Raw genomic sequence first — 142,500 nt, forward strand, 5'->3', positions numbered from 1 at the left:
ATGTATATCTTTAAATCAACCAAACATATGAAATCTTCATGATGTAACCTGGGTCAGTTCAACCGGTTTGTAGCACGAGAAATTAATTTTTAAAAGAAATAACTGAGCTGCTGTTGCTCAACTGACTTATAAGTGACTGTTTTATGTGCGTTAATAAGTGAACCAATGACCCGCTGTCCCCTGCAGAGAGCTACAGGACAGTAGCGACCACATGCTGCACTCCAAAGTTTGTTTTTTCATCCGAAATATTATTCTTGTCCAAAGGTTGTTGACATTCAGCTGGGCCTTTTAACAAGCTTCCTAAGTGGCAATCAACTGCATTTTAAATGAGCGTGCACACTTAATATGTACACACAAAGTCTATCAGTACTGCTGGTAAAACTGACTGAAAACACAGAGCTCATTGTGCAGGAATATTGTCTGTAAACATAATGAGGGTAAAAGGCTAAAAAGCTAACAGCATAAAGGCTGTGTCAGCCTTGTCTTAGTGTATATTTTCTATATGACTTGTTGCTCTATGTATTTGTGTGTTTTAGCCCAAAACAACACAGTAGATAAATGAAGTAGTAGTAGTTTATAGTGTGTTCCATTTGTACTCGGAACTCGGATTTTCCGAGGTCAAAGTTGGAAACACGCCCCCTGACCTCGGATTTCCGAGCTTGGAACTCGGGCAACCACCGAGGGGGTAAGCTTCGCTTCAGAACTCGAACCTCCTATGGCGCCATTTTGATGCTACAACAATATCACCTCTCGTTAGCATTCCATTGACTGCCATTCATGTTGACGTCACTTTGACAGCAAATAACTTTACATCTGAAGCGTTTAAAGACTCTATTTGTCCGTTGTTTATTTCTAAAGAAACACGACAATGTATAAAAGGCTCCATTACCTTGTATCTCACGTTATGGCTCCGTAGCAGACGCTTTTGGAAAAATAGGATAACGATTGTGTCACATAGTAGAAGAATTACCGTATAGTACAGGAGAAGATCACAGGCAATTTCGACTTACGTTAGCCGTTTAGGTTTAATTACTGATGTTAACTAGCATGTTAGTTAGCAATAATTAGCCTGTGTCCATGTTATCTCCTTACATATACCTACGCTCTCAGTCTCTGCAAGTTTGGGAATGACTGAGATTTCTCTTGGCACAACTACCAGAAGACTTACAACTTTCAGACACGTTGCTCACGTCACATTTACGTTGTCTCTCTCAGTTGGAGACTGCTCAGTAACGCTTAGCGCTCACCGGAAAAGTGTTTTTAATATCCTTCACTGGTCTCCGTCCAGAGCAACGGGATCTGTTGTACCCCGAGCTAACAATGCAATGCGCACATCGGTTTGAATTATGTTTTTATATTTTTTATTTGCTCTCACAATCGCTTACCACTGCCGGGGTTGCAACTGAAATAATAGGCTAAAGCAACGACAGTTTATGGAAAGCACAAGTGTAATTATGATCAGATCTTGTGCCTGACTGATGGGGAAGTGATATTGCCTTGACCATCTGTCACTTTGCTCGTTTGAAAGCCATGATGTCTCTCTCTAATGGGTGGGCCAAATTCTCTGGGCGGGCAAAGCAGAGAAAGGGGAGGTAACCTTGCTCCTTATGACCTCATAAGGAGAAGATTCCAGATTGGCCCATCTGAGCTTTCATTTTCTCAAAGGCAGAGCAGGATACCCAGGGCTCGGTTTACACCTATCACCATTTCTAGCCACTGGGGGACCATAGGCAGGCTGGGGGAACGCATATTAATGTTAAATATATATATAACTCATGAAGTGAAATTTTCATGCCATGGGGCCTTTAAATGGACATGTATTACACATAAAACTGGTGATGTTTTCAGCAATATCCATTATTTTGTCTCACTTGCAAACACTTCGTGAAAATGTGAACCTCTGGCCCTCGAGGCTCTTCCAAAGTAGGCAGGACCCTGTTGAATGTTCATAGATTTTATGCAAATATTACCAGTTAACATGATCACCAGCTAAACTGGCACACCGGCTTTCCTTCCTGTTTTAGGAAGCATCCACTGTATTGTCTGTGTTATTCATATTTATGTAGAATCATAGTTTGCTTTTCTTATGTAAAATATGTGGCTCTGGTAGATGTTTGTGATTGGTCGTGCTGTGCAAAACGCCTCTTTTATGTGAACGCAGGCGTCACTGGATTGGGAAAATTGGATTGATTGAACTAGTTGTTAACCAGCGTCGTGACACAGCTTATGCGGGACCGCGGTTGTTAGGTATGCTGAAGCCGGGTAACTGAAAGAAATCCAGGACATGTTGATCTTGATTTGTAGTACAGGCCTCTGGTATGACAGAGATTCTTCTTTGCTGTTGTTTACATATTTAAATCACGTTTACAGCTAGAGGTCTGGTACAGGACAGGTAAAGAAAAGAAGGAAGTAAGAGAAAGAGAAGAAGATGAAACATCAATAATGAATGAATATTATTGAAAAAATGAGTCTTATTTCCATTACAACACATTAGGGAGGAGAGCCTTTTTCCTGTTTTTCCACTTTGTATTTTTTGGCAAACAGAAGTGCATACAGAGGGAGGTCCAAGTCGCACTCGAAGAGCCGTTAACATTTGTTTCCTTTTAGACCTGAACCGGTCCGTCGGCCTTCCAGCGGCTGAGCTGCGTCTCACAGCCCTGCCTACAGTAGGCTACATGTCATCCACAGCATTCAAATATGGGGTCTTACTGTATGTTTGAGGGTGCTACAAAAAATGTCTATATGGCACTTTGATAAGAACTTATTTAAATGATTTATGTTTTCTTAAAAGTCTTTGAGGTCAGTCGATACAAAAACAACACAAAACAAGACTCTATAAACCCAAATACCTCCAAATATACTTTCATAAAGTTATCATATTTGGTCCTGCTTTACAGAAAACCTTTTAAGAAAACTACCTAATGATAGCGCCTTTGATGGACATAAGATTAAGGCTGAAAAAGCAGCACATTCTCAACATTTAGGAAGCTGAAACCATTATTAACCAAATAAAGGCCTAAATGCGAGAGAATAAGGTGAGTTATTAAATTAAAAAAAGCAGCCAAGGATCAAGTGGGTTTACTCACTGCCAGGTAAGCCCTGAGGTCACCAACCAAACTCTGTGCAAATTTTTAGGTATTTTAAGAAATCACTAAAATCCACTAATTGTCATTTTACTTTTGTTATTTTAATATTTGTTGTATTTGCTTCATTGTGGCCTGGTGCCTGGTATTTAATTTTGTTGGAGAATACAGATTTATTTTCATATTTAAGTAATTTATTTAGTTTTTCCCCATAAATAGTTAAATGTAATCTAAAGAAATATTAGAATCATTCTTAAAAACCCAACATGTGTGTCTCATCACATAAACATAACCTCTAGGTCCTTTGTGCTAGCTATAATTTCCCTCTGTTCAGGTTATGCTCTAACATTGTTTACCGATATGGGGTCAATAGTAGTAAATTTAGTTTAAAAAATAGTGCCACCTACTTCTAATTTAATGGTTTGGATACTAATTGATTAAGGATTAATTAAAAAAATACTTTATTGATGTTGCATTTACAGCCATTAAAAATAACATTTCCATTAAAATTGAACCTGCACACCCTAATTTGTTTATGATCATGAATAACAAAGTATTAGTCTTCCTCTGTAGGGGCTCCTCATCACCCCCACCCATCACCTCCAGACTCACCTGTACAGGTGAGACCATGCTGGAAGATGTAGTTGCAACAAACATCACACCAGGTTTCATTGCCACTGGGCTCGAAGCTGTGTCCCTCCCCGGACTCCACTTTCACCCTGGGGTCCCTCTCTCCGGGGGAGAAGATGGTCCTCACATCGGGGGCTCTGAACCCCTTTTTCCTGCTGCGAGCTGGCCCTCCACCGTGACCCTCCATCCCGTTCCTGCCGGCTCCTGGCTCGCCGTTTCTCCCCTCACGGCTGGGTGAACTCTCCGATGGCTTCACCCCAGAGTGCCCTCTCTCACTCCAAGCCGCCTCCAGACCGGCCGGTTGAGGGGACTGGTTCCGCCGGACAGCTCTCACAACCACCGCGCCCTTGTTGGGCTTAGAGATCCGCATCTTAGCACCCGGCGGCGGCCAAGTAGCCTTCGGTGCCTCGCTCTGCGTACCGGGGTATTGATTGATATGAACAGTCCGCACGTTTAATGGAAAGTCATCCGTGACCGAAGAGCGCGTGGGCACGTATTTCCTACCCTGGTGAACGACGTTAAACATTACGCACACTCCTCATACTTCGCTGCGTTACAAGTCGGTGGAGGTGTATTAAACCACTGACTGAGCTACAGGTGAGACGTCATTGATGACACCGACCGATGAGCCGTGTCCTCTTGGCGCCCGCGTTTGTTGTCGGTGAGCCGGTTGAGCCAGGCCAAGGTGTGCAGGGGAACGGGTTGGGTGACATCTCATTTCACTGAAACATCAAACGGCACAGCATGCTGCGCAGCACGTTGCAGAAAAAAAAAGTACACGCCAGACTCCATTTAAAAAATGCCAATTTAAAGATTTGGCTATTTGTTTTCAGGAATCATAATCACTTTGCAACTCGATTTAATCAACTCGCTAAATGTATGGGGATTTCCTTAATTCGGCATGAATTGCACTTATTAGTTTAAACCCAGCCACATATGATTAAGATTGACATTTATTTTGGTGTGGCATGCTGCTTACCCAATAAATAACTTCCCTTGAACAGTAAACCTTAGGTATTTCATAGAAGCAAAGTGCTGTTACGGCCTCTATTTATATGCAGAATTAATATAAGAATGTGTCGCTTGGGGAAGTATTTAAAAATGGAAATAAGCTATTAAATGATCAAATATTTGACTGGGGTTTACTACTGCTGTCTGTACAATGTACAGTTCCTTAATTGACCACAAGGCGGTGCCGTTTTTACTAAAACATGTTTTATTCAGCAAAATCAAGTCTCTGGAAGAGGGATGTGCACAAAATAATAAAGTAACAACCTTTAGGTCATTTAATACATCCAGCCTACATAGGAAGCCATTTTAAAAAATTCAGTTACTTATATTAGCCCCCCTGTACATAGCCAAGATTTAACCTTACAGCCACATACTTAAATGTGTCATATTAACAGTTACAACATAACATTTCTTGTGACATAATGCATTCATATATTGTGATATAAAATGGCCTTATTTTTCTTGGAAACATAAGTAAGGACCACTTCATATAAACGGAGATGAAATTACAAATCGTTTTTTTTTAGTCATGTAATCATTTATGTGCAGCAACATTAACAAATCCAGACAGCACACACAAGATTTCTTTGGCACCTTTTAACAATTTTAAAAACCCTGAAATGCAGAAAACACCAGCGACAATTACAGATAAGCAACTTCTCGCACCACTCAGAATCTCCAAAAAAATGTAATTAATTTTCTTGAAAAAGTGCAAGTGCTGAAAAATATCTAATTAGTCTTATGAAAAATATTTTTTGTCCACCAAACCAAAAAAAAAGTGCTACATGTACCCTACATCTCCCTGAGAAAACAGAACTATTATTTTACACTTCTATCACATCAAACAGTAGTTATCAATGACATTAAAATAGTTTCATCTTTGGTTCCTTCTAAGACTTACAAGAAATTGACACAGAAGAAAGACCAGACCAATATACTTATTTATGAAAAGAAAACCCAGATTAACACGATAATGCACATGCAGCAGCTGCAGGTATATTAATGCTTGTCAGGTCGGGGTTTTATGTGCATGTAAACTGAAGTGAAGTACAAAATGTGTGTCCTGAGTCTTAGTTTGTTCCTTGTGCAAAAGTTAAAGCCTTCAAGAGAACATACTGTTCACTAGATGTCGTCCTCATCGTCACTGTAAAAGGCTTCCTCCTATAAAAGAGAAGAAGATATATTCATATTCATACGGTTGCCATGTTTTAAACTGTCCATATTTGGAGCGATTCATTTCTTATGTACAATGGACCAATGAGATAACTGATTGCAATATAATTTCCCATCCCTCTCAAATAGGGATGCAATGGATCACAAAACTCACGGCTCGGATCAACGTTTTGAATCACGGATCGGATCGATTTTCGGATCAGCGCAAAAAAAGGGTGGAATTTAAAATCATAAAAAATGTAATATCAATAACTTTTAACAATAATGACTTCTTTCACCAGTAAATTGCGGTTAAAGAAAAAAAACGACTGAGAAAAGGGTACTTTACAACAACTTTGAACGCACCACAAGGTTTACCAGTTTTAAAGTAAACGCAACAGTTTGTCCCGTTTGTGTTGTTTTTCCGACAACAGCAGTGACCGTAGTGCTAGTTTGTGTCTGAAGGCCATTTTATAGTCGTGCGTAAAATCGACCCCTCTGCGTCTACGCCGTAGCCTGACGGGCACCTCTCGAAAAATGTAACTACACGTCGCAGTGACGCACGTCACTCGGGCCGCGGCTTGGTGGCGTTGCATCCGCCCCCGACTCATTTCCTGGTTCTCCTTCTCAATAAACATGAAATCAAGGAGAGGGTCAACTTCTCCTGCTACAGATTCCCACCGCGGTCAGAACACACACACACACACACACACACACACACACACACACACACACACACACACACACACACACACACACACACACACACACACACACACACACACACACACACACACACACACACACACACACACACACACACACACACACACACACACACACACACACACACACACACACACACACACACACACACACACACACACACACACACCTCATAGCTTTAGCAGCAGACTGTTCGTCCTTTTGGAATCCTCTCCAGTGAAATAAAAAAAAAAAAGCATTTTAACCGTGTTGAATCCAGTTACTACTGTAGCTAGCGGTAGGCTAACGTGACCTGCTGCCAGGTGTAACGTGTTATTAGTGTGAACTAGCGTGACATGCAGCAATGCTTCTGTAGCCTCTAACGTCTGTTTGGGAGCATCAGACAGCAGCGCAGGTATTTAAGTGGCACCGAGATAAGGCACCGAAATCCGTGTCACTATTCCCTCTGGTAGTTACCGGGCACCGGTGCCCTATTAGCACCGGATTTTAACACGTGGCGTTAACGCGAACAGAACATTGCGTTGCCTGTATCTTTTCACAGTTAAACTTGCGTGTGTGGAACGCGGCCACTCAACAGCTGAAATGTTGTGTTGCGCACGAACGTAGTGTCTAAACTTTACGGAGACAACCAAATCAAATACTGACTTCTTTTGAAATAAGATTTTCCAGTTTTGTAAGTTTAGTTTACAAACACAAACACTGAACAGGTGGTTGCCAAGGGGGGCAACCAGAGGCGACGAAATGGTTGGCGATGGACTAAATCTGGTTGCCAAGGACAACCGGGCAACCGTTCCTGTCGAGCCATGCAAATGTTTTTAGTAACAAAGGCTTAAGGGTCAAATTAATTGTTCCAAGAAGATATTGTGTGTGTGTGTGTGTGTGTGTGTGTGTTGTGTGTGCGTGTTACGTACATATCCACCCTGCTGCTGTACCCAGGATGAATAATAATTTTGCAGATATCTGGCTCCGTGGTCAAGCAGTCGGTTGCTGGGCAGCGTGCTCAACGCCGATAGACGACTGGTGACCTGCCGGGAAAAAGACACATGTTCAACAATTAGTCAGTTCCTCATCCTCTTTACCTTTTTTTTACATTTTTTCAATAAAAACACCAGAAGGTTGTTCCTACCTCACAGGTCACAGAGATCTGAGTTTTGGGAGATGCTTTCGGGCCCGGAGAGTCGGGGTTGGGGGACTGGAGGCCCATCCTCGTGAGAAGGGTCGTCATTAGCATCTTAAAGAAACTGTAGTTCCAAAAAAGCTCTGTGGCTATACCAGCATCTTTCAGCTCCTGGTGGAGAAAAATAGACCGTTTCTGTTTAGTGTTTTTTTTTGGCAATAAGATTTGATCAATACTGAGGAATTAACTTGCACCATTTCACACACTCAAATATATGTTTAAATGTGCTCGATAGTGAAAATGCCTTGGGTAAATAGAGCAGAAATGTGGCTCTATTTTATGCTCAATCGTGATTTAAGCCCCCAACGTCTCCTTCCAGGCAGCGCTGCAACCATTGACTTCAAGGCACTAACTAACCATAACCATAACTATTTCCTAAACCTCCGAGACATTGGGGGCTTAAAACACAGATAAACCTATTTTACTGCAGTTTCTCAACATCCAGTAGCTGATAAATGTGTTTCAAAAGGTTTATCAGCTGCAAAAAGACATCCATTTGTGAACTCTACACCTGCCAGATATGGTGGAAGATTGGTGCCAGAAACAATATGATGCCATATAAACCGATAATAAACATATACAACTTCCAAACCTTTGCCAAGAAAGAGTTTCCTACAAGATCTGCAAGGCTGAAGGAAATTTTCGATATTTATGTAGGTTTTCACGTCAGAGGGAGACGTTGTTTCTTACCTTCTCGTTCAGTCTGTCTCCACTCTCCCTCAGCAGCAGGCCAATGGTTTTCTCCACATTCACATCAACTGTACACGACAGAACACAAGAAAAAAACAGGTATGAACAGGTGGCCTTTTAAACCCAAGTTCATGTATAGCCATTCCTTCTTTCCTTCTGTTTCAGTACTGCGCTGAAGCAGCTTTAACAGCTGAAGTAATAGTGACAACATCACCGACATTGCTAAATTTGCAGCGTAAAAAACTTGTATTCTCTTCACTCTCGGGTAACATTTTTGCCAATTAAACATGGCCACAAAGAGTAGAACAGGTAGCTGTACGTATATAGTAATTTGGAGGAATTAATCGAGTTGAAACCAGGTTCAGGAGAAGAATATTTATTTTTTTAAAGTTCTTGCATAAGGCCTGATATATGTTCGTTAGCCGTTTATTTTGTAGGAAGGAAACCAAAACTCACCTGTGGGCGAGTCAGTCTCTAAATCTGGAGGAATGAATGGGATTTCATCAGCGATATTTGTTAGCTTGCCTGCTAAGTCTTTCAGCTCATCCTCTTCTTCTACTTCAGCTAAAAGAAAAAATGCAAATAAATAGTTAAAAGAATACGAGCACACACGCACGGACGTGTGTTAACAGCAACAACTCCAAGCCTGTATCTTAGACGGGGATTCCTAAAGAATAAAAATATCATCCTGAAAAAAAATCCCCCAATTAATCTGTTACGTCACAGTGAAAACCCACGAGGCCTGACAGGCTGCTAGTAGTAAAACTACAAAAAACAAGATTTAGCTGTTTTGTGACTAACTGGGAGGTGATGGAAAATGTGTCATGCAAGAGATTCACAAACAAACCTCCAAATTAAAGAATAGTTGAATCTTGAATCCTGATGTGGATCACGCTTTTTGGTAAAACTTTTAACCTTTCTTATACTAGATTACAACAAATATCCCAAACATAATATATTAACTATTGTCCTTAGTCCTCTCCAACCTCCAGAGCTCACAACGTTATAGTGACTTCCAGAGTCATTATAAAAAGGACATTTTACACCATTGTGTAGACAGAACAATGGTTCAGATGAATTGATAATGAAAATAATTGTGTGTTTCAGCCCCTTACTATACAGGAGATCTAAATATGGAGGGGGAATCTGAGGCTGTGTCTACTCACAAATTAAAACCATATCACCACATCGGTCGTCAACATCATGCTGATTCACAGTCTCTTGGGGCGGTTCTTCAGCACCGGTCTGAGGTTTGATACAGCTAAAAAGGTTTGGCAGGAGTTTCCATCCCTTCTTCCTCTTCTTCTTCCTCTTTTTCCCCTCTTTTTCAGTCACGGCCGGCATCTGAGGCGAGGATCCGTTTTCATCTGTGCCACCTCTTAGTGAAGTCGGTACGTCCTGTGTGGATACCTTATTTTCCATCCGTCTCCTCGATGCGTAGGCCATAAGGAGCCTGTACTCCACCGTGTCCTCCATGCTGTCTGTGTCTGAGGTAGATTTTGGGCTGTTATGGTTGGAGAAGGGGTCGTGGATTTCCACGTGCCCGTTTGCCATGTTGGTTTACTGTTGATTAAAAAAAAATTAATAAATAAATCATACTGAGAATATTAAGACAGTAAACTTAAAATCATTCATTTGCAGCTGAATAGGTTTTAATCATAAATGTGTTCTTGCCATATTTTGTTGCTCCTATATTCATTTTTTTTTAAACTTTTTTTATTATTCTGTAAGAAAAGTCAGAGTAAACCATTACTTCTGGATGTTATTTGAATTATTATAAACAATTAGCCAATTTTTGTGGTATTTAAAGTATGTTTGGGTTATATTTAGCACTGAAATGAATGCTTATTTTCATTATTGATTAATCAATTGATTAGTTGGTCTATAAAATGTAAGAACATTGTGAAAATGCCTAATTGATCATGATGAACAATTACACAATCAAAAGCCCAGAAATACTCATTTTTACAATAATATAAAGAATTGAAAATCAGCAAATCCTCACATTTGAGAAGCAGGAACCAGTGAATTTTTGCCAGATAAATCAATTATCACAACAGTTGCCAATTCACTTTCTGTTGATTCATGTATTGCTTCTGATTTATTGTTGTTATGTTGTACTGCCTACACACCCCAATATGGGTAATGTAAATACGGTTTTTATTATTATTATTATTATTATTATTATTATTATTATTATTATTATTATTATAACTAATTATATTCTATTTTTCCATTCCCTATACTTCATGTATATTTCTTTCTCCTATGTCTACTTAATATGCATTTGTGTTATTCTGATGTGTATACATTTTCTTTTGAGCTGCTGTAGCACAGGAATTTCCCCACTGTGGGATTAATAAAGCCTATCTTATAATTGTAGAATACACACGTTTAAGATAAGAGACTATTAATTATTAATCCCACACTGGGGAAATTCCTTTGATACAGTATATATACATATAGTTTACGTAGTCTACACATTTTTAATTGATAGATAGATAGATAGATAGATAGATAGATAGATAGATAGATAGATAGATAGATAGATAGATAGATAGATAGATAGATAGATAGATAGATATCGTCAGTTTAAGTACATTTGTGTCTGTCACTGTTTAACAGCCTCTGGCGGTGGCTACACTGAATTACACTAAAGTAACTCGGATCATGTGGAGGCATGTTATCACTAACTTTAAGCTTTATAACAACCTGTTGTTTCCGCGAACACGCAATCAAATATAGCCAGTAATTTAACAATACGTTAATTAACGGTTAGACGACATGTTTTTGACGACGACATGATTTAGCTATACGAGTTTTAAAACTTGTTTAAAGCCACTAACTTACAAAGCTAAAAAAGTTGATGTTACGACTTAAAACTGTAACAGGTCAACATACGTGAAAGTACACTTTTCAAGTATCATAATTAGCTTGTTTAACAGCGCTAGCGTTAGCTATATAGCTAACTGTTAGGGAATAGTATCCTTAATGCTAAGTTACCTGTTATCTAGCTCCCTGTCAGTAACGTTAGAAAAAGCCTCGGTAACAAAACTAAACTGCAAAAAGTAGCTAGCTAGCCTACCAAAAACACTTCACCCTAGTTTTACTTCATGTGTGTACATGATTTGAAAAAATAAAAACATGAATACTCACGGTCCAAACGATTAAAAAGTACATTAAAATATTCACCCAAGTGTTACGACCAACGTTTACTGTACGAGTGAATTAACACGAAGAAGACCAGTTGGCTGAATTTAAAGTCCCCACACGTCACACGACGTCTTGGTAATCACATGACGCAAAGACGGAAGCTAGTGTCAAATCCTATGGTCAAATCATTGTAAGCTGTGCTTGTTTTTTTGAAAACTGAAAGTGAAACTGACACAGTGACACAGCAAATGGAAAAGGTGTTTCAACTTTATTTATTCTAAAATGATAAGATTACTCAAATTACATTACACCTGTACAATCTGGCATGCTTTGTCATTATGCCTTTCAAATGTATATACACATGTTCTTCTCTTAAACATTTTAAAAGTCCATCACAACGTTAAAAGGTAGGGGATTTTCTGCTGTGACAGAAACTTCCAGAACCTTTTTGTTTTGGTTAAAACACAAAAAACTACATCTCAACTTTTGTTTTGAGTGTCGTGTCAGTGATATAATAACCTTGTTTAACGTCAAAATACTTAATGTTTTGGCACTAACGTTTTGAAAAGAGAATCAACCAAAGAAGGAGGAAGTTTAGATTTTTACTGACATTTAACCAAGTAAGGTAATGACTATTAATGACTGTTGGGCTCCTGAAAATGAAATCTACAGCGTCTTCATTGCCTGAAATCTTTACAAACAATTAAAAACTGAACCTGCACTTGTTTTGAAGACAAATGGGAAGCCATTTTCTCATTTGTTTTCCAGAAAGTGATCCAAATCATCTATTTACTGACATTACACATTGGTGCAATGTTTGACTCAACAAACATGTCCACACAGCAGTAATGTTAACATGACTCACCGACCTGCTGACTCAACAGTCACGTTAAACCTTTGGCCGTTATAAAATAAAAGAAACAGATTTGAGTTTGATATTTTTGGTTGGTCTTCCAAATGTAGGATTTTCATCAACTTTTATTCATGTGAATAACTTACTCTCCTCAGACTTCTGAAAGTTATGAGCGTCACAAGTTTAAAAAAAAAAAAAAAGCTCGGGAACCACTGATATAGTAAACCCTATGGAAGCCCATTTCCCCATTAATTCTTTTTTTTTTAAAAGATGAAAAGTGAGTTATGATAAAACAAAATGCACTTGGTATACGTGAACATTTTGATTTCCTAAGTCAAACCTATAAACAAGTCAAAATTATAAAACAAAAAGAAATTATAGTATGACAAGTCTTAATTATACAACAAAGTCTTAATTGAGACAAACACTGAGACAATATGTCGAAATTATAAGATGTAAAGTCAAAGTTATGAGACACAAATTCTAAATTATAAGGCTAATAAAATCTAAATTATAAAACAAAGTTATTATATTATTATGTTATTATATTTATCATAACTAACTTTTAGATCTATTTCTCTTTTATTTTACTGGCAGAAATCAGCTTCCATACAACCTGTAAACTTGTATTTTAATCTAAATACTGAAATAAGTCATCTGATCTGTTCGGCTCCAGTTTTAGATGCATTTCATATGCGTAATTATTAATTTTCAAAGTTTCCACACCGATTTAGCCTGTTTCAACGGTTTATAAACTGGTCTGAAAGTTGAAGCTATGTTTGACAGATAGACTCACAGCAACAACAAAAAAAAGTATGTTGAGATTGAAAGTTCATCTTAGAAATTATCTCACCACCAGGTTTATTTATTAGCTGTTCTGGAGCTTTTAGGTCATATTATGAAATGTTGTTTCTGTGCTCAATAATTACCTTTGAATCTCAAGTTTTCTTTATTCAACATGGACAAGAACTCAGCGCTCAGAAAAATGGACATTTGAACATCTTACAGTTCAGTCTGCAGAGGAAGATTGAGTGGAGATGTGATGTGATTATTTTGGCCTACCACAGGTATGATTGCCCAGCAAGGAAATTACCAGCCGTGACTCAGCGAGCTTCTATTTGATTTTACAGCCACCCAAGAAAGCTCTCAGACTTGTGTAATGTTCAGGGTGTTTTTAACACAGTTATATGGGTTACAGTTCATTTCCGGTTTACTTATAAAGATAGAAAAACTAGCATGTTGATACATGTTTCAGTATGCTGGTAATGCAAGCTCATCCTTGTTTATATTCGGAAGGCTGAAGTTTATGACAAGGAATGCATTTCTGTAGCACACATAGGCATAATTTACAGGGGGGATGGGAGGGTGTTAACCCCCCCCAATAATCAAAACTGGTCAGTGCAACCCACTCCAAAAACCTATTATAATTTCCTTCACATAAATTGAAACATTTGCACCATCAATTCATGCAGAAAAGGTACAAATTGTTGCAGAAAAATTCTCAGAGATCTCAACCCCACCCCCTCAATGTTGAATCCAAAGTGATTAAACTGTTTCTAGTGGCAGTAGAGTCTCATATGTGACCTTTTAAAAAAATATTATAGTAACTTTTCGATTATAGGATTACTAACATTACTTAACACAGCCTGTAATATAGACTGGTAATGATTTACGGAAATTAGTTGTATACTAGAAGAACCCCAGTGGCTTCTAAGTACTTGAATAGTAATCTGTGCTGATGTGCATGTTCAAGGCTCCAAACCTATGAGCAATCCTAACAGGACCAGAAACATATTTAAAATCAACATAATGCAATAGCATGTTTTTTTTTAAGGTTTCAGTTTATACTCTACCGTACATTTGACCTTCTTTATTCTTTCTATGACACAGTGCTTTTTAAAAGAGAAAAGAGTCTCAATTATCAATTCTACATATTTGTGTAACTTTTGTATAACTAGCAGGTTGTACATAGTGCCAATGTCCACGTAAAACGTTAAATCAGTGTGATGGAATTAAAAATAGCTGTTCAGAAGTTTTTTTTTAATAAGCAAAGTGTTTCTATATCAACTTCCCCCTAAAGTTAAAACTGAAGTAAAACAAACACTGAGTTATTTGGAAATACAGATTCCTCTCTATTTCATTCAAAACTTAAGAACTGACTTCGGAGTTAAATCATTTCTTGTAAATGTGTGTATATAGTGTAGCTTCCTGGAATTAGCTGTCTAAATGATAACATACGTGTTAGTGTACTGTATGTTTTTAATGCTTTTTTGTCATGTTTAATATCATCCACCACTTTGGTCCAGACTAAATGATCTCAATAACTATTTGATGGATTGCCATAACATTTTGTACAAACATTCATGATCCCCAGATGATGAATCCTACCGACTTATCCTCCAGCGGATAAGGAGTGACATTTCTCAATAACTATTGGATGGATTGCAATAAAACTTGGTTTAGACATTCATGTCCTGTTTTTTTTTAAAGCGCAAGCATAAGGTCAAAATTATTCTTTGTAAAACTGTTATTTATGACAAAATTCCCAACATTCCTGTTTCAACGTTGGCATTTAGCACAAAGTAGAGCATCACAGAGCTGCAGGCATGGCTGTAGATTCTTGGTCTTGTTGATATATTTGAGATATTTGATGTATTATTGTCATTACTTGAATAGATATTTGTTTTGAGATCATCCTGGGTTGTGCTTTGGAGTTAGTGTGCACATATGATGCAAAAGATAAAAAAAACATTATAGCAGCGCACTATGGGGCATCTTTGCATCTGAATGTTTACATTTTCGTGGAAAAAAGTGACTTCAAAATGTTTCTTAATGGTTTCCAGATAAATGTTTTTGTCTTAAGAAAGAGGAAACACACAGTTTAGCAACTGTCCAGCAGTGTATGTCCACACAAATCATTCAAACAGAAAATAATGTCAGAGGCAAAACTACAGCATCACATCTTCTTTTAACAAATGAATCAAATAAAACAACAAACTTCAAGTAATCCCATCATCATCATCATCATCGGCAGCAGAAAAATATGAAATACAAAAGCAAAAGAGAAACACATGTCTAACCTAAGAGGAAACTCTGGTAGAAATAATTTAAAACTATAATAAATTGAATAGTTTAAACAACAATAATGCTATCTTTTATGCCATTACCAGAACATAATCCCAAGGAAGGAGGTAAGAAAATGCCATGCATAAACCAACGCTGATGTGAGACACAATTTAATACAAAGTTTCTACTCAATAGAAAGTGATAAGAAGCGTGTGTGCGCATGTCATTCAGAGCGGGCCGAGCGTCAATATTCACAGATTCAGATTCAGTTCAGATCTCATTCACACACTTTGTCTCCAGACACTCAGAGGAAGGTCTCAGCGTCTCAGTGTGGGACGTAGACAAAGGTAGTCATTGTAGAAGTCCTGCATCATGAACATTTTAGGAGACAAAAACATACTTTGACAAGAAAATCTAATCAGAGAGGCTTGAAATGTGGATTTAGTCGAGGAATTACTTAGAAGTGCAGCAGAACATCTCACATATCGTTAAAGAAAAAGCCGTAAGCAAAGATTGTCGTGTGAGTTTGGATTAAAATGGGAAAAGAAGTTTAGATATTCATCGCAAAGCCAAAAAAAACATTTATCTTAATTTATACCACAGCCATGGGGGAAAAAAACTGGCTTCTGATTGGCTGAAAAGTATCTATTAAAAATTTATTTTTGATCTGAAAGAAATGTGTTGGGTTAGGGTTAGATTTTTATTTTAGAGCGTATGACTGCGAATAAGCAAGAGAAGCGAATTGATTACAAGAAAAATTAGTAAATTAAATATCGAGAAAAAATTTACGTTTATTTATGATTACTAACTTTTTCAAAAAAGTTTGATAAGGATAAGTACCTCATACAACCCCATTTCAAAAAATGGGAACAATCCCGTACTTTTGCTGCGTTCCAGACACAATTTTTAGCCCGTAAGTTGCGACTTCAAGTCACAACTCACGACTTGGTAGTGTTCCAGGCAAAGTAACGACAAAGTTAGCGGCTACCTAACGTTGACGTTAAGCTAGCGCTAGCTGATACTAGCGATTTCTAGTCTGCAACATATTTTTGGCTTCATTTAATAAACATAACCTGTAGCAGTACACAATCGTATGTGTATTGTTTGGATTACAATGTGCGGAATTACTTTACATTGTCTATTTATTTCTATTTCTCACCGTTAATCACCGGCGTCTGTACAGCATCAACAGGGGTCGCCATTATTGTTTATGTGTGTGTGACGTCAAAAACTGTAACTGGGAGTACAACCATCTGGTACCAGTTCACAAGTAGTAATGGTGCGTTCTTTTTGTCTTGTAATCGCGACTAGTAGCTCGAGTGTGACGTCACTTCAGTGTCGAAAAATGAGAAATGAACTCGGGGTCCTCTGATTTCAGACGACTTGATGAGTCGTATATACGACCTTGGGGGCGTTCTTTTTGCAACTTCTGGTTCGTAACTCCGAAAAACAACTCGTAGATCGACTTCGGTGGACAAAAAAAACGCACCATAAGTTACGGGTTTGACTGCCGTATTGCAGCATTTTATTAGATATCTTCTAAAGCTTACAGCCACAAATTGTCGCTGGAAGCTTTGGAAGAAATCTAGTAAGTGGACCTTAAACTTATACTGCAAAAGATGCTGCCTCCTTGTTTAACACCTCTATTTTCAAATAAAACTTTTACCGGTCAGGTTTTAATTTGAGAGAAAAAGACAAAAAGAAAAATGACAAAAGCCCTATGAAATGTAAGAAATGACTCGTAAAAAAAGGCTGAGTAATACTGAGTATTAGTAGCTAAAAACAGGATTTCCAACCAAATTCCCTGCATGTTGTTCATAAAGTTAGTATTCACTGCAGTTTAAAAGGCTTCAGACTTCTACAATGGCTACAATGGAGTCTTTCAAATGCTTCGGTGTCCCCAGAAATACTTTGGGGCGAGCAGTTCCTATTTTACATGTCAATTTAGTTTACAACAGGTTATATCAAAAGAGACCTCACAGGGTTGTTTTAAAAGTTCAATCCATTGACATACATGCACACAAAATAAAAAAATAAAATAACAAGACAATCATATACCCAACCAGCACTGAAGTAAAACTGCACATTCAATACTCCTCGGTGCTAAATGGTCGACGATGTTAAAAACATTAATGTAATGTAAACGATTAATATAGAAATGCAAAGAGACGTTATCTATTCATATTGCATTGCATATGGCTCAGATTTTTCTTTTCTTGGATAAATGCTGCAAACACACACACACACACACGAGATACGCGTGAAAAGACTCACACACACACTATTATAACACACATTCTGTAGTTATGTACATGCTGCACAGAGAGCAGAGTGAAGACTGTTTCTGTTGCAGCTGTATGGACTTTTTTTTTTTCAAGGTTGATATGAAATGAGGAATATTTTCACACACACATACAGTACACACACACAGTACACACACACACACACACACACACACACACACACACACACACACACACACACACACACACACACACACACACACACACACACACACACACACACACGCGTACATGCTGCACAGAGAGCAGTGAAGACTGTTTCTGTTGCAGCTGTACCAACTTATTTTAATGGAATGAGGAATATTATCACACACACATATAGTATGTACACACACACACACACAGAAGCTGCATGTGAAAAGCCTTGTCAGGTCAGGAGTACCAGATACACACTGTGAAAAGTTAAAATATTTGTTTGCGTGACGGCAGCTGGAAAGTCAGACACTTGAACATCCACAGGTTTGTGATTATGCTCTAAAACGCCCTTTTAAAAAACAAAAACAAAAAAGCAAACAGAATCTGGTCCGTCCTTCATAATCAACTGGCTGCATTGTAGTTACAGATGAACAAATGCGTCGTTTCTTTCTCTCTATGCTGGTCCGATACTGGCTTAGTTGTACATTTCAGATTTTTTTCTTAAACCATATCTAGCAAGACGTTCTGTGATTAAAGTTGAAGGCAAATGGGGGAAATTGTTGTTTTAGCTCCAACACTTTGGAATGAACCAGTGATTGCCAACCTTCTTTCAGCTTCTGGCACCTTAAAACATATCAATATAAACTGGGAACAGTCGGAGCAAAGAGTTCTTTTTTTCCTTCTGAGCTTGTTTAGTTAGAAGTCTTTAGAGGCCTGAAAAAGTGAAAGTATCAAGTATTTTAGAAGGAAAAAAAAACATTTAAAAAATAAAATAATCATTGTGTGACAGAAATATATATTTTCTTTCTTATACTCGTCATCATTTTGTGACCCTTAAAATGTATTGTTTGGACCCCTCAGGTTGGGAATCAGTGGAGTAACAGCCTCAAAGGCTGCAGCCTGGACTCTTTAGAATTCCTTACATATTCATATTTTTGTTTTAACATCTAAAAACCTTTGACCACTTTCCACTTTGCAGCTCTGGTTTTAGAAGGTGCTATAAAAATACATTCCTTTTTTCCTTTCTTCCATAGTAATGTGAGACAGTTGAAATACGATTTTTTTTGTTATTTTATAATGTTATCAAAGCCCTCCGTGGCCCCAGTAATGGACGCTGACTGAAACTGCAGGATGGAAACATCAACGTTACATCATTTGGTATGAAAGCAGAGATGCGTGTGAAAACATACCACTGTGATAGATTGTGGGAACATTACTGAAACAGATACGACACTACGTCCGTGTAATGTCTTTGGCACACAGGTTTCCCGGGGTAAACATATACAAAACCAAAGTTATTTTGATTATTTTCAACAGAAATCTTTTTTTTGTTAACTGCTTTTAAATGTTTGAACAACACATTTTTTCCCCCCCAGTCTTACTGAGTGAACCCATTCCTAAAATACGAATTTTGACCAAAATAAACAGCTGCTCAAGTGCACTTGCATCCTGAACCGTAAATAGTCCTACGATCGGCCAGTCACTCAGTCAACCAATCAATCAGCACATCCAATAAATAGAATATGAATAAATAAATACAAATAAATAGTTGACCAATAAAATCTCCACTGCGGTGCTGCTGTGAGCGGAAGCAGTTCACTCCTCTGGTTGGTCTCATGGATCTCTCCGTCTGCAGAGACCTGCCGGACTCCACACTTTTCTCTCCCAGATTCGTCTCCACTACCGAGTGTGTGCACAGTCCAGAGAGACCGAGTGAGTGTGTGTGAGAGTGTGTGTGTGTGTGCGTGCGCGCCTCAGACAGCCGTCTCCAAGTCTTCGTGGGCGGCAGGAGAAGATGTGTGTTGTTTGGCGTTCAGGAAGGTGGCGAGCTCCGAGTCTCCCTCCGCCTGGTCCGCTGGCGTCTTCCCCTGGTGGACACACACACACACACACACACACACACACACACACACACACACACACACACACACACACACACACACACACACACACACACACACACTTACTAAAATCAAAAACTAGTGTAGTGCTGGAACTAACAATTATTTTACAAATGAATCAATTTTTTTTAATAACACAATTTCCAAAATATCAAGCTGACATATTTAAATTGCTTGTTTTGTTTAAACAACAGTCCAAAATGGTGGTAAATCTGCACTTTTTTGAAGCTGAATCTGTGATTTTTTTTGACTCAACAATCAATTGATTATCTGAAATACATATATACATATATATTTATATACAGTATATATATATATATATATACATACATACATACATACATACATACATACATACATACATATATATATATATATATATATATATATTTTTTTTTTTTTTTTTTTTTGTTGTTGTTGTTGGGCATTTTAGGCCTTTAATTCCACAGGACAGATGAAGACATGAAAGTGGATAGAGAGAGGGGGAATGACATGCAGCAAAGGGCCGCAGGTTCGACTCCGACCTGCCGCTGCATCGAGGAGTAAACCTCTATATATATATATATGTGTGCCTGCTCTACAAACTGAGCTAACCTGGCCACGATTATCATCATTTTTGCTAATTATTTTCCTGCCCATCAAGTGATCAATTAATTGAGCTGTAAATATTATGTAACACATTTCAATCTAATGCAGTCCACTACATAACCAACTAAACTACATCGTAAAAAATGACCAGAGTTGGGTCAGATCCTGATTATTATTACGAACCTCCCAAATACAGGGACACTTGTTGTTGTTGTTGTTGTTGTTGCATTAGATTTTACAGTCAGTGTATAAGATAGTCAAGACATTTATATGGCCCTTTTGGTCTCCAGCAACATTTGTGGTATCAAAAAGGATTTATTGTGAGACTTTTGGCCTTCATCAGAGTCATCATCTATGAAGCCGGAACAAATAAAGTTGTTCTTTCTACAACACACATTTCGACATTTTTCTTCTCCATTCACCTTAAAGTCGGGGAAGTTGTGCCATAAAAGCTCTACTCTACTCGCTAAAGCTGCACAGCACACAGTACTACTGAATAACAATAGAAAAGTGTGTTGACTAAAATACAATAACGATCCATCTATGAACTGATTGTTCTGTTATTGGAAGCAGAAACCATTATCTCCAAGGACCGAGCTTGTGTGCCCAATGTATCGTATGAAAGGCAGCAGCTAACAGCTAACAGGTGGTGTGACTTGGAAACAATGAAGGTACAGTCTCCAGTTCAGGAAGGCGTTTTGATAGACTGAATATAAACTGCCTGTATGACAAAGTTCTTGGTCAAAGGTTGACTTTTTGCAAGCGTGACAATAAAACAAAAAAAAAAGAGAACAGAAATTCCCACCACAAAAAGCAATTCACAGTATATTGTATATAATATGTGTCGAGAGAGGACATTGGTGTGGATATATGTTCTTCCTGTGCTGTTTTGACTCTATGTACAAACTCCAAGAATATGCTTTTTCTTTGAGTTTATTATTTTAATTTTTTTTGTGAGCCACTTTGCCCAATGATAACACGTATTTCTGTTGTGGCAGGAAGGTTTCGATTTGTAAAGCACCCTTCATCTGCAGCATGCAGTAAACATATTTCTCTGTGGATCATGTACAAGTCATGCTCGTCCTCTTGATATGACTCAGCTTGATTTACGGGAAATGTGTGTCAGTCTACAGTGTGAGTTCCTACAGTGTGTCTATGGTTGTAGTGTAATGTGTGAGTGTGTATTTACCTGGAAGTTGGTCTTTTCGAGTGACGCCCCAGCCTCCACCAGCAATCGACACACAGCATGCTGCTTCTCTGAGGCTGCTTTGTGCAAGGCAGTTTCCCCTCTAGACACACACACACACACACACACACACACACACACACACACACACACACACACACACACACACACACACACACACACACACACACACACACACACACACACAATCAGATAAGCTGAGAGAAGGTCACAGAAAATGTCACAACATTCATTTGCCTTGAAAAGTGTGGTTGCAATCTACAGGTAAAGATTACTGGCACACTGATCACACTGACGTAAAACAAGCAAATTGGATTAAAAAAAATAACACACAGCAGATAAAAAATATATATACCTACACAGAGAATCATTTAGTAAAGTCTCACATTGCCAGACTTTCTTCCACAGCGCTGCGGAGGAAGGTCTGGCTAGTCCACACAGCATTCCGGGATGGGAGAAAAACGTGCTCTGGTTTATCGGCATTTCTTTAAACCAATCACAATCGTCTCGCTCCGGACAGAGCCATTGTGCCTCTGCAAAATAGTCTCGGGAAGGAACTTGTTTTGGTGGAACATGTGTATGTTCAAAAGTTGTTTTAGTCGTGCAACAGAAAACTCAGATTGGACAGAGAGCTAGCTGTCTGGATTTACCCTGCAGAGATCTGAGGAGCAGTTAACCATAGTTCTCACAAATCCACCGGAATTTAAAATGCCAACACAAAGAAAGCGGAAGGTGACGGACATCCGGACGAAAAGAGGGACATCCGGCGGAATTTCCGGCGGCACCGGAGCAATCCCAGAACTGGACTCTCACGGACTACATTTAGTAAAAACTGAATTAAAAGAAGTCAACATACTTCTCTCTGTCGGTCAAATCCAGAAGCACCTTCGAGCCTGAAGAGGCGGAAACAAGAGAAACATGAGCAGCTTGGAAGAAGACACAATGAATTATTTTAGAAAATACACATTTACTCATTTCAAAGGAGTACTCCACCAATTTAGGATGCACTCCTATAATAATGTTAAACTTAAAACAACTTAAAAGGGGCACTGTGGCCCAGGAGGTAGATCATAGATCGTCTACCAATGGGAAGGAAAATGCTACGTACAGCACCTTTAAGATCATTTCACACACACATTTACCCATATGCACACATCATGCACAGTCTCACCCTGTTGCAGTATGAAGCTGACCAGGTCTGTGTGTCCATCCTGGGCAGCTATATGTAACGCTGAACAACCCGCAGAGTCTCTAACCAACAAGCTGACGCCTCGACGCATGCACTCCGACAGCTGGAGACATTGACACAAACCGAAAAAAAGATGCAAATTAGGGTTTTTAAAAAGTACTCTATGAAATGCTGAGTCCTCATTTGTAGCTTTGGGGTGTGTTAATGGAAACATGTTATAAAACATTTCTTTGTGTTGTTTACAACACTTTGTGATTTATGTGTTCTTTTTTATTATTATATATAGCATGATTTACAGACATTTAATACACCATGTAACTTTACAGTATATTCAGCTTTCTCTTCAGCACTACAGAACGCTCTGGCTCTTAAGAGTTGCTTTGGAAAACGCTTGTAATCATTTAAGTGCGTTTGTAGAAAACACTTAACTTGTAAGACTGATCGGTAACACTTTACTTGAAGGTATCTACATAAGAGTGACATGAACACATGACACTGTCATGACACAGTCATGACACATGAACCCTAACTTGTCATGACAAAAACCAAATGACACTTACTAAAAGAATGTCATATGTCATAAACGTTTATGACTTGTTTATAATGTTTATGACACGTTCATGACAGTGTCATGTCACTCTTATGTAGATACCTTCAAGTAACGTGTAATTGATTGATCTATATCAACCCTCAAATGTAAAAACCTTTATGGAGATTTAATGAAGTGTTTTTATGCTGAATCACTAATTGATTAAACTACCCAGGTCTGTGTAAATCCCGGAGGGTGCAGCAGATACAAACCGCTAAAACTGGTTTGAATAGCACATTCCCCGACAGTCTGTGTGTGATTGCACTTTACCATAGAAAGATCTCCTGTACTGGCGGCTTTCAGCAGGGCTGTAAACACACAAAGAAATCATCCCGTGAGATCGACACTGCAGAACAGAAAGTCTATGGTTGACTGATTACTGCGAACTTTCTAAGTTTCCATGGATACACCTGTTTGCTTGTAAAGACCTTCCTCATTTTCTAAATTTCTCTGCCTTCGTGTTGAAACAATGATGACTAACTATGAATAAAGTTCAGGGATTTTTTCTTACTCAACCAAATTGTTGCCTCGGATGTTAACTGTGTTTGTGTGTGTGCCAATAATACACATATTCAAAGTGAAGCATTGTTTAAGAAGAAGGAAGAGATGTTAATCACAACAACAACAAAACGAAAAAGGGACTCTTTGAACTTTCAGTTTCACTTTCCTACATATCCACTGTCAGGGGAAGGTCAAACTAATTTCCTTGTAGCAGAATATTTTCATGGTCTGGAGTCATCAAATGCCTCAATAGTACAGCTAAAAATACTTAATGTCAAACACGACCTCAAAGTAACTCAAATACCTGCCTCGGCTTTGCCTTAAGTGTACCTGTAGTGTATGTGTGTTAGAAACATTTACAGACAAAGATTATATTAGCTAGAGTTAGGAAGTTAGAGGAACAAAATAAACTAAATGTTTGATAGTGTAATCATGTGCAAAGCCATAATGACTGTGTGGTTTCCAAAGTTTCCAAAACTGAGTCACTTTTGTATTTTTATGCGATATTTCTGTATCTGTAACTTTTTTTTTACTGCTTTCTTGGAACTGAACTGTAGACAAATTGAACCAAAAAAAAAAAAAAAAAGAATGAAACAAACATGACAAAGCCATTTTTCTGACTGAATATGAAATGTGGGAAATATTTATACATAAGCCGAACAAGAAAATACAAAAGGATATTGTCAAGAGTCATCAGATCAATTTGTGAGTGTGGACTGAGCTGTATATTCTCAGTGTGGCGGTTTAAAGTGGAGCCAAACCTAAAAGTGGACAAACATAAACATGTTTGGTCATGTGAGGATGAGGAACAGCAGGTTTGTCGTATGTATAACTGTGGAGATTCCCAGGAATTACGATGACTTATTACTGACACGAGACCAGACAACCAGGCCACAGTAAATATCCTCCAACTTTCCCAGAACAGGTCTTGAGAAGCCTGAACAGTGTGATTAAATAGATCTGCAAAGCCCTCAAGGGATGTTAAGATTTGATTTATCTAGGGGAGTAACACACTTCTTCAAGCTGAAACAGTTGCCTTTGACAGATATCCTTTGACGTGCACATTTCTTATAGACAAACATACACAGAAATGGTTGATATGAAGCTTAAAAATAAAGCAATCCAGCATCTTTTGGTCTAAAAGTGCAACTTATTAACAGGGAAACAGTGAAATATCATCATTCCAAAAGAGCTTTTACACTCTAAACCACAGATACAAAAGGGATGTGTGTGTGTGTGTGTGTGTGTTTGTGAGTGTGTGTCCTACCTTGTTCCTCAGATGTCAAGGAAACACTGAAAATAGAAAGAAACAGAAGAAATTAAAATGTGATTGGCGCATGTAGCAAACTTCTTTTCGGTGCAGGAAGTAGTGATTATTTTTCTCTCTATATAAAATATGGATAATTTTAGTCATTTTATACCCAAAAATGAAGAACATTTGCTGGTTCCAGTTTCTCAAATGTGAGGATTTGAGTGTTTGCTTTGTCATATGTAATAGTAAACTAACTCATTTTGCCTTTTGGGCTGTTGGTCAAACAAAACGAGACGTTCAAAGACTTTCAGGATGTGGGGAATTATAACAGGCCCTTTACGCTATTTTCTGACATTTTATAGGCCAAACGATTAATTGAGACCTCAAATATTCTTTTTTATGTCTGTATTTACATGTTGCATTTCCTTAAAGACTATATCTGCCATAGCGTATATTTTATGTATTTATAATCTACTAGTTGTTATGTTTATAAAACGCCCGGATATGTCAATCACAACTTTCCAGAATCTAAAACAATAACTTCAAATGTCTTGTCTTCAAAAGATAGAAAATTTACAATTATATAAAAACTGAGAAAAGCTGCAAATCTTTACATCTGAGAAGCTGAAACCAGAAAATAAATGATAGATTGATTATCAAAACGGTTATCAAAAATTAATTTTCTCTTGGTTGACTCGTTGATCATTTTAGTATTATCCCAAGGTGTAAAAAAACAAAATGCATGTCGTAAATACAGATTATTTAGTAAAAATGTATGCGACAGCACATGTGTATCACTTGATTTACATAATCATAAATAACTGCACATGTGTAGTGAGTACAAGTATCCATACATATTTAATCTTCATGCTGCCATGCTGGTCAGGTCTCCCCTAAATGGGACTAACCACGTTAAATAAAGTAAAACATAAAAGTGTGTGTTCTATATCACTGCATCATGCTCACGTACCCAGCCGTAGGCTCCACCACCAGATCAGGCATCCCCGTGGACGATCCCTGGCTCCCCACCGGTCCCTCGTGATCCAAGATAAACACCTCGTCCTGACAGATCTCGGTCACAAAGTGAAGGTGCTCCTACAGACACACATGCATACAGAACAGAGGCATGTGATTCTATACGAGCCGGTAAAGCCAGTAAACATTTGGCAAAATCAAACAGAATCCACCAATTCATTGATTTTTGAACTGTTGACCAAAACAAATGAGCTAGTGTTTACCTGAGCCTTGTCGATGCGATAGAAGCGGTCAGCTGATGTGGCTGCAGAGCAGAGACATACAGTACATGTCATTGGGAAACACTTGGAAAATATGCTACGCAATGTATTTCACATCACTTTTACTGTTGCTTGTAGGGGAGTCACGATTCTCCAAATCCACGATTCAATTTGACTTTTGATTTTAAGGTCACGATTCGATTCAATTTAAAAAAAAAAAATTTCCCAGCAGTGACGGCAATGCCACAATGAAAGCCACTGGATGGCAGATGGGTACTTTACATAATCACTTTGAGTTTCTCAGAGTTTATGAGGTGCAATTGAATGCACCATGAGTTTAACAAGGGGCGCCCGATGCACCATGAAGTCCTGTCGATGCCCACACGTTTATCGTTTGTTGTTTGTTTCCATAAGTCACAGGGAAAGAAAAATGTTGCCACACGGTGACTTCAGGGAAGTGGGAGGATCTTCCAGTTCTTTTGTTTCTCCGTGTCTTTAGCTGCATGCTACCAGCTGGTAAGCTAACGTTATGCTGTGTCTTTACGGACGTACGCAAGTAGGCTGGGGTGAAGAGAGAAGAAAATACTGTGGGAATCGGCAATCCTGCTTTTGATTTCGATAATCAAAATTAATGAAACTACCAGAATGTCACAATCATAATAATAACTTTATTTGTAAAGCTCTTTTCTTAATATAGTAACAAAAGAATAATACAAAAAATACAGCAAAGTAGAAAGTTAATTTGTAGGAATTGAAAGCTGAAAGAAAATGAATGTGTTCACTGCACGAGAACTTCACTTGGTCCTCTTTGATTCATGGTTTTGATCATGAGTCATCAGTGACAGCAACATTAAAAATGACTGTCTTTTTAGAAGGAACACGCCGACTTATTGGGAATTTAGCTTATTTACCGTAACCTCCAGAGTTAGACAAATCATACCCTTCTCATCTCTGTGCGTGCTGTAAGGCTGTCTGACGGCTCCAGCAGCATCAGGCCAGCACAGAACATCAGGTGAATGGTTCCAGTAATCCTACTGCTCTGAATAAGTGACAAAATAACACCAACATGTTCCTATTTATATGTTGTGATTTATAGAGTCACAGCATGTACAAAAAACAACGTAACATGAGACACAGCCGTCTTCTAACTGTAAACAAACCGGGAACTATATTCTCAGGCGGAAGAATATAGTACTTGGGCAGACAGCAAGCCTGTCTGAGAATATAGTTCCCGGTTTGTTTACTGTTAGAAGATGGCTGTGTCTCATGTTACGTTGTTTTTTGTACACGCTGTGACTCTACAAATCACAACATGTAAATAGGAACATGTTGGCGTTATTTTGTCAGTTTTGTCACAATTGGGAGCAGTAGGCTAGTTGGAACCATTCACCTCCAGGATCTGTGCTGGGCTAAGCTAATGCTGGAACCGTCAGGCAGCGTTACAGCACGCACGGAGATGAGAAGGGTATGTATCGACTTGTCTTACTCTGGGGGTTACGGTGAATAAGCTAAATTCCCAATAAGTCGGTGTGTTTCTTTAAGGTTTTTAAGGTTTAAGGTCAAAATGTCAGTGTCTTATTTACTTACAATCCAAGAAGCTCCAGTTAGGAGAGAGTCTACTGGTTGAACTGGTCCGGGGGACGCCTCTGCTCTCATCCTGAGGACAGACATCAGACACTTATGATCTTCATCATCACTTTTATGAACAATAAACTCAGTGGAGAAGCGTTTACATGGGAAAAGAGAGCAATCCAGAGAGAGAAAAGAATTGTGCTTATTAAGTGCTTATTATTGAGCAGTTGAACAATCAATAACACAACAGAGACAATTGGGACAATGAGGCAGAGTATAGTGTAGTTTTAGTTTAGAAAATTATTATAATATTACTGTTATATGTCCAGAAATGTTTTTTTTTCTTCCAGTGTGGTAGAAGAGGACTCAACACGGGTGTCAGTCTGTAAACCTACATTTCATTTATTGTATTTAGCTTAATTTTGTAGGTTAATTCCTGATTTAAAAAAAGCGTGTAGTGTCCCCCAGAGAAGAATTTTCATTCTTTATGGAACACCGCTAAAAATCTAACTACCATATAATTGTCCAAAATCCTTGAAACTCATGACACAGATTTTAGGTATTCTAAAAATGTGTGGGATTTTAAATATGTAGCAAAAACCTTATAAAGCCGTCAAAAAACGGATAATAACCCAGCTTTCCCTGCAGAAAGACACCCAAAAGTGATATACCTGATAGTGCACTCTGTGGCCAGTGGATGGCGCCTGGTGTAAGTCCTAGCAAGCACAGCAGACAGGTTTCAAGGTTAACAAACAGCCAAAGCAATTACATCCAAAACTTCCACAGATGTTAGCTCGGTTAGTTTCCCACGAGAGACACACAGCTAAAGAGCAGCCCTGCATTCCCAGTGGTGTTGGTTTGCTTAACCATCTATAAATAACGCTGCAAGCGTCATGAAATAATGATGGCGAGGAAGAAACAGCAGAGTGGAGAGAGAGAGAGAGAGAGAGAAAAAAAGAAGAAAACAAAAGCGATGATGAGCATTAATGATGAAGACAAAGGGGAGAACTTGCCTCTTGTAATCTGTCAATGTAGAGTCTGCATGTCTCCAGGTCACAGTCCCCCCTCACCACCACAATGCCTACTGGGATGGCTGCAAAGCACAAACACACACTTTAGAACATAATGCACTGAAAAAGTAGGTTAAACTGCATTTTTTTGGGCTGCATTCATTGACATTTTATCATCTTGTAAGGTTGATATGGCAACAGTTTCTTCTTATTTACACGTCCTGCAGTTACAGAGCAGACGTACGATTCATTTGGAGTCGTGTTTGTGTCCACCTGATGAATGTAAGTCTAAAATTAAATCAATAGAATCATGTTAATAATTGATTATAGCCACATAAAAGCTTTTTTTTTTTTCAGAGAGAACACACACACACACACATGCATGACTGCACGCATGCACGCACGCGCGCGCGCACACACACACACACACACACACACACACTCCTTACAGATGTCTCGTAGTCGTTCTTTGTCGTACTGCAGCCTGTCGTACTCCTGGAGGCTGATCCGATTCACTCGAAGACGCAAACGATCTGGAACTGCGTGAGGACTAGAAAAAACACACAACACAAACACACACGCACAATTCAGACATGTCCAAACATACAATAATAAGGATACGCACATATGCATACGTATACGCACAGACACACACAGACACACGCATAACAAACCAAATGTTGCAGCTTTTGCAACATAATATTTAATTCCTCATCTGTCGTGTTTTGATGAAAGTTTTCTAACTAACACATTTCTAAGTCAATGTTTGCCTTCAGCGAGGATGGAGGTTGAATACTGACGTCAGAAACATGGTGGGTGATAAACAAAACTACAATGAGAAAACACTGTTGGTCACACAGCAGCTGTTGGCAAAATGACCCATCTACCCAGCCTCATAAAGCTCAAAATCTTACCTGCAAAGGAACCAAAAAGGGTGTCAAATTAAAGTACATTAACACCACTTTTGTCTTCTCTGTCACAAGAATATGAAAACAGCTTTTCTAGGGGAGAGCGTGGACATCAAGTGAGAGCCAAGGAGTGGTGCAGGTGTAATAAGCTCAGGGTGAGGTTAAAGGTAAAGGGACTACAGTGGGACAAACATCAAGAGGCACAAGCACATTCAGAGGAGAAGCTTCAGTATGTTGCCATACACTCTCATTCTCCCTCTCTCTCTCTCTCTCTCTCTCTCGCTCTTCTCTCCCCACATGTAACAAAAACTCACATTCAACACAATACGACTCAACAAGGGGGTTCGACCAATACAATTTTTTTTAAAGCCAACACTGACACAAGTTTGTCGAGATTGATATTTGATTTTGATGCTGCACGTAGTATTTACTGTGAGTCAGTATTTATCACCTTTGAAGTTAGTTAGGAGTGTTTATGTAATTGCAAAATGTACAGAATACAGATGTTAGTTTGGGCATTTTTTATGTTCTACATTCGACTAAAGGTTTGCATAAAAGGGGGAAATGAGAAATGACGAAAAAGAAAAGTTGTGAAATATAAAATATGTTCTCAGTTGTGAGGATTTGCTGCTTTTCTCTGTTTTATATCGTTGTTAATTAAATATCTTTTGGGTTTTGGACTGTTGGTGATGTGATGGGTAATCTTTAATTGATTAATTAAATAATTACTGCATCCCTCAAATATAAGGATTCAAGTAATTCATGCAGTTAAGGTTTTCCTAAAAGAAGGAAAAAAGAAAACAAAAAGGAAATGTAAATGATAGACAGTCGAAGATTATTTTTTTGTCGAAGATTATTTTTTTGTCGAAGATTATTTTTTTGGGGCATTTATTTGTATAGGACAGCTGAAGACATGAAAGGAGAGAGAGGGGGGGAATGACACGCAGCGAAGGGCCGCAGGTTGGAGTTGAACCCGCGGGCCGCTTCGTCGAGGAGTAAACCTCTACATACGTGCGCCTGCTCTACCAACTGAGCTAACCCGGCCACAATGATAGACAGTCAAGATAAAAAAAAAATTATATATGTGTATAAATATGTGTAAAATGGCCAAGGATAAACAAATGTCACAGCAGATACAGTCAATAAAATGATGCTAAATGTGAGTTCTCTCTTGAAAAACAATGTGAGTACAAAATAAGAAATTCAATAACTGTAAAAGACGGTTTAAAGTGTTCATGTAATCAACCAACCTGCATCGTATCAGTGGTTGAAAAAAAGGCTTTCAGTATCATTAATGAAGTACTGGTTGAGCCCAAACAGACAAATGATGACAACAACAACAACAACAGCAGCAGCAGCAGCAGCGACTCATTCATTCATTAATTCACTCACTCACAGATTCACAAATACACAGTTACACACAGTGACAAAGGGCTCAGGTACTTACACAGAGAAGGAGTCGGGGGGAGCAGAGAGGCGGCGCAGATCAGCTGCACACACCTTCTGAATACTATGGCCGCACACACACAGAAGAGAGGAGGAACGTATGGCAGAGAGGAGAGGAAGAAAGAAGGAGAGGAAGTGAGGAGAAGAAATGAGAGAGAGGAGAGAAAGAGGAGAAGCAAAGGAAAAGGAGGGGAAAGGATAATGGAAGAGATGAGAAGGAGGAGGGGAAGTTAGAGGAGGAGACAAAGGAAAGAGTGAAAAGGTAACAAGGAGAGAAAGAAATGAGAAGTGAAAGGGGGGAAAGGAAAAAAGGGAGGAGAGAGACAAGGAAACGAAAGGAGAAGATAGGAGAGGAGAGAAAATAAAAACGAGGAGGAGACAGGGCAGGAGAAGCAGACACAAGGAAAGAAGGGAATGAGGAGATAAGAGAGAAGTAGAGGAGAAAAAAATTAAATAAACAAGGGGAGAGAAGAGGAAGGAAACAAAGGGAGGAGAGAAGATAAACAAATGGAAATAATAAATAATCAAAAATTTCAGACGTGTGTTGGCAAAAAGAAGAGAAGGGACCGGAAGAGGGACAGACGGAGAAAAGCCCAGAGGTAAGTAGACAAACACTGATAGCACAGAGTACAGTAGCATAGCAGTACATCAAGCAAAGACACTAGTTACTGCAGCTACAGCTAGTTATTCATATTTACTGTGTACTGTCTTTCTCTCACATGCACACATTTACTGTAGCTGCTCGACTTTTACAAGAAAATAGACCCACAGATATAAACAAAGAGATATACAGTACATAGAGAAGTATTAGTGCTACAGGGAATGGAGTGTTAGTAGCCAGATATAAGCAATGGGCCTCATTCACCAAACGTTCTTAAAAGAACAAATTGGTTCTTAAACCCCACTTAACGCAGTTTTCACGAAGATTCTGGCATTCACTGATGTTTTCTCATTTGGGATTTGTTCTTAGGTAAGAACAGAATCTACGCGTACTCAAGAGCACTCTTACGCACAACTGAGAGCTGACATGTTTGAGCAAAACAAGTAGTCGTACCGTTTTCGTCCGTTCTAATTTAAGATTTCATATTTCTCTCCATTATCATTTTGTAACTAATTATTTTCATTATTATTATTATTTTAAGATTATTTTTTGGTCTTTTCTGCCTTTCATTTTTGACAGGACAGCTAGGTGACAAAGAGGAGAAAGACATGCAGGAAACCACTGAGCCAACCCGGCCACATTATTTTCCTTATTTTACACATCCTTTTGGAGTCGAGGCCGCCGATGTCTTTACCACGTCTTTTCGACATTTCTCTAAGTGTGCACACACTCATGCCCTTTTATGGGAATTAACGAGGTGTTTACCTACGCTAAATAGGACCAACGAGCACGAGCTTTCAATTTACAAAGACACTGGGATTCATCATTCAAAGAACACACCTGCAAACAATTCTGCTTTAAGAACAAATTTAAGAAAAAACGTAGGAAGATATTGGTGAATGAGGCCCATTGTTTTTATATAGCAAGCTACCAGCGGTGGAAAGTACATTTACTCAAGTACAATTCTGACATACTTTTTCTTGTACATACTTGTACTTGACATACTTTGTACTGTTTTCATGTTATGCTACTTTATACTTTGAGTCCACTATATCTCAGAGGGAAATACTGTACTTTTTACTGCACTACATTTATTTGAGAGGGCAAATTAGTAGTAGTACTGCATTATTCATATGTCTTTTTATATAAAAAGTAACCCTAAATATTATTCTATAATAATATAACACTTATAAACAAGCATAATGAATACTTTTGATACTTTAAGTTTTTAAAGTTTTTGTTTTGATTAAATTCAACATACATATCCCTCCTCTGATTGTGGTTTGGCGAGCTGAAAGGAGAGGAGTGAATGTCAGCTCCCACTAAACAAATTGTATGACTCACTGCGTGCAACTAGGGCTTTTACAACGCTGCATGACTTGCATGCACCTTTGATTCTAGCACGGAGGAAGTTTTTTGACCAAGGTCATTAAAAACCAACCGCTCCTAAATACCATCTCAGAGCTAGGCTAGAGGTGACGACTATTTGTTTGCATATTTGGCAGCTTAGGACACACACACACACACACACACACACACACACACACACACACACACACACACACACACACACACACACACACACACACACACACACACACACACACACACACACACACACACACACACACACACACACACAGGTCGTAAAAGGTCTTGGGATACTTGGGATGCCCAAAAGAAGGGCTAAACAGCAAAGTACTGTTACTTATGCTCAGGGATATGCCTAATATTATGAAGACCAGATGTATGCCAATGGCCCATGATTTTGTATATGTATTTAACTGCATCTATAATATGTATGTCCCTGTAAATTATTTCCTTTGAGTGGACTTAAATAAATTATTAAAATGTGTGATTGTCACACTTGTCTTCATCCACTGATTGTAAATAGATGACATCACCATGTATGTGTGTGTGTCTGTGTGTGTGTGTGTATGTGTGAGAGAGACTCACTCGTTCAGCAAGGGCACAGAGGTGCGTCTCTTGCTCTTCTGGACCATGTTGGCCTGATTTCGAAGGGAGATTCGGAGAGTGGAGGGAGCCAGTCGACACGGCTCACCGTCCACCTACATGCACACACAAAGACACACAAAATTCAACATTTGGTTAATTTCAGTATCAGTGATAATACAATACTTATATGATACAATACAGTATGTTCTCTGCACCTTAGTTTGGGGGTAATAAAACATGTTTTTCCAGAGAAGGAAAAAAGAGAGTAAAAACATGATCAGGAAATCCTTTTACTTCAGTGTGAAGCAGAATTTAACCAAAAGTCAAAGATCTTTGTGCACACAGTTAGTTACATTACAACTAGCTACAGTATACGGTAAAAAGGGAGGTTTAAGGGTCTCCCTAAAGAGAAATGTTTTTGTTATGTGATTTGGATCGAAGACAAAGTCCATTTTATGTTTTATTGATTGATTATATGATAATATCCCGGGAGAGTTTAGAGCGCTATACGGCTGTTTATCTGAGTGGATCCCTGTTTTGTTTATCTTGTGCAGGCCTGTGTACTTTCCATTTTTATTTCCCTGTCATGTGTTGTGTGAAATGTGATTTTGGAAGCAGTCAAAAGCCTCTAAATCAGGACTGCAGTGAAAATAAGTCCCAGGTTTTGCTCATGTTGTTGTATAACAATAATAATGTTATTAGTAGTAGTAGTTTTGTGAGGTTAACAGATAATTAATTCTGTATGCCCCAACATACATGATGAACACTTTTTAAAATCGTACTTTTAACCTTGTATGCCTGTATTCATCCGATTCTCCACTGGGCGCGTCTGTGCTACGTTCCGTTTTGGTTCCGTGGATACTCTCACGGTTTCATTTCCTGCCCGGCTGCCCGAACGGAAAATGCAAAATTACGAATCCCACTATGGCCACGCAAAGACCAACACAGCGCAGGCGCACCCGGTGGAAAAAAGAGGTTATTCTTCTGCTGCAAAAAAGTAGTTCCATCTCATCTTGTTTTACTCTCCATTGCTGTAATTTGTATATAACAACACAGTAAATTCAGTCACTCAACAGTCTAATCATTTGGCAAGTGTACTCACCTGAACAGGTACAGTCTTGAAGGTAGTAAGGACGACTTCTCTGCACTGGTGCAATCTCTCTCCATGACCGCCGACCTGTAGCGCCGCCTGGTGGACAAGATGGAGACTTACGCCAAAGTGTTACAATAACAGGATGGCCGACGTTTACGTACATAAAAACATACCACGCCGTCTCTTTTTCTACGTCACCTCTGCTTTATTCAGTATTTATTTTTCTTGTCTAAGCCCCTGTTTCTCTCACCAATGAGGCCATGGTGAAGCCAATAACCTCGATGCAGCCGTCGTCATGGCGCTGCGGTTCAAAGTCCCGGTGGTCGCCTGTGTTTCCCCACGGCATGGTGCCAGCACAGTACCTACACACACACACACACACACACACAAAAATGCAACCTCTTATTTCATTAAAACAACTTAAATGTCCTGGGACCTCAGGTGTCACCACCCCACGATGTGCTGCTACTGATCGACACTTTTAACTTTTAACTTAATTTTGCTGTACAAAAAAAGAAATAATTGCGATTAACAATATAATTGTCTCTTTCAGTTAAATTTAAAACTATGTATTCATGTATTACTTTTTCAAACAAATAAAGTCTTGAATGAATGCCAGGATAGGCTACTTCTTTTGGTTCTATCAGTGTCATGTGACCCAGTTAATATGATAACACAAGTACACACCTATGAAGTAAATCACGTCTCTTTATTATCATAAAACATTGTATATTTTTCTTAAATAAACTTGACAAGCCCATCAACAGACATACCCCTTATCTAATGTTAGCAATTAATTGCGGTTTAACAAAGAAACGGTGATTATTTAAAAAATATTGCTATTAGACAATTATGTGATAATTGTCACAGGCCTATTTTCATTACTTTGATGTTTAAATTGAGAAATATTCAAACTCCAGGGTGGTTTGGGTGGCTTTAACTCAGTGGTGTCAGAAGAGAACAGACCCTGATAGAGACCTCCTGCTCCTGCATTAAGGAGCTACTAACCCACAAGGTTAACAAATTATAATTAGGTTGAATATTTGGGCATGAAATGACCCCAATGAATTATGTTAGAAAGTTAGATGGCGCTGACAGTCTGATGTTCAGTTTAGCAGCCAGGATACTGTACGGTATATCAGTCCAACCCTAATGGAAATAAAGAAGTATGGAGGACACAATGTCACATTGTTATTTTGTATATCTAGTAAAATAAATCATTTTCCAAGCTGTGTGACGCTTGATGTATGAAATTGATTTTTGTCCTGTATGACTGTCCTTTTACCGATTATGATTATCAGATTATTTCTTAAGTTTCTTTTTTTTTTACTTCTGTAGAACTCTTTAGTAATAAAAAAAAAAAACCCACTTCAAGTAAAAGAGGCAACAGTGCAACCAAACTCTACACAGTATCATGGACTCTGTTTGACCTACCTGGGAATGTTTAGAAACACAATGCACTGAAATTTCAGCTCCTGGATCTTGGCAGTTAGATCGGTACCATCACACTGAGAAAGACAGAGACAGAAATTTAGACACAAAGACAAAGAAAGTGAATATTATAAGTTGTGGCTTTGACCAGTGATTGTTAAAATGGGGTACATGCACTCGTGTATTAAGTTCTTTTGACTGTACAAAACAACAGATTTTCACTCTCAGATCCTTCATTTGGTTGTTTTTTTTTTTACACGGGGCATCAACCTTCACTCTTAGTTCTCAGTTTTCCTTCTCAGTTTGAATGCTCTCGCTCTCGGTCTTAAACTTGTTGTGATGTGAAGGAGAAGAAAGTGATAGATGCAGGTCAAAGGTGGCGCGTCAGACCTGCCTACTCAAGGACGCCCTCGAGGAGCTGTTGCAGCAACAAGGAATGTGGAGAATTCTAGAAGGTTTTCAGCAAGGATGCCAGCAAAGCATATTATTTTATGTTTAGTGAAATAAAATCTTTGCTGAAATGATTTTCTGATGAATTTCTGATGATATTCTAGATTTTTCTTATTGTCAACAAACCCAATGAAGATAGATAGATAGATACTTTATTTATCCCGAGGGAAATTTTAGGCATCCAGTAGCTTAGACAACCATAACAAAACAAAACACACATACACATATATATCTCACATACATAAAAATCACTCACAGAAATTTAAAGAGTTAACAATTTGTGAAGTGATTACAAAGGTCTGGTATGGACTGACGCAATGTGATGCAATGACCATGATACGGTGCTATGGTAGAGTGTGTGCAATGGTGGCAGTGCAAAAGTGAACAGTGCAGGGATTGAACAGTGCAAAAGACTAAAACCAACAATGAACTGATTCTTCTATTGTGTGTGTGTGTGTGTGTGTGTGTGTGTGTGTGTGTGTGTGTCCAAAGCCTGATTTATCTTCTTCCTGTGTGCCACAGAGCTCCATTGTTACCCATAAACTATTAAAAACACATCAATGAGCCACACTGTTGCACTGGTTAACGTTACCATTGAATTACCATGAACACACACACACACACACACACACACACACACACACACACACACACACACACACACACACACACACACACACACACACACACACACACACACACACACACACACACACACACACACACACACACAGTAGTTTATTCTGACTCAATCCCACAGACACCGTCCTTCTGCCAAAAATACTCACTAGAGCACCAAATGTGGATTAGTCCGCCGCTGAAAATAGTCCAACAAATCCACAATTTCCTCCTGTTTGTTTGATTAAACTACAGTGACCAGGTGCTTTAGGAAAATACTGAGTATTAAAAAAAATAAAAGTATACAACAAACATATCTGTAGATAATTCTGGTGAATTATTATGTTTGCTTTCTGTATGGACGCTACGAGACACCGTACTTTAGGAAGTGCACATGTGCAATGGGATTATAGCTCTGTGTGTGCACGGCTCCCCGCTAGGTGATGCATGAATGCAAGATGACGCCTGTTACTTGACTGAATAAGTTCTACATGGTTTCTGGAAGTTTATAAATAAACTCAACCACTTGGATTCATAAATGAAAGACTCCTCGTATATTTCAACAATATCCTTCAACATTATGGTAAACTAAACATCTTTGGGTTTTGGACTATTAATTGAACAAAACAAAAACAAAAAAAATCAAAACAAGTATGTTAAACTTGGATTTGGGAATTTGTTGTTTGGGCATTTTTCACTATTTTCTGACATTTTGTAGACGATTAATCAAGAAAACAGTCAATAATGAAAATGATTGTAAGCTGCTGCTCTAATCCTAGTACAGAGGTCAGTGGCCCTGGTAAGGATTCAATGTCTTGCTGAAGGGCACTTTAGCACGGCGGATGTTAAAAGAGGAGCTGGGCGGCTTTTTTAATCACCCGGCCGACCTGCTGCCCAGACATGTCGACATGGAAAACGACACAGACCGAGAGCGAGCGTGTCAACACTCACCACCACTCTGACGTGCTTGGACAAATCCCTCGAGCTTCTCTGGAGGAAATCGGAGAATGCAGCCTGCAAACACACACACACACAGACACACACACAGACACACACAGACAGACACACAGACACACAGACACAAACACACACAGAAACACAGAAAAGGGCCCAATCAAACAGAATTACATTTCCCTCATTAAAAAGAGATAACTCCCCTGCATGCTTCCTCTCCAACTCCCACCCATCATTTCTTCTTCACATCTCTCATCCTATACAGAATATCTGCCGGTTTCAAATAGTTAAAATTAAGATTATCTGTTCAAAGCTTTAGATTAGAATCAGAAGAAGCCGGACAAATAATTAATTTCTTAATGAACATTGCTAATCAAAAAGTTTCTGAGTGTGAATGTGTATGTGCAATAAGGCAAGTGGGACACTCACTCCTGCATAGAACATCTTGTTGCGGAAGCGACTGTTGAACTTTTCAGGGTTGGCCTCTGGAAAGACACAATCAGAATACATTAAACATGCAAAACAACACAGAGACGTCGAGTACGACTGAGAAAATTGGATTCATTTGTGCATGTGTGCATGCCCTGAATGTGTCCTTTTAAATTATTTATTTCATTCTGCTCGTCTTTCACAATGCATGCGATGCATTAATGGGAAAGAGGAGGACTTGATGGAATATAAATAGAGTTAATACAGGATGAAATGTAAAAACAAAAGACATTACAATAGATTTCACCAACCTCTGGACTCATGGAACTCCAGGGTGACGTGAGCATCGAAGCCCAGGCTGAAGTAGTTGTTAAACACATTCAGAGGCAGCTGAGGACACAGGGAAATATATTCAAGTGAGTATGTTTGCATAAATAAATACTGCACAATTTATTTGCATAGACAGCTCATATTCCAACTCTAATTAAGGCATTTATGTATACAGTACAGTACATTAAAATGCAAATACAGAAATTTGCATGTTCTGTATACATTACTTTCAGAAAACACATTTTCCATATGGATTTTAACCTCTACCAGACATGTATTGACTCTCAGGTTTCACCAACCTGTTGATGGCGACAGACCTGTCAATCTTTACTTTAAAAAGTGATATGTGTCTGCATCTGTTGTGCTAGGTTACTGCAAAGTGACAGTTTCCTGCCGTAATCACTGGGTGAGCTAGAGGTCGCCCCGGCTAGTAGGTTTTTAAAGTTACCAGCCAACCAGATTTTCCACTAGTCCATTTTGATCTTTAGTCAAAGGGAAGTTTGGGGTCCCCTGCTGGAGCTGCTCCCCCCGCGACCCGACACCGGATAAGCGGACGAAGATGGATGGATGGATGGATTTTTTTTTTTCCTAACTAACTTTTTATTTCAGCTCCTCTGATTTGTTTTCGAGCCATTCTGTTTGTCTTCTCGGTTTCAGCTTAGCTCGTAACCGATAAAAGACACGCTAGGCACATATCCAACGGTTGTATGACACATCACGACATAGTGTTCATGGGAAATGTAGGATTAGTACTACAAGCAGGGTTGCCAGATAAAGATTGTGTTTTTCCAAGCCAAACACACACAAAACCGCCCAAATTTCTTGGCGGAAAACAGACCAATCTGGCAACACTGACTTGTCGCATCATTTCTGCACCCTGCAGATTCAAACCTACACCGTGTTCTTTGCTTCATTTATCACCAGCCAAATTGGCTAGTAACTAGTAACAATGTTACCCGCCAAAGTTAATGTTTACCCGCATTTGGCATGTATGCGGGTGTCAATTTAAAGCCCTGATTACAGGGATGAATTGTACAAAAAGAAACAATGTGCTGCTTAGATGAGCTGCAGAAATACACTGTGATAGACAGTAATGCATTGTGCAATGGCCCCCTGTCTCTTGAAAGATGCTATGGTAAAGTTCTGCACATAGTGGCTTCAACTTGAGCCTTGTTCAAACAAAGTCTTCACCCTCAAATGAAAGGTTAACCTTATAGGGTCCAGCGTTTTCTCTATCCCGGCAATGTGAATAATCCAACAACAATCCAACAACACATACTGTACACCCTAACCGCCAAGCGGACTTCTGACCTTCTGTGTGCCCTCCTCTGGCTGCGCAGCACCTTTCTCTACTAGAAGGTTCCACCTGTCCAGCTGTACCACCGAACCATCCTCCACATAACATAAAACCTTGGACACCGGCTCATCTGTGTAACCCTGCAGAGGAAGAAAACAAATGTACAGTCAGCACAAGAAGGAAGCAAAGGGAAGGAGATGGTAGGAGAGGGAAGCAAAGGGAAGGAGAGAAAAAACAGACGGGAAGGAGATTGTAGGAGAGGGAAGCAAAGGGAAGGAGAGAAAAAACAGACGGGAAGGAGATTGTAGGAGAGGGAAGCAAAGGGAAGGAGAGAAAAAACAGACGGGAAGGAGAGGAAAAGAAAGGAAAGGAGAGGAAACGAAAGGGTGTTCGAGGAAAGCAAAGGAAAGGAGAGAAAAGGAGAGGAAAAGAAAGGAAAGAATAGTAAAGGTAAAGAGAGGAAAGGAAAGGAATGGAGAGGAAAGCAAATTAATGGAAAGGAGAGGAAAGGGTAGGAGAGGGAAGCAAAGAAAAAGAAAGGAGAGGAATTTAAAGGAAAGGGATGATATGGGAAAGAAAGGGAAGGTGATGGAAGGAGGAGGAAGCAAAGGAAAGGAAAGGAAATGAAAGGGAAGGGAACAAAGCGGAAAGGAACAACAGAGACAGAGTGGATAAAAAAAAAAACCTGCAGTCAGAAACTCCCAGTGAAATATAGGACAAAAAGGACACACTAATTACACACATGGTAGATGTGAATTTTCAGCTCCGTCCTCGTTCAAAGCATCTATCTCTCTCTGTATCAGGACTTTTCTGCATTGTACTCCAGAAATGCTGTCAAAGTCATTCACACGTCCTTGGTCCATCATTCCCCATGCAGAGACTGCAAGTGATAGCAAAATACTAGCAATGCTTTCTCTGAAGTAAATATTTGGTTTAAACCCCTTAGCTCCGAACAAGTCTCCCCAAAACTTCAAGTTTAAGAGTAAATCCTATGATCCTATAATATAGAGGCCAGTTCATTTAACACATAATAAATCAATACGGATTATGCAGATAATGTATCTTTATATAGGTTTGGAAATACCTTTATTAAATAATAACAAATCATTTAATATTACCAGAAAATAATGTAAAATAACTGAAGAACCATTGCAGGTCTTGACTCAGACTTTTGACTCATGCAGATAGATACTTGTATTATCATCGCTACAAGCCCACATAATGGGTCGAAAGAAAAGCCTAATGTGGGTGCTTGTAAAGATCTCTTCTTCTGTGTTGCAGGACAGTTATGCAATTTGTGTGTGTGTGTGTGTGTGTGTGTGTGTGTGTGTGTGTGTGTCAAGGGGGGGGGCAGATTCTGGATGCTTAAGTGCTTCACCTCATTTTAGTAACAAAAACTCAGAGCTCAACGGGCCTCATACAGGAGGATGATATTATTGTATTTCACTTTAAGTTTCTGCCACTTAGTCTGGGCACCCAGGCCTTTAATAAAAGAGAAAAAAAGAGACCAGTTGGGGATTTTTGTCACTTGTGGTCATCTACTGAACGTACGGTAGAGTAGCACTGGTGCTGGTGTGGTGCAGACGTTTGATGATGGTATAATGTAATTCAAATGTAAATGAAAATACTTAAACCAGCAATACCAGAATTTGGGTCACTTTGGCGAACATGAATGCATATACACATACAGCAGGTACAGAACGATATTATGATTCCTTTGGAGTCATGTTTATGATCATCTGATATAGTAAGTCCAATATTCTCTCTTTTAGCTCTGTTTTTGGTCTCCACCATCTCCTGAAGGAAGTATGTGTCTCTTCCGCTGCTAAATGCTTCACTATGTTCACCAGCTAGCAGGGTCCAAAATTAGCACCATCTACTAGCCAAATGCTAGTAAAATATGCAAGGTTATATTCGACAAGCAATTAGTTGTATTGTAGCAGAATACTGAAAGCATCAGAAATTCAGAACTGAGTACACTTTAATATCTGTTTATTTATGGCAAGTAATATCATTACCGCAATATTCAACAACGTTATCGCATATTATCCTCATATTGTGCAGCCCTAATATCTATCTATCTATCCATCCATCCATCCATCCATCCATCCATCCATCTATCTATACACAATATAAATATTTATATCTGTACATAGTAGTTAAATGTTTTTTTTTACCTTTGTCCAGCTGTGTTGTCCTTGTTTTTAGCTGTATTTATGTTTCTGTGCAAGTACAACCGGAGTCATACACTTTGTATGTGTACAAACACTTGACCAATGATGTAATGTAATGCACTAATTTGGTTTCACTGCATAAAGGAAAAATAATTGTATTCGCAGGACTAACACAGAACGGAGACAGGGTAGAATTATTTGAAGGGAACGTCATCTTTAATTGTTGTGCTGTGCCTCAGTGAGGTCAGACAATGGCTAAATGTCAGGGTTAGGAGGAAGAGTTACGCAGGAAGAACAGTGTCGCAGACTTCCTGGAATGTGGGTGAGTTTTTTTTGTCGCTCCCAGAGGTGTCTGAGAGGTAAATATTGGGTTTATTTTAACATATCAATATTTGTCCATAATTTACACTTATCAGATATTTAGATTCTTTTATATTTGTCTAGGCCATACCTTTGCTTTTTTAGATACCTATACTGTGTCCATATACATACATACATACACATATATATATTTAATCATATGTACATTCTAACAGTGAAAGACAGAATCCCAAAGAAAATTCCAGAAAATCACATCATATGAATTTATTAAAATTGATAACCATCTGATGAGGAAAAACAAGTATTTGACCCCCTGGACAAACAGCATGTTAATATTTTGTAGAAAAGCCATTATTGGCCAGCACAGATGTCAAACGGTTTTTATAGTTGGTGACAAGGTTTGTGCACATTTCGGCAGGGATGTTGGCCCACTCCTCCCTGCAGACAGCCTCCAAATCATTCAGGTTCCGAGGTTGTCGGCTGGCAACTCAAATTTTAAGCTCCCTCCAAAGATTATCGATCGGATTCAGGTCTGGAGACTGGCTAGGCCACTCCAGAACCTTGATGTGCTTCTTCTTCAGCCACTCTTTTGTTGCTTTGGCGGTGTGCTTAGGGTCGTTGTCGTGCTGAAACACCCATCCTCGACCCATCTTCAGCTCTCTCACTGAGGGAAGGAGATGTCGGTCCAGAATTCCACGATACATGGCCCCGTCCATCCTACCCTCAATACGATGGAGTTGTCCCGTCCCCTTGGCTGAAAAGCACCCCCAAAGCATGATGTTGCCACCACCATGCTTGACGGTGGGGATGGTGTTCTTTGGGTTGTACTCGGTGTTCTTTGCCCTCCAAACACGATGAGTTGAGTTGAGGCCAAAAAGTTCTATTTTGGTCTCATCTGACCACATCACCTTCTTCCAGGCCTCTTCTGAGTCGTCCAGGTGGTGAATGGCGAACTTCATGCGGGCCTGTACATGTTTCTTCTTGAGCAGGGGGACCTTGCGTGCGCTGCAGGATTTCAATCCATGACGGCGTAGTGTGTTACCAACCGTTTTTTTGTAACTGTGGTCCCAGCTGCCTTCAGTTGATTCATCAGTTCCCCCTTGTGGTTTTGGGATGATTCCTCACCGTTCGCATGATCAGGGACACCCCACGAGGCAAGATCTTGTGTGGAGGCCCAGACCGAGGGAGGTTGGCGGTGGTGTGGCGCTTCTTCCATTTCCTGATAACTGCACCGACAGTTGATCTTTTCTCTCAAGTTGCTTTCCGATTCTCTTGTAGCCCATCCCAGCCTTGTGCAGATCAACAATCTTGTCCCTGATGTCCGTAGAAAAGCTCTTTGGTCTTGCCCATGGTGGTGATGTTGGATGCTGGTTGTTTGGGTGTTGACAGGTGTCTTTTATACAGGTAACGAGGTGAGGCAGATGTATTTGATGTAGATAATTGGTTCGGATTGGGGCTGTGTCTTAAAGAAAGACTAACTGGCTTGTAGGAGCCAGAATACTTGCTGTTTGTCCAGGGGGTCAAATACTTGTTTTTCCTCATCAGATGGTTATCAATTTTAATAAATTCATATGATGTGATTTTCTGGAATTTTCTTTGGGATTCTGTCTTTCACTGTTAGAATGTACATATGATTACAATTGTAGATTTTTGCATTCTTTGTAAGTGGGCAAACCTGCAAAATCTGCAAGGGGTCAAATACTTATTTCCCCCACTGTATATATATATATATATATATATAAATTACTTTTTAATTCACACATTTCTATTTAAGTTGTGTTGGAAGTGCTGGCATTGTTATTAGGGGACCAAGCAGCAAAGCTGCGTGGACCCTATTGTTATTGCAAGTATTATTATTATTCTTCCTAAGAAATCCATGTTCCAATGCATGAAAACTCACCAAACTTTGCACACAAATCCAGGCCTATGCCAAACTGAATCAGTGCAAATAGTCCTGATGGAGGCACTACAACAGTCATCTAAAATTCAAAACTTCTAAAAATCCATAACAAATCAATTGCAACTTACGTCAAACTGTAGCCCCAACAGAGCATACAACTATCCTCTGCTTTTACCCAGTAGCAATTTTGAAGTCTATCACTCTACTTTTTGCTAAAACTGCCAAACTTGTTAAATCTATCTCCTCCCACATTTTTGGCTCTATTGACAACAAACTTTGGAAACTTTATCTCTTTACTGTTATTCACAAAAATAGCATTCTGATTTTTTATTTTATTTTATTCTTGGCTGTATCTTTATCTTAATATCCATTTACTACACTTTCATCTAACTTATTTTAATTATGATGTGGAGTGGCCGGTTAGCTCAGTTGGTAGAGCAGGTGCACATATATAGAGGTTTATTCCTCGATGCAGAAGGTCCAGGGTTCGAGACGTTTTCCCTGCATGTCTTCCCCCCTCCCTCTCCCCTTTCATGTCTGAGCTGTCCTATCATTAAAAGGCAGAAATGCCCATAAAAAATCTTTAAAAAAAATCATGATGTGGATAAATGACCCAAACTCAAAGTCATTAAACAGACATAACAGACTTCTGTGAATGAGTTAACACAGGGAGGAGAAGCGGCTACGTCCTGCCGCTCAGAAGTCAAGGCTAGGAACTCACCCCGCCCCAGTTGAGCGTCCTGGCGAGGTCATTTCCTGTTCCCAGAGGAAGAACAGCGACCGGAGGCTGGGGGTTCATCTGCAGCTCATCTAGAGTGGACAGGATCCACCCCACCTACAGAGAGACATGCACAGAAAGTATAAGCAGAGATTCAGAGCAGGATACACGTGAAGAGAAACAGATTATAATAGAATAGAGTCTTACCGTGCCATCCCCTCCGCAGGCAAGGATCCTCAGATTTGGCACTTTCCGATACAACTCCAACCTGACAATTTCACACAAAGTGCACAAAGCAGAGGGAGATCTGGATTTAGAATGAAAAAAAGCTTCTTCAGCAGAAAGCAGTGCTGACTGGTGTTGAGTGGGTGTAATTGGTCCAAGTTTCAGGAAAATTGCTCGACCCATGAGCGGAGTAGTTGAATAAAAGAGGATAATGACTGAAAAGGAAGCAAGGAGATACTGTACAGCACTTTTCCCCAGTGTTGGATTGTGGTAATAATGTGAAAAAAGAAGTAGAACATTATCATTTAAATGGTCACAAAAAACACAGTTTCTCTGTAGTTGCATTCTTTACACACTCAGAGTACAAACGTCAGTCAGTCTATTTCAGACCGTCAAAGTCAGAACGTCACGCTGACTGTGACCCAATGTGAGGAGGCTGAATTGTAACAAATGCCCCACACAATCCCAACCAAAGGTTACTCACGCCTCTCGCAGCCCCCCCTGTGACAGGTCAAAGACTTGTCGAGGGTTCAGAATCCACATGAACATCTGTAACACCTTGGCACCCTACAGAGAGACACAACGAGAAATTCACAGTAAGGGTTTTCCTACAACAACTTGACAAGGACATTAACAATTGTACAATCTTAAACCCTATTGAAACGGCATTGTTTTTGCTGGAGCCGCTCCTATAATTGTGATTACGACCAAAACGTCTCTGTAATTTAAATCCAGCATGATGTTATCATGATGATAACGAAGTAAACTCAGGTTATTTGATCAAACTAATCCTGTTTGAACTGACATCTTCCTAATTAAATGTTCTATCGCTGGCAACTGGCAGATTGTAATAACTGACGAAGGCTTTTATACCGTAAATAAATTAAATAAATCAGCCCTGTTGAGACCCATACAGTGGAGGTGTAAATTAATAAAAGACAATCATTTATTAAAATCTGATAATGTCATGATGCAAGATCGTGTTGATATCTCTTGTAAGATAGCGTTCAGTAGAAAGGAAAGGAAGTTACACAATTTTTATTATTGCAATGAAAATGATGTATAGACAAAGAGAAAGTAGTGCTGTATATAACTGGTTGGAATAACCAGCATGCATATAAACTACAAGTATGAGTATACATGATGTTACAGGAAGGTCTGATACTGTTCCAGTTCAAAGCTTGAAGGGATCTCAAACAGATGAATAGAAAACATTTTCTGACCTGGTTTCCTCCACTCTTGGGGTTGACAAAAACCAAGATAGGCTTCATGAGAGGTGAAGGGAGAGGCTTCAACATGAACGGGCGCCACTTAGACTCCTAAAGAAAGAAAGAGACAGAAAAAGTTAGACAAAGAAAGATATGCAAAAAAGTGGAAAAATTGTTTAATTGTTATTGTGTTATACTGTTTTAATATGTTTATTTTAACTATGTATTGTTGAATTTTATGTAAAGGCCCACTAGGGACTGACATTGAGAATTAGCTTCGGCTAAAATGTTTTAGTATGTAACATGAGCTTATGTAACATACTTGTCCCTATTGAAAATAAACTTAAAATAAAAATAAAATAAAGCATGTAATCCCAAATGCTGAAATGATTAGTCAATAAGTAAGTGAACTGAAAATGAATCCTCAACTATTTTGATAATCTAAATCTACGACGTTCCACTTCCGGGATTGCTCCGGTGCTGCCAGAAATTCCGCCGAATCACGCCCTTTTCACCGGATGTCCGTTACCTTTCTTTGTGTTGGCGTTCTAAACTCCGGTGGATTTCTGAGGACTATGGTTAACTGCTCCTCAGATCTCTGCAGGGTAAATCCAGACAGCTAGCTAGACTATCTGTCCAATCAGAGTTTTCTGTTGCACGACTAAAACAACTTTTGAATGTACACACGTTCCACCAAAACAAGTTCCTTCCCGAGGCTATTTTGCAGCGGCAACGCTGCTCCGTGCGGATCTTAGCGCCGCCCAAGACGATTGTGATTGGTTTAAAGAAATGCCAATAAACCAGAGCGTGTTTTTCTCCCATCTCGGAATGCTGTGTGGACTAGCCAGACCCTCGTCCGCGGTGCTGTGGAGGAAGGTCTGGTAAAGCGAGACTACTATTTTGATAATCAAAGAATATTCTCGAGGAAACAATTCGCACATCCAACAATTCTTCTGTGCAGGTGCGGTGGAAAATATCACAAACTTGGGGAAAACCCAAGTCCCTCTGGACCTTCTTTAAAATGTTATTTTCAACAATAAACGCAACTGTGGTCTTAAATACTTTCTGCTCCTCCCATTCTGTGTCCCCAGGTGTGGGACAATTGAGAATCATTTCTCAAAGGGAGTTTCTCTCAATAAACACATGTGTCATTTGTGCAAAAATTCACATTCATACAAGTAATACCTATCTCAATTCTATTGCGATACTACATACAGTATATCCATTTCTCATCCATTTCAGGAATACATTGTGACTCCACAATTTCAACTTGTTGCTACTTGGCCTTTAAAATTTCTATATTCCTATTTCCTACATGAGTGCAAATTAATTTATCCATTCCGTATCCATTGCAATAATAGATGGTGATGCTATAAGCAAGAGCAGAGTGCGGGACAATCAATGAATCGACATTTATCAAATAAAATATGCCAAATATTCACCTTTCCAGTTTTCTAAAATTTTGGATTGTAATGAGTAAACAATAAACTGAATAATCATTTTAGTAAACCTGAATAATGATGATTAAATAAGTTGCACCACCTGGTAATACATTTACACAATAGGGGTGTAAGAAAAAATCAATACACTTGAGTATCGTGATATTTTATTTTGCAATACTGTATCGATTTTCAAAAAGGCAATATCGTTTTTTTTTAAACGTTAAATAATATTTATTTAAGACAGTGGTTCACATTTATGTTGTGTTTAAACCCCCTACCTCTAGATGGCTACGCTGTGACGCACCACTAGTGTCCTCGCCTAACAGTGCCTAGAAGCTCGTGACTTTTTACTAGAAGCTAACAACGTAGCTATGGCTGAACTTTGGCCTACTTTAGCATGTAAACATTAGCTCACTAAGAACCTGGGAACCACAACCCAAACTGGCAGTTTGATTTTCTGTGTACTGAATTGTTTACATAAAGTATACTTCTTTGACTTTTATGAACATCGTCTTTTTTTTAAATATTAAAATAAATAATAAATTAAATAATCGCCTTACGCACAGTATCGAAATATATTGCAATATATTTAATTGTGACCCATGTATCGTGATATGTATCGTATCGCCAGATTCTTGCCAATACAGAGCCCTATTACACAAACACTAATCCAGGTTCGTTGATGTTCAATGATCTATGTTGTCAAAGTATGTGGCTCAAAAACCTCCTGTGGTCCAAATACATGGTATTTTTATTTATTTAGTTAGTTGAATAAATCACTCATACATAAACAACATGTTAGGACAGTGAAGACATTGTGAGTAGAAACTAAAACATATTAGTCTGACCAGCTGAGAGGAAAATACATAAATCTGAAGCGTGTGCACCAATATTCAGTCTCTGTCATAGTGTTACTTACATCCAGCCCCTTCTTGCTTGTCCTTCGTTTGAAAGATGTCCGCTTTTTTCTCCTGGCAGAGTTTTTAAGTGAGCTCTAGGGTAAAAAACACACAGAAGACACACACACACACGCACAAACACACACACAGAGTTCAATGGTTAGTTTACTCTCCCTCCCCATGTCCGTTGTGATGGTTATTAAGAGTGCAATAAAACATGTGATGTGACCGAGGAACGTGTGTGCGTGTGTTTGTGTGTGTATGTGTGTGGTGACAGAGACACAAACCCAGAGTTCCCTAAGACAGTTCAGACATGTGTCAGCTCATATCACATCATCTCTCACACACACACACACACACACACACACACACACACACACACACACACACACACACACACACACACACACACACACACACACACACACACCTTTTAGAGTTTCAAATTTAGATCCAACAAAGTCATTTCTCATTACTGTCAAAAAATGACAGCTAGTGAACTTTATCAACCGGAGGACTGACTGGTGGGGGGTCTGTAATGGAAGTGTGTGTGTGGTGTGTGTGTGTGTGTGTGTGTGAGAGAGTGTGTGTGTGCATGTGTACTTATACTGTATATGTGTGTGTGCACCTGTGGTTTCCTGACTTTGATGATCCAGGACGGTGGTACTATGACTCCAGCGTGGGCCCCCAGTGAACATGGCTCCTCAATCTGGTGCAGCATGAAACACGTCACCTTATTGTGGAACTGCAACAAAAAAAACACACTCCTCGTTTTAAATGTATCCTATTAATCAATCCATTTTCATCAAAGAAAAAGTTTACATCTGAGCCACAGCTGTCTGAAACTCTGCCTCTTAAAGAGTCATTTTAACCAAATGACAAAAATATAAGATAACTCAAGTACACAAACACTGTATTACTTTATATTTAAGATTATTTTGATGTAACTAAACACTATTTCTTTAGTGAAGTCTAATGGGAGTGAAATTTTATTTTTTTTATACTTGAGGTTGAATTAATACAGAGGAAGAATAACTTACCGCCTGTTTACACCAGGAACAGCTGATGGCAATTATTTCTTTACTGTGGAAGAACTTCTGTTGAAAACTCTGCAGAAAAAGACAGAAATGTATATGTAACAATAACTGTAAACAACATTTGTTTGTGTGTGTGTGTGTGTGTGTGTGTGCACTTACCTTTCCACACTGTCTACATTTCCCATCCTGTCTTCGTCTGTGAACCCAATGATGCCTCAGTATGTTCTGCTGTCAGAGGGAGAAATGCTAAACATGGTCACGTTTTTTCTCTTCACACACAGTGTAAACAGCATCCGTAAAAATTCTTCTTCTCTCACATGAGATAAAGTCACGCGACCCACTTACATCTCGGAGGCACCGGGTTCCTCCCTCTCTGAAGGTTGGCTTACACCGGAAGTTAATCTAGAGGGGGGGCAGAAAAGCAAAGACAGAAAAACTAAAATGCTGTGGTTAAATTCAATTGGACTACTATGACATTTTAATAATGAACATAATGTGTACATTTAATGAAAGGAATCCAATCAACACTGACAACATCTCAATATATTATGTCACATTGTGTCAAACTAGACACCTTGTAGATGCCTTAGCAATAAACAAGCCATACTTTAATGTCGCTGACTGTCGTTTATTTTTATATATATATATATATATATATATATATATATATATATATATATATATTTTTTTTTTTTTTTTAACTAACTGTGGGTGATATGTTAAGAAGAATTTAAATATAAGGTGCGGGACGGAATCTAAACAATCAAATTTTGTTAAGGTTGTTTTACTGATTGTGTTTTTATTTTTATTCTACTCAGCGATCTGTAAAAATTAAATCAAAGGCGCACTTATAAAGATAGTTTTTAACTATTTTTTTCATTTAGGTCATTATTTCCCTAATAATGGTCTTTTCATTATATCCTGAATTGTGAAGAACTTTTTAAAAGTCTGTTTCAATGTTTACTTTAACTTATGTTTAAATTAATCACTGATCAACTTTCTGCCGTTTCATAGTGATGATGACGATGAGATAATAAGCGGGTTTACATGGGATGATTTAATGGTACATTCGCTTTAAATAGCCACGGTTGTGCATAACAGTTGCAACACCTCTTTGAAATTGCACTTCTTCTTTGCATATCTTTTCAGTGACAAGTCTACTGAGTGGTGAGGCAGGCAGAATTATCGATATGCTAAAAATCCATTTGTGGCAGGCGCATATGTGACTTCATAAATCTCTGCATATTTCTGTCTTTGTGCGTACAGTTTTTATACATTTAGCCCCAAATGTTAACTGGAACCGCATCGCTTCGAAGAACTACAAAAGCCTACAACAGGATTGTTCAAGTTACCCAACATGCATCTGTCCTACGTAAGCTAACAACATGTTTAAGCAATGAAATTCTCTTAAATGATAGTGTGTCAACCCATTGCATTAAAATGTATGATTAACTGTGTGTGTTTGTGTGTGTGTGTGTGTGTCATACCTTTTCTAGTTGCTCTATGCAGCCAGAGTGAACAACGATCTTACAGACAGCACATTTCCTCCTAGGGGCCGACTTCTTAAAGGAGAAAACAGAGACAGATAACGGGGGGGGTGAGATACTCAGCAACAAACACAAGCAGCACGCAGGGATGCATTGCACACTGACAATATGTGTACCCTGTTACACAGAGATGTGTTTAAGGTGCCTGAACATTTCGCTTCTCCTCCCATTCAGTTTGAACAGCATTCACAGTACGAGGACAGCTTGACTTGTGACAGTTTATTTCCATTCACTATTTAAGGTATATCTTGTTTGTTTAATGTACAAAAACCAAAGTGTAAAAAAAAAAAAAGATATAACGTATGAATTAGTGAGCTTTGGATATGCTGGTAAGCTGATTTTTTTACCTTTGGAGTGAGCCAGGCTAACTGTTTCCACCTGTTTCCAGTATTTATGCTAAACTAAGCTAACCAGCTGCTGGCTGTAGCTTGTACAGATACTATAATCGTGAGTGGTATCTGTCTTCTTGTCTAACTTGGCACAAAAGTAAATAAGCATAATTCACAAAATGTTAACGTTTTGCTTCAATTATTGGGAAAAACATACTATTTTTAAGTAACCATGGCTAATTAAAACAATAAATATGCAGGTGTAAGATGGCTCAGAGATAGCCCATGTAATTTGTGTCTGGCAACGACTCAATCAGCAAACATTCAAGAAGACAAAGTGCTGTTTGCCTTCAATAAATAATATTTCCCTGCTGCCCTTGCTCTTACAACATGCAAACTACTCATTATGGGTAAATAATAGGACAGCTGATAATGGAGTGCTCTCCAGTCAATGGGTTCACTCTGAACTGTCACAGCGAGCAGCACTTAATGGCACAGTCTCACAATACAAAAAACAGCCTTTAACTCTCCCATCTCATTGGTTAGCAGTTTGGAACGTTCTCATAGTGCAAAAGAGCCACCACAAAACCCTCTTAACACGAAATACATCCTGTAAGTGAGCAAGATGTTCTGTTTTCATGTGTGGGGATGATGGCTCTTGGACAAGTAAATTGCGTCAATGGAGGAAAGCTTTTTCTTTTGTAGCTATTTGCAAGCTGATAGAAATCTTAATCATCTTCTTTTGTATTGAGGTTTATGTAATCCTACAATCATGGTTTTAAATGAGTTTGTTGGCAGACAGCTGATAAAAAGAATTAACGTCAGCAATTCAAGTAATTCAGAAAGTCTTTAAAGGCCAGGAAAAAGGATAACATTAATGCGTTTTTTGGGGCTCAAGGGGGGGTAACACTTTTGCAAGGCACTATCCGTGTCACATTCTCATTAGGGGCTGAGCCCCCCTAAAGGTCTGATCTTAGAATCGCCCCTGCCTAAGGAGCAGTGGTTTAGTGGTTTGGTTGTTTGGCTCTAGTGTTACAGTTTGTACAGTCTCAGAGAGTGAGCCTGGGCAGCAAAGACCTTCAATACACTGGTGATAGTTCACTGCTTACACACACTCAATCCTGCTCAAACTGTGAGAGAACATTTGCTCAAAAACTATTTAAGAAAGGATTGTACTTTTTACTCCACTACATTTATTTGACAGCTCTAATTACTTTTAAGATTTTACTTAAAAAACATATAGATGAGTTTATATTACGGTATAAACACGATACATTGATAAAGATTAAAGCAGTGGTTCCCAACCTTTTTGGCCTGTGACTCTGTCTAGTTGGGGCTCTTTGTCATGTTTTCAGATGGCCATGAGTTATTTGCAGTTCTACCAAAGAGATACATCCCTCTAAACCTTTCAGATGGTTTCGTTTAAATGTGTTTGAGGTCCAAAGAGGACAAATTGATCATCATTGACATTATCAAAAGGCCTTATTTGTCAGACCAACAGGCTAAAAGCCAAATATATTCAGTTTACTACCACATAAGACAGAGAAAAGCAAATCTTTACATTTGAGAAGCTGGAACTAGGTAAAAATCTTTTCTTAAAAACAACAAACGATGAATAGATTATTAGAAATTGTTACAGATAAAGTCTTTAAATCGACTACTGAATTAATTGTATACGGTAATTGCTTGTGCCCTATACTGTCATTTTTTTTTAAAGATTATTTTTTGGGGGCATTTTAGGCCTTTATTGACAGGACAGCAGAAGACATGAAAGGGGAGAGCGAGAGAGGGGGAATGACATGCAGCAAAGGGCCGCAGGTCGGAGTCGAACCTGCGGCCGCTGCGTCAAGGAGTAAACCTCTATATATGGGTGCCCGCTCAAACAGGTGAGCTACCCAGGCACCCATGCTGTCATATTCTGGATGGAGTATGGCTTCCTTTACTTGACAATTTTTTGCATTTATTCAAATCAGAGAGTTAATGTTACTTTGTTAAAAATACAATAACACAACGGGTAATCAGCCATTATCTAGCTGAGCCAAGGTAGGAATGTGACTTGTCAAAGTCTGAGATTCCACCGAGGTCACGTTGTCTTTTTAAGTAGCTGAAAGCATGCAGCGCTGATGGACTATTTATCTAATTAAACATTTGAGAGATTGTAGTGAATTTATTTTTGCTGCAGCCACGTCTTACTGGCAGCAGTCTCACCATGTTATTGTCCACTCACTCTGTACTGTAATTACACACCATCAGTGAAAATGTCCATATACGTCATTATATTTTTGTCAGTATTAAAGGTTATTTCTCAGCTCTCCAATTCCAAGTGCTGCTCTTTGTAAGAGATGTGTGGATTCAGAGAGGGTCCATAATTTACACATCTTAACACACCGCTCTGCGTTTGAAGGTTCACTGTCTCGGTTTTCCAAGTAATTCATTTGGCTGCTCTGCAGCCATGGATCACCTGAATGAGAGTGTGGCATCCTGTTTAAAATAACACTAAATTGCTAGACTGCATTTAAGACTGGAAGCATACAATACTCCTCCCTGCAAAGGACATTGGGACCACCTGCTCTGTACACGAACTGAGTGTCCATGATTTGACTTTGTGAATCATAAAAGGGCAGAATTGTATGCGTATAATTTTTGAAAACATTAAGCAAGTGATATGTGAAAAACAAATGTAATCCAAAATATATCCATCTTTAAATTAGCTACTGGCATGTACAGTTGCACTGAAATCAGTTTTCTACTGAACAGTAAGATTTTAGAAATTCCAGTGCAGTGTGTTCTTATTTTTAGCCCATATTTTTTATGTAAAATCCAGAACCAGTACTTAATCTTCTTTATGTATTGACTGCCTTGTGGTCAGCGTCTGCCCTGTGTTTAGACCGGCCACACCTGGCAGGTGGCAGGAGGATTTTTGGATAAGGTTAGAGCGAAGGTTCTCAATCCTTGGACCACAGACCAGTACCAGGCCTTATAACATGTACTACTGGTCCACAAGGTAACCATATGATTCAGAAAAAAAGATCTAAATATTTAAATAACTGCAAAAACGAAGCTACAAAATCTTCATAATTTACCTCTTACTCCCCCATTCACACACTGACCCCACCATGCAAGGTGCTAGTCTAACCATCGGGAGCAATTTGGGCTTAAATGTCTTTCCCAACTACAGTTCAGCATGTGGACACGAGAAGCTGGTGATCAAACCGCCAGCTTTGTGATGAGTGGACGACCCACTCTTCCTCCTGAGCCACAGCCGCCCTTTTTAAGTATAACTTGTCTAATCTGCATATACAGCATTAGAAATTTAGATTAGACATACAATTCCTTTAGACCACACACTATAGCATCAGTATTAGTACTTTGGCTTTGGCACGCACGCACGCACGCATGCACACACGCACGCAGACACACAGACACACAGACAGACACGCAGATAGAGGTCAGTGTGTACAGTACTCACTGCGGCCTTTAATAGGCAGGTGTCCTCTCCGAGATAACAGAGCTCTCCTGAACAACTCGTCTCCATCCACAGGTGATCCCCATTCACTGCGTTCTCCTGCAGAGACCCCAACAGAGGAAGAAATAAGAGGGGGGAGGGGGGGGGGGGAATAATGATACAATAACTCACATTATCCTCCTGCATCTCTCACTTTTTCTCCGTCACATTAAACCGCAACCATATGCACATAAGCACTCACTGAAAGCTGTCAACAAGTGTGTCAAGCACATAATTGCCGCTGCTGAGTAAGTGGGTAATTTCACAGTGCAAGGTAATTTAAGGCTTTAATCAAAACACTATAGGAGCTACTGATCAGAGTGCAAACACACACCTTATACACATATAATGTACAGTAAGTGTATGACTGCATGTATGTGCCAGTAAAAGGATGTCACTACTGTAGGTTCATTGTGTGCCTTCTTGGCGGAGATCTGCGCTCTCCTAGTGCCCTTCTAGTTGCAGATGTAATTGTCATATAGCCATGGTTGAAATGTTGATGATTAGTGACCAACTGGCCAAACAGAGCTGGACCGCGACAAGAAAAGAAGAGCCAAAGCTGTCTGATCTTTTTCTAATCTCTCTCTGGATCTCACAGTAAAGCACAGGCATAGTACAGTGCAGTACAGAAAATCACTTTCAATGGCCATTTGTTTACATTTCAATTTCCTTCTTCTATAGTTTGCGATCCTACACACAGCAGGAACGCAACTAGTAGAAAACATCAGTGGAGCACCCCCACAGTGAGTATGGACAAACACTATCATTAGCACCTAAAAGCTGTTGCAAATAAACCCTTAAGTGTATATTAATGAATCATTAAGTACAATGATTATTTATGAGTGTGTGTGTGTGTGTCGTGTAGAGAGTTAAAGGGCAGCGATGACGTGGTGGAAGTGTCCCTGCAGACAGAGCCAGAGGGGAATCTTAGAGGTGTGTTTGTCGTCTTACACCTTCCAATTAAATAATACAGCACATTCTTGCCGACGTTTCTTAAACTTGCTTACACAGGATGCATTTTTTATTTTTTTTGTCCATTGTTTGTTTTTATTTCTGAGCCTGGTGTGCTCTAATTTAAAGATGCATTGATGTTTCTGAGTAAAAACCTCCCTCTGTCACAGTCATTCTTTTCTTGTTGAATCAGATAAAAATAGAAGCTTTGCCTTTCCTCTGTTGGGCCCACTGCAAACAAGGTAAAGTTGGCAGCAGTTATTTCTGCACAGACTATCATTAAAATCAGTTCAAACAGGAACTTAGATTGTTTTTGTGGAAAGTGCAGACCAAAAGGACTGAATGTGCATTGGAATTTCTGAAAAACTGTGGTACAATATACAAATGTTTAACTCATTTAAAGTTATAGTGCGTAGTTTCTGTCGCCCCCATGAGGAATTCTAAGTAATGACAACAAAACTGTTGACGCGTCCACAGGATATAAGCCTTCCGTGATCGCGCACAGCCCCCACCTCTCCTCCACGCAGTTGCTAGTAGCCAAGGAGGACACGGAGGATTAAAAAGACATGATGGACTCTTCAGAAGAGGTCATTATCTTCACTCGAGTTTCTGCGTGGGAAAGTCACCGGACGCCACAATCTTCTGAACATAGCCAAACTGAGAAATACAGAGAGTTGTGTGGAGCTGATAGTCTTCATTAGCTTCTTGTCTTTTAATGTTTTTAATTTGTTTATTATTGTTTTTTAATTGTTTTCTAACTGCTCTTTAATGTTTTATGTAAAGCACTTTGAATTGCCCTGTTGCTGAAATGTGCTATATAAATAAAGCTGCCTTGCCTTGCCTTGTAGCAACTCATTTGGCAACGGCTTGAATGTAACGGATGTTCATTAATATCAAAAAGTTACGCACTAAAGCTTTAAAAAAAATCATTTCCAGGTAGCTATTTTCAGTATGCTGTTTGTAGTTGAGATGGTTGAGTTTAGGTACTTATGGTTAAATCAGATTTGTAAGATTTGAACTGGTGGAATTTACCATAAACTGGAAGTATACTCTCACTTTGGTGTAAAGAATGTAAATTATTTATTACTGACAATTTCTAAGCTTCCCCTTGATTTGACATTTTTCTGCTAAACCTGGGCCTTTTACAAACCTAAACACTGTTGTGAATAACGCTAGGATTGGTTTTTGCGGTCATAAATTGCTTGAGATATCAGGTTTGGAGTGCAACAGCTGAAATGAACAAACACATTGTGGTCTTTGTGAAGTGAAATAGCTTTACAAAACGTCCTATTTGTATTCACATGGATTTTAATGGAAATTCAGATGCCTTGTTGTACTTTTTGAACATTGCTGTCTAATTTGCAGAGTGGTTTCATGACATTTTTCAAAGTACTTTCCATATCAACTTGGCATTTCCCTAAGCATTGGGCCTTTGCTACATTTCAAAGCATAAAGCGTTTTATAGATGTCTTTTTAGCTTTACCTTGTTTTTCTGCTAAATAAAACCAGAAAAAGTCACAGCCCACAAAGTCCTGACACATAAAACTTTTCCTTCCCACGCTACGTTATTAAGATGTTTTCTAGTAATGATCATTTCCACATACGAACATACAGCTGTTGAAACCAGACTGCTAACAAATCGGTTAGCATTAAAACCCAAATGTCATACAGTGACTCAGCCAGACTAAAGACAGTGGAGACTGGGACAACTATTTGAACACACATTCATGTATATATGCATGATGTACATTAGGCATTTAAGTCTGCATGTGTAAAATGTTAAAAAAAAATATATATATATATACGCAATAAATACACATAAACATGGAGCAGAGAAGAAAGAAAAAAACTGAAATCTGATGATTATTCATATTAAATTATATAGGTGTATGTGCATGTCTGACCGTCCAGTCCACGGAGGTACGTAGCTCCTTGTTGGGCCCGTTGGATACGGGAGGCGGGGAGGGTTGGGGTGGACCGAGGTGTTGGAGGCCTGAGCGGGAGATCGCTTTCCTAAAAAAAAACAAACAACACAAACACAAAATTCATTAACAATCAAAAACAAAAGCCTGTAAAGAGAGAGTTGCAAAAATCAACACTGTCATCCTCGTGTATGACACAGCTCTCTCACCACAGAGCAGCTAAATCACAGAGAGAACTAGATTTCAGTATCCTTTAGTATGTAAAGTTAATTATTCATGAGAGGAGACCACATTTCAGAGAGTTTAACTGGAGATATTTGGTTGAGGAGAAGTGGGAACAGCTTGGAGGAGAGGCTGCCAGCAGCACTTTGGGGTGACGGAGACAGATCTGTTCTGTCAGAGGATGAGTCAGCAGTACCCCCCCCCATCTTTCTCCATGTTTCAGTCTCTGACTCTCACCCTATTATACTTCCTCTTCTCGTTTACGGTCCTCTATATGTTTATCTGTTGCTTTGTTTCAATTTCTTCACCATCACCACCTCCTGGGCACCAAAACCTCACGCCATTAAAACAGTTTCTTCCCCTCTCAGCCTCACCCACAAGGCCCCAGTCCCCCACTGACATAGTGACACTCAAACCCCCCCACACCCCCGCAGAGAGACACACACACACACACACACACACACACACACACACACACACACACACACACACATTTTGCACTAACCTCCATCCTGGACTATACATCTGTCCATTGCACACCATGCTTAAACTATTTAAATAGCTATTTTGTATATATTTGTCTCTGTTTTGGTATTTATTGTTTATTCTTAATAATGTTTAATATGTTTGTTTGTATGTACAGTATGCACCCAATCACCAAGGCAAATTCCATGTAGTTCCATTACTGTGGCAATAAACTGCGTTCTGATTCTGATTCCTTCTTCCGTACATCATATCACCGTCTCTGTACATATTCATGCATCAACTGTCCATCCAGCATCTATCAGTAACAATGGAGTTTTCACTAAAGCAATAAAAGACTATTCTTTTAGTAGTAAAGTCACCTGTAAAAGGCCCAGAACGTATTTTCTCAATCACCTTTTACTATGAGCGTTGGGTTCCTACAAGAACACATTTTCTGCCAACGTTTGTCGGTTATTTCATGTGAGAGAACTCCGTATCGGTGTTCCTATGTGGGGTTTTCTTACTGGTATGAGTTAGGGAAAAAAGTGACATCATGTTTGCCACACCTACACAGTCCTGATGAAGCAGATTACCTAAGGGCTTGACTGTAAAACTGTTTGGAAAAGATTTTATTTTCCAAACTTCAGCTTTGACTGTTTATTTAGTCATGAATATTCATTGTTGTAGAGAATGCTTAAGATCAGGGCCGGTCAACATGCATATTAAGTTGCTGAAATATGACTTTATTGGAGAAACAAAATCACTAAAAGAAAATGCATTATTCAGTGCTCTCAAGAAGGTGGAAAAGTCCCTGTAATTGGTTTTACACTATGTGACACACAATCTCCATTTGAACCCAAAGGAAGCATAAGCACAGCAATATCACTGGAAAAAAATAAAACCATCAGATTAAAGAAGTTTCCAGACTTATTAATTGTATTAACTGATTAAACTTTATATATGCATATAAAAAGGTCAATATGACTTAAATATTTACAGACAAATATGTTGCAAACTGATTTTAGATGCTTTTAAACGTGACTTCAGAAACGGTTTCTGAACCAGCGCTGCTTGGCCTTTTTTCATTACGTTTATCTTTATCGTGGACTCAATTCAATAAATAGTTTTTGATAAAAGGGCAAGTCAATTTTTTTTTATTCCTCAGGTTTTGTATTTAATGTGAACTTTTTTTCTGTATGTAGCTACAATATAGCAAAGAACAAACCATCTGTGCTTTTTTCCCCCACCCTGTCATTCATACACACTTTCTAACTTTTGCAGATCTGGAAAATGCAGAATTCCTGAATTAGAATGTAAGACTTTTACAGTATATCGGTATGGGGAGGAATGGATGAGAGCGTGGCTACGCGTGTCTGTCTGTCAATGGAAAAGGTTGCACAGGAGGATCTGACCCCCCTGTTGAAAGTTTCAGTGGCCGCCGTCTTTCTAAAATTATCAACCAGGACAAAGAGGAGTCCACTTACACACAATGTAACCTGATGACACACTCTGACACACACCCTGACACACACACACACACACACACACACACACACACACACACACACACACATGTACTCGCCCTCATGACTCTTGGGATAAAAATAGCATTGTGTGGGTGACAACAGCACAAATGCAAGGACGTATGGTGACTGGACATATGCCACATATAACGGCGGCTCAAACACACACAAACACACACATATAAACCTCATGAGTCTAATGTAAAAATGTATTCTGATAAATGTATATTTTTGGTGGAAATGATAAAAGATGTTTGAAATTTTTATTCCATTAGGAAAAAATTCCATTAGGTTTGATAACCTGCAGTCGTTACTGCTGAGATCTGAGGACAGGACAACGTGGTGGCGCCTGGTCCATTAAGGGAAGCAACACGAGCGGTCAGACGATCAGACAGGTTGGCTTTACCAACCCACCGTTCTACTGAAACCACTCGTTTGGAAGTGAAACCGAAGGCAGAAAGTGGACGTGTGACATGTACACTAAGTATGAAATCAAACGATGGAATGTAAAACACAGACTAAGCTCATTTGTGGTTTGCTCCGTTTTGTGTGCATATTTAATCAGCTTTGCTGTCGTTTCTGTTTCGTTTCGCCCTGTTTCTGACTGCGATTTGTTTGAGGATAATGTGTATGGAGGAGAGGTGGAAGAAGTATTCAAACCGTTAAGTAAAAGTAGTGATACCACACTATTAGGAATACTCCATTACAAGTACAAAAGTATCCAAACAATTTATCTGTCAGAATGGGCCTTGTTATTATTATTATTATCATTAAACTAACTGGCGACCATTATTGAGACATATATTTTGGGCAGTGGTGGCCTAAAGGTTAAAGAAGCGAGCTTGGGACCGGGAGGTCGCCAGTTCAATAGACCGGCCGGATAAAATCTGGGTGGGGAAAGTGAAAGAGCAGCGCTTGTCCCTCCCTCATTACCACCACTGAGGTGCCCTTGAGCAAGGCCCTTAACCCCAACGGCAGTGGAGCTGCTCAGTGGCCAGCAGATCAGACTGGTTGTACTGGGCAGCTTCCAGGTATGAATGTGACAGGTCTTCGTTGCAAATGAGAAGTTGTTCTCAATCGACTTGCCTGGATAAATAAAGGTTAAACAAAATGAACATGTTAACAGGTGGAGCTGATTTGAAATGCTTTACATACTTTTGGATAGTTACAGTAATACAGTACAGTATTTGGGTAGACGCACTTAGTTACTTTCCATCACTGTGTGTATGTGATGTTTGTCGAAAATCTATATTAAAACAGGAAGTGAATATGAAGAAAAATGTTTTACTTTCTGATTCAGCTTTGACCTTTTGTACTTCCTGTTGTGAGCACAGTTTTTCCAACACAGTGTATTATTGCAATGGATATTTTAGGTGTGTTCACCATCGCAATAACTGTGTTGACGAGTACAACTGAGGGTTTGTCTACAACCGGACTGGCTGACGGAGCTGCTGCTCTGACGGACCGTATTCTTCCTGCATCCAGCCATTAAGTTGGTGAGTAAAATATTATCATAGTAGAAATGATGGCCTGAACCATGGAAATAAGATCTTGATTGATCATCCAACACACACTAACACTTTACCCTGTTGCTTTTTCAGGGTTTCTGCAGGTTTCACCAAAAGTCAAATTTAAGACTTTTAAAGACCATTCTGAATGAAATTTAACACCTTCATCACAACATCAACTGAGCCCTAAATTCAGTTTTTTTCAGTAACGCTAAACTTGCACTTCCCCATAGCGGAGAATAAAATCAATTTTATGTCTGTGGTACAGTAAAATGATATTTGGTCTGGCAAAAGAAAGAACTACAACACCACAGAATAAAAAAAAGAAAAAAAATAAGGTAGCTTTGCATAGATGTAGGAAAATGAAGACGCGTTTAAAATTATTTAAGACACAATACTTTTTAAGGCCTAAAATTAAAATTTTGAAATTTTAGACTTTAGACCCCCCGGATACCCTGTCATTACCATTTCACGGTGAGAATGATTATGAACTGATTATAGTTGATTAGATATCAACCAATCAATCAAACTTTATTTATAGCGCACTTTAAAACAACCAAAGTGCTGTACAGAATAATAAATAAAGGCACAAAGTACATAACTCACACAGGCATAAAATACAAAACAGAATACAAATAAAACAAGTTAAGTGACATAAAACAAGAGAAGACAGCCATACAGTAAAACAATAAAATCAAAATGAATGAATGAATGAATAGGTGTGTTTTGTTGCCAAAAGGCAGAGAGGGAAAGTCAAGCCTTCTAAAAAAAAGACCCAGAGGCATCAATGTACTTGACGTACTAATCACAAAACAAGGTAAATGGGAATACACTCTCATTCAGAGGTCATGGGGCAACACTAGATTTGAGTGAGTCCTAATCTACTAAAAGCAGACAGGATCACCGGTATTAAGGCTCACTGCTGAAAGCCTAAACACAAAAAAAACTATTTGCAGTGTGAAGCTTCTGCAACACAGCACACAAACATACACACACAGCGTCTCACTATCTTTATGGGGACCCGTCATTGACATAATGCATTCCCTAGCCCCTTACCCTAACCTTAACCATCACAACTAAATGCCTAACCTTAACCCTTACCTTAACCTTAACCATCACAACTAAATGCCTAACCTTAACCCTTACCCTAACCATCACAACTAAATGCCTAACCTTAACCCTTACCCTAACCATTACAACTAAATGCCTAACCTTAACCCTTACCCTAACCTTAACCATCACAACTAAATGCCTAACCTTAACCCTTACCCTAACCTTAACCATCACAACTAAATGCCTAACCTTAACCCTTACCCTTACCTTAACCATCACAACTAAATGCCTAACCTTAACCTTTACCCTAACTTAACCATCACAACTAAATGCCTAACCTTATCCCTTACCTTCACCCTAACCGTAACCTTATTCTATCCCTAATCCTAAAACCAAGTCTTAACCCTCAAACAGCCCTTTAAACTTGTGGGGTCCAGCATTTTGGCCCCACAAAGCTGTCCGGACCCCACAAGTATACTGGATTCCCAGTTTTTAGACCCCACGAATGTAGTTAAACAAGAAAACACACAACACACACACACACACACACACACACACACACACACACACACACACACACACACAATGTAGTGTAAAGTAGTATAAAGTACAGGCAAATCTAAAAATTGTACTTAAGTACAGTACTAGCAATAGAAAGGTGGATTTGGAAAACAAACGAGACATAATCTAAAAATCAAACGTTTAATAAATGAGAGTTCACCCACACCATGGTATGAAGTTAAAATAATGGACGAATACTCATCTGATTGACCAAAACTAACATATTTTGACAGATCTTGAAATGAATGGTGTCTCCTGGGCTAATGTCACATTTGAACAAGTCAGGTAGGGAGAAAGACACCGACTGTCAGTGTGTTAAAGCCTCCGGTGAAGAGATTAGATTGAATCCTGAATAGTGGAGTTGAATGCAGCTGCTCCCAGTTTGAACACCACCTACTCTCTCCTCTCGCTCTATTATCGTGTCGCTCTCTCCTTCCCTTCCATTACTCTCTAATCTGGCACTTTCTCCTTTACTGTCTCTGAAACTAATCGCGCTCCTCTTCCTCCTCCACTCTCTTCTATTCTCCTCCTCCTCTTCCTCCTCCACTCTCGTCTCCTTTGTGTCTTGTAAATCACCCTCCCCCTCCCATCACCCCCCCCTCTTCACCTCCTCTACCATTCCTCCTCTGCTCTTCTTTCTCATCCAACCCCTTCCCTTATTTTCCTTCGCCTCCTTCTCTTCCTCCTCCTCCTCCTCCTCCTCCTCTTCCTCCTCTTCCAGCAGAGGTGGGTTGTCAGAGTTGCCATGGTGACAGCACAGCGGGAGCATCGGCAGCTCATCCAGTAATTATATCGGTAGTGAATCTGCTCTCTCCGTGTGTGTGTGTGTGTGTGTCAGCAACTTTACCAGTAAACTGTAAATGCAGTTACTTAGACAGAAGCCTCATCACACACACACACACACACACACACACACACACACACACACACACACACACACACACACACACACACACACACACACACACACACACACACACACACACACACACACACACACACACACACACACACACACAGTTTATATTCACATGCTGTAAATCTGTGTGATGCCTCAACATTTTTCTAAATGCAGATCTTGGGTAACCATGGGAGGAGGGGTCAACAGTTACTACAGTCAGAACTGTTTGTCTAGTATTCAGGTGATTAAGGTGGAAAGAAAACCGTCTCCACACCTCTCATTTAACCAGTTTCTGTGTACTCAGCGGGCCTCGCCATAGCTAGGCATCGCCGCTTACGATTAATGATAAAGTAAGAACAAAAGTGTTAGCCACACAAATGAAAAGGCAGCTGCAAGTGGGAGGAATCAAATGTAACATCTTCTGACTCGTGGAGCAGAGGATGTGGTGGATATATGTGGGAAGAAGTTGGTTGACAAAAGAGACACAACTGCACCAGTGTGGGTTTACTGTAGTGTTTAACCAGTTTCTATGTGCAGGCAAATCTTTGTTCAAGGGAAAATGTTTGGTTTTTTTATGCTTTCATAACCGTTTTTAAAAAAGAAAGGCACTGAGTGGGAAATGTGTCTTTCTTTATCCATAATTGTGCCTATAAAGCTTAAAATGTTAAAGTGTCATATGCAGAACAATCTCAGAAGTGTTTTCTGCAGATTATGACTTTAAGTAATTTAATACTTTTAAAACATGCAGTGTAAAAAAAGAAATCTACTTTTTTCGACAAATGATCATTTATCAATTTAAACTTGTACTTTCTTTCAGGAGGGTTGTGAGTCTATACTGCTGGTCATGTTACTCAAAAACAAGTAGTCGACTGACAGAAAATAAATCTGCAACTATTTTGATAATCAAATACTTTTTTATCAAAACATATTTGATTCAAAATACTTGATTCATCCCTCAAGTCTGGGTTCAATTTGTGGCAAGTGAGTTTATAAACACAAATACCCATAAACACTTTATTCACACACACATCAAAAAAAGGACTTTATTGGTATCGGTATCACTTTAAGGGTACTGGTATTGGTACTGGCATCGTAATTTTTTAAACCATACCCAGCCCTACACACGTACAGTAAGTGTGGATTTTGTCCTTAGCAAATCCCTGCCAATCGGTCCCAAAACGTCCCAGTTAGATAGTAAATGCTGTAAACATATGGTTTGTAAATCCCAAATTCCCCCAAAAAGAACCGAGCAGGCCTGCCTGTATGCACAACCCAAATGTTCTTAAAAAATTTTTTTTTTTTTTTTTTTAAAATTAATTTTTTAGCTAATAGTTTATTGAAGTTTCCCAAAACGAACAGAGTTTTGCACCATGAGGGACATCCGGCAGAAGATCCGGTGGCGACGGATGTTCCGGTGATTATCCGGTAAATGAATTGTCGTCGATGCAGACTAATCCCACACAAATGCACATGTGGTAGCCCAAAAGTCGTCCTTGGTTTGTTTAACTTTAGCTGAACTAGAAGTCACCTTGAGATATGAGTAACTGCCAAAAAGGTTAATTTTTCAGGACTTTGCCATACTTTTGTGTGATGAGTTACACTGGAAATCCAGAGTTCTCGTGAACAATTTGAATTTGCTCAGCGAGTCACTCTGGCATTGAGTAATGATGCTCATTAACTATGCCCTTGTAGCCAAGCTGCACCAATCACATCGGTGTATCTGATATAGGCGGGCCAGAGGCGAGGTAAACAGATGACGACAGTTTAATCTACCAGTTAGCTCCGCTGGTATCTAAGCTTATGGGGTTTATTGTTGTAAGTGGTCGTAGTGTTATCCAATTGTGAGCAGTGAGATTTTCAAATGCATGCTTGGTGCCGCCCCTCGAGTTGGGCCATTTGCATTACTCAATGCCAGAGCCTTAATCTTTCGGATTTGGGTCTGGATTTCCAAGCTAGTGATGAGTAACAGCTACATTGAAAACGTGTATCAGCACCAAAAGAAGCTCACCAGCTGCACAAAATCCTTCCACCAAAAAATAAAGAAAGAAAGAGTCCGAATCAGCCTTGATAAGCCCACAGCAGTCATTTAGACTATGAAGTAGCATCTCAAGAACTGATTTGCGTCACTACTGGGTAACAGGAAAAGCTATAATATGACATGTTACACCGGTTTAATAGACACGGTTACAGGCAGAATTTCGAAAGGTTACCATGGCAGCCGCTCTCATCACTCACCTGTAGCCGAGAAGCCGGTGAAACCAACGCACCTTTTTAACCCTCCGTCTCCTCCCTCGCTGTCCACCTGCTCCAACATTTATCATGATTATTCTCAAAGCTTCTCTCACTTATTCAGCTGCTAACATCCTTGTCTCCCGGACTGAATCCGCCAACATTTCCCTGTACACTTGCAGCACGGGTCAGGTAATTAGGCCAATCGACGTGACAGGCAGCGGGGACCTGACACCAGACACCTGAGCTCTGTGCTGCTGTGTAACAATGTGTGTGTGTGTGGGTGTGTGTGTGTATGTGTGTGTGTGTGTGTGTGTGTGTGTTTTGATTCGGGTAAGGGTTGAATTAAAGTAGGTAGTACAGAGTTACGAATTAGCTCGAGATCGGGCTCGAGGTTATAGATCAGGAGGACGGCCAAAGCGGAGGTGAGATTCATGTATAATGGTTATAGGAATGAATGTAGTCAATGGAAGAAACAATAGCGGGTGGGAGAGCAGTGGTGTCCCAAGAACTATGACACTGGATCCATGACGCCTCAGCTCCGTCATCAACTCTCCTCTACCTTTTGACAAGGCAATAAGCAAATAGGCTTCATAATAAAGCAGGTACACAGGGATCAAGATATTAAAAATAACATTGGTACTGTGACATTAGAGATATTGTCTGGGATTCTAGTTTATAATTATTGTGTTTTTCTGGTCTGGAATGCTGTATTACAGTGAACAATATCAAAATCAGTCTATGATGTGTTCTGAAAATATTCGATTGAGAAAGTGTCTATACATAAAATAACAAACAGAGACGCACAGCACTGCTAGCCTGATGAAGCCAGTGACATTAAAGAGATAGCTAACTTGGTGTTTATCCTAAAATACGATCACTTTATCAATACCATGATATTGGTTAAAACATTTCCCTATAAATCCACAGTATATAGTTTAAATAAAAGAATAAAAGGATCTTTTTCCCCCTTCATCCATTCTTCTATTGCTTCCTTTTTTTGACTCCTCTACAGTATGTCACCTTCCCCCCTTCATTCCCTTACAGGTGAATCTGCTCTATTTTTGGGACATTACGTAAGAGGTAACCTGGCAAAGGCAACCTGAGAAACCCATGCACACACAAAAGCACATGAGCTCATGCTTACACATGCACGCACCCACCGCACACGCACACACACAGAATTTGATTATTGACTGTGCAGAGAAAAAAAACTACATTCCAGAGGATTTAAATTTCTCCTTGTGACTGAAAAAATAAAACAATATAGAAGAGCTGATTAATTAATAAAATGCTTTTTTTAACTCATGTTTCCACAAGAAGAGAGTGTGATTACTCAATTGTGCAGACGTGAACATTTTAGAAAACAATTAAGGAAGAGGACAGTAAATTAGTTGGCAAGTGGTTTGCGACTGCAAATACCTGGTGGTGTATTCACAAAACCTCCTGAAAAGTGGCTCCTGGTTGAGTTAGGAGAAACACCTAAAAATGAGGGGGGGGGTCAGGGGTCAGTCCTACACACTTATAATATTAATAAAAAAAATCATTCACAAAGCATTTTAGGTTTAAAAGTCTTAAGTCTGACAGAAGTCACTAAGACCTGCTCACAAGCAAATGCCTCAGGGAATGTGTCTCATCACATCAGTGTTTTTGTAAAAAATAGACTGAAAATGAACCGTTAATACATATTTTGATGGCGACCACTTATTAAGGATTCAATCGGCTCACCAACAAAAACTAATAACACAGTCAGGAGATGACCACTTGGACAGCAGTAAGATACAGCTGGCAGCACTGATGATGACCTCGGCAGTCTCATTCATTAAACCAAAAATGTGCTCTTCTTCAGACCTCATTGGTTTGACACTTCCCAAACTCTGGTGGTAAGACATGACGGCAGAGTCACCTCCAGCTCGGTCAAGTCAGCCACTAGAACGTGCGATGTCTGCAGACGAGAAGCCAGCGAGGGTTCGTGTTATTCATCCACGACTTGGACTTGTTGAGTAACACCTCCCCAGGTGACCACGCCAGTGACATCAGTCGTCGGTTGATTTTAACTGCAAACCGACGACAACGAGGTGAAACAACTTCACAAACCCGATACGAGCATGATCGGTCAGCTGCAGAGAGTTCCAGACGGCAGCCTTAATCTTAAAATGGACACACAGATGCTAAAGCGTCATGTGCATGGAGCTCAAACACTAGAGTTGACAGTTAAGGACACTTTCGGCTGCTGGTAGCCCATCCTTCATTTAGTACAACCTAACAAGCGCTCGCTCTATTTTTCTTCATCTTCTGTTTCTTTATCTCTCTCCTTTCAATCTTCCCCTTTCTTTCTATCTCAACCCAATTTCTCCACCTCCTTTCCTTTCATTTTCTCTCTCTCTCTCTCTCTCTCTCTCTCTCTCGCTCTATTTGGGTCATTGTGAAAGGCTTGTTCGTTGCCGCTGGTGACACAGCATGCCCAGTGTGTGTGTGTGTGTGTGTGTGTGTGTGTGTGTGTGTGTGTGTGTGTGTGTCTACAGGCCTCCTGTCAGTGCCTCAGGTAATGGGGTGTGATGGATAAAGGTTGATCACCACATGCAAACACACACATGCAAACACACCCACAAAACTCGCACAGGCTCTATTAGACAGGAGACGGGTGGATTTGAGCATCTCATGACGATGGTTGTCCAAACAGGAAACGCGCACACACACACACACACACACACACACACACACACACACACACACACACACACACACACACACACACACACACACACACACACACACACACACACACACACACACACACACACACACACACACACACACACACACACACACTTTGTTCAAAACTCTGAGAAAGAAACAAACTAGGAACAAATCGACATGTTGTCTTAAACGGAGGACCATCTCAAAATCCACTGGGGTTAAGAAGAAAGAGAGGAATTAATAACCGAAGTGTCACGAGTCTTCAAATCCACGATTCAATTTGATTTTCGAATTTTAAGATCACAATTCGATTTAGTTTTTTCGATTTAAACTTTTGTTTTCAACAGGGACTTTCCAATGCCACAATAAGAGCCACTAGCTAGGTAGCAGAAGGGTTCTTTGCAACGACCAAATTTGGAGATATATGGGATTAATTTAGCAACAAAAAAATGAGTTTACTGTAGAAATCAGACACAGACATTTTCCATCTCCCTGCTGTGGACTGGTCAATGTGTTTGTGTGTATGTGTACGTGTGTGCAGGAGGGCAGGGTGTGAAAGGTGTGGTTGTCATGGCAACCCCACTCAGACTTCCTTCCCAGTTTTATCTGAGCCTACAGCATTCCTCTCTGTGTCTGACTGTCTTCCTCCCTGTCTGCATGTCTGTCTACAGTGTGTACAGTAGGCTACCTCTTCTAAGGCTACATCTACACTAACACCTTTTTGTTTAAAAACACTAGTCCGGCATTTTCAAGCCCCTAAAATGGAGACATTTGGAAATTTTGAGTTTAAAAAAACTCTGGGATTGCGCTGTAGTCTAAACGGGCAGAAACAGAGACCTTTGAAAACAACGACGTAGACACCCACATCATTCAGTCTTATGGGTCAAGTAGGCTTTTTTGGGCGACAATACAGATTAGCGCCGCCTGCTGTTATGGAGATGTATTACGTCTCGCGCACGGCGCAGAATGTACGCTCAAGTCGGTGTCGCTTTGGTGCGTTCCGAGGACCTTTTTTTGACCAACTCGGGGAGGCAGTCAGTCCGACTGCCTTTTCTGTGTGTCAGAGCCTTTACATACCTTTCAGTAACAGTTCCACCTGGTCGTTGGTCCACGCAAATAAATCCCTGGTCTTAGTTTTCACAATTGTTGTTGTTAATCCAAAGTATTTTCTGTATTTTCAACTTGTACAGCCATGACTTTCATATGCAGAGTAACGTCAGACATTCTGCACGCGCATGCCCGGTATATGCAAATGGTCATGTGATATGCGTTTTCAGACGTGTTAATATGGACAGAGATCAATTCTGATACAGAGTCTAAACAAGTGTGGACAGATATCGTTTTTTGTTTCAAAACGCTGTTTAAAAATGAAAACCTAGTGTGGATGTAGCCTAATTGTGTGTGTATGCCTGTGTCAGTTAAGTGTCAGCCACTAAAAAGCTTGGGTCTGTAGGCGCCCCCGCAATAGTAGATGACAACCAGCCACAAGCTTGAATGACTTCACCCAGCCGTTTTCCCACGAAAGCCAAAAAAACGGCCCAATTACAACCCTTGTTCCAGGATGAGACTACACAACACTTGTGTCTTTCTTTCCAGATGGTCACTCTGTCAGATCTCTGTGACCTGGATACCAGACACGTGCAAGTTCATGTCGAGTCTTGACCACCACCTGCATGATGTGCAAAGGTGGTCTGGCCGAAGGGGCAGGAGACACATTTTTGGGAACGGCCTCATATCTGACCTGCAGTGCAGCGTCGGGTATTTGTCTCTACTTCTCCCGAATTGTAAAAAGGGTTTTTTGTGTGTTGTGTGAATGTGATCAATCACCTGCTGAGCTGGTTTAATTTAAATAGTTGCCTCACTCATTAAATATTTGGCCTTTGCTGTGTGATGTAGTGCCATAGTGATGTAGCCTAATATAATAATAATAATAATAATAATAATAATAAAATAATAATAATAATTATTATTATTATTATTAGCTCTTTAATTCAGTTGCAGGGAACCCTGCACACTAAATGGAATCAAAGCAACACTCATGTTTGTTTTCTTTGTTAGATCTAGGGCTGCTCCTTAGTTGATTAGTCGACTAATCGGTCGTTTTGGTCTTAGTCAACTTAGAGTTCTTTAATCGATTAGTCATGTTTTATGCTTTTTTCATGCTGAATGACTTATTTCCAAGAAACATACGAGCACAGCTCTGGTAAACACAAGAATAAAAGTGGTGCTTTTGCATGACTCTTTGCGCAGAAACTCATATTTACAGATCTGTCGATTAAATCAACTAATCGATTAGTCGATACAATTGAATGAGTTTTAATCGACTAAGAATTTCTTCAATCGATCACAGCCCTAGTTAGATCGGGCCAGTTTTGGGCTGGTGGAATAAACGAACGAAGAAGCGTTGGCTAACAAAAGGAATATACGGGACTATTTGTAGGTTTTATGGGTATCGATTTTGCTTTCAAAATATGCCAATATCTTTAGATAATACCAGGGTTTCCTGCAGCATTTTTGTAGTGGAGGCCCCCGGCCTCACCTGAATCAAAGAGCACCTCTGCTAACGTCAGAAGAAGTTACTTCACGGTTATGAAATATAATGTTTTACTTACACTTATAATGTTATCAAGCTTCAGGGAAAAACACTTGGTTTCACACTGTGGTGTACAGGTGGTTATGAATCTAAAGGAACAACAAAATATGTGGGATTTTTTACATGAAAATTTTCCAGATTATAACTTTAACGATTAAGTAACACGAGCCTGCTTGTCACATTGTTTAAGTAATCTGTTATTATGTGGGTTAAACACTTAGATAATGGAATTTATTAGTAAATGTTTTATTGATGCATTAACTAATTAGTACGACTTCATCCTACCGTCTGTCGTTACATTTCTATACATAAGCAGAGTTTGATTCTAGCTGAGCTGAGGTATTTTCTCTACTTTAATAAGTGTAATATATTTAATTACGGTCTACTTTTCTCTTCTCTGTGTGTCTCTGACAGGGAGTGGGTGTGTGAGCGCAGCTGCAGTCGGGTACACTATAGACTCTTATTAGATCACTCTCTTTACACGCACAAACACATACACACACACACACACACACACACACACACACACACACAAAAATATGTAGGCACGTCTGGACAACATACTGTTCTTGTTAAAGCAAGTGCAATGTGACCAATACAACACACCCACCCACCCACCCACACAGGAAAGAGAGGACGAGAGTGAGAGAACTGCCTATTGTCGGTGAACTGACTGCTAACAGTGGTGGAGTGTCAACTCAACATACTGCCGCGCACACACACACACACAAACGCACACAAACACACACACACACACACACACACACACACACACACACACACACACACACACACACAAAGCTGTACTGTACAACAGAAATACCAAAGACATAAATGCAAAGGGAACAGTTTCACAAGAGGAGCAAATGTTAAGATCTCCTAATTTTTGCTCTGGGAAATTGGGATTGGCCTTTTATTTATTATTATTCACATATTTATTTTAACAAAATATAATACTTTTTTTTTTTAGCTCTTAATAAAACTTTAACCATTTAAACTGTAAACCTGTAACACATTAAAACATTTACAATACATTTTTGTTGTGTGTATGTGCATGTGTGTGTGTATGTCTATGTATCCGGTTGTGAGGCTGGATACAGGAAGCCTGACTCTTTCCCTCTGACCTTCCTCCCTCTATTTATAAGCAGTCTCTCAAAAACAGGCATGTCAGTTTTACCCTCGCAACTTTATGTGTCCTTTATTCTCTGAATTTAATCTTTCTGACGACAGTACAGTACACAGTACTGATCATTTTTTACAGTGTACTGATTTTGCAAAGCTGGTATGCGCCAACACCAACTGCCTTTCACAGACAAGCTACAGAGTAACAGTTATTGTTTCACCACCTTTCACAGCTGGTTTTCCAGCTCTGTTCAGCATGCATGCCGTCGGTCATTAATGGTCCCCAGAGGATGAATCCTGATGACTCTGCTGATCTTCTGACTTTTCCTCTAGTGCCACCATGAAGATCGCACTTTAGGGTTTAGATGAAATGTCTCGACAACCATTGGATGAATTGCCATTAAATTTGGTTCAGACATTCGTGTCCCCTAAGGATAAACTGTAACTCTGATGACACCTTAACTTTTTATCTAGGTCAAAAATTCAATGTGTCCAATACGTTGGTTTATGACCAATTACCTGCCGAAAACAAATGACCGCCCAAAATTACGGGGGCCGACTGGGGCAAACGCACTGCGACTTAATGAAACACACGCAAATAGACAAAACACAAGCAAATTAAGAAAACGTCTTCATTAATTTGACAACACATGCGCAGCATTTAGCAAACGCGCTCCAAATACACACAGTGCAAACAAATACACAAACGCGCTGCAAATAAAGAAACGATGCAAAAAAAGGAAAGCACACAAACTCTGAAAATAGAAACGATGCAAAAAGAAAAGCATACAATCCCCGAAAACAAATGCAAAAAAAGAAAAAAAATACGCTACATCCAGAACGGAAGTTCTCTAGGGGGAGTGCTAAGTGGAACAACTTGATTTTCAACCCACTTTCCACACACACACACGCACACACAAAGTCAACTGAAAGACACGAATAGATGCAAATGGATGTTAACAAAGGAAGTCGAGGTAAAGACACAATCATTTGTGTTTATGACATGGAGTTGTGAGCATGTTGGCACGTTGATGCTAGATTTTATCGCACTGCTATGCATACAAAAATTATTTTGTAGTGTGAACACACTACAGACTCAAAAACATGCTCGGAATTAGTATATACTATGGATCTGGTACACAGACCACGTCTCTGCCTTTCTCTCAGTTGTGATCAATTCCAATCCCGCTTCCCTGGCATGACAAGACAAAAACGGTGCAACAGTCTATCTCTGAATATTTATAAGTCTCTTTAGGACTTCAGGACAGACCATATGTGCACATTTGATGCTGTCCTTCACTTGACAAGGTGAAGGTCTGGATGTGTGTGTTTGTTTGCCTGCCCTTTGCTTCACTTCCCCATTGGCCTACGTTACTTCTCCTCTGGGGGTGGATGAGGAGGAGAGAGTGAGGACTGAGAGGAGGGAAAGTCAGATTAGAGAGGAAGAAATGAGTGTGAAATAGAGAGGTAGAGAGAGAGAGAGAGAGAGAGAGAGAGAGAGAGAGAGAGAGAGAGAGAGAGGACAAGAGGACACTTGAAGAGAGAGGAAAGGGGATAACTGTGAGAAGACACAGAGAGAGAGAGAGAGAGAGAGAGAGAGAGAGAGAGAGAGAGAGAGAGAGAGAGAGAGAGAGAGTGTGAAGGAGAGAGAATCTGTAGGCGGTCTTAGCTTTGCCCAAAGGCCTTGGCTTCTCTCCTCATCCTCCTCCTCCTCAACATCCTCTCTCCTTCACACTTTCACTTTCTCCTGCTCTCTCTCCTTGCCCTTCTCAACCTCATCTACCTCTCTACTCACATCCTTATTCCTCCATCCACCCACTTTTTTTATCTTCCTTTTTTTCCACTCACACGTCCGGTTCAAAATTCGGATCCAATTTGGAATTTATTCAATTGAAATAAAGCCGCAGGTCTAGAAGACTTTAACAATCAATAAAACCCATCATGATGAAATGTGCCTTGCTAATGGATAATTTGGGTGTTTGCATTAAATATGCTTCTTGTAACATCATAATGCAGAAAATCATGCTGACAGTGGCCATCGACGGGTAACTAGAAAGAGAGATTGCGTCAAGGTTCAAACATAGACGCAGAGTCGGACATTTGAAATCAATATGAACTCATCTCTTCCTCAATTTAACGGAAATATGAAATGATGAACCGGAAAAGCAACCATGTCTTTGTTGGTGGCTTTAAACCGTGGTAGGGCTACTGTGGTAGGATTGGCAATTCCGGCGGGAAACAAAAGAAATACGTTGTCAGTGAACATTTTACTGATACATTCAGTATCAACATTTCCTCGTTGTGTTAATAGAGCACGAGGTTACCCCGAAGGTGTCACAAGATGAATATGAGGGGTTACAAGATGATTAACGGTATTGAAAAGGACAGCAGAAAAAAAGATCGTTATGCCAGTTTATTTTCTACTCTTTGGCAAACACTGCTGCTTCACTACTAGTCTTTCTCTCTCTCTCTCTCTCTCTCTCTCTCTCTCTCTCTCTCTCTCTCTCTTTTTGTCCAGCAGAGTCAGCAGAGTATCTTTTCCAAAACTCCCACTCAGAAAACCCACTCTGTTTCTATAAGTAGAGGAAAGAGAGGACGAGAGTGAGAGAACTGCCTATTGTCTGTGAACTGACTGCTAACAGTGGTGGAGTGTCAACTCAACATACTGCCACACACACACACACACACACACACACACACACACACACGCACGCACGCACGCACGCACGCACGAGATGGGTTGGAAAGAGGCCAGATTTTGTATAAAGCAGGTGAGGTAAAATGAAAGAACTATTTTAGAAAAAAGAAGGTGTTTTACAAAGATTTACAAACATTAAAGCCCCAAAGAAGACCCACGAATTTGTTGAAATGAAACGTCCTTTTCAAAAGCATGAGCTTGATTTCAAACACGGCTGATATGAACTAATATTAAACTGGATACCCGTTTATAAATGAGCCACGTTGTACTTGCTTCTAGAGATACCGATTCCGATACCTGAACTTGCGTATCAGCCGATACCGAGTACCGATCCGATACCCGAGTGTCATATATTTCATTATGTTTTAACAGCTGTATACTACTATCCCTGTATGGATGTGATATGATTTCTATCTTTGTTGTCGGTCTGGCTCAGGTTAAACTCTTTGTGAAACATGAACAAACACAAACAATGAATGCCCCAGAACTTTCTTTTATTCTCCAGTTTGACAGTCAGTTATAACGGAAAAAGAACATAAATAAACTACTTTAATGTAGATTTTCTTTAGGGCTTTATTACGTGCTATCGGATCAATGCATAAACTCCAGTACTTCCCGATACCAGCGTTTTAGGCAGAATCGGAGCCTAAATCGGAACATCTCTACTTGCTTCTAAAGTGACGACAACAACACAAGGGGTGTAATAGACAGGTAATGTTCTAGTTTGTCAATGCAAGCCCCACGGGAGACATTAGTGCCTGAATAAACATACTGCACTCTCTAAATGAATGGTCAATAACACACACACACACACACACACACACACACACACACACACACACACACACACACACACACACACACACACACACACACACACACACACACACACACACACACACACACACACACACACACACACACACACACACACACACACTCATGACTGCAAACTTGTGAGGAACGCGGTAAATGAACAATTTTATCACACACTACATCAGTCAGTGATCACACTTCTTCAAACGCCATGAAAGGACACTGACTGGATGTCTCATTTATGATTTATTTTGCGTTCTTTCATGCCAAGTGATTCTGAAGAAAGTTTACTGGGACTACAGATCGTTTGCTTTGATGACTTTAGGTGAGTTTTTAACGCACAGGGTGTGTTCAGATTGAACGTGACGCAAACTTTAGGCAGCACAAATACATACAAAGTCAACCGAAAGACACGAATAGATGCAAATGGATGTTACAGTTTTCGCCGATTGCTTACACAGTGAAATTAAAAGTATTTCACAATTATTAAAAGCTTACACTGAAGGACCAGATCATTGGCCCAGATTGTGCACCGCTATAAGCACAATGTCAGCCTCACACTTCTTGCAAAACAATACACACCGTGATTTTGCAAAACACTGAACACACTTGTATACATTAGACACAGAAGTAGATCATGATGTCACTTTCTTGCAATTCCAAATCACTGACTGTCATATTACCTCACCTGTGAGCCAATCTGTGAAACACAGCCATCAGGTGCGCAAACACATGATTGCTTAACTGTGGACCCACCAATCGGGTTTAAGCACTATAAAAATGTAGCAGTTAGGTCCAGTATTTTCTGTACTGTATATTCAGTTGTGTTTTTTTTACTGTAATTGTTACCTGTACTGGATACAGTATTTTATGTTTGTCTGTTGTTTGTCATGCACACTACTGTAGTAGCATGAAAACTGGGACATGTTGTTGTTGGCATTCTCCATGTTGACCTGTTGACTGATTTGGGTACATGGAGAGAAATACATTAGATTTTCCTCAGTCCGCAGCATCGGTCTTGTGTAGTGTTTGGTGAACTTATTGTATATTTGCATTTTCTCGGTGTACTTCATTTACAGTACTCCAATCACTGAGAAGTAGAATTGCTAGAATGTGTTTCATATGGTTACAAAATATGTTTTTTATAAATATGTGTATAGTTTTTGCAAGAGTGTTTGATTTTGCAAAGGGTCTAATGTGTTCTGCTAATTGGGTTTAGCGTTTTGAAAAACCGGTCCCTGTTTTCAAAATAATGCTTAATTAAGCAATAAAAAAAAAAGAAAAATGTAATAGAATTAAACTGAGGCAAAGACACAATCATTTGTGTTTATGACTTCACGGAGACAGGATCAGAAAGAACAGGTCCTGGAGGAAATAAGAAACCACTGGGAGTAGTCAAGTAAAAAGTACAATATTACCCTCGGACTGTAGTGGAGTATGACGTAGCACAAAATGGAAATACAAAAAGTTAAATACAAGTACCTCAAAATTGTACTTAGGTTAGTCACTTTCCAGTTTTCACCACTGGCCAGTTAGCATGGGGTTATTTGCGATTACTTAAACAAAATTTTCCCTTGACATTAAAAGGAGCATTGCATCTCTATACAAGTTGTCCACACGCACAAACAGATGTGTCCAGTAGTATGCCACAGCAATGAGAAAACTGTATGTATATATTATTATTATTATATCTACTCTACAATCAGCTAATGCATGTCATGAACCATAGCCAGAACATAGGAGTGATACTACCTCTCCTCAACCTCTCTCTCTCTCTCTCACACACACACAGTCACATCTTCCTCTGACACCTACATAATTACAGTCTGTCAGAGAGAGAGAAAGAGAGAGAGAGAGAGAGACAGAGAGAGAGAGAGAGAGAGAGAGTGTGTGTGTGTGTGTGTGTGTGTGTGTGTGTGGGAGGCATCAGATCGGCGCTGTGCATCTCTTTCTGACCTGTAGTGCTTAGAATAGACACACACAGAACAAACGAAAGAAGAAAAGCATAGAAAATAAGAAACAAAGAAACAGAGGCTGAGAAACAGAGAAAAAGATAAAAGGAGAAGAGACACAAGCTAGGGGAAAAGTGTAAAAAGAGAAGAGAAAGCAAAGCAGAGGTGAAAGGAGAAGTACAATTGAGGAGAAGAAAGACAGAGCAAATAATTACTAGTAATAAGTATCAAAAGAATCTAAATCTTTACAGTATAAACCAAGTAGAAACCAGGTAAGAGTACCGTCTCTCCAACCTCAGGCTACAGCTGCCTAATAAAATCAATTATTTACTAATGACCCTCATCGAACCTGAGCAATTAGTGCGCACACACACACACACACACAGAAAGTGAGAGCGAGCTAAAGATGCTGTCTCACTAATTATAGCGTGTCTCTGCAGCTGAGTTCTGCTAGGTTGTGTGTGTGTACTCCTCTTTGAGCTGAGAGATGATCAGTGCTCAGTAATCACACACACACACACACACACACACACACACACACACACACACACACACACACACACACACACACACACACACACACACACACACACACACACACACACACACACACACACACACACACACACACACACACACACACACACACACACACCAAAGCCCAGGGCTAATCCATGCAGCACGTACATGTTTACAATCATGGTATTGTATACAGTACGTGTGTGTATATTAATATAGGTCTATAAATAGAGAGGGGTGCAGATGTACAGTAAGTGGTAGAGAACCAGAGAAGTAAGAATAACCCAGAGTTTGGTATATGTCCACATTTACCATAGAAGAGAATAGAAAACTAAAACAAAAACAAACCACACAGAATAAAGCCCAAATGTCTCCATTATGGATGTGGAGCTGATGGAGCAGCTGGCTGTGAGCCCCACCAAATTAGGCAGCTCAACCAGTTGGCATCCGAGCCACAGATCTCTCGCTCTCTCATCCATCAAAAACCTTTGAAATACATTTAAGAGACGATTACACCCGACAATAAAGCGATGAGAATAAATCTAAAAATAAAATGCCCTTTTGTCAGTCCCTTAGCTGACAAATCCATCAGGCAGAACAGCTCAAAATAAGAAGTCAAATTAAAAGGATCAGAGGTCAAAAACGTGAGGCCAATCGTGGTGGGAAATTACAATTGTGGAGCAACGTGAAACGTGTCTTTCATACCTAGAATCTAGAATAAAAAGGAGTGCTGTCAAACGATTCAAATATTTAATCGTGATTAATCATTTTTATCTATTCTAAATGTCCCTTGATTTCTTTTTGTCCACATGTTCGAATACATGTTCGAAATCAAGGCTTCATTCATTTGTTCATTCATGCCATGCCATTAAACCGAGCTGAAACTGATATAAGAGCGAGACGGAGAGAAAGAGAGTTAGAGCTGCAGTGATGGAGTCAGTGTCACCTCAGCGGTCGACTCCACAGGTTCATTATCGGCTCGAAGGAGACAGATGGGCTTGTTGGAAGTGAGCGAGGAGGTGCTACTTTCAGAGTACAAATGCAAACCAAGAAACCATGGCTGCTGATTACTCTAGAGCAATGGTTCCCAAACCTTTTTATGTCAAGGACCCCTAAACTGACACACAACACAAATTATACCAAGGACCCCTATTTCAGGGATTTAGGTGCAGCACCCGAGCTGTTTTGGGCAGCACCTGAGCCGAATGAATGTGACTAAAAGACTTATCTCAGATCTAATGATTGTAGTCGGACTTCTTAAGCTTTATGTTTTGTCTTTAAGCTTTTGGAGTCTTATGTATTTATTTATGATCTGCTCTAGCTTTTCCAATGTTTCAGACACAGATATGGTGATAATAATGCTCCAAAGTGATGCACAAAAAAGAGACGCAAAACTACTCCAAAGGGACACAAACCGGTTACAAAGAGAAACTAAATGACCACAGAGACCCAAAACAACCCCAAAGACAACAAAAATGACCAACAAGAGACGCAACACGACTATTTAAACGTCACATTTTCTTGGGAAGATAAGTGGAGGGATTATATCTCCAACCACCACCTCTGAAGACTTCTCTTTTTATGCTGCATTTTTTAAATCAAGTAATTTCTTACACTGCACTTTTATTATTGTATTTATTACCTGTCTTAGTTGTTTTTGTATTCTCTTTAATGAATGTTTTTAATTGTTTGTAACTGCTTTTTAATGTTTTTTGTAAAGCACGTTGCTGAAATGTGCTATTTAAATAAGACTGCCTTGCCTTGTCTTTTTTTGGCTTCAGAAGGGACCTCCAGCTCGGAAACTATCTCACTAACAGGCAGTAATCCTGTTCACAGTCAGTCAATTAGCTATTCAATCAATCATTCAGCCAGCTGTCCATCAAAAACACATTTTCTTACACACAGTTGGTGTGTACATGTGTCCAGCTTCATCCTGTCTAGCTTTGGTTGTTGTAGGGCTGCTCGATGATGGGGAAAAAAATCATTATCACGATCATTTTGAAATCACGATTGTTTAACACGATTACTCATTGTCTTCTGGAAAGATGTTGCAATTATTGAACTTAAAAAATAGTGAAACAGTTAAACAAATCAACCAGGGAAAACATTGTCATTACTTAGAATTCCTCATGGGAGCGGCAGAAACTACTCACTATAGCTTTAAGAACACAGGACAACAAAACAGCAAAATAATCGTTTTTCTCAATTATTCTGTTTTTGTGATCATTAGGAGCCAAAATCGTAATCACGATTAAACTTTTGATAAACTGCAGCCCTAGGTTGTTTGAATGAATGTCAACACGCTGTTTTAGTGCAACTAAAGAGAGAAAATCAAACCAGTATAACCTTTCAAAACAACTTGACTGCTCAAAGCAAGACCTTGCTGTTTTATGCAGTAGCAAGTCATTATGTTAATCATAAACATAAAAACCCAGCAGGTACAGGAGCTCAGTGCTGTCACGGCCTTTTAGGTGCAGAGTTATTTTGTCGCTTTTTTTTATGAGCGAGAAATTAATTTGTACAAATATTTACTCTACAATGAGTGTGTGGAGTGTATATTTTAACACTGCGCTGCATAGTACCGTGACAAAATTTACAACTTACCCCTGTCTTGTACATCTGAGGAATGTAAACAGACACCTACAATCAACTATCAAGGGAGGTCCTGGGACATGTATGCATGTATTGGAAAAAAGCAACAAAAACATTTTAAAAATTGTTGAAAAAAATGAATCTCAAAAAAATGACAACGTCTTAAAGGCGACAAATGTCGGAAAAAGAGACAAAAACTTAAAGAAAACTTGTCAAAAAAAAAAAACTCAACATCGACAAATGGCAACAAAATAAGCAACAAAAACGTTGAAAAAATAAACGTCCAGAAAGACGACAAACATTTTGAAAATATAGTCCAAAAAAAAACCTTAAAACAGGCGACAAAAATGTTGAAATACATTTTTTGTTTTTTTGTTTTTTTCCAAAATAATCAACAAAAATGTCGCCTTTGCCTAAACCATAAAGTGGCAGGGGAAGAGAAAAAAAAAAAAAATCACAAGACTTTCATTCAGGACAATTAGATGACTGTAATGTTTGTAAAGAGCTCAACAGTCCCGCCCCTCCTCCGAGAGACCTTGGGTTCCAGAAGTAAATTTCTCATTCATTTTTCCATTGACGGCTAAAGAGTTTTAGACCATGCCTTAGGCTAACCAGCTACCATGTGACTCATAAGCAGACCACATATCATTTCGATTGAAAAAACGAACCGAAAATCCCAAAAAATCCAAACCCACTCTCCTCACCAGCATGAGTTCCACCAATCAGAGGCATCACTGTGGGATTGTGGGATTGTTCAGGATTGTGGGTAATGAAGTACTTATCCAAGACATCACGAATAAAAGACATTAATCTCAAAACAAGGTTGGTGCCCCATGAACTTTTGGCGTCTATATGAGCATACACAATCGCTTAGTTACGTCGTAGCTGGTTTTAAGTCTACCATCGACGGTTACGATTTTATGGCTTATACTCCAGTTGTCAAAGGAGAAATTGCATTGTATTTTTACTTCCAGAACCAGCTGTGGGTGGGACTGTTGAGCTCTATTGATGAGGTCAATTTAGTTACCATGCTGTTGCCTTTTTTTGGTATTATACTGAATGTTCAGGTCATTTTCTGTAGCTATAAAGAGGAGTTTGTTCTCTTGTAGTGTTTACTGTCAGACAGGTCAGAGAAAGACGTTGCTCAACAAAGCAAGACGTTTAACAATAGCGCTCTTCTGAAATCATTTGTGAAACATACAAGGCCATAACCGGGCATGTGTCTCGGTTAAAGTCTTGCAGAAACCTTAAAAAATTAGACAAGAAGTGTCTGACATAGGAGGAAGTAATTGACTAATCTTCACCACGTCAAGGTTTCTCTAAAACAAGGTTCCTCTTCTTCTCTATTACACCAGGAAGATCCACTTCTCTTTTCTTTTCTGTTTCGCCTTTCACCCTCTTGGTTTTTTTTTTTTTCCAGCTTCATTTTGAAGCAGAAAAAAGCCTCTTACAGCCAGCCAGACGACTAATAAGGAGCGGCTCCTGACAGCCAATCCCCCATAATGCCTTAGCACACTGCATTATGGGCAAAATAATCCCCAACACACACACACACACACACACACACTCTCTCAAAAACTCCTGAAAAGGCTAGGAAAGGAGAGAGAGAGAGAGAGAGAGCGCAGAAATCTCACTACTGTTCCTAAAACACACATCATCATTCCTCTTCTTTTTAGCAGAAAATGATTGATGTGTGTAAGCACACACAAACACACCGCCAGCCAACTGGAACAGCGTTATTCAGAGAAGGTGGGGAGGTATGTACTAACGCCTCGGTCTGTCTACAACGTGTGTATAGAAAGATAAGATAAGAGACAGCAGAGAAACACATCACATCACTGTGAGTAACACAGGCTTACGCTCACGCTAACATACACATTATTCGCCACAAAATAGATACAGTATCACGGCATCCGTCCTGCTCAAAATGCTTATATCCAGGTTGACCTCACCTTCAGCCTAAGTGGTCAGTCACACCATCAGGAGCATGTTTGGAAGGACCTCGAAGCAATTTGTTGGGCCAGAACATTACCCAAGTAATGTTTCAAATACCGTACACTAAAAATGGATCAAGATTTAAAATGTTCCGGGCGCCCGTATAGCTCAGTTGGCGCCCATATATAGAGGTTTACTCCTCGACGCAGCGGGCCCGGGTTCGACTCCGACCTGCGGCCCTTTGCTGCATGTCACTCCCCCTCTCTCTCCCCTTTCATGTCTTCAGCTTTCCTGTCAAAGTAAAGGCTGAAAATGCCCAAAAAAATATTAAAAAAATTAACAAGTAAAATTGCACCCTTAGGTGTCAGTACACTCCATTCACATACGGCGTAGAGTCAACGCAGAATTATAAATCAAGCTTAACGGGAAGAGTATCATCAATATGCATTGTATATCTGTTCATCCATCCTGAGGATGAGATGAGAGAGGGGAAACTGTGTCAGTGAGCCTTGTATTTCATCAACAATTGGTGCTCTGATCATCTGCTTAAACATTCATGAGTGTCTTTAAGCTGCCCAGACTCGGAGCCAAAGCGTTCCACTGAATTTAACACCGACTGAGCAACAAAACTGACTCATACACTGGTTGTATAAACCATAAGGGAGCCGCTCTTTGTACAGGTTACTGCTGAGTGTACAGGTGTATGCAGGTGAAAGCTCTCATTCCTTATTGATTTGATTGGTTAAATCCACTTTAGCCCTGACGGGAGAGAGCCAATAGTTAATTTAAGTTAAAAAAGTAATCGCCAGACAAACAAAGGGTGCAACGAGCCCTTTGTGCTAGTTACTAACAAATATTAATAATCTTATATATTATCTTTACAGAAGGATTTAATTAATTTAATCATTCACAAACTAAATAGGAGAAGCACAGCTGAATAAAAGACCAGGAGATCAACAAAGTTATTAGTACATATTATCTGAAAACCATGAACATAGGTTTGAATGTTTCACTGGATAAATAAAAACTTTAAACTGATGGCGCCGCTACGTTGAAAAGTCAGGCCATCACCAAAGTCACAAGGTTTATCTTCTGGGCAACATAACTGTCTTTGCAACAGTTCTTGACAATCCATCCAACACTTGTTGAGATATTTCACTTAAATAAACAAAAGTGTCAAGAAGATTAAAAGTTGGGGGGGGCACCAAAGTGAGTAGGATTCATCCAGATCAGATTTCAGTCCAGACCAAACATTGCCATCCCTTAAGCCACTAAAAAATGGAAAGTTAGCGAACCAAGTATTACTGCGGTGTCATTCAAACATGTGATATGACAGATCTGTAGGGTTGGGTACCGAGACCCGGTACTAATACGGCACCGGTGCCTTAACAACCGGTCTCTACCGGACCGAATAGCAACACGGATTTCGGTGCCTCATTTCCTCACCGGTATCGGAAAAAAATCCAAACGATACCCAACCCTACAGATGTGACTGTGAAATTTCTATTGACCGCTGATTATACTGCACCCTCGTCCTTTATACCCTATCAGCAATTTGTGATTTGATTTGTCAGTGAAATGTTTGTATTGTGTATTGTAGTATGTAGTGCATAATTGCTCTACATTTCTGATTCATACCAAATACACAAAAGCATAACCGGATAGCCTACATCTTTATTTTTTGTACACACAGGATTTAAAAAGGATCATATGCGAGTACTCCCTGTGATGAATTAAATGAGTTGAATGTTGTTTCCTGTTGTGTATAATGACTATTTCTTCTGTGTCGGCCTTTCAGACTTAACTTCCCTGGGGGGGATGGATTGCACGGTGGTTGCATTGCTCGCTTAGACAATTACTGTAAGCGGCATGGCATTACAGCGGTTTTCTAAAACTGAAATACAGTTTTCCTTCAGGCTGTTAACCCGTGTGCATTGTTTATATAAAAAGAAGTAAAGACTTGGGTCACAAGGTTTTAAATTCATGACTGCCTTTAAGAGCCCCGAGGTAAATATGCCTATGAAATCTGATAAAGGCTCAACTCAAACAAGCCGCTCCACTAAATACTTTTTAGTGCCAAGGTTTATTTAAAAAAAATGCAAATGTTCTAGAGCAACAAAATTAAAGCATTTGGCATACAGACAGAATACCTGATAAATCTTTGGTAGACTGGGGAGTAAAAGTAAAAAATATATCCGGGACCTTAAATGTTTTAATCAGATGCCTGAAGGCAGTCTTGGAAGTCATACGAGTTATCAGCCTTGTTTTATTTTTAGAGCAAGTTAACTTTATTTGCTCCACCTAATGTATTAGTTCTCCATTGGGTAATACAGTAATTGTCTCATAGTGCGTCCTATTCCTCCTTTTTTCTGCCTGTCTTGAGTCACCATTTGACTTTGTCTCAAACATTATTCTATCTATTCTACCCCCCACCCCCCATCTTTTTCATCCCTCGCTCTATTCTCCCTTTACTCTCTGTATTTTGTCCTAATTGAAGGCTGAAAAGAGTTTTATATTCTGGCAGCGTCAGATGATGAAAGGCCTTTGATCACTGTTTACCCCTGCAGGTGGTACACAGCGGGAGCAACATGAGACACATTTATATCTGGTTATGTTTTTTCTCTCTTCGTGTCTCTCTGGTCTTTCTTCCCCGTCCCTACTGTACATTGTCCCACAGCCTAAGAAGACATGAAACCCAAAGTAAATTGGACCGTGGTATGACATGCACTTATTGTGATCCGTTGTTTGTGAAGTGGGCCTGTAAATAGTGGAAGGATAATGTTTTGACATCCTGTCCTGTGGCAGTTTGTTTCTGCACCATTTCCCACGAAGGCGGTGGTGAAATCTCACCACATGATAAGCTGGGTGACGAAACAAAGCATTTGTTTCTTTGTATTTTCCCTTCTCGGGCAAACAGGTCATGGTGGCATGTTTACTCAGCAGAGTCACGGTCGGGGGCAGATGGCTAGTCTGCCAGGCGGAGGGTCGAGCAGAGGTTTGTGTAGTCATTAAAAGCCTCGCTCCATCCAGCTGGAGCATCACGTGTGGTTCAAATGTCAATCTTGACAGTGCTGACATATCAAAGAAGCAGCCATGGACAGTGTTTCACAGTGGGACAAATACATCTTTGTGCAGACAAACAAAAAAAGACAAAGATAGGAAACAACAGCTTGACACACCTTAAATTGGATGTTTTTTCCTATTAAACAATTTTAGTATTTTACATGTAATCTTGCATGCATTTGTCATATTTTGATATATTGATGTCAAGGTTATTTCACTTGTATGTCATTTTATCAGTTATATTATGACATATACATATAATCATAATGATGTAACACAATGGATAAAGTAACCAGACAAGACTGCCTGTTTTTTATTTCATACAATTCATATTTTGCAGATCAAAATATTTCAGCACACTGATGCAAACTTCATGGCCATAAATCTGTCCTGTTTATCATTGATTTGCAACTAGAGCTGACTTGATAAGTCAATTAATCAAGTAGCCAATCGAGTACAAATGAATTGGCAACTGTTTTGACATTCTATTAATCTTTTCAGTTTTGTCATATATAGTTAACTGAATACGATGGGGGTTTGGACTGTTGGTCGGACAAAACAATCAATCTGAAGGCTTTCCATTTGGCTTTTCTTTTTCTTTTACATTTTATAGTAATTAATTGATTAGACAAAACAAAGAAAATCCTATAGTTGAAGTCCTATTTGCAAAACCTTGCCCATAATTGCCCGATAGGCTACACCCATAAAAGTTACGTTAAATCCCGGTATATATCAACATATCTCCCACCACTAATTCCAGCCAAGTTGCATTGCAATATTTCATGTTTATCTTGGTACAGCCATCAATCAATTGGGACATTAGTAATAGGGTATTTCAGTAGGGATGGTTGATTGCTTGATTATGAGTCTAAAGGCTGTGAAGATGCAGGCTCGCCATTAGGGCTCATGTCGATTTGGATACTGTAGATCAGTGGTTCTCAAGCTTTTTTCAATAAATCTACAAATAAATCTTGAACAGTTTTTTTAAGCCATGTACTCCCTAACCAGCGCAAATAATTTTTGGTAGAAAAAGAAATGCTGATGGAAAAAGGCGACAAAAACGTAAAAATAAAAACGACAAAACCTTGGAAAAAGACGGTAGAAAGAAGGAAGTAAGGCAAGAATTGGTCAAAAATAGTAATAAAAAACGCAGTAGAAAGAAGGAAGGCAACACTAGGGCGACAAAAGTGACAACAAATTCAAATAAGCGACAAACTTCGAAAAAAAAGTGACAAAAACTTTGAAGAAAAAGACAGTAGAAGTAACTACAGTCTTGTAACTGAAAAACATTTTGCAACAAACGTCATGTACCCCCTGCAGTTCTCCAAAGTACCCCTATGGGTACATGTACCCCCATTTGAGAAATACTCCTGTAGATGACTACCTTTCTTGACAGCTAGATGCTCCAAATAATGTAGAAATTAACTGCTGACCAGCTGACTGACCCAGATAGAAGAAGTGCCAGGAAAAACAACTTCCTGACTCATTTAAAGATTGGGTGTCCAGCTGCTTGACTTACTAATTGAAGTAATATCTTACAGACTAACTGGCGTGCTGACTAACTGTTTGGCATGACACATGACACACACACACACACACACACACACACACACACACACACACACACACACACACACACACACACACACACACACACACACACACACACACACACACACACACACACACACACACACACACACACACACACACACACACACACACACACACACACACACACACACACACTCTGACTGTCATGAAGGCAGACGGGTGAGACGTCTAAAAATAGATAAAAGGAAGGACAGTATTCTGGGAACACACACAGACAAAGTGTGACGAATGCCTGGCAGATAAGTTACATGTGCCTTACGCTGCCATAAACACATTACCACAAAAGCACGCAAACACACTGCCTTTGATGTTCAACGACATCATTTCTCAGTTCTTTCATATTGCCACATATGGTAATTCACGTGTGAGCACTGGCCACTTCAAAGCTATGTAAACTACCTTCATACAAATCATCTCCCTTGACCGCCTAATGCCATTTCCTCCACGTGGCTCATCCCATGATGAGGAAAATTCACAGATTATCCATAGCTTTATCCAATAAGGCCAAAGGTCAAAACACCAACAACACCAACATCATAGCCTATATCCACGACGTTCCACTTCCGGGATTGCTCCGGTAGCGCAGGAAATTCCGCCAGATCTTTTCGCTGATGTCCGTTTCCTTCCGCTTTCTTTGTGTTGTAATTTTAAACTCCGGTGGATTTGTGAGAACTATGGTTAACTTCTCCTCAGATCTCTGCAGGGTAAAGTGAGACAGCTAGATAGGCTATCTGTTCAATCTGAGTTTTCTGTTGTACGACTAAAACTACTTTTGAACGTACACACGTTCCACCAAAACAAGTTCCTTCCCGAGGCTATTTTGCAGAGGCTCCGTGCGGAGCTTAGCACCGCCCATGACGATTGTGTGATTGGTTTAAAGAAATGCCAATGAACCTTGAGCACGTTTTTCTCCCATCCCAGAATGCTAACCAGGCCCTCCTCCGGAGCGCTGTGGAGGAAGGTCTTGCAAAGCGAGACTACCAACACCAAGACATGGTGGCATGTAACCGACACTCCTGTATGCCCCTGTGTGTTATGTATGGAAGAGAAGAGCAGGAAAAAGACACAGACAGACAGATTTATGACATAATTAAAAAAGGTACTAGACTACATACATCCAATTAATGTGGAGGAATAAAAATTAAGCCAAAATCTTAATTCCATTGTAGTCCAGAATAGTCTATTCTCTCGAACAGTGTAACAAAACTCCATAAAAAAATAAATGAAGGTGCACTTTTTCATTAATAGTAAAATGTTCTTCTTGTATTTAGACAAAATACATTTGTATAAACAATAGCAAACAATGGCTGCAGTTACATGAGCCAAATGTTCTCTTTCCAAATGTAATTAATCCTACTGGGGATTTCCAATGAAGCCATGCACAGTACATGAGCACTGAATAAAATGACTGGGAAATGCTACAGGAGCAGAGGGGGACATGGGTGGAAAATATTCTTTCAATATTTTTCTTCTTATCCAAAGTGCAAATTTCCTATTCCAGAGCTTCTCCCCCCTCCAGGTTCTTCGTAAAAGGAATAGTTCGAGATTTTTGGGAACGGTCCAATTGGCGTCACTGTGAGAAAAGAAATAGTCCAGTACATAACCTCCTGTAAAACCACAACCACTGATTAAACAAATACAGTGTGTGAATTAGTGAGCTTCAGAGGTGTTGGTGGGCTGATTTTTATTTATTTTTGGATAGAGCCAGGCTAGCAGTTACCCCCGTGTAGCGGTTTCCCATGTGTTTCCAATCTTTATGCTAAGCTAAGATAACTGGTTGCTGGCTTTGGCTTCACATCTATCGTACAGACATGAGAGTGACATCTATCTCTTCATCTAACTCTCTGCAAGAAAGTCAGTTATTTTGGTGGTGCAGTTTGCTGCTCGACTGCACACATTCAAACAGGTCCAACACCTCTAAACATCCCAAACGTCTCACTCATCTCTTGAATTTATGTTGAATAAATAATGAAACATCATGACTTCATGCTGAAACTCTGCAGCACATATTATGAGAGTCAGAAGATAATATAACATCTCTGTGGGTTGTATAAAATTCTTCATCTAATGTCAGCCTTTACTCCATGCAGTGTGCATAAATTAGAAAAGGGTTCCGAAATGATGCACAACGTACCAAATCCACCCCTTCACCAGTGTACTGCTGTTTGTTTGTTTTGACTGAGGCAACAGACGTATCAGAACAAACCACTCGTGCTGTTATAAATTGGACAGGGCCAACCAGCTGTGGCACTCCCCATGATGCACAATCTCCTGGAAACCTCACCTAACCCAAGATGGTTTCCCCCGGGGAAAACACAGAGAGGAAGAGAGCCTCTATAAATGATGGTACAATAAAAGGGAAAGAGTGGTGAGACTTCCCTTGGTAATGTACGTGCCTTACAGTACATGTAGCTCAAGTGGGCGTTTAAAAGAATATGGAAAAAAAAAAGAAAATGAATATAATGATGCGGACAAATTATCATCTGTCAAATGGATTGTAATAGGATTATACTGTCCCATCCCTTTTTCAAATGCGATGAATTTCCTTCCCAAATCGGTCAGTTTATTCTGTTTTAATGTGTTTACACAATGCATATTTAATCTCATTGCACTCATGAAATGCTATATGCAAAATTAATATGAGCCCTTCTTTTCACATTTTAGTGAGTACAGATTAGGGTTGGACGATTAATCGAAAATGTATAGACATCGAAATTCTGACGCTGTTATCGACGTATTTTTCCCATGACGATAATTCCGATAATTTTTATAAAACTGAAATGTGACTTTTTTCACAAGAAATTTTCATTTCAAGCAATGTGTGCTTTCCTTTCAATGTTATACATTTTCAATATAGCCATAATAGTTCCAGCTTTGTGCGTTTCCTTCAATTATTTTAAAAATCACAAAAATAAGCACTGAATTAGAAAAATATCTCACCTTAAATATTTGAGCCTATTTACAGTACAAACCTTGCCAATGAACTAGGTCAACAAAAAAACGAATCACAAAAAAGTTAAATTTTCGCTCATTTATCGTTATCGAAGTCAAAATGTGCAATTAATCGCGCAATTTATTTTGATTTTAGGTCATATCATGCAGCCCTAGTACAGATTTATTTTAGGTAAATGGATAAAGATGTAGAGTGAAAACTAAAGTCTGAAATACAACCAGGCAGGTATATGACCTTATCGCCATATTACTCTTAGGATGAGTCAAAAATCAACAAATATTCAATTGCTGACTTGGATTTTGGAGATTCTAGATGCACAAACTGTTGCTTTACTTTGCCAGTTCCCCAAACAAGTCATTCAGACACAAACAAGTTCAAATGATTGATTTGACCTCCAAATGCAGATCATTTTGATCGACACACATTCACAGTCAGAGCCACAGACAAGCAATGACAGATGCCACACATTCCTGACAGTGACATTTGTGTTTGTTTGTGTGTGTTTGTGTGTGTGTGTGTGTGTGTTTGGTTTCAGGCCAGTTTTCATCACTATCAACAGCAGCTGCCAGTCACACCAGGGTGTCAGGCTGCTGCTGGCATTTACACATACACACTCATATACACACACACGCACACACAATGCCCAAAAATCAATACAGTTTCTCCTCCCCTTACCCCACTTCCCCTCTGCACATGCTACAACACCACAGGGAAATGCAAACGCATTGTTGCATATGCAAAATTGTCTTGATCCAGTACTGACATGAGCTTTTATGGTGCTGTGTATGATATAAATACCATGTTGAGGCTGTTACCAGACAATAATGTGGCCAGCCTGGACAAGCTAGCATACCCCAGAACGTTGTGTATCTATATAAGAATTCAGCTTTGAAAATTAGCAAAACATAACCTCTAATATAATCCCTCTCTCTTTGTGCCCTGTCCTGTTTGTGTTTATACGCTTTAGCTAGCCTACATGACATTCTGACATTAGCCTTATTTAAAATAATCATGAGGGCTAGCAACATTCATAACAGACAAATACAAACACCAAAATATCTCATTTGACCAGAATCCTGTTGAAGCATCCTCCCAGCTCCCCACTCACCGATAGGAGGTCTGTTTTCTGAACGCCAGTCCTCTTAATTTCTCTTCCAGTGTCTCCTGCTCCATGTCGGGCAGACTGCTGAACGTATCGCTGCAGCAGCCAGTTTCTTCCGAGCCGGCTCCGGACTCCGAGTCACCCCCGTCGGCTCCAAGAGAGGCCAGGCGCCCGCTAAAGCCCCCTGCAGCCAGGCTAGTTCGATCCTTCACTTGGGGGTCCATGCTGGTCGGTCCTTGCTGTCTCGCCCCGCTCTGGACCCCCCCTCTCTCCCGGCTTGTGAGGGGGCACAGGTGCCGGTGGTGGAGAGGAAGATTGAACGGTTTTGGGGGAGGGGGGGAGTAAATACGACAGCGTTAACGTTTCTGAGCGGCTTGAGCGTCGTGATTTCTGACCGTTGACCGCTTTTATATATTGCAGCCAGGCACGGCAGCACGCGCAGCCGCCTGGACAACAGACCAAACTGCACTCAGGAGCCCCAAACCAACTGGAAGCGACCTACGTCAAGCTAACAACGTAAGGCAGGAGGGGCAGCGTCTTAACCTTCAAAATAAAGCTTTTCCCAAAATCACTGATATCATTTGTGCACAAGTTTTATTTAAACATTCTCTATTCGCTATTTGATAACTACATATCTTTTCTACACAGTCAAAAATACAGGTTTACAAAAGGCTGAGTTACAACTAAAGACTTTAGATTTATTTTGTGAGAATGAGAATTTCTTTTGCAAAATCTTTCAGACCAGAATTCGATTCTATAAATAAGTGATTTAATTATGTCTAAAATCAAACAAAAACAATTTTCCATAATGTCAAGCCAGTAAACTGTTCGCAATGCAATATGCTGTATAAATATAGTATATTTATTGGTAATCAGTGCTTTCTGATCACGATGGGTGCACTATAGTTATCTTAAAAAGGCTTTTATTTTTCAAATACATGACCGGAAGTTGGGTATTTGATCCTTTGTGTGACATGACAGGTTTTAAAAACTGCGAAAGCACGATCTGCTGTGAGGGCGGCGACAATTAACACGTCCAGTTTGTGCAGACTACAACTAACTGCAGCACCCATCCATCTATAAGCTTATCCGTCTGTGTCCGTCCATCCATCCATCTGGCCTATGGGATGAGCAGCATGGCATTGTGGGATATTCCCTCACCTCCTCCTTTCTGCAGCATCATCAGTCAGAAAGTAGGGCAGAGGGTGAACGTACACGCACAAACACATGCATCCTCTCAGTATCTCACTCTCACACACTAATCACACACACACACACACACACACACACAGGCTGCTTTGTGATGATAGTATTCTCACATTGCCTTTCATTAATATGAGCTCATTCTTTGCAGCAGCAGTAGGTCTTCCTGTCAAACATCAGGACACATCTGTCCCCCTGTTCCACTTCACTGCACTGAGCCATCTGTTTTATAAAGTCATCACTGACCTGAGATGAATTGTTTGACCTTCCTGTACCTTTTTCTGCGGGGGAGCATCTGTCTGTAATCTCTGCATTTATCAACCATAAGTAATTTAACAAAGCACACATTTGAAATGACAGACTTAGATGCAGTCATTCTAGTTGTCATAACTTCACTTTGGTTAAATGTATTTATCATTGTTACAACCCTTTTGGTCAATGTCATTTTGACTTAATATGTTAACATTTTGACTTTGTATCTCATATTTTTGACTAAATACTGTAAGTCAACATTTGGACTTTGTATCTCATAATTCTGACTCAATAAATCAACATTTTGATTTTGTATCGCATATTTGTGACTGAACAAGTCAACAGTTTGACTTTGTATCTCTTAATGTTGTCTTAGTAATTAAAATATTTAATTTAGCATCTCATAATTTTGACTTATAGCTCCTAATTGTGAGGCAGAAATGTGCTTCAATTGCCCTCTTCAGAAGAGGAAGGAGGGTCAAGAAAAAAAAAAACACCATTTAAGAAAAAGAAGAAAAAAAGTCTAGAAGCCATCTTTAAATTTGATGAGACCAGACTCTCATATATGGTCACAAAGGCAGAACACAATGCAACTTTTTCTATATGCCCCTAATAAAAGATTTTTTCATTTCTTAACTAACTAGGTGTTTAAATGAAAACTCCTGCAATCCTGTGAAATCAGATCACAGCTCCTTGATACTGACTCTCTGTTACAAATGTTTCATCACACAGTTTAGGAAGCCTGTTCTGTTATCGATTTTATTACAAACACGAAGCACCATAACTGGAGCGGTAATGGAATGTATTGTTGCTGCGTTACTATGAGACTGGACTGTTATGAAGTTGTGGGACTGTGTATTGTCTGTATCTGTCTTGGTACTGTCAGAGCAATTCGCACAACTAATTATGAGGCGCAGCTGCTGATCTATTTCAGGAACCTTGTCATGATGGAGGAGATATAAACTCCTCTGTAGGCCATTGTGTTAACCCTGAGACGCCTGTCTGTCCTAATGGAGTTTGGCCTTAACTTAATTTAAAGTTGCACAGAAACTGCTTTGAAGCTAACAACAACTATTTATCATCCGCTGAAGTAGACATTATATTTTAAGCAGTTGCTGCACTTATTTTGCACGTTTGTACTTAATGTAAAAAAGTAACTGTTTGCATTTAATATAACTATAAAGAAGCCAGCTCTTATGAAAACAATAAAAAAAGAGTCTGCAGCCATGCTAGTAGCTTTACAAGGCTGTACTTAAAACATGTCAGTGCTTCGAGCTAAATGCTAACATGCTCACAATGACAACGCTAACATGTTGATATTTTGGAGGTATGATGTTTACCATGTTCCCCGTCTTGGTTTAGCATGCTAGCATGCTAACATTGGCTAATTAGCACTGAATACAAAGTACAGCTGAGGCTGAATATCATTAGTTTTGCAGGTATTTGGTCATAAACCAAAACACTGGACAAGTTAGAAAGTTGACCTGATGATGACGCTAGAGATAAAGTTCACCAAAGTTATTATAATATATATACACAATATTTCACTGTAAGGCAAAACGTGACATCATGCACCGTTGTTATACCAATATGTTTGTGATATAATACTCATACCATGGCAAGTCTAATGGCATTATTATTTGTCCAATATGTAGGCCTAATATCAAAGTATCATGGTACTGTTTCCAGTATCCCCAGCTCAAAAAATACTATAACAGCTTTTTTCTTGGCTTTCTGTCTTTTCTAATCAGGGGCATCGGACTGGGGGGAAAGGGGAGACTGAGTACCCAGGGCCTTCATGTGAGGAGGGCCCAAAAAGATGCTATGAATGAATAGCTGTGGATGCGGGGAGGGGCCCATAGAAAATGCCTTTCTACAGGGCCCAGAATTTTGTGCTACGCCCCTGTCTCTAATATTAACAATTGACCATAAACACACCACACACAATCACAGAAAATACGCTTTTACTAAGGAAAATACTATATTCATTTGAAAGCAAAAAGACAGGAGTGGCTTTACAAAGAAGCAACATGGAAATTAAATCTGAATTGGGAGAAGAAAATCTCTCCACTGGCTGCTAGTTTAAACTAGAAGAGAATTTTCCATAAAAATGTCAGAATAAAAACAATATCTTTTATTTTCCATGATCTCTACTGTTTATAGACTCAGCAGTGAGTTTGCTGTGGCTTGGAGCAAAGACTATCATCAATGCGTCCTTACATACAGATTTAACAATAAATCTTTGACAATCTAGCCACTGATTTATCTACAAAGCTTAAAATATGAGACCAGGATATACAAATATTGTTTTATAGTCTCTAAACAGCACTGGGATCTATTTCTGTTGACTCATCCTCACAGTGTAAGTCACAATTTCTTATGACTCTGGGCTTAATTTACTTAATACTATTTCATTTTTAACAAATTTGTATTTACAACATGGATGGACAGACCTGGAACACAAGAGGTCTGTAACATACATGAAATAACATGTTTCAATAAAGCTCAGAAATGTAAGAATCCATCCGTTATACACTTGAAGTAGACAAGTAAGACTTTTAAAGCCATGACCTGTAATTAACAAAGTAAACCCAACAGAAAGTCAGGACAAACTTTGAAGCTACATTTATAATTTATCAACAACATTGCATCCAAAATAAACTCTGAATGAATTATGGATTGGTTTATAAACTACAGATCCCAGACATATTTAGACTTGCTTATTTATTAACAACTTATATTTACAAAAATAGATACTTTTTTTCATGTCGGGGAAAAGCTATTTGGCAAATGCTGAAAAATAGCAAATAAAGACTCTTGGAGCTGACAGTAAAAGTGATTAAGGCAAAAGCATCGCAGGATTAAAGGTCAAATACAGTTAGTGCAGAAAGTTCATTCTGTTGTTACATCACACTTTTTTTAAGACAAAGGTTGACATTTGGGGACATACGCCTTTTCACTTTTTTGCACAGAGTTAGATGAGAAGAATGATACCACTCATGCCTGTACAATAAATATGAAGCTACTGACAGCAGGCGCATAGCTTCGCTTAGCTTAGCATGGAAACAGCTAGCGTAGCTCTGTCTAAGGTAACAAGGTAACAAAACCTGTCTACCAGCACCTCTGAAGCTCACAAATGAATACCTCAAATCTCATTTGGAAATTTATGAATTTTAGAGGTGCTGGTATGTGTTTTTTTTATTTATTTTTTTAATCTTTGGACATATAAGAGCTGTTTCCCTATGTTTCCAGTCTTTATGCTAAGCTAAGCCAACTGGTTGGTGGCTGTAGCTTCATTTTTTACCATACAAATTTGAGAGTGGTATCGATCTTCTCATCTAACTCTCCACAAGAAGGCAAATAAAGGATATGTCCTAAAATGTCCGACTACTCTTAAAGGAGGTGTAGTTCTCAACTGCACACAAAAGCTATAAGAGCAACCTGACAAAAAAATAGTCCCCTCAAGAGGCTTCTGACTCTTGACTCGCACTCATCACACAGACCAAACAAAGTCAAAATGTCTGAAGCATAGCTAACAGGGTCCCCAAGGTGCTCTATTTTGCTTTTTATTTAACTGGATTTTAAAACCGCAGTCGGTATTAATTGTGAGAAAATAGCAGATTTGAGCTGCAGATTCATCAGCACACTATAAACATCCCAAATATGGTGTTTTTACATCAACAAATAAAGATTTTGAAACATTTTTTCAAATGAGTGCAGGAACCCCCACGTTAAGCCCTCGATGTTTGAAATGTCAAGTCAGCTGAAGAAAATATATAACAATATAACAATAACAATATATAAAAGAGTACAATAAAATAGCAAAAGAAAAAAAACAAAAAACAATACGAACACAAACAAGTATCAAAATGGGATGTATGCCTCACTGGAATGGAATAAAAACATTAGAAGAACTACAAAAAGCAATAACTTTAACAAAACAAACAAGGTTTCTATAAATACAAAAGGTTCTCTTTCAGTGTCCTGTAAAAAGCCTCACGTGTCATATTTTAATAAACTTTCCACTGGAATAAATGCCACGCTGCATCATTAAATACATCTATTTGAATTTATCTCAACGTGATTCAAGCCAGGTCAATTAAGACAACAGATACAACTGATAAGTTGACTCATGTAAGAATAATTCAGTGCAATGTTACTTAAGAAACTAAGGCAACCAGTGCCTCTTTGAATTATTATTATTATTATTATTATTATTATTATTATTATTATTATTATTATTACTATTATTACAGTGTATCTGATTAAGCAGAGATGGAACAATCGGCAGTGGGAACTACTGTATGAGGTTTGCTCCAGGACACTGAACCATGCTCTACAGGGGGGGGGAGGTCAAAGGTCATCATGGGGTGTAAGGGAGGTGGGGTCCCGGGATGGAGGGGCGTTTAGGGTGGGTGTTGACTTGAACCTCAGGAGGTCTCGTTGACCGTTCGCTCCAGCTCTATCACTTTACTGCTGCTCTCCTTCGTCCTCTGCTCCAGAGACCTGAGAGACAACGATCAGAGGTGTGTTAGGACAACATGAAACAATATGTCACTTCCCACACTAAGATGACACAGAGCTAGATTTAAATCAGCAAAGTATCTCTTTGTGTAGTGAGACCAGGGAAACAAATGTCATCCAGATTTTCATTATATCAAGGGCTTATTTAAACTACTTGTCAGAGTTTTATGGTTCGGAGTAATTTCACCCTAGGGTCCTTTGCACCACAACCTCGAGCCAAACAACCCCCCAGAAGCTTTTTTCACCTGGGTCGAACATTGAGAGCGTTATCAGCTGAATAGCTTAGTGCAGGCGCTAATGGATCCAAGAGTGTATCTTGTACATTACCCCACTGATAATGCCCGAAATGATACCAAACTTCTACAAGTAGTACAAATAGGTTATTTACTCATAAAACGATGGATTGGACAGTTTTTAAGTACACCAGGAGTTTATTTAAATAACCCTTGCCTGTTGGCTTCTGCTCTCTGCTGCTACTGCTACCGGCAGTAAGATGAGTGCTTAGGGACGTCTACAAATTACTACACCGAAAAGAGATACAACAAAAATATTTATTACTTTAATCATTAAATAAGGTAGTGTCTCCAAACTTACCTCAATTATAACTTGTCTCCTGCTAGTTGTACTACAGCACTTTTAAAAAATAAGTTAAATTAATAAATATGTTTGTTGTAACTCTTTTCGGTGTTGTAATTTGTAGACGTCCCTAAGCACTCGTCTTACTGCTGGTAGCAGTAGCAGCAGAGAGCAGAAGCCAGCAGGCAAGTGTTATTTAAATAAACTCCTGGTGTACTTACAAACTTTCCAATCCATTGTTTTATGAGTACATAACCTATTTGTACTACTTAGATTGTACGGTAGAAGTTTGGTATCATTTTGGGTATTATTAGTGGGGTAACTTATGAGATACACACTTGGATCCATTAGCGCCTGCACTAAGCTAACCAGCTGATAACGCTTACTCAACCAATGTTCGACCCAGGTGAAAAAAGCTTCTGGGGGGTTGTTTGGCTCGAGATCATGGTGCAAAGGACCCTAAGGTGAAATTACTCCGAACCATCACTTTAAGTTACATTCAGGGCTAAATACATATGTAAGTGCATCAATTCATTTTTTATTCTGAAATTTTTTTTCTGTAATTTTCAAGATTTTCATTGGTGGAAGAAAAAAAACTGTGTCTCATAATCGTTGGAAAAAGTCTGATTTGGCTCCTGTTCATCTGCAGTCTGACTGTTGAGTGTCTGTAGGTGGCGCTGTTTTCTTCGTGTGTTCAGCTATTGCTGCTATCACTGCTCATGCTAACTACCCACTTCTTATTCTGTTATATATTCTAAATAACTATAAAGCTTGTGTGTGTGTTTACCTTTGCAGGTCCAGCAGCAGGTTTTTCGATGTCTGCGTCTCATTGCTTTTATTTCTGAAGGGTGGGTGTGTTTCCACCATGTTGGGCTCCACCTCTGCCACTTTCTGTTGCTCTGAGCGACGCCACACTGCCATGACGACAGCCGACGTGTCCTCCCATTGGGCGGGATATTCCCCGCCTAGACCGAGGAGGTGTGGCTGCTCGTCTTCGAACGTTGATAACAGATTCCTCGACTTCACTAAAGAAAGAAAAAAATACATTTTAATTAACTTTATTTTAAAATATCACGGTTTGAGGAAAAATTTCGCTGTGTATGTTAAACAGGATAATAACGTTTTTCAACCTTTTCAGAGTGAACACACACCAGTGGCACCAGTCATGCATGGGAGCAACACACACAAATACACACTATCCTGTACACACACTATTTATGATATATTCTGCTTTTTGAAAAACTGCTTGTGTGTTTGTTTGTGTTGGCAGGATTGGACAGGAAACTGGATTTGATTGTTAAGAAAATGATATCTGGTCTCTATTAAAAATGTGTGTGTGTGTGTGTGTGTTTGTGTGTGAGGTAGTAAAGAGGATGTAGTGAAAGGTCATCCCTTCTAATCAGTAGCTCTGTAGCTCTCATAGCAGTGTTGTAGGTGGAATCTGATTATTGGCGAGGTTATAATGGGCCTGCACAGTTTTATAGTGGAGAACTAATGATGTAATGATTCATTACAATGGAAACAGCAGGAAAGGTCAGTTTAGCTGAAAACTGTCTAAAAGTCTACTTTCAATAACTATTTGATAGCCAGTCTCAGGGTGCATATCTTACTGTAGCTGCACACATAAATTAATATATTGATGTTTTTGTGGAAACAATAGCATTTCTATATCCTTCAAAATATGTGTATAAAATGTTTGTATAATTGTGATCACTTGTTAATGTTGAGGTTTCTTCAACTTAAAAAGGTCCCTTATTATGTTCATTTCCAGCATCATACTTGTATTTTGGGTTTCTACTAGAACAGGTTTACATGCTTTAATGTACTAAAAACAAATTATTGTCTGAATATACTATACCTGTATTCACCCTCTGTCTGAACACTGTGTTTAGCGCCTGTCCCTTTAAGCCCCCCTCCCGAAAAATCCCAGTCTTCTCCGATTGGTCAGTTTTCCGGGTCTTCCGGAAATGTGCTTTCAGAGTCTCGACACTGTCATTGCAGCCGGGGAATGACTGTAACGCCACTGTAGTGGCACTTTCTACCTATATATAGTATAGTTGTGTCATCACAGTCTTGACAGCTCATTTAAAAGGCAGTTTCTGAATACAGGCTGTGTGCATTTCTCTGTGGATTGAGCGTTCTGGTATTGTCACTGTATTTATATAGCACCTTGACCTGCTTCATAAACCCCAAAAGACATGGAAATCTCACTTTTTACAATATGGAACCTATAAGATGACATTTCACCTTTAATTTGTCTCTTCCTGCAATAAAGAAGAGGCTGTTCAGACACCATCAGGAGTGAATCGTAATGAATAGGATTATTTTTGACAACTTGGAGGCCGCCCAACAAGCTTTAAACACAAACGGTCAGTAACATCACCTTAGAAAGTTTATAGAGTGTATAGTTTAATTACCTGTGGTTGTGTAGGACTCTTTGACAGCCAGCTGTTGAGAAGCGAGGCCAGTTTCAGTGATGCTGGAGCACGGAGTCAAACTGCTGGGGTAGAAACTCCCCAAAAACAGAGCAAAACACAACACGACCACCTACAGAAGGACAGAGGGAGAGAGAGAGAAATTAATTATAAATGCTAAGCTGCTAATGAATGATGGAAGCAGATGTTTCAAATTTAATATTTTAATCAATGTTTCACCACCACAATCTCCTGTTAGCACACACACACACACACACACACACACACACACACACACACACACACACACACACACACACACACACACACACACACACACACACACACACACAGTGTACAAGTACCATTAGGCATGATGATGTCTGGGTGCCTGCCATCCTGCAGGACTTGGGGACTTTGCCGGCCACCACCGCCTGCAGAGACTGCAGCTGCTGTAGCAGAGACCTGGGGAGGAAGCACACTCAGGTTAGACACACACACATACACATACATGTAATATACACATTAGAGACACACACAAAACACAACAGTCCACAACAACTTGAAATGTGGAGTACTAGTTGGTGCTTCTGTGCAAGAATTGACATATTTTGATGTAAATATTTTTCGCAGTTTTGTAAAAGCACATGTATTTTTTTTATTTGTACAACTTTTCCTTTAGTAAAAGATCTACATTTTCCATTGCTATACACCACCATCTTTTATATACTGTACATATAATTAATATGCAGTGGTGTAAGGTAAGTTCATTTAGGTACTTTTACTTTGAGTGTTTCCATTTTCTACGACGTTATACTGATATTCCACTACAATTCAAAGGGAAATATTGTAGCTTTTACTTTTATTATTTTTTATTTATTATTTGATAACTTTAGTTACTTTGCAGATTCAGATTAATAATACAAAATATATCATCATATATTAATATATATGATTCCAAAATGGACCATTCTGCATTATGAGGACTAGTTCTGGTACTTTAAATATATTTTCATGCTAATGTTTTTTGTTCTTTTACTTACAGTAACTAACATTCTGAATGATTTTACTTGTAGCAGAGTATTACTTCACTGTAAGTAAAATATCATCTTTCACCCCTGTTTATATGTAAATAAAATAACGCGTATAAACAGGAACAAAACTGTTCAGAGTTAATGTCTTTTATTCAGCATTAGTCACAGGATTTGTTCTGTTGTTTGCTTCGTTAAAAGGGCAGCTTAACAAGACACTGTCCAGTTGCACCAGCATCCACAAACACACACACACACACACACACACACACACACACACACACACACACACACACACACAAACACCCGGTTCATTTAACTTTCAGACAGAAAGCCCACTTTAACCACTGAGTGGAAAACAAGACCCAAAACAGCTGTGTTCCAGTCAGATGTATACACTGCACTCACTGAGTGCACCACACAGACACAGACACACACAGACACACACGCACACACAGACACACACACACACGCACACACACACACACACACACACACACACACACACACACACACACACACACACACACAAAATTGCTTTTGAACAGATCTACAGGGAGCTTTTGATTCAATAATAAAATTCTATGTTTCCTGACACATCCTCCCTCCCTGATCCTCTCAGCTACACCGTGTGTGATAAAAACAAATCCTTTAAAAAGGATTGTAAAAAGTAAAAATTGTATATTGAATTTTGAAAGCGAAATCCCTGAGGATGTGACAGGGTTGGATTCAGAGTGACATTTTCATTTTCAGAACTGAATCCTCCCTTGTTTAACTTCCTGGTGTTTTGACTGTCACCACCACTGTCGAATCATTGTGACGGAGACCTTTCCTGCAGCTCGCATATCTGTGTCACCACTGACAGAATCTATGAAGAGTTCTTGTCTTTTTCTAAAAACTAAAAGTGGTTAGGTGAATCAGTCAGCAAAAGAGAGGTCACAAGCAACAACAACAAAAAATATTTACATTCATCTCAGAGTACAGAGACGTTGTGGCAGTGGTGGAAAAAGAAAAAAGTCCTGCATTTGAAATTCTACTTGAGTAAAAGCATTACCAGCAAAAATTAAAGGTGCTCTAAGCAATGTCACACGTTTTTTAGGCTACAACATTTTTTGTCACATACAGCAAACATCTCCTCACTATCTGCTAGCTGCCTGTCCTCTGAACACACTGTAAAAAAAATGCGGTCTCTGTAGACAGCCCAGGCTCCACAAATGGCAACAAAAACAAACTGGCCAACCTGCACCACCAAACATAACAAACAGCGTTCCAGCCGATACCAGACAAGGAGTTGGGGGCGGGGGTTGGGAGGTTAGTGCGTGGAAGGGAGGGGGAGGGGAGGGGACGGGATGAGGAGGAGGAGGAGGAGGAGGAGGAGGAGGAGGAGGAGGAGGAGGAGGAGGAGGAGGAGGGAGGGGCGAGCTAGCCTCGTTTTGTTTGAAAATACTTCGAACGTCAACAAGAAGTGCCGTCACCCAAAATCGCTTAGAGCACCTTTAAAAATGGCTCTTTTCAGAGTGTTTTGTCATTATGCAGCCTTCAAGTTCCCAAAAGATTACTTCTTTTTTTTTTTTTTTTTTTTTATCTTATGTGCACAAGATTATTAATTTGTACACACAGGTTTGTGTGCAACAAGATAATTAAATAGTAAAAACTTCAGCAGCTCTATGGTTATTTTAAATGTGGGGCAATATACAACGTTATCATTGTTAAGTACAATAAGTACATGATGATAAAGTACAACTCCAACCTGAGTCGGTCTTATCAGCAACGGAACTTAAAACAGCTGTGAGGTTATGTGGGACCTTTAATCGCTGCATCATAATTAATAAGTTGATCAGAGGTTTTGTATGTAAAGTCAAAAGTAACTGCACCAGTTCAATAAATGAAGTGAAAAACATTTCCATCTGAAATGTAGTGAAATATAAGTATAAATTGGATTCACTTAAGTAAAGTACAAGTACCTCAAAATTGTACTTAAACAGTACTTGAGTAAATGTACTTTCCACCAGTAGTGTTGTAGTGTTACCTGAAGCTGTTTGCATGCAAGAAAACAAGATAAATAAATGATTATTAATAACAATTATTATTACTACATGTATTTTATTGTTGATATGATAAAGATATGTAGGAATATATATATGATCTCTAGCTATTAAACAATCTTTTTGTTAGCTGAACCTGAACATGTGTTTTAGACCTAGAGTCTAAAACACATGTTCCAGGACCTTTATACGAAGTCAATCACATGTGCAGTGAGTGTATTAATATGTACAGTATGTGTGTATAATCTGTGTACATCCACTGTGTCGTTCTTACTTGTTGGTACACTCCAGAGTTTCCACTTTCCTGCGCAGCTCGTTGTTTTCGTTGGAGCAGGTCTCCACCCTGTGGTCAGACAGGAGTACTGCAGGATTAGTGACTGGACATTTTCTATGTATCCATCTACAGTAGCATGACTAGAAGCATATATTTCCGATTTTTTTTAAATATCTAATTTGTTTCTCATTACATTTCTAGTTGCCATTTTTGTAGCCAACAAAATTCCTCTTGATTTTATTCTGCGCACACGCACAAAGCCTCATTTCAACCTCACAATAATATATTTCAATCAATCAACATTTTTTTATATAGCCCTTTACAGCAACTAGGAGGTATCCAAAGAGTAAAACAACATAACATCCAATAAAAAGAATGAAACATAGAAAACAGTAAAATCAGAAAAGGTTACATAGAAACAAGAGGAGGATTTGTCACACCACTACTACATACTAAAAGCCATTCTAAATAAATAAGTTTGGATCTAAAAAGAGCTACATCTGTAAATATGTAATATCATTAAGTTCAAAAAAACATTAAAGAAATCAATACTTGACCAATACAGAAAAGAATAGACCGAAACATAGAAATGGAATTATAATGTAAAGGTATTGTTGTATATTGTTGTAAGTTATTGTAAGACCTGAAAGACTGTATGCTGTATTAGCATATCTATTTGTTTTGTAATATAATGATATTGTGAAGTAGGGGCAGGACCTAATAAGCTATTTGCTTCTGCCTGCTCCTTCTCAAACTTCTACTTTTTTATTATTATTTTGTTTTGTATTTGAATTTTGGGGGTTTAATTTTTAAAATACATATATTTGGTTCAAGGTTTGCTCATAATATATGAAATACTGTAAATAGTTGAAAATACAGAATACAGAACTATTTCATGTGTTCATTGAAAGAAAATCAGTAATGGAGTTGCAGTAAATCTATTAAAAGCCAATGTGTTTTTTTGCAGAGCGATAGTTATTTGAATGTCCCAGTCTCTGTGCTGTGATTATAGAATCAAGGAGAAGAAGAAGAGGAGGAGGACTTACTTCTTCTCCAGAGCATCCATGTACTCTTTCTTCTTCCTGCGACTCTCCTGAGCCGAAATCTAAAACAAAGAAAAATACATTTAGAGAAGAAGAAGCATCTGTGTTTACTTTAATGTCGTGTTACAGAGTTCAACCAGTATTGAGGTTTTATTCAGCTTTATTTTTTAAAACAGGACTTCCTAAAATCTGTTCATGTCAGGGTTGATAAAAACAGGTGTACACAGAAGAGGAACGTTTGTGAATACTAGATTCTTCCGTCACTACTTTCGGTAAAAAAGTCATGCTTCAATCTTTCATCGGCATATTTCTTTAATCTACGCTTTAACTCTACACACTTTCTTAAGGATGGATGCTTGAATGACAACATCTCTCCCAATGATTTGCTTTTTTTCATCCCTTCTGTTCTTATCAGAGCAGAAACTCCATTGACTCAAAATGTATCACCACATTTGATTCACATTAAGTGACTGTAATTGACAACTAGTTTGAGTTGTTTATTAATAATAATATGGCTATCGATATACTGGCCTGATACTGTATATCAGTCTGTACCTTATTTTTGATCTTCCTGCGGATCTTTTTCAGCGCCTTCTCCTCAGATTTGGTGAGCGGCAGTTTGGTGGGGACCGGGTAACCCTCAGCCACCAGCGTACGGCGCTCCTCCTCCGTCAGCATCAACGGGCCCGACCCCTGCAGCTTCTACACACACAAAAAGAGAAATTCAATCATTATGACCCAGAAAATTTTGAAGCCAGTTCTCAACGATGCAAGAAGATGGTTTACTGAAATACAGTTTATTATTAGCCGGTGAATAACTCTAAATAAGTCTCATGTTGGAACATAATATTAATAACACTTCTTTTTGGCTGTTTATATGCAATTAGTCTCGCATTGCCAGACCTTCCTCCACAGCGCTGTGGAGGAGGGTCTGCCTAGTCCACACGGCATTCCGGGATGGGAGAAGAAACGTGCTCTGGTTTATTGGCATTTCTTTAAACCGATCACAATCGTCTTGGGTGGAGCCAAGCGTCGGACGGAGCAACGGCGCCGCTGCAAAATAGCCTCGGGAAGGAACTTGTTTTGTATGTAGTCTGGTACCTTTTTAATTATGTCATAAATCTGTCTGTGTCTTTTTCCTGCACTTCTCTTCCATACCTAACACACAGGAGTGTCGGTTACATGCCACCATATCTTGGTGTTGGTAGTCTCGCTTTGCCAGACCTTCCTCCACAGCGCTGCGGAGGAGGGCCTGGTTAGCATTCTAGGATGGGAGAAAAACGTGCTCAAGGTTCATTGGCATTTCTTTAAACCAATCATCAGCCTCGGGAAGGAACTTGTTTTGATGGAACGTGTGTACGTTCAAAAATTGTTTTAGTTGTGCAGCAGAAAACTCTGATTGGACAGATAGTCTAGCTAGCTGTCTGGATTTACCCTGCAGAGATCTGAGGAGCAGTTAACCATAGTCCTCAGAAATCCACCGGAGGTTAGAACGCCAACACAAAGAAAGAGGAAGGGGACGGACATCAGGCGGAATTTCCGGCGGCACCTGAACCATCCTGGAAGTGAAACGTCGTTGATATATAGACTACTATGTAATCAAATGTGAGACGTTTTGACTGAAAAGAAGCAAACTAACATGCAAATGACATCAGATGTTACTTACATGAGCAGCGGTGAGCAGAGGGGAGTTGGACAGCGAGGAAGCCGCGCGAGGCGACACCTTCAGACCGGCCTGGGATGGAGGAGGGCTGGTGGGGGAGGTGGGGCAGGACAGGCCGGGCGGGGCGTGGACAGGGCTCTGACTGCCCTCAGAGTCGCTGCTGAGGGAACTGGGAGGAGTGGGGGGCATCTGCAGCGACTCCAGACCTGAAAGACGATTGTCATGAGGGACCTTTTTAAGTCTAAAACGTATTCAGATGTATTTCAGGGTGAAATATGAAGTGATTGTTGAGTGAGATTTTCTCAGAAGACATCAAAGTGCATTTTTTGATGACAGTCTTGATTAAAAAAAACTTTATGCAACTGGACACATACGCCTTTGCCCTTCAAAGTATTATTGCTGATAGTAGCATTAAAATAAACTAATGTAGTATCAACTTTTTTGAGGTAACAGCAAACGGCCAGCAGGGGTCCTTGTAGCATTAGATAAGTGACATGCAACAGCAAGAGGAAGAGGAAGAGAGGGAGGAAGCATTTAAATTCAGACCTTTGGGTGAAAGATTGAGAAACTGGTCCACTTCATGAGGCTCCAGTTTAATCTGGGGGATGATGTTCTCCTCTTTGATCTGTAGAAAGAAGACAGGGTTACAAACAGTGACAAAAAAAAAATCACCAAAAATATCCGTTTTCATCCTGATCATCACCCTGAGCGCTCACCTTGAGGCCTTTGCTTTGGTTGTGGCTGCTGACGGTGGTCTGAGGTGGGCTGGCGGCAGCGTCAGGGGCAACAGCGGGGCCCTCAGGAGCCTGGGGCCCTGCGCTGGAGGCTAGAGAGAGAGAGAGGTTGGGGAGGAGGGAAGGAGTCTCACACAGGATGCTGTCAATGGCGTCCTCCTGCTCCATGGGCCAATCAGCTGAGTCCCCATCAGACTCTGCCGCACAAGAAGCAACATGGACTCTGTTAGTGTTTCTGTGATTTTTAAATGGACTCCTTTTTGTACATTTTTATGCCTCGACCAACATCTGAAATACATCTCTCCATTTTAAAGGACTCGGATTTTCTATAGCCTATGTGTTTTTTATTTTTTTTATCTATTTCCACTTTATACTCTTAACTGAGAAGAAATCCTGCACACTGTCATTCACTTACATTTTATTAAAGTGCTCATATTATGCTTTTTGGCTTTTCCCCTTTCCTTTATTGTGTTAAATATCTTTTTGTGCACGTTATAGGTTTACAAAGTGAAAAAGTCCAAAGTCTACTCCAAAGGGACTTACCATCTCCAACAGTTCCTTCTCTGTTTACAGAATGTTTGGTCCTATACACCTGCTATTTAGACTTAAAGGTGTGCATATATATTATATATACACATATTTAAAAAGAAAGAATAATTAAATAATAAACGCACAGGTAAAAATGCATGTATTGTACAAAGCATAAGAGAAGTTTGTAAGGGAAATGTCTCTTTTAGAAAAGAAGTGACAAGCCAAAAAGTTTGAAACCACTGGTTTTAATCTTTAACAATATTTGGTATTTTATCAGGTTATATTCACCATATTTTGTAAAGTAAAAAGAAGCTATATCTCTTTGATACATGTAGAGGAGTGAACAAGTCTAAGTGTATGAAGTGAAATCAAATGGAAACACTCAAGTAAAGTACAGGTACCTAAACAAAAAAGTTTTATTTATATATATATATATATATATATATATATATATATATATATATATATATATATATATATATATATATATATATTATTTATTTATTTATTTATTAACTTGTATTATTAAGATACTACAATGATCTGTGTCTCACCGGCGTCGCTGCCTTGCTCTCCGGTCAGGTGCGACAGCGGCGACTGTGGGCGGCTGTCCCCGCAGAGCGAGTAGCTGTGCTCGGCCGTGATGTGCGGGGGGAGAGGGGAAGACGGGGACAGGTCGCTCCCGTCCTCCCCCTCCATGGCCTCCACTCCGCCTCTCACCCCGGACAGGAAGGGGTCGCTGAGCAGCTGGCCCAGCAAAGCATCCTGGGACAGATCGTCGAGGAGCTCGGAGAAGTGCTGCACAAAGGAGGAAGAAAACACTATAAATATCTTATTTAATGCGAGCATAAAATATCAATTTGAAGCCAGCGGAGTCGAGGAGACAGACAGGTAATTATACAAAGCCAGTCGGTTAGAGTCTGTGACAGCCGGCCCTGTAATTATAGACTGCTAGATCTTTTTATTGCCACCTTTCCTTGAAGTTTTCCTCTGCTCTACCTCAGGGAACACGGAAGCAGCCAATAATAAACTTGTCTTTCACTGTTTTCAATCACTGGTTCTCTTTCTCTGTGTGTGTGTGTGTGTGTGTGTGTGTGTGTGTGTGTGTGTGTGTGTGTGTGTGTGTGTGTGTGTGTGTGTGTGTGTGTGTGTGTGTGTGTGAATCTCAGTGTAGTGAAAAAGTTAACAGACAAGCCCTCCTCCTTAATCTCCACTTTCATCCCCCCTTCATCCTCCTCCACTACATTCCCGCTGCTGCATTCTTCTTTCCTGCTCCTTATCTTTTTGTTCCATCGCTCAACGAGCTGAGCGTTCAGATGTCATGACCTCGGTGTTCAGGTGTTGTGACGAACATAAACAAAAGGCCCTGCAGGTGATGTGTCGATAACATATGGACATACAGTTCCTGTGTGAACATTAGCGAGCTTGAAACTGGTAGAGAGATCCCTCTAATTACTGTTGAGCAGCCTGCAAATCATCACTAGCTTATATTTCACTTATATTTTCTTGATTTTCGTCAACAAAATGCTGGTAAAAAGTGACAAATGTTCGTCACAATTTCTTGACAAATGTCTTGTTCTGTCCGACTAACAGTCCTCTGTTCTAAGAAAAGTTCACTTTTATTAGAAATAAACTCTCACCACATTGGCATATTTTTTGGCCGTTAAATAACACAATATTTAAATAAGTCTAATACGAGTAAGAGTTAACAGCACAATCTGATGATGTAAATGTCTGACATTCACATAAAAACTACAGAATTAAAGTCTTGACCTCACTCGAACTCATCGCCCCCCAACGTTAAAAGATGTTCTGATGTAACTTCAGCTGCTCAAATTCTGTTGCCAGGCAGAATACGCTGAGTGTGTCCAATGAAATAAAAGCCATATGGAAGAAGTCTGGGCTCAGCCAATGAGGAGGGGATAAACAATTTAAATCAAATGCGCATGAAACAGTGACGTTGAAGAAATGGAAAAAAAGGACACAGAAGAAAGAAACGATGCAAAGGAAAGGAAATAAAAGGAAAGCAATAAAAGGACATGATAAAGAAAGGAAGGAAATAAACTAGGTAAGGAAATTAAATTTGAAAAAAAAATGAAAAGAGAAAAAATAAGGAAAGGAGAAGAGAGGAAAGGATAAGAAGGAAAGGAAAAGGAAGGAAAGGAAAGGAAAGAAAAGGAAATCTAGTTCACACAAAGTTAAGAGAGTTAGGTAACATCAGACAAAAGAGGAATGACAAAAGATGTAGGGACGTAGGCAAAGACGGAGTGAAATCAAGAAGGAGGAAACAGGAGAAGAGTGGACGGCCGAATGGCAAACATGTGGATTCAATTACAGGCCGAGAGGCTTCAAGCACTTTCTATCACACACACACACACACACACACACACACACACACAAAACATTCAGTGAAATGACCTCGTAACTCCATGAACACAGCAGCACACTCCTGCCACCTCATGCTGCCCTATAAGGCCGGTTTCAGGCCTGTGTGTGTGTGTGTGTGTGTGTGTGTGTGTGATACTGCAGACCATGAATCTACTCAAGGAGGGGAAGATCAACATTTTACACATTTATCCAGCGAAATTACACCATTTCCATTTTTTGGCCAATATGAATATGCACGTGCCAAAACCCATCACATCATCGGCAAACATTACAGTAGTTTACACTCCCCGTCCCCGATGTCTCCTGGTGACCACATCACTACAGTTACCAAGAGCCATCGTATACGTCAAACTGTGCTGCTGATATTATTAAACCTTTTCAGACGCTGACAGTTGTGGGTTTTGCCGCAATGATAGTAATTATAATGCAATTAACTCCGCTAAAAGTGAGCATTATTTTAAAGTTTGGAGATAGATGTTTTCAAAATGTCTTCTTACAGCTGAAAATAAGTTTAGTGTTGTACAATAAACAGAAGTATGGCCCTGAATATGTTATAACTCGCTCATCTAGAAGCTAAAAGATGTTTAGTATTTACTATGAAGGTACAATTCTGTTTCTTTTTATTCAGATTAAGTTTCAGAGAAGAAAAACATCATAATGGTAAAAGAGAAAGAGGGTGTAGTTGTAGGGAGGGGTAATTACATACAGAACCCATCTTAAAAAAAAAAATGAAACCATATTTTGTGGGTTTACATGACCTTTGACATCACCATGTAATTGCAGCAGAGGCTCATTGAGGCAATTAAGTTATTTAAAAACCGTTGGTGCGTGGCCGGGTTGGTTCAGTGGGTAGAGCGGGCGCACATGTGCTGAGAGGCTTATGCCTCGACGCAGAGGTCCAGGGTTCGGGTCCGACATGTGACGATTTCCTGCATGTCTTCCCCCTCTCCTTTCTTACCTAGCTGTCCTATCCATTAAAGGCGGAAAAAGCCCAAAAATAATCTTAAAAAAAACAAAAAAAAAACATTGGAGCCCAACTTTCACAATTTGCGTATAAAAATGTCATACTTTTCTGAGTCCATCGCAAATAAATATCCATAAATCTGCTTGGAAATCCTAGACAAAAGACACTGCAGAACTTGCCTGAGAAACAGCTTTTTTTTTTTTTTTTTTTTTTTTTTTAAATCAGGGTGATAGTTGTCTGTACATCCACATGCACACTGCAAACAGCAGCCGCAAATAGCTAATTCGGCATACTTTTAATTATGCTAATTTGCCAAAATGAAAATAAAAATACAGACAAAAACGGGGGCTCAAGTTGTAGCGTCAAGACTTTTACACAGAAAGGAATAAAGCCTGATGTTGTTTAAGAAAATGGGAATGGGAGAGGTCCAACTTTGTAGAACCACACCAACAGACGCATATAGTGAGGATCTGTATATGCTCCCTGTCATTTCTGCTGTGGGAGTGTGTGGTTGTGGTTGAAAGAAGAAAATGTGATGGAGACCGGGCTGCAAGATCGGTCACTGGTCGGGCGTAACTCATCTCTCACACACACACACACACACACACACACACACACACACACACACACACACACACACACACACACACACACACACACACACACACACACACACACACACACACACACACACACACACACACACACACACACACACACACACACACACACACACACACACACACACACACACACACACACACACACACACACACACACACAGAAACCTCTTTGTCTTTGCATCCCAACAGAGAGGTGTTATTTGGGGTTGAATGTAACTCGACACTCTCCAGCTGGGAAACAGAACCTGAAGCCTCAATGGGAAAACTGGGAGTTTAACCTGGAACTAGGGCAAGTATCAGTAACTACTCTAAAGGAGCCGTGACAATAACAAAGAGGCTATTCTCATATGTTTCTTCACGTTGAAAACATCGCTGAAATTGCAGATTGTAATCTTTTAATGAAGCCACGATGAAGTCTGCAGACGGAGGAGGAAATGCAGAGTGATTATCGCTCGATCATCATCGGTGCTGCACACAGAAATCCTGTGCCATCCAAAGAGAGACAGCCCTTTGAGAAGCTTTGCTATGCATTTAATAGGTCTTATTTAAATCAGAGAAATACTGATGAAGGAAAGTTGCCAAACTAGGTCAGAAAAGTCTGTTGAACAATCAGAGGCAGAGCTGTCTTTGACATTTGCTAATCAGCAACGAACACTAAGGGATCACCAGAGTTGTTACAATTCATCCTGAGGGGGACATGAACGTGTGCACCAAATTTCAATGCCAAATCATCCGCTTTTTCACTCAAAAACAACAAGTGTCAACCTCGTGGTGGTGCTACAGGTAAAGTCAGAGGATCACCAAAGTCAGTAGGATTCATCCTCTGGGGATCATTAATGTCTGTACAAAAATGTAATTGCAATCTATCCAATAATTGTTCAGATATTTCAGTCTGAAGGAAAGGGGTCGACCTGTTCCCCAAAAAACTAGTTACCAGGCGGAGTGGCAAGTGACAAGGCTTCACAATGAAAGCCTCGACAGCTGTGTTGGTAGTTAGGACTTAAATTAACGATCTGGGAGTTTGAAAGAGGAGGAAGGAATGTCCTCTCAGGTGTGTAATTATTCTGTAAAGTGAAGTAGGAGGTCTGTTTTAACCCTTAATGATCAGAGGTTTAAACTTCGGAGGTCAGAGGAGGAGGAGGAAGAGGAAAGTTTGAACACCTTCCTCCTCTGAAAAGCAAATACCAGATGTGAAGAGTCTCCTGAAAATACACACACACACACACACACACACACACACACACACACACACACACACACACACACACACACACACACACACACACACACAGACACAAGGGTCATCTGCCTCGAGTGTGTGTGTGTACCTTGCCCTGGACTCATCTGTGTGTACTTTTGCTGATGACCCAGCTTCAACACACACACCAATAAAAAAAAGACACAGTGTTGACTTTATGTCAAGATGAACTGAATGACTCAGTCGTTTGATTTGGATCCAGGTTGAAGACTATCATACATTACCAACACGTGCCTCATCATAACCAGATAACCAGAATTAACCCTCTGGTTGTCCTTGGGTCAAGTTGAACTCATTTTCAAAAAGTTTCTATATCAGAAATTTGGGTTTCTTTCAACCGAATTGTCCCAAAACATAACGTTGATGGTTCCCTACAACACTCATCACAAGTAAAATAAATGATCAGCTCACTACTTTCATTGAATGTGGGCGTTTTATCAAAGGTTATAGCAGTTGAAGAAAAAAACTGATAAAAGAACATTGAAAAAAATGATAATTTTTGGAAAAAGCTTCAAAAACGTGGCGCAAAACATAAGAAAACAAGTGTGGAAAAAAAGAAGTTTTGATTTCAAATCTCGACCCAGAAAAACTAAAAGTTGCTTGGTCGACAGGAAGACAACACAAAGGTTAAAGTCTGAAGAGATACCTGACCATTTTATCTGCCGGTTTATTTGTCTGTTGTTTATTCATTTGTGTGAGAATATTAAAAGAGATTTTTATTTTATACCACTAATCAGTCTAGCAAGTCACCAATAGGTTTATAACTTGTGACTAATGGATTTGTCAATAGTTAATAAATAATGTACCAATTAACTTAATAGATCAATATAACCATTAATAAGAAAAGTCCATCGCAACTAAACACCCATAAAGAGCACTGAGAAGTCTAATAGAGCTGGGTGATATGGAGAAAATCAAATATCACAATATATTTGACCAAATACATTGAAGTTGATATTGTGGCTATATTGTAGGGTTGACTATCTGTGCTTTCACAAAATATTAACACAATGAGAGTTTTGATGAATAATCACCAATAATTTGGATATAATGACTAAGTGGGTAAAGGCAAATAATAGAACAGATAGAACAGTCTGGTAAGTTCAGAATATCACATCACTGCAGCCTTTTAAAATCAGGAAAAGACAACGCTTGTGCCATATTACAATATCCAAAATTAAAGACAATATCTAGTCTCATAAATCGATATGATGTGATATCGATATATTGCCCAGCCCTAATGCATAATACATATAGAAGCACAGACCTGAAGGCAGTGGAAACAAGTCGAGAAAGAGAAGTAAGCCTTGGTACTAAAATTAAAAACATATTTCAGTTTCAGTTTCAGGTTATTTTTTCAGTCTAAATGAAGTCCAGCTCCAGGGTATTTCTATGTAGTAACTCTTAGAACGGAATGCTTTGCTCAATGGTATTTTGACACTGAAGAGGTTGAGATGTTATTATTGTCATTCTTCCTCAGTTTCCCAGCCGGTCCAAGACTCTCGAAAAATCCAGTTCCTCGCCTTCTAAGCTAATTCTCACCATTCTGTCCCTCTGGTGAAAGTTCCCAAAACACCTCTAAGATAAGAAATTATTATTAATATCACATAATTGACCTTTTTGAACCTCAGTTGCTGTAGTTGCTTCCCACCCCTGCAGCTGTAAGCCAGAAGTGCAGCAAGTATCTGCTGGAATGCTAACAATGTGTGCAAGCTGATTTAACACTTAGCTGAAGTACATGTGTAGAAACGTTATCTGCAGAGCCGCAGGGATTCTTTCTCTGGCTCTGAATACAATCCTTAATACTCATACTAATATGTGTGCATCTTTGTGCAGCTTTTGACCTAAAAACATTTTTCAATCCAAGAGGTTTTAAAAAAAAAAAATACAGATATTTAGTCTTTTATTCCAATTCCTATTTCTATTCATGTCAAAATGTATAGTCAATATGCCCACATGAGACTGTAAACATTTGTCCTGAGGGTAGCCTCAGAAGAAACTTGTTTGGTGTGGTTACCCAAATCAAAAAGCAGCCTTTCATCAGTGGACTTTTATTAGCTTGAGGTGTATCCAGCTATTCGAGTCAGTATGGGCCTGATATCCAATATCAGTTTCGGACCGGTGCGTCCCTCAAAATAACTCCCTCTCCCAAACAGAAATTTACAAACATGCATATGATATCAGACTGAATAAAGAAGGGTAAAAACAAATGGCTTTTCAGTCTTATATCAGTTCACCAAAGTCTTTCAATTTCTGGAGGAACAGGACAGTGCTGGACCAACAAACCAACTGGCATGTATAAAAACAGCTGTTCAGTGCTCAAACATTAGTAAGTAAGGTATGTGTGATCAAACCCAACACAATCTGCACTGTAAGGAGCCAAAACAAATCTCTTTAAAACAACTTCAACCATTATGTGTTTGCGTTCGATAACCCTGACAGTAAACAGGACTATATATCAGTCTAGAACCACTTATCATTATTGTGACAGCGCTGAGACTTGAGGCTGTGGCATTGAAGTTGTTTGTGTCAGCATAATGAGACAAATCACAGGCCTTGGAGGACTTCTGCTATCTGCGTCTTATCAGGAATGGGGGAGGGGGGGGGGGGTGGAGACTGCAGGAGGCGAGTCCAGCACCAAGGCTGCATGTCTGGACTGTGTTGGGAGTACTAACAGGGTAACACCATCATTTCCAACACATTGCTCGCAGTCTGTAGCTATGTCTCCACATGCAAGACACACACACACAAAAAAAAACACATCTGTCTTATTGACATCATTCGTTCCATAATCTCAGCCGGCAGGAGTGACCTCGCTTCACAGAAATGTCCTCATTACAAAAAAGGAGACTGGAACCGCTTCTCACAAGGATAAAAGTACGACCCCACACACTCCCCGACTTAGATTCTAGACATCGATTCCAGCTCGATTTACCAAACCTGTCTAGTAACCAAGGACACCATGAGTGCACCAGGGAAAAGAAGAAAAACGAAGGGGGAAAAAAAAGCAGCAAAGAATCTCCTGCAAGTTTTAGCTCACAAGGAAATCCTGACTTGATTAGGTTCATTATTAATCTGTTTTTTTTTTTGTAACATAACTAAGTTAATGATTAGTTGTAGCCCTGATCAATCCCCACACATATTCCTGGTGAGCACTGAGGTGGATACTTCACCCACCCAACCCTTAAGGCAGATTCTCTTCCCTGAGCAGGGTCAAAAGGTCACAGTGACTAATCAGATACTTCAGTCAGAGGTGTGGCTTTGTCCCGAAAAATGACCAAGGAAATGTACGCATGCAGAAAGCATGCAATTGAGAAAAATATTTCGAGGTTTTGCTGGGGAGTTTTAGCCTAGAAATCGAGACGCACCCTAGCGGCAGCAAATTTATTTTGCAGCCAGGGGGGTCTAGGCACTCTCCGTTGGCTTGCGAGCTGGAAAAACCAAACTCTGGTCAGGCCAATCACATCGTGTATATAGTCGGTGGGCGGGGCTTATGGCTGCCGCTGCTGGTCTTCTGGAAGACTTGGAGTTGAGAAAAAGAACAAAGAACGGCACAGAAATCATTCTTAAAAAAAGGAGGATGTGTTCGGAGTTTTGCCGACTGGATACGGCAAAAGTTTAATCTATCAACTAGCCCCGCTACCTTCTTCGTTGCTCTGCCTGGTTGTAGCGCTATCCTATTGCATGGAGAGGGAATTTGAAAGACAACCGTTTATCCCGCCCCTCGGATTGAGCCCTGCCAATGGTGAGTTCCCTGACCCAACATCTGGATGTGGGTCTGGCTTCTCAGGCTAGGAGAGTTCAACAATATACTCTAAACGCAAAACAAAATATTGCGTTAAAATAGTAAATTTTAAAGACCCTAAATATAAAAAAAAAAAAAACATCTGCCTTGATATGATCATGTACTTGACTTTGTTCTTTAAACAGAATTGTGATAGGGGTGGAGTGATGGTTAATGGATGTAAACAGCAGGATGTGAGAGAGAACAACAGTAGGCGTGACATCCAGCAGGGCTGCGTGTGTTTACTCTCCACCCGCAGGGTGAGGCCAGGGAGACAAACACACACAACGGCTGAATGGGACAGAAATCAAAGCAGATCCATTACAAGCCAGCTTCCTAACCTAAAATGCCCATTTCCTGTTTAACACCGCGGCCCTCGACCTCTTTTCGGTCCCATTAACGTTTCACGCTTGATTAAAAGAAGTCAGAATGTATGCAGAGCCACGGCAGGAAGTGGGTTAAAAATAGGAAGTGCCGCAGCGGAGACAAAGAGATCCCGAGTCAAAGTTCAAATCTATGAGTCAGCAATTATCTGGCGGATACACTGCTGATATTAGAGTGTACGTGTGTGTGTGTGTGTGTGTGTGTGTGTGTGTGTGTGTGTGTGTGTGTGTGTGTGTGTGTGTGTGTGTGTGTGTGTGTGTGTGTGTGTGTGTGTGTGTATAAGTTCAGAATCAGAATCAGCTTTATTGGCCAGGTTTGCGTAAACAAACAAGGAATTTGACTCTGGTTAATCTTTGCTCTCAAAGTACAACACTCACTTAACAAAATAAATAATAAAAACAGAAAGGGCAGTAAGAAATATTTAATAAAAAAATACTGTTAAGTATACAGTATAACAATACAATTTACTAATTTACAAGAAATATACAATAATTGAAGAGAGGGAAGGAATAGTGCAATATCAGTATAGTCTGAGATTTAAGATTTAAATATAAATATAGTGCAAGGCAGTTCAGTGCAATGGTAATATATTAATAACAATACTGTAATCGTAAGATTGAAATAGACATGAGGTAGACGAGCAGAACAGTGTTGATTGACTTCATTCAGATTAAGGGTGGGGTCTATTTCTGAGTTTGTGAGTAATACAGATGAACAGAAGAGGCCTCAAACAGAGAAGATAAAGAAAAACAGACCCACAAAATGACAAATGGAAAATGGTGTAATTCTCTCCTCATTGTAGGTCACCCCCTTCTTCTAAACCCCCGTCTGGCTCCTGGAGCTTCCCAAAAGTTCTAAATTACACACACACACACACACACACACACACACACACACACTTTCCAGTCTTGTCATATAAACCGTTTACAGAGTACAACCCACCCCCCTCCACACACATCCAAACACACACACACACTGACCCTTCAGATGTTACACAATGACTTCACCAGGGGTTGGTTTGAAAAACACACACACACACACACACACACACACACACACACACACACACACACACACACACACACACACACACACACACACACACACACACACACACACACACACACACACACACACACACACACACACACACACACACACCTTTTATATTTATGACATTTTGATCACATTCTGGTATGATTGAAAGCTCCAGCTCCAGTTAAACTAACTAAAGTATATTATGGGACTAAATGTATTGGCAACATACGCACAGTATCACCAAACCTCTGTTTGGGACAACTCTATACTTCCTGTCCTCAAACACAGCTGAGACTGTTTGTGTTAAAAACAAGCACAGCTGTCTTCCGATGTCTCTCACTCTCTCTCTCTCTCTCTCCTGAGTGTGTGTACTTGTTATAAACTGGGTCAACACACACATACACACAACTTTTTCCATCTCTGTACTCTAGCACTGACTGGTCATCAAGTACCATCACACACACACACACACACACACACACACACACACACACACACACACACACACACACACACACACACAGTTACTCAACAAGTGAACTCCCTCACCCCCGCTAGCTTTCTCCAACTCTCCATTCGTACTTTTGAAATCTTTTCCTCCAACACAAACTGCTACTTCTCTCCTCTTCTTTGCCATCAACTCTCTCAACTTGAAATCACTTAAAGTCAACAAGTGTCTTCTGTAAATCACGTCAAGGCATTAGTGTCTTAATGTGAGAAGATTTGGAGAAAGCTAAGCTCAACTCAACTTATCAGTCTTCCCTTGAGTGCTTTCATTGTGTTTGGTTGTTAGCTGCGGGATTATCTTTGTTGTCAAGATCAGTGAAGAACTAATTTTCACTGAAGCAATCCTGACTCCACCTCTTGCTGGATTCTGGGTAAAAAAGTGGGTCAATGCCGATCTTCAGTACCCCATTGAGATCGTTTTAATCCCTGGAAAAGGCAAACACTCCGGGAAACTTGTTTGGGCACGCCTCTGATCTTAATTCCTGAGGCGGATGCTTGCCAAGTAGACGCATGTTTGAATGTCAAGTCACACACACACACACACACACACACACACACACACACACCCCACCCACACTGAACTTTGCATGGATGAATGGACTTTGTTCAGGTCTCTTCCAATGAAAATGTTCATGGGAGAGAAAAGATGTGATGGAGAATTGTCCTTTTTAGAGGATTGCAGACACCAGCCAACAAATGTTGAAACCACTTCTATTATATACTGTATTATAAGTAATATGTTGCAATATTTTGTACAAATCAGGCACATACCCCAGTATTCCTAGGAATTAGTTTGAGTCCCGTCTAAGACCTGCAATGGTCGTTTGACAACCCTTGGCATTGGACAAAAAAAGAAAACATGTTTATTGATCATATTCCAGTGTTTTTGCAGAACTTTCCAGAAATATCAATGTTCTTGTCTGGCAAAAAGGTTGCAGCGGATTGCCAGCATATCGATTCCAAGTGCAGACACTGCCCCAAAGTTGGACCGTGTGCTGCCAAGTGACGCTAATTCTCAGCCCAAATTGGCCCAAAAGACATTTGGTCCTGTTACACTCTGATGCCATGGAGCGAACTTGACTGATTAGCTGGAGAAAGTGCTTTTGTCACCAACATTTGCTAGGTGTCCAAACTTTGGTCAAAGTTGAGGGTTTTTCTGACAAATAAAATAAGGAAAAACTGTGTACAGAAGAGTAGTTACATCATCACAAGTCTAACAGTGGGACAAGTGATGCATAGAGGGAGTATTGAGAGTTGGGAGTGTGTATGACCATTTAAGACTCAAAAAGTTGAATTAAAAAACTTAAAAAGCAGCTATAGGAAAGAGGAAAATGGAAAGGAATGGGAGCGATGGAGAAGTTTCTGGCATTTTGGACAGGAGCCGACTCGTACTGACTGTCAGCTCACCCTGGAGAAGTGAGGGATGAGGAGGAGGGCTGGAAAGATGGGTGAAAGGTTAACTAGACAGCGGATGGAGGTTTCTGTTTTAAGTGGTCTTGATTGTACACTATGAGTCAGGATATGAGCTGCAACATCCATAAAAAAAAACCCATCAAAGTTGAGTGGCTCATACACCTCTCAAAGCTCATCCACCTTACTGTTTAATAAGCCGTTTACAGGCTTTAAACACTTTGAGGTTTCCAACACTGAAGCTCATGCAGAAAGCCCCGAAAATGAAATTCTGTTGATTCTGCAACTTTAAAGCCTATAAAATGGATATTATTTGATTTCCTGTCCCAAAACTATGAACTATAGCTAAATTTTCAACCTCGGTAACTTTTAACATTGCTATAGGTCCAAAGAAGAAAAAAAAAGAAAAGAAAGAAAGAGTGGTGAGTTAGCTGCATTTTCATTATACAAAACTGCTTCCAGGCTCATTTCAGGGCTGGGTGTATAAGCTAGGGACATTAAGCCCACACCCGTGCTAACCGCACACACATGCTGACACACGCTCACACACATCCATTTAAAACCTTTTATGGTGCCTAAAGCAAAACCAGAGGGGGCAGATGGGGGACGGGGAAATGCAGAATCAAGAGAGTGACAGACAGAAGTACAGAGAGAGGAGGTAAATTTAGCTTTGCCTCCGAGAACGAAGGCTGCGGTGGATTTTCCATAATGATCCCTCACACACTGATTACTACCTTCGCTTTGCTCTCTAATGGCCGCCTGCCTACAGCAAAACTTGAGTGCACTTTCAAAGACAGGAGAAAAGTTGCATCAGATTTGGAAAAAGGGAAGAATGTGTCCTTCATGAGTCCATGTGCACACCATGTGTAGACCCACTGTCACTTTCTAAAGCCAAAAGAGTTCAAGTCAGCAAGATGGCTCCGATAAAAGCAACCTCAAAGTGAGTAAAGAGGTACATTAGAGTAAATGGACTGCCTTTATATCGCGCCTTTCTACCTTATCGGACAAAGCGCTTTACAATTTGCCTCTCGTGCACCCATTCACACATCATTTACACACTCAAATCAAATCTCAGAAGAAGCCTTTAGACCGCAAGCAGACCGATCTCAATAAGTGGCGTATGTATGACACGCTAATTCGTATGCCATTTTGGCGTGTTATCAAGACGCAAAATCGCTTTTTAGCGTGTGTATCAACGCGGTTTGGCCTCCATTGACTTACATTACCTTGCAATTGCATGTCAATTTACGTTTCCTAACCTTTCTTCTTTTCCTAAACCCAACCGTCCCGTTTCTCTTTTACTAAACCCAACCGTCCCGTTTCTTTTTTCCTAAACCCAACCGTCCCGTTTCTCTTTTACTAAACCCAACCGTCCCGTTTCTCTTTTCCTAAACCCAACCGTCCCGTTCTTTTACTAAACCCAACTGTCCCGTTCTTTTACTAAACCCAACCGTCCCGTTTCTCTTTTCCTAAACCCAACCGTCCCGTTTCTCTTTTCCTAAACCCAACCGTCCCGTTTCTCTTTTCCTAAACCCAACCGTCCCGTTTCTCTTTTCCTAAACCCAACCGTCCCGTTCTTTTAATAAACCCAACCGTCCCGTTTCTCTTTTACTAAACCCAACCGTCCCGTTTCTCTTTTCCTAAACCCAACCGTCCCGTTTCTCTTTTCCTAAACCCAACCGTCCCGTTCTTTTACTAAACCCAACCGTCCCGTTTCTCTTTTCCTAAACCCAACCGTCCCGTTTCTCTTTTCCTAAACCCAACCGTCCCGTTCCTTTCCTAAACCCAACCGTCCCTGCTTTCTTTTTACTAAACCCAACCGTCCTGTTTTTTTTTACTAAACCCAACCGTCCCTGTTTCTTTTACTAAACCAATCATCCTGTTCCTTTCCTAAACTCAATCATCCTAAAACCCAACCGTCCCGTTTCTCTTTTACTAAACCCAACCGTCCCGTTCCTTTCCTAAACCCAACCGTCCCGTTTCTCTTTTACTAAACCCAACCGTCCCGTTCTTTTAATAAACCCAACCGTCCCGTTTCTCTTTTACTAAACCCAACCGTCCCGTTCTTTTAATAAACCCAACCGTCCCGTTTCTCTTTTACTAAACCCAACCATCCCGTTTCTCTTTTACTAAACCCAACCGTCCCGTTTCTCTTTTACTAAACCCAACCGTCCCGTTTCTTTCCTAAACCCAACCGTCCCGTTTCTCTTTTACTAAACCCAACCGTCCCGTTCTTTTACCCTGCATTGACCAGACTTAACTTTTACTAAAAGTATGTCAATTTATATTAAAATGTTTAACTTTTAAAGTTAACGCATGCTAACATTTGCTAGTTAGCAATAAACAGTGTTGAACAAATTCAAATGTTGACCTGATGATTCCCATTAAACAAGTCAAACTCTAAAGCCCACGTGTACTGTACTGTCCAACTGCTGCCATGTGAAGAGCGTACAACTCTTTCAATTTTATGATATTTCTTTTGCATATCTTGACTGAGAATTTACATCGTCCAGTAGGGAGCCAATTAAACGACTTTCATTCATAACCCAGAGTAAGACGCTCAAACAAGCCCTCCTGTCCAGTGGACTATATGAAGACTTTTAGGTTTCTACAAGCAGCAAAAATATATAATTTGTGCATTAAACGTATCACAGTAGGTTATCTGGGTCTGTAATAATTAGTTGAGTAACTCATTTAGCTGTAGTGTGTCTCACACAGTCAACTCCCAGTCAACCAACCTGAAGATCCGGCACCACACCTGCAGTAATAACACACTGGGTGTGCTCCATTATCATACACAGGGAGCGTTCATTTAGCTTCCTGACATCGACATGTGACAGCTTTGGTTTCTCCATTGAAATTCATCCGCTTTCTGTCCAGTGAAAACAATGTACCTCCAGATGTGTTGATACGGGGTTCTCACAGGACAGCGACGCTACGAACATATGATGACCTTATAGAATATGATGGATTGCTGTAGATTAAACTACCCAAATAAGGAGTTCAAATGAGCGTAACCTTAAACATCTACAGCAGTAAAATGCAACATGCACATGAATGCAGCAGGAATATTAACCCAGAAACATCATGAGAAAGGCAAACACTGACAGGGAACATTAAGTACTTTTACTTTCAATTAAAGTAAATATTGCGGACAGTATTTTCACAGTGTGGTATTAGTAGTATATTTAGTATAAATAAAGGGTTTGAATACTTCTTCCATCCCCTGCTGGAACGTGAGTATGAAATACTGATAACAGAGACACTTGACCTTTGATTGGCAGGAAAATGTGACTGGTTATGTCATCATTTATGCATTATCTGTATGTGTGTGTGTGTGTGTGTGTGTGTGTGTGTGTGTGTGTGTGTGTGTGTGTGTGTGTATGTGTGTGTGTGTGCTGTGAACGACTGTCTCTGCCGACAGACTGACACAACAGACACATGGACCATTCAGAGAGAGACAGAGTGAGGCCACTGGCGAGCAGGATGCCCTGCCCCGACGGAGAACAGGCTCTGCAGTGTGAGCACATGGATCAAGATGTTTACCTTCGACTCCATGTGTGTTGGCTCTTGTTAAATGAAATAACTCTATGCCGAGTGTGTATTCAGATCCTCTGCTTGAGTAAAAACACTAATACCACACTGTGAAGTAAAAAGTCCTGCATTCAAAACTTCACTTAAGTAGAGGTATGTGAGTATTATCACAATTTACTTAGTATCAAAAGTAAAAAAGTACTTAATGTTCCCGGTCAGTGCTCTCCTATTATATCTGAGGTTTCTGGGTTAATATTCCTGCTGCATTAATGGGTATGTTACATTTTACTGCTGTAGATGTTTAAGGTTGTGCTACTTTTAATTCCTTTATATGCTGTTGGGTATCTACAGCAATGCATCATATTGTATAAAATCATCATATGTTTGTAGTGTCGCTGTCCTGTGAGAACCACGTAGCTCTAAAAAGTCAGAAAAACAGTTTTCAGCCGTTTTCAGCTTTGGAGCGATGCATTTCCCAGCTGATCCAAGAGGCTTTTTAGAGACTTTATTTAGCTTTTTGGAAGACGCAAGTATGTGCAAGTGCAGGAAATAGCATTTTGAAGTTTAAAGCCACTCGCTTGCTCTTGATGTCTAGGCCTTTTTTTTCTGAACTGTCTGACAGGAATCCAAGTCTTTCCAAGTGTATCAATCAATGACTTTACACACACGTCATGGATTCATTAGTGGAAGGGTGTAGCATGGGCCAAAGTAGGAACCCATTACATTTTGGAGCGGATCCAAATCATGGGACAGATACAGATCATTCTTTTTCACTTTGGTTAACATTTGGAGATTTGTGCTGTATCATGTGGTGTCGAAATTTCACACTGCATTGACAGTGAGCGATAGGGCATGCCTTGGCGGAAGTCTGCGCTCCCTTCTAGTTCACGCTTGTGTATTTAGCGCAGTCCACTTGTGATCAAATCCCCCAAAACACATTTATAAAACAAAGCGTATTATTTGATTGATTTGACCTTCTGTTCTGGTGCACGATTACCCTTCACGAAAAGGATAAACTGTACGTCACGCCACGCAAACAGGTCTATTATTACGTCAGGACGACGTCAAGAAGGATTGTTTTAGGCGCGGATGAAAGGAGTTGAAAGGAGAAACTCCACCTTCACGCTAGTACATTGTTATCATTCTACAACCTGAATAACTTGATTATGATATTATATACACACAAAGCGGTGACACACAGAGAGGGAGTGATGAGAGAAGCAGGTCTGAGGAGCCCACACGTGCTACCGACTGAGAGGCTTTACATTGTTGGGAGGAATCTCAAGTCAACAAACCCCCAGAGAGAGAGAAAGCGAGAGTGAGAGCCAACAAAGAGTCCAGTCTGCTTCTCGAGCTGCCTGAGATTCAAACACTGCAGTCTTCATGCATCCCCCCCCCCCTCTCTCTCTCTCTCACACACACACACACACACACACACACACACACACTTCACTAAATATAGAACATTCACCTACACTAACAAGAGCATCTTAGTATGCTGCTTAACACAACACGGCCTTTGTGTGCTGTAGGTATAAGTGGGGGGGGAGAGGGGGGGGGGGAGAGGCTTTATATTAAACACCAACATACTTTGGTTCAACTGTTGAGCTACCGTAGGTGTGCAAAGTAAAATGGAAGGATGATACCACGAAATGGTTTGGATCCAGTAGCAGGTAATGCAGAGTCTGAATCACAGATATTAACACGAATACTGACACTTTTTATTATTAAAGGCAGCTAATATAAAGAGCAACACATTTTGATTCATGAGGTGAATGCATCTTTAATACTACCCAATGATTAGCCAAAACATAAGCACTTATTTTCATAAGTAATATGGCTTTGTTAAAGCAATACCCACGTGTTCCCAGACCTCAGTAAATATTTTAGCGAGTATAACGTTATCATAACTGACGACATGATGGGGAAAAAAAATACGAGAATGAGCCCCAAATTGTAATAAATGATGCTTTAAATGCAAAAGATGACATGATTTGTGATTAAAGGAGTACTCCAACCATTAAGCATTCCCCTTTCATAAAGTTGGGTAGTATGCAAGAGGCAAAAGATTGATCAAAATCAAAGCATCGGAGGCCAAGATTTTAGTGTTTAGTGTGAGTCAAGCTCCAAAAACACTGCATTTCCCATAATGCAACTTTCATTAGACACATTCCTCAGCTGGTATACGTGCATGGTATAAAGTGGTTATTTTTAAAGAATATTATGTTATTCTGTTTGTATCACTGACAAATGCATGTCAGAGCATTATATTGTAGTGCGTAGATGAGTAGTACAGTACTGCATCATATCATGTTCATGTAAAAACTAAAGCTGTAAGATAAATGTAGTAAAGTAAAAAGTACGCTATTTCTTTCTGAAATGTAATGGAGTAGAAGTATACTTAAGTAAAGTACAAGAATTTCAAAAATTGTACTTGAGTAAATGTGCTTTCCATAACTGAGAGTCTGCAGCTGCTATATATCATTTCCTCTGGAACATTTTTGTCATTCAGTCATTTTCCCATGTGATCCCCCCAAAAAATCCTGTAACAGGCGAAGACGACGACAGCAGCTGCAATTTGCTGGTCCGATACTGCTGGTCCGATACTGCTGGTCCGATACTGCTGGTCCGATACTGCTGGTCCGATACTGCTGGTATTTGACACGAATTGTAGCCTCAGGACTTGTTTAAAAGGATCTACATTCACAGCTTGGACGCTCTGAAGCTTCAACAACACAAGTCTTTACCTGTCTGCAGGATTTCCTAGAGAAGTGTGTGTGTGTGTGTGTGTGTGTGTGTGTGTGTGTGTGTGTGTGTGTGTGTGTGTGTGGTGTATGTTGTCTCGGTCTCAGGACTCAGTAGACCTCTGTGGTGTCTGATTCCAATGCTGCAAACCAGCTGGATTTTTCCTCTGTAAACCCAAACGCTCCCTCCCATCGTCTCCAAACACCCACCCACCCACCCACACACACACACACACACACACACACACACACCCACAAACACACACACCTCTGTCTCACTCTCTCCGTCTCGCACACTCTCCTCTCGGTCCACAGACAGACATATGTCTGGAACACACACTTCAAGTTACATAACAAAAGGCGAAAAGCCATTTAAAAGCAGCTTTATTGAGTAGATGATGTGTGTTTAACCTATTTCTAAGATAAGTGGTATCATCATGATTAGTATCTCTGCCTCATGGCAACATCTTACACATAAACTTTTGATTTTTGTTCTTCTCCAAACTGTGTTTAAACAAAACATTTAACCCAGTCTCCTAGAAATTACGTGTATCTATACAACTCATTTGCAACCACAAATATGTTTTGGGAGAAACTTAATCCCCCCTGGAAACATTTTCTTATCTCCTGAGCTCCTAACCTTCTCTATACGTCCCAAATGTCAAATGCATGTTAAATGCAACCTTTACTTTACATTTACTTTTTATGTAAGGTAAATTAAACTGAATAAATTTGCGTTTTGGACTTGTTAGTTGAACAAAACAGATAATTTGAAGACACCTTGGACTCTGGCAACTTTCTAGGGACGCTTTCCACTATTTCATTGACATTTAAAGTAATCGGTTAATGGAAAGAAAAAACGGTTAGTGGCGGTCCTAAAGTGAGTTAAGGTGGCTCTTCACTCTAATGTTTCCATTCCCATTGTTCACATCTTAATCTCAATTACTTTGCGCAAAAGGCCCAATATTCTCCCTTTCTAGCTTCTCAAATGTGAGTTTGTGCTGCTTTTCTCTGCTTCATATGATCCAAAAATGAGTTACACTGAATATCTTTGGGTTTTTTTGTCTGCTAAACAAAACAAACAATTTGAAGAGATCACCTTGGACTTTCGGAACTTTTGTTGGCCTTTATCCACTTTTTTTCCCTGCCATTATATTGATTAAATGATGCAGTCCAAGACTAAACAAAGTTCAGTTCAGGTGGGTTTTCCCTCTTATATAACCCCTCCCCTGTGTTCATATATCTTTAAATTGTTGTTTGCATTATAAGTTTACAGGTCTGTTATTTTGAATACTTTGTCTGCATCTTGTTGTAAAAAAAAAAAAAAAAAAAAAGGGGGAAAATGAGGCTGAGAAAATGTCTAAGTTGCATCCTGGACCTCAAGGCTCAAGTTGTGAATGGAGAGCCGGGTAACACACACACACACACACACACACACACACACACACACACACACACACACACACACACACACACACACACACACACACACACACACACACACACACACACACACACACACACACACACACACACACACACACACCTCCTCTCAATCAAAGTGAGATAAAGGGGATTACCGCTAAGAAGCTGCAGAGCCAATCACCCCCCCCTCCATCCCTGGTCAATCACTTACGTTGGTGTACAGCACACTGTCCATCTCTCCAGCGTCGGACAGCTCGCTGAGGTTCCTGTCCCAGTGTAAAAACGGTTCGCTACTGTCGAGGATCTCCATGATTTCCTCCTCGCAGACTCTCTCGGCTCTTCTGGCTCGTTTTGTTGCTGATTTTGCGGCAGAAAAAAAGCAGCGGAAACAGCGGCGGGGGTTTTGTTGCAATGCAGTCGGACTGGAAACCAAACTCCACAGCTCCAACTCCGGGAGAAAAAAACAAACAAAGTTCCCAAGAACTTATAAAAGAAAAAAAAAAAAAAAAAAAAGAAGAAATAGAAAGGCGTCCAGTTGGTTTAGACTTTGGGGCTAACTGTTCGTTATGTCAGAAAGCTGTAGCAGTCAGATTGAGGATGAGAGTTGTTGTTGTTGTTAATCATCTCCTCGCTGGTTCAGCGTCCACAGGCAGCTTTCTGCAGCCTCTCTTTGCTTTTCATTCCTCCTCCTCCTCCTCACAGCCCAGACACACAGGAATGCATGGGCGGAGTCACAGAGAAACTGAGAAAATAGGGAAATCAAACCGAGAAATTCAAGAAAACTACACAGGCGAGAACGACTGATAATATAAATGCAATATAATGCATTGGAGATTAAATGTAGAGTAGCCTATACATGTGAAGTGATTCATCTGTTCCAGCTGTTTATGACACTAGAGTCAAATTCTAACGTCAACAAACAAGAGTTTCCGGTTTTGAATTTCAAAATAAAGACGCCACTCCTCATTTGCTATAAGTTCTAACTTTTTAAAATTATAATGAAGGAAACTTTTGTATAAAAAACGAAATACTAAATTGAACCATACCTTTCTGAGCAAACGCCTTCTGCTCCAAATATAACAGTTTTAAAGGACATAAGAAAACATACGAATAACTATTCCTCATATAATAATCATATATTATAATTATTTAATTTATTTATAATCTTTTTAGTTTATTCAGCTGTCCGACATGTTTTTTTTCCTTCAATACCAGCAGTTGTATTTTCAGATATTCTTTTCCATCTTATACAAATTGGTAATCTTGGACTATATAAATAAACTTGACTTGATGATGCTCACTGAATAATAAGCTTTTGTTTTTAAATCCACTTTAATTTCCGGTATCACCCTGTCAAAATGACGCAGCTTCTGAATCCACAGGTTTCCCCCATAACTTACATTCCCGCCCACTCCATCTGACCGACCAATCAGATCACTCCTCAGTTTAAAGTCCGTCAGCTCTGACCTCCTGAGCTTTTTACTGACAAGTGACGCTGCCAATCAGGAAAGAGTTCGAGAATAGCCGTAACCAATAACTTTAGGCCAAGAATACCTTTGGCTTAAGCCCGCCCCCACTGTCACGGAAACAGCTTATCAAAGACCAGTAGAAAAAGCTAATACAAGAATTTCATAATTAAAAAAAATAATTGCATATATTTCACATCAATTTTCATAAAGAACGCGTTTATATACGTTATTATGCAAATATCTGTCATTAATATTTTTTGACTTTTCATTATGGTTAATTCTTTTTACATTTCTGAGTTTATTTTTAATGGTTACTTGTAACTTTTCCTCCTCTATTAAGTGCTTTGTAAGTGAAATTATGAAGTTATTAACACAGGGAGGTTAAACAACACATGCTCGGACTGTTGAAGATGAACACAAATATGAAGACAAGTAGTCTAGAAAATAAGGTCTATTATAGCAACCATTACAGAGAAATGAACCAGCAGTGTGAGCTGAAATCAACAAGTCACTGCCCAGGAAGGAAATGAAAAACAGATTAGCGTGATAACTGAAAGAAAATGACAAAGTAGGAAACAGGAGTAGATCAAAAACATACATTAATGTTCCGTTATAACAGGGGGGAAATATGGTGAATTTACTTGAACGGGCTTCATCTAAATTTGCATGCTGGTCTCTCAAGCAGTTTCAGTAAACACGCACATTTCTCTCCAGTGGAACAACTTTCATTTACCAGAGATTTGCATGAAGAAAAGTCACTGCTGACATTTAGACTAGACAAGTGAGAGATATACAAGAAGGAACAAATACCTTCATCTGGTGATGATCACTATTTTTCTTATTGTCAAAAAAGACCATGAAATGACCACGATTAACCTGCAGCTGCAAATAGTTCCTAGCAAACATAAAGGACAACTCTGGCCATCAGACCGGTAGTTTGAGACTCATGATTTACAGTCTTCCTCACCTCGAAACAATTTCTGATTTATCAAGTTTTAACTAATGCAAAGAAAAACTATAATAACCTTAGTCTAAGGACTCGAGTAAGAGTTGCTCTTAACAGAGCTACGTCTACAACATCTTGTACTGAGTCTTCAAACGCAGTGAAAACATTTTAGACTCTTAAACTTGTATTTCCAACATTATTCTCATACATAAAACTTGAGAAAAAGACAGAAAAAGGACATAAACTGTATCTTTGTAACGGTTCAGTACAAGTAGCACAAATAAAACCATAATCAGTACATGTATTTATACTACACAAGTGGGCTCTTTCAGCTTCTCTTTGATGCCTCAAGGTCTGCAGGAGGTGTCACAGTCAAACATGACAGGAGTGTCACAACATTTTCTGTCCCCCTTCTCCTTGGGTAAGTCAGTTCCTTTACTTGGTGGCGTTCAGGTCCTCAGTCTTTATTTTGTAGAGAATACAAAAAGAAGTGGACTTGCTGTTGGGTGGTGACAAAGAAGAAAGTGCTTCAAGTTCTGTCTCGAATGTTGTCGCTCAGGAAGACGATGTTGTCTGGAAAAGAGTAATCAAATTATTTTTTTATACACTAATCTGACATGACAACAACCTCCCTGACAGCGACTAGGTTTACATGCACACCAATATTCCACTATTATTCCAAATAGGACAATATTCCGAATTTAATACAGGTCATGTAAACAGCATATTCCGGTTGGATATTCCGAATAAGGCCTTTTTCAGAATTTAGCATTTTCCGATTAAGACGCGGGACATTCTGGTATTATTTGGGTTTTAGAGGCATTCTTTGGACATGTATACAGTGCATCCGGAATATGCGTCTCAATCGGATGAAATACTCACTTTCATTAGCCATGTAAACAGCTTAGTTGGAATATCATGTTTTTTGGAATAAGGGCAAAAAACTGAACATTATGCTTATGTAAACATACACTACTAGCTAATATTCCACAATTATTCAAAATATGACAATATTCCGAATTCGATACGGGTCACGTGAACAGCATATTCCGTCCGGATATCTAGAATTGGGCTTTATTCGGAGATGTAGAATTTAACGTCAACGTCTGTTTTATCTAAAAGATACATTTCTCGGTTTGTTCATCTCACTTAAATTGTATTGCTGCAAAATGGGATTGTCACACTTGGCATCTGTGTATTGATACAGTACTGCCACAGGAAATATCGCGATATTATGCGGTGTCGATTTCCCTCCCCTATGCTTATTGGCTCACGGACTCTGATGAGATTTACTCCTTTGGTATTGAAATTAGATATTGAATGACGAGGCATTTTTCGATACTCGATACTTCAGAGACAATTGAATTCGGCCCCCAGCCCTACGTTTGATAGAAGCTGGTTAGTTGCCTGACCTGCGATGATGGTGGTGGCCTGGCGTCGGACTTGGTTCTTGTCCACATATTCTCCGTAGTCCAGTTTCCCCTCTACGAGAATCCTTGAGCTGAAAGAGAAAAAGAGAGCGACTCGGGATCAGTCACGTGATGTTTCCTCTATCGTGAGTTTTGGTTGGCTGACACTTCTGAATCTTCACAGTCCTGCATTTCCCTGGAATTTACATTCTCTGAAGGCAGGGCACCGAGATAAAAAAGGCCTCATCCTTTTATCTTGAGTACTTTTTTGCAAACTCTTATGAACCTCTGGCCAGAAAGGACCTAAATGTATGACAATTATTAGCATTCTCACATTTTATGGCTTTATAAGCTCATGATGAAACACCCATCCCTACGATTTTAGCATTTTTTTTTAAGTAAAAAAGAACAATCTCAACTTATTTTATCCAGCTTTAGACATTCAGATGAAGAGAAAACCTTTGTATGATATCATCTCGGCAGGTTTGGAAAAAAGCAAATGAACCTTGATGACATCTAGCTTTTGTTTTTCAAGTTGGACAAAAGAACAAAGTGTCCTCTAACAACCTCATATGTCATCTTATATTACGATATCAATATATAAATCGTGATAGTAATGTTTCTTGACAATCAACTGAGAACCTGTTAATAGATAGAGGTTCAGTTTCTGACTAATAAAATGAATTAAATACCTGACAAATGAAAGTAACATCACCACATTGATGGAAAAAAAAAGCATCAACTGCCCACAACGGTAGTGCCCCCAGAATAATTACAGGGATGGACACCACTGTACAGCAAAATCCCTCACTGTGACAAACGTCTATCATCCCATCCCGAGCCATCTGCCAAATTATTGTTTTGTAATCTCATGCAAGACATTTTTAGAGTCCTCACGGACAGGAAACAGCAGCTGTGTTCAGCTTAAATCAGATGTGAGGAAGCATACAAATGGACAGCAGTGTAAGGCGGACCATCCTGTTCTTTTGTTATGAAAACTTCACCACAGGAATCCTCTGCAACTTGAAATACATTTAAAAAGGTGCTCAAAGCGATGTTGGGTGACGTCACTTCTTGTTGACGTTTGAAGTACTGTCAAACTAAACGGGGGCTAGTTCGCCCCTCCCTCCTCCTAATCCCCTCCCCCTCCCTTCTGTGCTTCTTGAAACAGTCCATCCATCCATCCATCCATCCATCTTTGTCCGCTTATCCGGTGTCTGGTCGCGGGGGGAGCAGCTCCAGCAGGGGACCCCAAACTTCCCTTTCCCGAGCCACATTAACCAGCTCCGACTGGGGGATCCCGAGGCGTTCCCAGGCCAGGTTGGAGATATAATCCCTCCCCCTAGTCCTGGGTCTTCCTCGAGGCCTCCTCCCAGCTGGACGTGCCTGGAACACCTCCCTAGGGAGGCGCCCAGGGGGCATCCTTACCAGATGCCCGAACCACCTCAACTGGCTCCTTTTGAAACAGTCATGAACGCGTATTGTGGAAGTAGCCTACGTGCTAACGCTGCTGCGGTGATGGCTCAACCAGCTCCTTCTTGTTGGTTATTGTCTTGGTGGTGCAGGTTGGCCAGCATTTGTGGAGCCTGGGCTGTTTTTTTTTTTTTTTTTTTTTTTACAGTGTGTTCAGGGGACAGGCAGCTAGCGGATAGTCAGGAGTCAGATGTTTGCTGTATGTGACAAATGTTGTAGCCTAAAAAAAAACGCATGACATAGCTAAGAGCACCTTTAACCTCAGCTGCTGTTTGTTATAAAAAAGGGAAAAACTAAATTTGTACAGCCACTTTTAAAGCCTTTAAGATGCTGAAGATGTACATTTTGCATAGAGCCTCGCTTTTAGATATGTAGGGGTCCAAGACACCAACCACAAAACCAAAACGCATGTTCACCCCTCTCTGCCCACACTTCCTGTCTGCCTCTCTGTACTGTATACTATCAAAAAAGTAAATACAAATAAACCGATGTGTTCGAGGTGTAGTCCTGGGCCCGTACAGGGAGCGCGCTGGTCGTACCCTTTCTTGACGTACTGGTAGGCCACGTCTCTCAAACCAGGTTTGAACACCGACACGCGATGCCACGTCGTCTTCTGACTGATGTCACCTGGAGTCACAGAAACACAGCACACACACACACACACACACACACACACACACACACACACACACACACACACACACACACACACACACACACACACACACACACACACACACACACACACACACACACACACACACACACACACACACACACACATCAGCCTCACGGACACTACATACTGCTGCACAAACCCTTTTCACACATTTCCTTATGTGCGTCATACTGTCAACATTCGAACAGTACTTAGTCAGTATTTTTGCACACTTTGTTTTAAACACTCTACACCTCTTTTTATTTTTGAACACATTAACATTCTTGACTTGTGCAGTCCTTGTTTACTTCTTTTCTCTTACTGTGTTTATTGTGACAGTTATGCACCAAAACGCCACCGCAAACTCCTTGTATGTGAAAATCTACTTGGCATCAAACCAGATTCTGATTCACATAATTAACTTTTACAGTCTACAAGTGACTAAGAACATCGTAAAAATGAGTATATGTAAACCTCCGCTGAAGGCTGTCTGTACGGACTTATTTTTATTCATCATTTTAAATGTAGGACGGTGAATGACGCATAAGGGTTGGAGATTAATGCTTCAGGGTCAGACACAGTGCCTTTTTGAGTCACCTTCACACGCTGTACATGGGCATTTAAAACCTTGAAATCCAACAACAGTAATGTAGTATGTGTTCACTTTTAGAGACAGAAATCAGAGTGCAACAATGACCTCTAGTGGCAAAATACGACACCTGCAGAGCAGATCGTGAGTACAATTTACAGCTAGTGTCACAGTAATATCTTGACTTATTTAATCACCGGCCCCATGGCCAATTCATCAAACCATTAATAAGTCCATCAGCTGTCAATATCATGAATAAGCATTATTCTAAAAGAAATTGTATTAATAATTAACTCTTACAATCTGTTGATTTAGCCTTTGAACAGGAATGTAAGACCATTGTCCTGTGAAAACCATGTATCTCCAGGGGCCAAGAAGAACAGCCTTGTTTCCAGCTCTGTGACGATGTTCTTTTATTCAGATAGTCTAATTAGATTTTTTACATATAGCACTTGTTGGCCCTTTTATATTTATATATATCTTTGGTTTATTTAGCCCAAGCATTTTCTCAACCCATAAAAAGGAACACTCAAAGATTCAGTTTATGTGAAAAAAAGAAGAAGAAAAAAAAATCGCCAGACTTTTTGCACTGGACAGCGACGTCAAATAAATGTGTGCACCTTCAGCAACACTTCCTGCAGGAAAAACAGTGACACTGAAATGTCGAAGGATATTTCAGCCACAACCCTGACGTGCAGACAGACCTTCAGCTCTTGTCCTGTAGCAAGCAACATACATGAGGCTGACACAGTGTCAGAAGAGGAATGTCAGACTAGGAGTGCTCTGACTTGCAGATTCGGTAATTCCAGCCAGAGATATGTGGTGTGGGGAAAATATATATATTTGTAAGCAAATATGTCTTAGCGACTATTGCTGCCGTGTAGAGCTGCAAAGATTAATCAGTGAGTTGATTGGTTGTCCACTATTTAATTAATCGGCAACTATTTTGACAATCGATTTATCGGTTTGAGTCCATTTTTACAAAAATAAGAAAAACATTCTCTGATTCTAGCTTCTTAAATGTGAATATGTTCTAGCTTCTTCTCTCCTCAGTGACAGTAAACGGAATACCTTTGAGTTGTGGACAAAACGAGACATTTGAGGGCGTCATCTTGGGCTTTGGGGAACACGGATCGACTTTTTTCACCATTTTATCGATCAAACAACTAACGGATTAACTGAGAAAATGATCGACAGATTGATCGACTAAAAACCATCGTTAGTTGCAGTGTGCATTTTGTCCCTGTGTGATTATAGTTGAATAATACATTTAATCCTATACACTGGGCCCTATACAACATGACTCCAGCACTTTGTCATCTGTTAAGGAAGTCCAGGTCTGGATATTTTGTGGCAGATTATTACTCAACAGCTCTGAAGTGTCAGATCAAAACAATCTGAACTAATTTAGATGAGCCTGGGAGGAGGGATTTATTGTCTGTAGATGGTCGTGATGTTTTCCAGCTGGACAGCAACAAAATCTGACTAAACAATATCAAATCTGGTGAAGGCGCTTTTTGTTAGTTTGCGCCATCGGACTGAAGATCTGTCCCAATCTTGTCTACTTTCAAAAGCAAACTGAAATCTTGAATCTATTTTCTCAGGCGCATGATTAGTTACTATATGCATACTACATATGTGGGTCTTTAGTTTATGTTTGTAGCGTGATGTGGTTTTCTTACTGTTTTAGCATAAAGCACAGTACGTTTAAAAAAAAAAAAAATCATCAAGTATGACTCAACAATGTACCTGTTGGACTCATCTCTCCATCTCCAGACCGCCACATTTCATTGGTTGCTAAGGAGAAGATGGTAACCGGGTTACGACCCTCCACTTGTCTCATCACTGGGTCCTGACCCACTCGGCCTAACAGCTGCACACGGTTTATCGCTGGAATAAAGACACAGAAGATCCCCATTATTAGACAGAAGAGTTTCACGGGTAAAGAGTGGATAGGTTTAATTAATAAGAGCGAGGAAGTAAAACAGAAAGTTTACTCACATCTCTCCAGGATGAGGCTGGTGTCTGTGCTTCTGTATCGCACCACCTGTCTGAAGATCTGTGGAGGGATGAGATCAAATATTTACTTTGTAAAGCCGCAAGTATTAGTAGTCTTGCTATAAGTGTACCTGATAGATGTTAAGGTTTCTCCTACTATTATAAGGCTTAGGTGCAGCACTTAAGCCATTTTTGGCACCACCTAAACCGATGGATGTAAAATCAATGTGAGCATCAAACTAACCAAATAAATTTTCTCAGATCTAATGGTTGGAGTTGGTCCCCAGTGGACTTGTCTTTAAGCTTTTTGAATGTTATTTATTAATGATCTGCTCTAGCTTTCCCACTGTTTTAGACACAGATATGGAAATAATAATGGCCCGACTCCAAAATGATGTGAAATTGCATATTTCTTCTGAAACAAAAACAAAAAATTTTCTTGAGGGAGAAACCGTAAAGCCCCCGTCAAATACGTGCACCTAAGTCTTCCACAAACCTAGGGGGAAACACTGTATGTGGTACGTGCACCTAAGTCTTCCACAAACCTAGGGGGAAACACTGTATGTGGTCTAGTAATAATCATTTCTTGCTCACCTGGGCTGAGGCACTTCTCAACATCTTGTCTGTGCTGCGCAGACAGCTCCAAGGACTTTTTAGGGACAGATCTGAACAACAAAAAAAATGTGTGGCATGTAAACATGTCATCTTTAAAGACAGTAGAAAAATATACAAGCAACTGTATAACCCTGGAATTGACATCAAGCATACTAAACACTGAGTTTTGCCTCCTACCATCAGGAAGGAGGTATACCTCCCGAAAACGCGCCAGGTCTAACAGATACCTGAGATCATTTGTACCATCAGCGGTTGGGTTTCTCAACAAACTATAGATCATCTGCCATCCCTGCCCATAAGTATAGCATACATGTGTATTTATGTTCTTATCTATTTAATATTTCATGTTTTTATGTGTTTTTTTTTGTGCCAATGTGTATGTGATTTTTTTTATTTAACCTAATTGATTAAAAACAGACAAAATAAACACCTCTCAGGAAAATGCACAACAATTCAACAGCATCGCTAACTACAGCTATAAATGATCATACAGTTGAATCAACACCTCTCTAAAAGTTTAAACAAAAGCTCAACAGTATAGCCTTCATAGAAAGTCAGATTTATAGCAGAAATGTTGCATTGGACTGCATTAGGTTTTAGCTAGGTGTAGCTAATAAACTGGTTACTTTGTGTCTAACAGCACAAAAGCAGTTTAAAGGGGCCTCGGAATCAATATTATTATCATCATACAGCGACGTGTACTGTTATACGCGCTGTGAAGTGAATTAACGTTATTAGATGTTATTACAAGTCATGATTACAACAATGAGCTATGTGTTAACCGACAGGCGAGGCAGCAACACAACTAACAGATTTTAGCATGGAGTCTGGTGAGACTACCGGTTGTTATAGAAAGTGTGCTCGGGGTTTCTGGGTCTGCAGGCAGACGGGCCGAAGAATCAAACGTGTGAGCGGGGACTCAAAGTCACAGCAGCAATGAGGCTTCTGGAGTCTCCCGCCATTAGGATGTGAACATGAAATACATCTTTAAAATTAACGTTTTTCTCGACATGTTTTGGTTTAAAGATTGCAGTAGATTAAACAGCAGAGGAGCGGCAGTGCGTTGGTAGAAAACTGTGTCAACGTCCGCTAAAAAAAAGACAAAAAAAGCGTGTTTGAAACTTACCAGGTGCAAGACTTCAGAGCAGACTTTGGTAACCTCACGCTGTTTCCGGTCCGTCTTCAACAAAAGCCCGACTGTCTACCGGATGTCGATAAAGTTCCGCTTCGTAACTTAACACTTAAAATATCATATTTCTTGGTTTTGAACATAGACTGTAAAAAATAAACGAAATTAAAATGAACTACCATTTGAATATTAAACTAAATTTTACATATTTCTAATAATGTTCCTCTCTCACTGCACCCTTTTAAATTCGTCATGACTATTACACAAACTGTATTTTTATTTTGTATTTTTGTTGTGAAAGTGAATTAAAGTTAGATCACATTTGTAATTTATCCTTTATCCTATTTATTGACAATTTGTATTTATTGTTTACCTTGTGTAACCTAAAGTGCTTAATAAATACAGATTTTAATATTATATTATTATTATTTCATCCCATAGGCTACATTTAGTAAACCACTTTGTAAACTATTTCCAGGAGTACTACAATCTCGATCATTATTTATTGCATTATATTGTTGATTGTTGGGATGTAAATGCAGAAGATAGATGAGATAAATGAATGATATTGTGGGTGCAACGTTTTTGTTGCACCCACAATGTAATTCATTTATCTCATCTATCTTCATGATATGATAGAGATTGTCAGGATGTCTGTTCTGTTCTTGATGGAGGACCTTGCTCCCATGCATATGGCTCCCATGGATGTATTATCACCCCCACAGACCTCTGGCCTCTAGAGTTTGTTTCTAACTTTATTAACAAACAAAATTACAACAACCAACAAAACTGATTTTAGGGATTGTATACGTATTTAAAAAAAGAAAAGAAATTTAAGATATTAAATAAAGAAATGAAAGTAATTCACTATGTTATATCAGTAATAAAAATGTCAAGTTTAGTTTAAACTCCATTTATTTTTATATAGCCTGTGACATTTTTTTTTCATTACAACAAATTGTACAAAAAAATATAATCTTTGTCCATGTAATTGCCTAGTGTTCTTTTCCTGTAGCCGGATCAATGTCACCCCAGAGGAAACCCCGGAGGGCTCAATATGTTACAGAAGGAATGTCTCCAACATGAAATCCCCTAAAGAATAACTGCAGCTGAAGGAACGCGTGTTGAAAGGTATAAAGTCCAGAAAGCAGCAGATTATCAGATTTTATCTGAGCCCTCGTGGACCTGTTGGGAACGTGTGTCTAACTCAGTGAGTCCTTTTGGTGAAACTGTTTTCTGATATTCTTTTCAGTTTAAGACTGGTCCAAACATCTATTTGTCATCTATTTAAAGTATTGAAACTAGCTTGAGTGAATGTCACATATAGCACATATTTACATTATGTCAACTGCATAACTTAAGTGTATCTGGATGAGGCTCTGCATGAATGACTTCAGTATACAGGACCAGATAGACAATTATTCTTCATTCATTCTTTTATACAGTGATGGAAATATCCTACAATTTTTTAAAGTAGCCTACTGTACTTAAGAATAAATCTGAGGTACTCCACTATATTTCAGAGGCAAATGTACGTCTTACTCCACTACATTTGTCTGGCAGCTTTAACTTTTCAGATTAATAATCGACAAATACTTTTGTAATTGACCTCACAAAATGAAAATATTACTATAGTTTGTATGTGTCTGTTCAGAACATGGTGGTTTGTGTTATGTGTATGGTAATTGTCATTTTTGTGCATGTTTATAGTTTTAACCAGTAGTGAGGTGACTGTTAGCAGGACTGTCTTCAGGACTTTCTGCAACAAAAAAACAACCATATGGTTCCGTCATATGGGATACCGGGAACGGAATGCAATGTTCAAAATAATCAAACCAAACGAAGTGGACGTTAGGGGTCAAAAGTGTATTTGGATCCTGGCCCAGGACGTTCTTGGTGTGAAAGCTCCCTTACTGCATTATATTTTGGAGTGTTAGGTCTACCTGCCTCCTGCATTTTGTGGTTTCATCCACATAAATAAAGACGTTTTTGACCATAAATTGATGCATACAAATCAGAATGAAGGAAATTACGTCTTTGACGCTCAAAACAAGTATCTGGACCTGCATTCAAAATTTAAATGCAGTAAAAGTAGGCTACAGCAGCATAAAAGTAGCCTACTCATTGTGAATAATGCCCGCCTACAGTAAAATGATATTATTATCATAGAATTAGAAGCCTGTAGTAACTCAATGCAGAATAAAATTGAAAATAAAATGGTGATAAAGTAATAGGCTATTTTCCACGTTGATAGAGACTGCATGAAACACCACGGTGAGCCTGCACGGGGCGAAGTATACAGATGGGCTTTCTGTAGTCCACCATCGGAACAGTGTAGTTTTACTACGGCAGACCCACGTCAACATCCGCCTTCTCATTATTACGTAATAATTACGTAGCCGAGTGTTCAATGAACACTGTTCATATGCAGCTGGATTCTCCTTGCGCCGCGGTTGTCTTTTCCAAGTGAATTCTCCTTCAGATCTTTCCCTGACCCCGTGACCTGACGTTTACCAAGGAGAAGTGGTTAGTAAAACACACACCAAGGAGGAGATGTGTTTTTGACTTTTCGACCGCAGAGCATACACAGTTCTCACCAACAGAGGAACAGACCGCCTGCAACAGATCACCACGCCGCTGGCAGAATTACAAAACTCAGAATTACATGTATGTTCGTCTTAATTTTAAACTACAGCCTGCTCCAAAAACAACAACAAAGTAAACCGCAAACTACGACTGGAACTTTGTGTCTGCTCAAGATCACGCCTACGTTAGGCTACAGGTTTAGGGTAATATTGACAACTAAAGAGGACATTGGAAAAGTTGGAAAATTGCCCTTACACCAGTAAAAGTCCAGCACTCAAAAAGTATTATCAGCTAAATATTCTTAAGAAGCATTTTACTGTCGTAGCTGGTTGAGATGGAGCTACCTTTAATACTTAGCCTACTACTTACAGTTTAGGGGGACATTCTAAAGCGCTTAACGTGAAAAAGATTAACGTGGTTTAATGTAGGCTACATAAACAACTA

The 142,500-nt window shown here is 39.6% G+C and overlaps 6 protein-coding genes across 15 annotated transcripts in view; 1 reads left to right on the forward strand and 5 right to left on the reverse strand.

Annotated features, from left to right (window-relative positions):
- Positions 1–4,406, reverse strand: part of LOC114550484 (ras association domain-containing protein 5) — an 18,860-nt gene extending 14,454 nt beyond the window's left edge. Inside the window, exon 1 of the mRNA XM_028571282.1 lies at positions 3,696–4,406. Coding sequence (XP_028427083.1) covers positions 3,696–4,239 — 544 coding nt within the window. The 5' untranslated portion in view covers positions 4,240–4,406. The remainder of the gene's footprint in view (positions 1–3,695) is intronic.
- A 1,009-nt stretch (positions 4,407–5,415) lies between these two features.
- LOC114550137 (uncharacterized) lies at positions 5,416–11,760 on the reverse strand. 2 transcript variants are annotated; one of them, XM_028570708.1, is made up of 7 exons: positions 11,662–11,760; positions 9,636–10,032; positions 8,926–9,033; positions 8,470–8,537; positions 7,729–7,890; positions 7,514–7,627; positions 5,416–5,885 (listed from the first exon to the last, which is right to left on the reverse strand). In XM_028570708.1, exons 2-7 carry the CDS (start codon positions 10,021–10,023, stop codon positions 5,847–5,849), a joined length of 879 nt encoding a protein of 292 aa, XP_028426509.1. In that variant the 5' UTR covers positions 10,024–10,032; positions 11,662–11,760; the 3' UTR covers positions 5,416–5,846. The 2 variants fall into 2 exon arrangements, with proteins under 2 accessions (XP_028426509.1, XP_028426508.1); XM_028570707.1 differs by having other exon boundaries at positions 11,626–11,733.
- A 7,153-nt stretch (positions 11,761–18,913) lies between these two features.
- On the reverse strand, positions 18,914–93,306 carry dgki (diacylglycerol kinase, iota). Of its 8 annotated transcripts, none has more exons than XM_028570632.1 (34): positions 92,842–93,306; positions 58,697–58,805; positions 55,806–55,901; positions 51,948–52,019; positions 50,806–50,862; positions 50,620–50,688; positions 50,464–50,532; positions 50,052–50,168; positions 49,444–49,518; positions 47,098–47,193; positions 46,359–46,441; positions 45,857–45,917; positions 45,653–45,766; positions 40,551–40,676; positions 39,221–39,299; positions 38,910–38,965; positions 38,478–38,540; positions 36,462–36,535; positions 35,278–35,389; positions 35,037–35,123; positions 33,935–34,047; positions 31,379–31,441; positions 29,473–29,573; positions 29,027–29,106; positions 28,685–28,729; positions 28,029–28,098; positions 26,445–26,485; positions 26,177–26,301; positions 25,222–25,247; positions 23,724–23,761; positions 22,847–22,967; positions 22,532–22,568; positions 21,658–21,757; positions 18,914–19,847 (listed from the first exon to the last, which is right to left on the reverse strand). In XM_028570632.1, exons 1-34 carry the CDS (start codon positions 93,057–93,059, stop codon positions 19,734–19,736), a joined length of 2,907 nt encoding a protein of 968 aa, XP_028426433.1. In that variant the 5' UTR covers positions 93,060–93,306; the 3' UTR covers positions 18,914–19,733. The 8 variants fall into 8 exon arrangements, with proteins under 8 accessions (XP_028426433.1, XP_028426432.1, XP_028426434.1 ...); XM_028570631.1 differs by having other exon boundaries at positions 50,620–50,685; positions 51,948–52,022; XM_028570633.1 differs by having other exon boundaries at positions 50,067–50,168; positions 51,948–52,022.
- Positions 93,307–96,237: 2,931 nt separating this feature from the next.
- On the reverse strand, positions 96,238–130,049 carry creb3l2 (cAMP responsive element binding protein 3-like 2). Its single transcript, XM_028571205.1, has 12 exons — positions 129,396–130,049; positions 109,680–109,923; positions 108,577–108,791; positions 108,407–108,485; positions 107,864–108,066; positions 106,753–106,899; positions 106,201–106,259; positions 105,155–105,223; positions 102,170–102,269; positions 101,808–101,937; positions 100,178–100,415; positions 96,238–98,796 (listed from the first exon to the last, which is right to left on the reverse strand). The coding sequence occupies exons 1-12, from the start codon at positions 129,492–129,494 to the stop codon at positions 98,721–98,723; spliced, it is 1,659 nt and encodes a 552-aa protein (XP_028427006.1). The 5' UTR covers positions 129,495–130,049; the 3' UTR covers positions 96,238–98,720.
- A 1,037-nt stretch (positions 130,050–131,086) lies between these two features.
- On the reverse strand, positions 131,087–139,559 carry ssbp1 (single-stranded DNA binding protein 1). Its single transcript, XM_028570683.1, has 7 exons — positions 139,468–139,559; positions 138,321–138,391; positions 137,730–137,787; positions 137,478–137,618; positions 135,021–135,108; positions 133,012–133,100; positions 131,087–132,172 (listed from the first exon to the last, which is right to left on the reverse strand). The coding sequence occupies exons 2-7, from the start codon at positions 138,342–138,344 to the stop codon at positions 132,129–132,131; spliced, it is 444 nt and encodes a 147-aa protein (XP_028426484.1). The 5' UTR covers positions 138,345–138,391; positions 139,468–139,559; the 3' UTR covers positions 131,087–132,128.
- A 2,275-nt stretch (positions 139,560–141,834) lies between these two features.
- Positions 141,835–142,500, forward strand: part of LOC114550124 (acyl-coenzyme A thioesterase 4-like) — a 13,107-nt gene continuing 12,441 nt past the window's right edge. The window contains exon 1 of one of the 2 annotated variants that reach the window (XM_028570680.1): positions 141,835–141,996. The gene's annotated coding sequence lies outside the window, so the exon portion shown is untranslated. The other variant, XM_028570682.1, reaches the window with a different exon arrangement.

The sequence above is a fragment of the Perca flavescens genome, chromosome 23, assembly GCF_004354835.1.
Source record: "Perca flavescens isolate YP-PL-M2 chromosome 23, PFLA_1.0, whole genome shotgun sequence".
Taxonomy (NCBI): domain Eukaryota; kingdom Metazoa; phylum Chordata; class Actinopteri; order Perciformes; family Percidae; genus Perca; species Perca flavescens.

Bases quoted from the DNA above. Each gene is read 5' to 3' on its own strand.
- dgki (XM_028570630.1), bottom strand. From the start codon at position 93,059: ATGGACCCCCAAGTGAAGGATCGAACTAGCCTGGCTGCAGGGGGCTTT. The intron at 46,442-47,097 runs GTCAGAAAATGT...GTCTCTCTGTAG, and splicing joins CCAAGAGTGGAGGAAACCAG to GGTGCCAAGGTGTTACAGAT. The intron at 45,767-45,856 runs GTAAGACTCTAT...GTCTCTCTGTAG, and splicing joins CCTGCGGAGGGGATGGCACG to GTGGGGTGGATCCTGTCCAC.
- ssbp1 (XM_028570683.1), bottom strand. From the start codon at position 138,344: ATGTTGAGAAGTGCCTCAGCCCAG. The intron at 137,788-138,320 runs GTGAGCAAGAAA...ATCCCTCCACAG, and splicing joins TGAGAAGTGCCTCAGCCCAG to ATCTTCAGACAGGTGGTGCG. The intron at 137,619-137,729 runs GTGAGTAAACTT...TCTTTATTCCAG, and splicing joins CAGCCTCATCCTGGAGAGAT to CGATAAACCGTGTGCAGCTG.
- creb3l2 (XM_028571205.1), bottom strand. From the start codon at position 129,494: ATGGAGATCCTCGACAGTAGCGAACCGTTTTTACACTGGGACAGGAAC. The intron at 108,792-109,679 runs GTGAGACACAGA...CTTGTGCGGCAG, and splicing joins AGAGCAAGGCAGCGACGCCG to AGTCTGATGGGGACTCAGCT. The intron at 108,486-108,576 runs GTGAGCGCTCAG...TTCTTTCTACAG, and splicing joins ACCAAAGCAAAGGCCTCAAG to ATCAAAGAGGAGAACATCAT.
- LOC114550137 (XM_028570708.1), bottom strand. From the start codon at position 10,023: ATGGCAAACGGGCACGTGGAAATCCACGACCCCTTCTCCAACCATAAC. The intron at 7,891-8,469 runs GTAAGAAACAAC...TTTCTCCACCAG, and splicing joins GAGACAGACTGAACGAGAAG to GAGCTGAAAGATGCTGGTAT. The intron at 5,886-7,513 runs GTACGTAACACG...TCTCTTTTATAG, and splicing joins TACAGCAGCAGGGTGGATAT to GAGGAAGCCTTTTACAGTGA.